The 144,179-nt window shown below is 36.1% G+C and overlaps 5 protein-coding genes, 1 long non-coding RNA gene and 1 pseudogene across 7 annotated transcripts; 4 read left to right on the forward strand and 3 right to left on the reverse strand.

The window, feature by feature from the left end:
• The first annotated feature begins 37,077 nt into the window (after positions 1–37,077).
• On the forward strand, positions 37,078–38,018 carry LOC110699879. The gene is made up of 2 exons (XR_002506999.1): positions 37,078–37,436; positions 37,666–38,018. It is a non-coding gene; the product is annotated as an uncharacterized LOC110699879 (long non-coding RNA).
• An 8,199-nt stretch (positions 38,019–46,217) lies between these two features.
• LOC110699828 (uncharacterized protein At1g08160-like) lies at positions 46,218–46,790 on the reverse strand. The gene has a single exon (XM_021877340.1). It carries the CDS (start codon positions 46,788–46,790, stop codon positions 46,218–46,220), a length of 573 nt encoding a protein of 190 aa, XP_021733032.1.
• Positions 46,791–49,686: 2,896 nt separating this feature from the next.
• Positions 49,687–50,277, forward strand: LOC110699829 (NDR1/HIN1-like protein 13). The gene has a single exon (XM_021877341.1). The coding sequence runs from the start codon at positions 49,687–49,689 to the stop codon at positions 50,275–50,277; it is 591 nt and encodes a 196-aa protein (XP_021733033.1).
• Positions 50,278–59,311: 9,034 nt separating this feature from the next.
• On the forward strand, positions 59,312–79,447 carry LOC110699682 (annotated as a pseudogene).
• On the reverse strand, positions 72,248–77,866 carry LOC110699683 (GATA transcription factor 24-like). 2 transcript variants are annotated; one of them, XR_002506964.1, is made up of 6 exons: positions 77,615–77,762; positions 76,097–77,096; positions 75,417–75,455; positions 73,802–73,868; positions 73,310–73,395; positions 72,248–72,621 (listed from the first exon to the last, which is right to left on the reverse strand). XR_002506964.1 is itself a non-coding variant. In XM_021877207.1 (6 exons), exons 2-4 carry the CDS (start codon positions 76,848–76,850, stop codon positions 73,803–73,805), a joined length of 381 nt encoding a protein of 126 aa, XP_021732899.1. In that variant the 5' UTR covers positions 76,851–77,096; positions 77,615–77,866; the 3' UTR covers positions 72,248–72,621; positions 73,310–73,395; position 73,802. The 2 variants fall into 2 exon arrangements, 1 of the variants encoding a protein (XP_021732899.1); XM_021877207.1 differs by having other exon boundaries at positions 75,417–75,516; positions 76,636–77,096; positions 77,615–77,866.
• A 22,018-nt stretch (positions 79,448–101,465) lies between the features above and the next one.
• On the reverse strand, positions 101,466–102,685 carry LOC110699830. The gene is made up of 4 exons (XM_021877342.1): positions 102,525–102,685; positions 102,304–102,420; positions 101,879–102,174; positions 101,466–101,764 (listed from the first exon to the last, which is right to left on the reverse strand). Exons 1-4 carry the CDS (start codon positions 102,683–102,685, stop codon positions 101,466–101,468), a joined length of 873 nt encoding a protein of 290 aa, XP_021733034.1.
• Positions 102,686–117,461: 14,776 nt separating this feature from the next.
• LOC110699831 lies at positions 117,462–119,283 on the forward strand. The gene is made up of 5 exons (XM_021877343.1): positions 117,462–117,609; positions 117,694–117,806; positions 117,918–118,203; positions 118,351–118,484; positions 118,588–119,283. The coding sequence occupies exons 1-5, from the start codon at positions 117,462–117,464 to the stop codon at positions 119,281–119,283; spliced, it is 1,377 nt and encodes a 458-aa protein (XP_021733035.1).
• Positions 119,284–144,179: the final 24,896 nt, after the last annotated feature.

A 144,179-nucleotide genomic window follows, 5' to 3' on the forward strand; every position in this document is an offset into this window, starting at 1 on the left:
CACATTGTAAGTAGAAAGGGCATGATGCGAGTCTTGTTATGATGTCCTTGGCTATCCCGAAGGTTGAACAGACAACAAGAAATCTTCCTCACTAGGCCGTGGTCAAGTGGGGGGGGGGGGGGGGGGTGCGTGCCAATGCCACCTCGGCTTGCACTAATCCTAATATAGCAAGCAATTCTTCCCCAATTCAAGCCTTTACAAGCCAACAATGGAAACTTATTTTGAGTTTCGTGGGTGATTAAAATATTCAAGAAAATCGCTTGAATGGTAAGTGTAATGTTAATTTGATGATTATCGATACTGGCGCTACGCATCATGTCACTAGAAATAAGACTTAGTTATTTTACACGCACAATATTGAATGTCTACTTGGTTTGCCGAATGGTGAAAGTGTTCTTGCTATCTTAGCAAGATCAGTTTGTTTGTCTAACAAAATTACTATCAGTGGAGTTTTTTTTGTGCCAATCAAATTTTAATTGCAATTTAATTTCAGTTTCTCAACTTAATGATCAGTTGAAATTTGTAGTCTAATTTGATTATAATATGTGTGCTATACGGGACCCAATGAAGGAGTTGATTGGAACGTTAGTTAGAAGAGACGGACTTCACAATTTTAACAAACTGGAATTACATGTGTCTGTGGTTGAAGCGTCATCAAGTTTGGAGCTTTGACATAGAAGAATGGGGCATCCTTCCGAGAATATGGTTATGTTACTTCCTCATTTTAGCAATAATAAGAGTAGTTTAGCTAAAGGGTGTGAAGTACGTTGTCGTGCTCAACACCATAGAGACAAGTTTCCTGTTAGTAACAATAAAGCTTCTAAAATTTTTGAAAAAATATATAGTGATTTTTGGGGTCCATATTGACATGTTTCGTCATGTGGGGCTCGTGATTTATTTACAATTGTTGATGATTATTCAAGAGCTTGTTGGATTTGTTTGTTGCTTGATAAAACAGAAGTGTTTCAGATATTTATGGATTTTGTTGCTATGGTGGATAGGCAATTTAATCAATCAATTAAAGTGGTGCAAAGTGACAATGGAACTGAATTTAATTGTTTGATTGATTATTTTATTACGTCAACAATTTTGTTTCAAACTTCGTGTGTGGGAACTCCTCAACAAAATAGGAGAGTGGAGGGAAAACATAAACACATTTTGAAGTTTGGGAGAGCTTTGCGCTTTTAAGCCAATTTACCCATTTCTTTTTGGGGAGAGTGTGTTCTTGCTGCCGCTCATTTGATAAATCGTACTCCTATCCCTTTGTTAAAAAATTAAACCTCGTTTGAATTGTTGTTTCATAGACCTCCCTCCTTTGATGCCATTCGTACCTTTGGTGTTTGTATTTTTCTCATAACCAAAACACTAAGGGAGACAAGTTTGCTAGTCGGAGTCGAAAATGTGTGTTTGTAGATTATCCTTTTGGGAAAATGGGGTGGAATTTGTTTGATCCTAACCCTAAAGAACTTTTTGTGTCACGTGATGTTAAGTTTGTGGAGGATGTTTTTCCTTTTTGTAGCTTGGAAGATGTTAATATTTCTCCGAATATTTTTGATATGAAAGATGATGTTGACTTGGATTTTGCTAGTTATGGGTTAGAAATGCGTGATGTTGAGGGTAATTTTGATGACCTGTGGCACGTCAAGTGACCTATGGAGCTATTGGGGACTGACAGTCAGCCTGACCACCCGGCGTTCGCATGCTAAGAGCATCACCAGCCGCTAGAGGCCACTATTCAGCCTATTGGCCAGCCAGCGCCTGCTGGCAGCGAGCCTGAGCAGCAACATTCAACCACTATGAATGACAAGCAGCAGCCCCAAGCCACGATTCAGGTGGATGGTTTGGGGCGTAGGTTCCGTGACAAAATTCCTTTCGTTCGTCTTCGTGATTATGTGACGCATACAGTTTTTGCTAATAGTTTGTCTCTTACTACTCCGACGTCCAATCGAAGCTCAGGTACTCCTTACCTTTAGCACACTATATCAATTATGATAATTATTTCTGCGAATTATCGAAAATTCCTTGCAACTACATATAAGTCATTTAAAGAGGCAATGAAACATGATGATTGGAGGGTCTTGAAAGGAATGGTGTCCTTCTAACAAGTGTATTATTCCGATAGAGGGTTCAAAATTATCGAAAAGCTAATTCTTCAGTAAGGTCAAGTGATCGGAATGCCTAGGTGGAGGCCGCTTCCGATTAGTAATATTAATGTACAATTAATATTACAACTTAATCTTGACTGAACCCTTCGGGTCGAACCCAATCGAACAACCGATCCGAGACGACGAATCAATCCGAAGAATTTGATGAGTCGTGGGAGTTTTACGAACAAAGACGTCGGATATCGAGCTTAGAGCATCGAGATCGAGCATCGCAAGTAGAGTCGAATTTGGACTTCGACGAGACGCGAAATCAATCAAGTTACAAGTACGAGCCTAGCCGTAGCCTCGCATTGGCCTAGCTATGTGAGTGCTAGGCTAGGCAAGACCAGACCCATCGCAAGCCTAGCATGCCAGGCGTGCTATGCCCTTGCGTGTATGCTAGCAGGCCATGCGCCCAAGCATCGCAAGGCTAGGCCTTGCTAGCATGCTAGGTGCTGGCGTTAGGCAAAGTCTAGGACTGCTCGTCGCACCATCGCAGCAGCATGCGTGTGCGTGTGTGTGCATCGCTAGCACAGCACCATTGCAGCAGCATGCGTGTGCATGTGCATTGCTAGCACAACACTAAGCAGTAGCAGCGTGTGCGTGTGCGTGTGCCTCACTAGCACGACACTAAGCAACAGCGTGCATGCGCGTATGCCTAGCATTGCAGCGCCCAGCATGCATGGCTCGCTAGCAGCACGCATGCTGGTTGTGCATGGGGTGCTTGCTAGCTGGCTGGGCTATGTGCATGTGGGGTGCTAGCTGTGCTGGCTGGCTGCCCAGCCTTGGTGCTAGGTGCCAGCTGGCAGCCAAGGCAGGCTGCCAGCCAGCCACATGGAGGATTCCAGTTTTGACTAAGTGGGGACCAAGGGTTGTGGGCATTGCCTTGGGCACCAAGGCTATGGTCCCCCCCCCCCGAAATGGTCCTCACCTAATCTCTCTTCCTCCTTGTGCCACTTGTAACTTATTGATTGCTTTGCAATTTTAATTTTGTTTTAATTAAAATAAAATGGGAAAATTGCAAATCTCCCACATTGATCAAGAGTGGGAATTCAAGGTTCATTTCCCTATAAATACCAAGGTTTTGGGATTTGGGAAGAACACTTGAGTGGAACTAAAAAGGCATCTCCTTAAGAAAAGTGAGAAAACCTTAAGTTCGTAAAACTCTAGTTTTTATTAGTTGGGGCCCGACTAACCTTCGGGACTTGGATCGTCGGGTCGGGTTCGTGGGTACGAGCCGTCGGAGACCTTGCATTTGCGGGGTTCAAGCAAGAGCTCGGGATTCGAGCGAAGCACGCGACAAGGGTAAGAATGTCTTTTCTTTCTCTCTCTTAATTGTTGTTTAATTAGTGATTGCATGCTTAGTCGCTTTAATTAGTGTGCGGGTCTTGGGTGGGTTTCCCTTCCGCGTAGAGTCGGACTCTACGAAACCCAACAACGGTATTGGAGTCGCGCTCACTTTAATTATTGTGACTAATAATTAATTAAGGTGATTTAAAATGGATTTAAATTTCTGGTTGTACTTTCTAATTGGATTAGAAGCTCGTTTTAATTAATTTTAATCTCGTATTTTTAATTTTAGCTGATGAACCCAGATTTCGACTCAAAAATAGTGATTTTTGGGTGGAATCGATGTTCTAAATCGTTTCTAATCCTTTAAGGGTTGTCCAGAAGCCAAAATCCACCCATAAATATGTTTTTTTAAGGGGTTTTTGGTTTTTGACGAAATTTTTTAAATCTTTTAACCTTAATTAATTATTGCATGATGAAGGTAGATTAAATGTATGGTTGCATCCCTAATCTACTGCAATTATGAACCTCATTAAGCATGTTTATGAAGTCATACTTGGTACTTAATTTGGTGTGTTCACTTTTCACATAAACTTGTATTTTTCACATTATTGAAAATAAATTGCTTTGAGTGTGAATGTTTATGGTGAACCTGCAATTTTGAAGCCCCTAAAATTTCAAAGATTCAATCTTTAATTGTTTATTTGGTTGGAACTTTGATTGCTAAATTCCATGTTGAACTAATTTTTGGATTTAATCTTTTTTTTTATGTTGATTAAAGTCCTTAAAGTTCAAAACTTGTGATTGAATTTTGATTAATCTTTATATTGGAAGATGTAAATTTTACACAAGTTATTGTTGGGAAATTTTTCATTGGATGAAAGGGTTTATTTTTCCAACTCCCTTTTTTGTCAAAACTCATCATTAATTTACATTTTGGTTAAATTAATTATGGGTGTAGCCCTTCAATTTTAAAGCATCAAGAAAGTCCTAAATTATTTCAAAGGTAATTTTGGATGATTTAGGCTTGTGCACCATTAAAATTGAATTTAATTAAGTTGGACTTATTTTATTTCATTTTGCCCTAAATTGATTCTAAAATAAATTTAGGATTAATTTTATATCCCACGTAAATCGGGATTAAAATCCCGAGAAATTGCACGCAAATCGAGGCAAGAACACCCAAGCGCCACCAAGGCTAGCCGGGCTGCCCCCGCAGCCCACATGTGGCTGCTTATGGTGCGCACAGAGGTGATGTGCCTTGAGGTGCTGTTGCTGTGTGGTGAGGGGCTGTGGTGCGCTGATGATATGTGCGTGGCCATAGGCTGCTGGACGTGCTTGTGCGTGCTGCTAGGCAGCGAGGTAGAAAGCCCCAGCCAGCCAGCCACTTGCTGTTAGCGCCAGTGAGCAGCTAGCATGCGTAGCGTGCTCTTGGTGCTAGCTAGCATGGCGTGCTACGCTAGGCGAGTATGCTAGCACCCAGCATCAGACGCAACACAAGGGCTGCCTAGCAGCCATGGTGCGCATCCCACGTGTTTTAAGGGTGGGCTATTTTGCTTAATCTTGGGCTATCGTTTTGCAAAATTTTGCCGTTTTTTAATTTATTTAATTATTTTAACGAGGTTAGACCTCGGTTTTTCCGGCTCTTGCAAGATTTTAATTTTGACAAAATTTGGGTTAACTGGCTTAATTAATTAGATTAATTAAGTTGGATGCGGAATTTAGTGGGAGCTTCGTTAATTGCATGATATAATTGCGTCTTATTCACATAAAATGTTAAACAACTTTGATTAGTTTTAATTAGGCGTGTTAATTGGATTAACCACCTAAGTTAGTTACTAGTTCGCGCGCGTTATGCATTGTTACTTGTTTTTCTTCGTAAAATGCATGGGCCATTCACATATAGTGAATGGATGAATGGAAAATATATTATTTCACAGGTTTCATGAAAATGGCAACTAGTGGGGCCTGATTAGGATAGTAAATACGGACTGCAATCTGTTATATATTTTTGTAAATCTAAATTCGGTCTGCGTACCGTTGAGTATTTTTGTACCTTAATATTTAGATTAATCCTAATCATAGTAGCTAGTATTTTTTTATTTTGGCGAAGATGTCTCAAGACGGCGTTTCTATGAAGGCGAGCCAAGATGAAGACCCTTGAAGATTTGAAGATTTCAAGGGGTCATGCTAGTTGCCAAATGCATCTTATTTCATGTTTTCTATATATAATTGTTCTTATATATTTGAATGATATGTTAGGTGCATGTTTAGGATTTCAAATGTTGCGATGATTAATTGAGTTCACTTAAATCAACCAACATAGAAACCCTAGGTCCCTAAAATATTGAGCTAAAATATGCCATTCCAAGAACAACACTTACCGAACTAATGCGCGTATGTGATGGGCTACGCCAAAGAGAGGCATCACTACTTCCCTAGGAACGTAAGGTATACTAGGTATACAAGTTGTCTTGGTTAATCTCAACGATATCGGTAAGGAGTCCTTAGATGTCGTGGCAATGGAGATAAAATGTCAAGAAAGCATTAGATGCGACGTTTTATCGAACCAAGAGTAGCTTGGAGCTATTAGCAATTGGATTGCTTACCCTAAAATATTAAGTGTTAAGACAAGCCAAAGCATGCTTAATCACTTTTTGATTTTTGGGATCTTGGAATCATTATATTCTCACCTAAAAGGGACTAATGTTAATGCGTGGATAAAATGCTCAATAAGATAGAAAATTTGCATGAACGCTTTAAATTTCAAACTTATTGGTTTATGAATGGTTTTTCACTTCAAATTCTTTCAATTGTAGAAACATGTCAGCAAGTAATTCAAACAACAACTCTATGTGCCCGGAACTCCCCGACAAGTTGGATTTTAGCCTTAGCTTGGTCAACTTCAAGGAGTGGGAGGAGGAGCGTAGGAAAACTCTTCGGAAATGTTCCTTGGAGTACACTCTTGACACTCCCATTCCAAGCTTTTTCTCTAAGGGAATCATGAGCGATGAGGCTCATGAAAAATGGTCTTTCGATTGCAAGAAAGTCACACATCTAATGGCTAATTCCATCCCGGAAGATTGGAAGGAAAAGCTCTCCTTCTATTTTCCGGACATTTTCTTCAAATCATTAGAGGATGTTGTCAACATAAGAGTCACCAAGAGTGACAATGGCAACTACGATGGACTCGTGTTTGATTTGACTAGGTCACTCTCAAACATGAAGATAAAGCCACCAGATGTGGGTTGTCTTGCTAAGGAAAGGCGCCGGCTTTGGTCAAGGGTCTACAATACCAAATTGAGACCCGGGATGCCCCTTCGACCTCATGTGCTTGGAATGACTAGGCTCTTCAAACACATGCAGCTTCTCAGAATCTCATTGGAGGATGAGATGGCGGGGCATATCTTGCTTGCTTCACTCCACTCGGGCTATGATGCACTTAGAGTGCACATAGCTGCGGGAAAGTAGAGACACTCTTTAATGGAGGTGGTGCAACTACTTAGCCGAGCCACCGCCTATGGAGTGACTGAGAGGCCCTTGAGAGCAAGGAGGAGGGAGTTCATGAACAAGGCACGGATGCAGTGCTTCTATTGTGGTGGGCAAGGCCACTACAAGAGGGAATGCAAGCTCTTCCGAAAGGAGGAGGAGGAGAGGAATGTGGCATCTGCCTCAGGTATCTTCATTAACACTTGTGTTCAAAGCTATTCATAGGTATTATGGATACCATGTATAACTCACTTTATGTGTCCTTTTCAGAAACCAAGTGAGAGGGCATCACAAGTGAGGGTATTGGAAACCATGTGCATCAACAAGCGGACGACAAAGATGGTCTTTTAATCGTGCTTGTAGGCACATTTATTTTGTCTTGATTTGTAATTAAACAATGGTTGTTTTCTTATGCTTTTGAACATACATTTGATCTATGGTGTTGAACACCAAGTTATTTTGATCAAAAGACTTAATCAATGGTTGGTTTGTTAAAAATTCTTGTTTATATGTTCTATAAAGTTGCATATGTTTAGACAAATTTATGAACCGCCAAAAGGGCTAAGACCATCGAGTCGAATCAAACCTACTTGTGGCATTATCGTCTTGGCCACATTAACGTCAAACGCATCAAGAAACTTCTTCAAGAAGGTGTTCTTGACTCATTTGACTTAGAATCGTTTGAAAATTGCGAAGGATGTATATTAGGCAAGATGATAAAGCAGCCATTCTCCAAGTTGGGAGAAAGGGAAAATGACTTATTGGGTCTAATACATACGGACGTATGTGGACCAATGAGTACCCCCGCAAGGCAAGGTTATCGATATTTCATTACCTTCACGGACGACTATAGTAGATATGGTTATGTCTACCTTATGTCGAATCTGAATCCTTTGAGAAATTCAAAGAATTTCAGAGTGAAGCAGAAAATCAACTTGACAAGAAAATGAAAGCACTTCGATCGGATAGAGGTGGCGAGTACTTGAGCCGTGAATTCGACGATCACTTGAAAGAAAATGGTATTATTTCAGAGTTGACACCTCCCAGAACTCCACAATGGAATGGAGTATCCGAACGGAGAAATTGAACCTTGTCAGACATGGTTCAATCAATTATGAGTCTTAGTGAACTTCCTATCTCTTTCTAGGGACACGCACTTCTAACTGCGACACTAACACTGAACCGTGCTCCGTCAAAAGCTGTCAAAAAGACTCCATATGAATTATGGACCAAGAAACCTCCGAGGTTGTTTATTCTTAAGATTTGGGGTTGCGAAGCATATTCCAAGAGATTAATTTTTGACAAACTTCACCCAAAATCGGACAAGTGTTTCTTTGTGGGCTACCCAAAAGAAACCAAGGGGTATTACTTCTACAATAAATCCGAGAACAAAGTGTTTGTTGCTCGTGATGGTGTCTTTTTGGAGAAGGAACACCTTTCCAAAATGACAAGTGGGAGGAAAATCGAACTCGACGAAGTTCGAGAGGTAGAGGAACAAAGTCAACATGACAAAACTGACAATCGAAGTGCTTTAGAAGCAGTTGTTGACATTGGTCAGAGTCAAACCAACAATGTAAATGCTCAACCTATTACCCTGCGTAGGTCGCAACGGCCAAGATCTTAACCAGACAGATACCTTGGTATTGTCTTAATTAACCGAAGATCAAGACATCCTAGTTATGGATGGAGATGAGCCAGCGACATACAAACAAGCTATGACGAGCCCCGACTCTGCTAAATGGCAAGAGGCCATAATATCCGAGATGGACTCCATGTCTGAAAATCAAGTCTGGGACTTGGTTAATTTTCCCAAAGGTTATACACTTATCGGTTGCAAATGGATTTTCAAATTGAAAACAAACAAAGATGGAAATCTATCTATATACAAAGCTAGATTAGTGGAAAAAGGTTACATGAAAATTCACGGAGTTGATTATGATGAAACTTTTCACCGGTTGCAATGCTTAAGTCCGTCCGGATAATCCTAGCAATTGTTGCATATTACGATTACGAAATATGGAAAATGGATGTCAAAACTGCCTTCCTTAATGGGATTTTAGAAGAAACTGTGTATATGACACAACCGGAAGGTTTTGTCCATCCAAGCAATGCTGGGACAGTATGCAAGCTTAAGAAGTCCATTTATGGACTAAAGCAGGCAAGTAGAAGTTGGAATCTGCGATTCAATGAAGCTATTAGTAAGTTTGGTTTTATTAAGAATCCAGATGAGTCTTATGTCTACAAGAAGGTCAGTGGGAGTGACATCGCATTCCTATTCTTATATGTCGATGACATATTACTCATTGGAAACAGCGCTAAACTATTAGAGCCCGTAAAGGGCTGGCTGGGAAAGTGCTTTTCAATGAAGGACTTAGGAGAGGCATAGTACATATTGGGCGTCAAGATTTATAGGGATAGATCTAATAGGATGATTGGATTGAGCCAAAGTACTTACATAGATAAGGTACTGGCACGATTCAACATGGAAGGGGCCAAAAGAGGGCACCTACCCGTGTCCCATGCCATAACTCTCAGCAAGAAATAGTGTCCACAAACACCTGATTAGCGAGAGAGAATGAGTTAGATTCCATATGCTTCGCTTATTGGATCGATCATGTGTGCCATGAAATGTACTAGGCCGGATGTATCGTATGCCTAGAGTGCTACGGGACGATACCAATCAGACCCAAGAGAGGCGCATTGGACTGCGGCCAAGAATATCCTAAAGTACCTGAAAAGGAACAAGGATAAATTTCTGGTCTAAGGTGGGAGTAATGATTAGGTTGTTGAATGTTACAGCGATGCGAGCTTCCAGACTGACACAGACGACTTTAAGTCGTAGTTAGGGTACATATTCTGTCTAAATGGAGGAGCAGTTAATTGTAAGAGTGCTAAGCAAAGCACAGCTGCAGATTCTACAACTGAAGCCGAATACTTGGCAGCTTCAAAAGCAACTAAAGAGGTAGTTTGGATTCGTAAGTTCATTGGTGAACTTGATGTTATACCCTCAATCAAGGGTCCGATAAACCTCTATTGTGATAACAATGGAGCTATTGCTCAGGCTAGGGAGCCAAGGGAACATCAGAAGGTCAAACATGTCAAGAGGCGATTTCACATGATAAGGGAATGGTAGTCCGAGGGTAAATTCAGAATTTGTAAGATTGGAACGCATGACAATGTAGCCGATCCATTCACTAAACCTTTGCCTCAAGTGAAACACAACAAGAACGTTGAGGGAATGGGAATTAGGCACGTTGGAGATTGTCTTTGATTTCCCTGTTCATGTGCTTTCATTAATTTTTGAGGATTTTAATGGAGTCCATTCAATTTTAAAAAATATTCAAAATAGGGTATCAAGACAATGTATTGGATAAAGAAACACTTGTTAGGTGAACATTGAATATTTTAATCGAAAATTATCCCTAATCAAGGTCATTTAAATGTTGGACGATTAATCACCACTTGAGATTAGTGTGTAGTATGATTTATAGCACCGTTTCTTGTGCTACAAGGACATGATTGTCATAAATCATTTACACAGGTATTTGTTCGGAACTATACCGGATCTACCTATGAGAATACTTTAAGAGATTTAAAATTGTCATAAGTATATTTCTCATTATAGCTATCAGAGCCTTTTTCCTCGACCATGAGTATTGTAAGTTCTCTTGTTTGAGTACTAGTTTGATGTTGTCAAACGTCTGCCGTGAATGGGGATTATAACGGTAACACTCGGGCGACTAGGTCCTCTTAGTAAGGGAAGCTAACAATACAAGACTGGAAATGTCCACCTATTAACAGTAGGGAACATGTCTTTGTTATGTACAAGGCCTCTCGAAGATCGAGACTGTGAAAATGCATGGTCGTGCTCAGGTGGATTTTAGAAATCATCTGCTTATTGACAATCGAACTCAGAAATCGAGAAACACTTCTAGACGTAATAAGGATGACAAAGAATCTTAACTTATATTTCATGAAGAGACATTGAGTGACATAGGAAATAAGATATACACTAACAGCGCACTTATCCGGAAGGACAAGTGGGAGATTGAAAGAAATGGTGTCCTTCGAACAAGTGTATTATTCCGATAGAGGGTTCGGAATAATTAGAAAGCTAATTATTCAGTGAGGTCAAGTGATCGGAATGCCTAGCTGGAGGCCGCTTCTGATCAGTAATATTAATGTATAATTAATATTACAGCTTAATCTTGACTGAACCCTTCGGGTCACACCCAATTGAGTAACCGAACCGAAACGACGAATTATCCGAAGTATCAAATGAGTCATTAGAGTATTACGAACAAAGACATCAAATATTGAGCTTAGAGCGTCGAAACCGAGCGTCGTAAGTCAAGTCAAATTTAGAATTTGACAAGACGATAAATCAAGCAAACGACAAATTTAAGCTAAGCCGTAGCTTTGCATTGGCCTAGCCATGCGAAGGCTAGGCTAGCATAGGGCACCAACCGCAATGCATAGGTGTGCCGCAAGCCAAAAATGCATGCGCGAGCTAGGCTTGCTGGCAGAGCATGCTTGTGGGGCTGGTGCGCCTAGCCGAACGCAAGCTAGCACCAGCACGCATGGCTGGGATAGCAGGGGCGTGGCAGCAGCTCCCTTATAGGGCAGCAAGGGCCAAGCTTGCACGCTAGGGCATGCGAGCAGTAATGCCGCACAGCACAAGGCCTAGCACGCTAGCTGGCCTATGCATGTGCTGGTTGTGCCGCACAGTATAAGGCCCAGCACGCAAGTTAGCCTGTACGTGTGCTGGCTGTGCCGCATAGCAAGGCTGGCAGCCAGCCAGGCTGGCAGCCAGCCAGGCCTTGAGAGAATGCAGCCATAGCACTTGCGTGTGGCAGCTTAGACGTGTGGCAGGTCTTACGTGTGGTTATTGGTTGCGCGTGTGAGAGCATGTGTATGCGGGTTTGCTTGGGGAGCAAGGGAGGGTGGTCCCCCCTTGTGGTCCTCACCTAACCCCTTGCTCACCACTTGACACTTGTCGTTTGTTGATTCACTTGCATTTCAATTTGATTTTTGAATTAAATTAAATTGAATAAAATGCATTTTACCAAATCTCCCACATTAATGGGAGATTGGAATTCAAGGGCTCCCTTCCATATAAATACCAATCATTTGGCATTGGGAAGGGACACTTGAGTTGTGAACTTAAAGGGATCTCCAAGAAGAGAATATCTTAGTTCTAATACTCTAAGTTCTTTTAGTCTAGCCCTGAATAAGCTTCGAGGTAGGGGTCTTTCAGGTCAAATCTCGAGGGTGAGAGCCGTCAGAGGCATGCGCATTTGCAGATCTTTAAGCTTTCAAGTATGAGCTCTTAGAAAGAGCAAAGCACGCGTCAAGGGTAAGATTAACTTTTCTACTGTCTCTCTCCTTGTTAATTAATTATGTGATTGTTAATTAATTAATATGCATGTTTAGTTACTTTAATTTGTGTGCGGCTTTTGGGAGGGTTTCATTCCGTGTAGTGTCGGACACTACGAAACCCAACACTTTTACGAGGTAACAATTTTTCAAGCACCTTACTCCTCAAGAGGTCAATTTCTTCTGCCATTGCTTTTCATTAACCATCTGCTTCATTGCCTCTTTGAAATTTTTAGGCTCATTCCCTCCTGTAATGGCAACAACATATTTTCTATGCTTTGTAGAAAAGAGATTAGAATTAACAAAATGTGTTATGGGGTAAACAATACCCGAGGGAAGCGATGTCGTGGATGAACTTGATGGTGGAGATGTACTTTTATTTTTAATGGTGTGTGTCACATATTTGCGAAGACGAGTCGACGGAAATTTTTTTCGCATGCCTCTACCCATATTGGTTGCATTATCACTTCCAATTATTTGCTGCTGTTGTACATTTGGCTGCTCGTCACCCAACTGCTGCTCGTCACGTAACTGCTGCTCGCCCAACCCTGGTCCAACGTCCGTGTTGGGTTTTACGGTGTGTAAAGCATCGTGCAGAAGCAAAACCTGCCCAAGGACCACATGCACATATTAATACGACTAAAATAAAACATGCATATAATTAATAAAGCAATAAACAGGTGGGTTAATTAAAAAGCTAGCATTTAATTTAATTCTAAATTAAATTAAATATCTAGAACAAAGAGTAGAGCAACACTTGTCCAACAATTAGAAGGTGGGTTAGGTGAGGACCACAACTCACTCCTTGATCCCCAAGCAAAATACTTCACCAATCACAAGCAAGCATGACTAGTCAATGCTTGGGCAACAAAGCTTGCCAAGATGGCAGCCTTAGGCCTCGGTTGGCCCTGCCGGCCGCAGCAAGCCCATGCGGGCATTTTCTCACCGCTAGTTGGTGGGCTAGGCCGATGCGCGCGAGCACGCTATTATGCTGCTAGCTGCTTGCTAGTGCAAGCTCGCTAGCGGGCTTGTTCTAGCAGAGCTGCCAGCCACCATGTCCCGCGTATCTAGCATGCTTAGCATGCTTGGCCAGCTTCCAAGCCATGCGAAGGGCCAGCACCCGATGAGCCTAGCCCTTGCATGGCTAGAGCTTTGCTAGGCCATTGCGAGGCTATGGCTCGGGGTTTTAACTTGTGACGTGTTGTTTGACTTATTTGTTCGACTCGCCGATTCCTAGAATCTACTCGACGTTTGACATTCGGCTTTGACGCTTAAAGCTCAGAATCCGACATCGGAGTACGTAATTTATTGTTTGACATATTAAGACCTTCGGCTTAATTTATCGACTTAGTTCGGTTGCACGCTTGGGTGTGACCTGTTGGGTTTAGTTATACGAAAGCTGTTAGATTAACGTAATTGAATAATTAACTCCGTAATTAGTTCTGAACCGTGTATCGGAATAATACACTTGTTCGAAGGACACCATTCCTTTCTATCTCCCACTTGTCCTCCCGGACAAGTGTGCAGTATGTGTATTCCCCTTTCCTATGTCTCTTAATGCCTCTTCATGAACTATAAGGTAAGATTTAATCGTCATCCTTATTACGTCCAAAAGTGTTCCTCGAAATTCCGAGTTCAACTGTTAAGTACAGATGATTTCCAAAATCCATCTAAGCATGGCCATGCATTTTCACAATCTCGCTTTTCGAGAGGCCTTTTATACAACAAAGACATGTTTCCTATTGTTAAGAGAAGGACATTCCCAATCTTATATTGCTATGATTCACTTACTAAGAAACCTAATTGCACAAGGGTCGCCTTTATAATCCCTTTTTACAGCAGACGTTTGACAACATCAAAACAAACTGGTACTCTAACAAGAGAACTTACAATACTCATGGTTAAGGAAAAGGTACTGATAACCATAATGAGGTTAATACTTATGACGATTCAAAATCTCTTAAAGTATTCTCATAGGTCAATCCGATATAGTTCTAAACCAATACCCGTGCAAATGATTTATGAAATTCATGTCCTTGTAGCACAAGAAACAGCGTTATATATCATACTACACACAAATCTCACACGGTCATTAATCGTCCATCCTTTAAATGACCTTGATTAGGGATAATTTCGATACGACATTCAAAGTTCACTTAATAGGTGTTTCTTTATCCAAGACATTATCTTGATACCCTACGCTATGTTAGGTTTTTTAGTGTCCGACACTGCGCGGAAACAAAACCAGATTTCCAGATTGCATGCATAATAATTACAACATAAATAAAAGCATGAAAATAAACACAAACATAAGAGAAGAGAGAGAAAGAATGCTCACCCTAGAAGCATTCTTTGCTCAACCGATGAGCTCGGACTTGAAAGCTTCAAGTTTCGCAAGTGCGAGAACCTCTGACGGCTCACACCCTCGCTACCGAACCGTAATAGGTCCCTACCCCGTAGCTTAAATGGGGCTAGACCAAAGATAACTTAGAGTTTACGAACTAAGGTTTTCTTGCTTTTGGAGATCCCTTAGAATTCACCAACTCAATTGAAATTCCCAATACCCAATGATGAGTATTTATAGGGAAATCTCCCCAAGAATTTCCATCATCTATCAATGTGGGATAGTTGGTAAAAAGCAAAAATAAGATTTAATTTAATTCCAAATTAAACTAAAAAGCCAAAACAATCATCAAACGACAAGTGGGGCAAGGAGAGTAAGGTAGTAGGTGAGGACCACAAGGGAAGGACCACCTTTCCTTGCTCCCCAAGGCAAATCGTCCCTCAAAACCATATGGCGCCCAACCATAGGCACCAAGGCATGCCTTGCTGGCTGCCTAGTGCTTGGCTAGGCTTGCCAGCCAGCCCGCACATACACACAGCCCAGCCAGCAGGCCTCGCAAGCAATGCGGGTTGCTGCGTTGTTTGCTGCTGCTATTGTTGCTGCTGCCAGCGAGGCCCAGCACGCCTTGCTAGTTGCTGGCCTTGTTGGTACATCTCCCCGCATACATGCTCGCCATGCTGGCGAGCCTTACCCGCATGGCTGCTCGGCCAGTTCGGCCAGCCAGTGCATGCGATGCATGTTGGGCTTGCGACCAAGCCTTACCTTCCGGCAAGGAGCCCGGCTAGCCATGCTAGCCTACGTAGCCCTCGATTGGCTAGGCCATATCGAGGCTACAATTTTTACGCACGTTGACTTGTTGTTTGACTAATTTTTCCGTCTCGTCGACTTATAAATTCGACTCGATTTTCGACGCTCTAATCTTGGTGTCCGACGTCTTAGTTTGTAAAATCTCTATTGACTCATTTAATTCTTCAGATTAATTTGTCACTTTGGTTCGGTTATACGATTGGGTGTGACCCGAAGGGTTCAGTCAAGATTAAGCTGTAATATTAATTATTCATTAATATTACTGATTGGAAGCGGCCTCCAGCTAGGCATTCCGATCACTTGACCTCACTGAATAATTAGCTTTCTATTGAATTTCGAACCCTCTATTGGAATAATACACATGTTCGAAGGACACCATTCCTTTCAATCTCCATTTGTCCTTCCGAACAAGTGTGTTGTTTGTGTATAGCCTGTTTCCTATGTCACTTAATGTTTCTTCGTGAACTATAAGGTAAGATTCATTGTCATCTTTATTACGTCCATAAGTGTTTCTCGATTTCCAAGTTCGACTGTAAATAAGCAGATGATTTCTAAAATCCATCTAAGCACGGCCATGCATTTTCACAGTCTTGCTCTTCGAGAGGCCTTGTAAAACAAAGACATGTTCCCTATTGTAAGGGGACATTCCCAATCTTGCATTGTTAGCTTCCCTTACTAATAGGCCCTAGCCGCCCGAGTGTTGCCTTAATTATTCCCTTGTATGGCAGACGTTTAACAAAGCAGACTAGTACTCAAACAAGAGAACTAACGATACTCATGGTCGAGGAAAGAGGTTCTGATAGCCATAATGAGTAATATACTTATGACGATTGTCAAATCTCTTAAAGTATTCTCATAGGTCGATCCAGTATAGTTCCAAACCAATACCTGTGCAAATGATTTATGACATCCTTGTCCTTGTAGGCGTTGTAGCACAAGAAAAAGTGCTATAAATCATACTACACACTAATCTCACGCAGTTATTAGTCGTCCAACTTTTAAATGACCTCGATTAGGGATAAATTTCGATATGACATTCAATGTTCACTTAATAGGTGTTTCTTTATCCAAGACTTGTCTTGATACCCTGTTTTGAATGTCATCAAATTGAATAGACTCATTAAGTAATTCTAAACCACATTTAAATAGTTTTTGGAATAATTAGTAAAATTTTATTCCACTATGAAACTTTAAAACGTTTCATCTTATGATAAATGGTTTTCTCAAATGTTTTTAGAGTAATACTCTTAACAAAATATTTATAGAAATCACACTCATATCTAATATGCTTGATTTCTTTCATGCAATTGTGAATATTGTGGTTCACTTATTGCATAGGTTTAGTTACGATTACTTTGCAAATCTTAGCATCTTCATTATCGAACACTTTCATAATAAGATGATAAATTCGAGTGTGTTATGGATTATATGTGATTTAGGATTTATTGTCTAATGATGGCTCCCACTCATTTTTCATGATTTGAGATCTTCAACTTGACAACCTACAATCATCAAAGTTCAACAACGAACTATCTATTTAACAACTTCCTTATTATTGCCTCTAAGGCAGCAATGTTCTTAACATATACTTTAGTAGATTTCCTCATGATGCTTTGTTTGGATTTTACTCCAACTGGCTCACAATGATTTGGATGCCCTAATCATTTTTTATTATGGAAATTTACCTTAAATTTCCGCACAATATACATGGACATAAGTTCATGTTGCCATTCTTAAGCCACGACGCGTCTTAACCTCGTGCTTATAAATGGCTTCCTCATCAACGATCTAATCCTTGCTGAGGTTGTGCTTGCAACATCAATACTCAAATTATATTTGTTTCCATGCATCAAGAATTCATTCTTTTACTTAACCAAGTACTTTAATTTGGACGTTCTTGATCATAATCTAAAGATCCATTGCTTAGATCCAATTCGATTGGTATTTTATACTTGTCATGCTTTAAGCATTCAGTTCATGTGACTATTCCATATCATAGCATCCATGATGGATCTAATTGCAAAATTATTCCAATTTGATCCCATTCATGTGACTTTTAGCGCATCCTGTTTCACTGAGTCTTGCTAAACTGTTTGCTTTATGATACAGTTGAAACTCTCTACTAGAGTCTTTCTTGTTTGACTTAGTATTTGCCTAACTTATACTTAGTTCAAACATTTACTTAGTTTTATACATATGGGTCAAAAACTTTTCAAGTCCTTCATGTTTAACACGGTGAATTCCTTTACTCGTTCAGACATTTTATTAAGTCTATCCAATAGATCATAATTCCCACTATGTACTAAGTATCGTCTTACCTTGGTCCAATATTGAAAAATACATTCAAATCTAAGAATTTAGAATTTGATAGCCATTTTCCAATAGATTTCGTAAACTCATTATTGGACCTTATAAAATTAACATTTTCTCCCACTAAACTTCTTATCTAAAAGAATTTCTATGCTTCTCCATAAGCCAGCCTTTTATTAACTTTATGAGAAAACATGTTCCAATTCCTTCATTCAATGCTTCTCTCAATCCACCAACGGATTTCTTGAGCTTCAAAACTAGATTTATTTAGATTTAACAAAACCCTTAGACTATATCCATAATCTCTTCCAAAATCCCATTTTAGGAAGGTGGTTTTGATATCTATTTTTCCAAATTCCGTATGCGCAATAATTGCTAGAATAATCACGAAAAATACTTAAGCTTTATGATTAGTGAATAAGTTTCATTAAAATCAACGCCGTGAATTTAATTGTATCCTTTTCAACCAATCTAGCTATGTATGCATATACATTTCCATATTTGTTAGTTTTATCCTTGAAAACTTATTTGCAATCGATGGGTCTTTACCCTTCATGCAAATTAATCAAGTACGTACAAAACCTGATTGACAAACATGGAGTCTATTTTGGATTTTATGGCCTTTAAACATTCTTCGAAATTTCTATTTGTCGTAGCTATCTTACAAGACACTATTCCCCTTACTATCCATTAGTAAATAATATTATTGCAAGTTTTAGGTTCGTTTCTAACTCAATAGAAACTTTATAGGATTCAATCCAAGCTTTTGGTGAATTCTATACCTATACCGGGTAATTGCACCAAACACTAAGTTTCAAGTTACTTCTAAAGCCCTTTGATTATTTTGATCGTACTCCAATACTTGTGATGTTTTTTGAGTAATAAATTCTCTTTAAGGCACTTGTAAAGTCCTTTAAGTATTCTTGATCAATCATTCTCATAAAGCCCTTCTAAAGTCTTCCGAGATTCTCAGTAATAGTTTGTTGCTCGTCCCGATGGTCATCGAGTTCATTTTCCTCCCACTTGTTGTTTTGAAAATGTGTTACTTTCCAGAAAGACACCACTTAGAGCAAAAATTACTATGTTCTCAATTTGGTTGAGGAAGTAATGCCCTTAGTCTCACTTGAATGCTTACAAGGAGACATGTATATCGTCTTTGGTAAAAGTTCGTTACGAAACAATGTGTTAGCTCCCACTTGAGCTACCTTAGCTCTTATTGAGTCACTTAGATCCCACTGAGCCAATGAGCTTCCACTAAGGATAAGAGCCCTAGACATATACTTGAAAAGACGCTAGAAACTATTTACATCCATAACAGAATATGGTGTCTTTTCTTAGCTTCAACAATTGTGTTCAGTGCAACTAGTCATTGGTTCATATCTTTAAGAACGTTATAGGAAGGGATGTGATTCATCATCGTTCGAGTCATTTCAAATGGCTTCGAGGTCTCTGACAAGACATATTATATTCTTTGTGGAGCTGATTATGAAATTCCAATATCATAACGTTTGGATGATTACTCCTGGCTCAAGCAAACATCACTCGATCTAATCTACATGTTTTGATATCTTGCCAAGTCAATCCTATCCTTCACTGAAATTTTGAGCTACTCAAGATCTAGTTTGTTCACATTTGGTGAATATAGCCATATTCTTGTCAGAACGTTGAAGTAATGGAATCCTCTTTAGCTTTCGGACTCAATTGTCTATATCAAGCACAATAGCTCCTTCCTTTTTCGGTTTCTACAAGTAAAACTTGCTTGCCTTAGAATGATTCCGTATCGGTCAACTTTCAAGAATATATCTAATAGAGCCTTGAGTATGTTCTTGTTGATGTGACTTTGCTAAAGATAGTCAGAACTCAAATCATGTCCATGACTTGAACCTTGTGAGTATATGTTTGGGAAATGTTTGTTTATAATCTAGCATCCTTGACTCATGGCTTAAACAACCCTGCCATTCAAATAAAACCAACAACTATTGTTCTTTTACTTTGAATTTGAGTCTTTCTCTGTGTAAACAGAACGTTTGCTGATTATGGAACACAATAACCATTATTTAATCTAGCCTTAGCTGTAAATGACCTAACAGCTGATGTAGCACCACTTGCTTCATTCCAAGTTCATAAGTCAATAACTTAGCTTAACTTCAATGCTTTTAGGTCACTTCAAAGTGAAACACTCAAGCAGTATCTAATACTTGTGAAAATAAGTTGCTAAGTTTACTGTAATAACATGAACTCTTAGGTAGAATTGGAATCTAGAATTCCTTTTCTTTGTTTCTTGTTTCCTATATTTCTTATCATACATCATCATAACTTTAAGAACCATTTCTTCTGGTGTTTTGACTTTTATACTTTGTTAGGCATAATTAAGCATCTAATGCGCCTTGAAACAAAGTTTCGTCTTTTCCTTTAATTCGTACTTGAATTACTACATCAATGAGTCCCATTCATTAGTGTATAAAGCAAAAAGATATGTTGGTTGTCAACTATTAACAAATTGAGTTCTCAACTCAATACTTCATGTTTATCAAAACTACCTAGTATTTTGAACACATGATGTCCAATCGTCCTTTCGGACTTAGCCATAAAATTCATTTATGAGAAATTGTAATTTAGAAATGCCTTTTCTTTCTTTGAGAACCATTCTCAAAAGATTTTCTTTACCAATCGTTGGAAACATTATAATTCGATTAAGAATTCTACAAATATATGTGCAAAGTATACCATTAATCAAGATAACATAATAAGTTTTGAAATTCATGCAAACTAGCGATTTCAATAAACTTATTAACATTTTATTCACACATTCATAAGTTTGTCCCATTTTGGCGAGAAAAAAACGATTCTAAGATCCTAAAAATCAATAAGTGATTAAGGATGCTTTAGCTTGTCTTAACACTTATCGATTGAAGGTAAGAAATCCAATTGCTAATAGTTCTAAAATATTGTTGGTTGACAAGTCGTCGCATCTAATGCCTTCTTGACGCTTATCCCATTTGCCACAACAGCTAAGGACTCCTTACTGATGATGTTGAGCATAACCAAAACTAACGTGTATATGATTCCTTGCTTTTGCAAACCCATCAACATACCTTACATCCCTAAGAAAGTGATGATGCCTGCTTTGGCATAGCCCATCACCTACTTTCGAGGTTTTAGTAAGTGTCATTTTGGAATTGAAATTTTAACTCAATTTTCTTTGTGACATGGGGTTTCTATGTTGGTTTGATTTAATTAAACTTAACTAATCATTCAACATTGAAATCCTAATCATGCATCTAAATATCAAGATACATAAGCAACATAAATCGACATATATAAAATGCATAGTGAACTAAGCACTAGTAACTTTAGGCTCCATCTTCAAAGATACGTCGTCTTTAGATTTCACCATTAGGCATGCAAGTACTAGTAACTAGGAGTAATATAAATAAACTAAGTGCAAAAAAAGTAATGGCACACAGTCCAAATTTAGATTTACAAAAATACGTAACGGAACATAGACCGTATTTACTATCCTAGTCGGGCCATATAGTCGCTTTAAAAAAAACCTGCATAAAAACATTTATAATATTCCATTCACCCATTCACTTCTAAAGTGAATGGCCGATGCAATTTTACAAACCATACCAGCAATAATACAAAACTTGTATTAAACAAGCGCGCACTAGTTACTAACTTTGGTTGTTAATCCGATTAACATGCCTAATTAAAACTAGTCAATGTTTATCCAATTATGTGAACTAACGCAATAACGAAAAGCATAATAAAAGCTTAACGAGCTTAAAACCGATTAATAAAGCTCCCACTAAAACTCACATCCAACTTAATTAAATTAATTCGATTAAATTTAATTAAGCACATCGAGTCATATTTTGTCAAAAAAAACATAAATATGTCAAAACCCGAGGCCTAGCCTCGTTTTAAAATAAAAACGTTAATCGCAAGCCTAGGTTAATGGCCTAGCTCCCAAACCGAGGGTTGGGTGCTGCTAGGCTGCCTAGCCGAGTAGCCATGTTGGCGCTTGGGCTGGGTGCTGCCTAGAAGCCTACCAGCTTGCTTGCATATGCTGGTCGCACAAGCACAGCAGTGCAGCAAGCACTCGCAGGCCTAGCCAGCCGCACAGCGTGCATAGCATGCTTACGTGCTGCTGGCTGGATGGTGTTTGTGGCTAGTGCTAGCTGGCAGGCGTTTCTAGGCAGCCCTGCCTTATGGGCTAGAAGCTGCCTAGAAGCCCCTCCCGTTGCGGCACGCATATGGCAGCCCTCGCTGCATTTTGCTCTAGCATACACCGCACACACTGGCACAAGGGTGAGGTACTCTCGACAGCAGCATTAATGTGGGATGGGCAAGCAGCCCCTGCTAACCGAGGGCATCTCTTTGAGGCTTCCCAACCTCGATATTTATGCAAATTTCGGAATTTTCATTCCTGAAAAATTGTGTGACTTTTATTAATTCCAAATTAAATTTAACGCATTTGAGCGATTTTGAATTAATTTTAAGTCCTACTTTAAAAATCCAAGTTTAGTGCAAAAAACCAAAATTATTTCCAAGAACCATTCTTTAATAATGTTAAGTCACTTTGATGTAATAAAAAATAAAGGGCATGTTACATAATTAATTTATCCAAAGATTAAAATTAATTATAAATTTAACAAAACTAATTGAATAAATTAATTAACAATCCAATGAAACTAATATATTTAACCAATACTCATGCATATTGGAATATTTCAACCTTCTAATGAAGAATAATATTCAAGCATAAATGAGAACATTCATGATTTTAATCAATTTCCAAAGTAATTAAAACTCAAAGTATGTTCACTTTGGATTTTAGCAACTCAAGATCTAATCAATAAACCATTAAAAATTCAATCTTTGACTACTTAAGGGTTCATAAATCACATTCAACATAAACTCGTATATTTCAAGCAATCTAATTGGAAAAATGAACCATTTCCAAATTTATGTGAATATTAGAGCAATCAAAATTAAGCAACCAAATCATATCAAAAACATGTTTGATACGGAATATAATTGCAGTAGATTAATGATGTAATCAATCACATAATCCAATAATTATATGCAATAATTAATCAACGTATAAAGATTTAAAAGTTTTCGTTCTAAACAAAAAACCCTTCAAGAAACACATTTCTAGGAAAATTTTTGGCTTCTGGAAGCCTTTTTTTTAACATTTTGTGGATAAGGGTTGATTTAGAACCTTGATTCCACCTAAAAACACTATTTTTGAGTCAAAATCTGAATTCGTAGTCATAAATTAGCAATAAACCGATTTTATCTAATAAAACCAAGATCCTAATCTACTTAGGTAGCTAATCCACATTTTTAAATATTTTTTAAATCGCCTTATTTAATTTTTAGTCGTAAAAATTAAATGTACGAGGCTCGTGATACTGCTATTAGGTTTTACGTTGTGCGAACATCGTGCGGAACTAAAACCGGCCCAAGGAACAAATGAACAAATTAATAAGACTAAACTAAAACATGCATATAATTATTAAAGCAATAAACACGTAAGAGAAAGAGAAAGAGAAGGGAAAGACGATCATACCCTTGATGCGTAATTCCACATCGCATGAGCAAGAACCTCATACGGAGCAATAACCTCAAGTGCGGCTCCTCCAACGAAGTCCACCCACGCGCCTGAAACTTGGTTGGTATTAACTGTTAGGTTAATATTCAACACTACTAACAAGAGGGACTGCGAGGGTTTTCTCACGTTTTATCTGGATATGGCCTTTTCGAGTTCAACTCTTGCAATTAATTCTTAAGGCAAGCTTGGGTATTTATAGGAGAGGCATCTCCCATCCTAAAGAAATCATTCAACGTGGGACTTGCAAAGTTGTGAAAAGCTAGCATTTAATTTAATTCTAAATTAAATTAAATAGTTAGAAAAAATACTCAAGCAACACTTGTCCTACAATTTGAAGGGTTAGGTGAGGACCACAAGTCACTCCTTAATCCCCAAGAAAAATACTTCACCAATCACAAGCACACATGATTGGTCAATGCTTGGGCAATAAGGCTTGCCAAGATGGCAGCCTTGTGCCTTGGCTGGGCCTGCCAGCTGCAGCAAGCCCATGCGGGCATTTGCTCACTACTGGCTGGTGGGCTTGGCAGGTGTGTGCGAGCACGCTAGTATGCTGCTAGCTGCTTGTAGCTCCTGCTAGTGTGAGCTCGCTAGCGGGCTTGTGATAGCAGCGTTGCCAGCCCCGCAAGCATGCTCGCATAGCATGCCCCGTATGGCTAGCATGCCTAGCATGCTTGGTCGGCTGCCAGGCCATGCGAAAGGCCAGCACCCCATGAGCCTAGCCCTTGCATGGCTAGCGCTTTGCTAGGCCATTGCGAGGCTATGGATCGAGGTTTTGACTTATGACGTGTTGTTTAACTTATTTGTTCGATTCGTCGATTCCTAGGATCGACTTGACGTTTGACGTTCAGCTTCGATGCTCTAAGCTTGAAATCCGACGTCGGAGTACGTAATCTCTTGTTTGACATATTAAGACCTTCGGCTTAAGTCGTTGACTTAGTTCGGTTACACGCTTGGGTGTGACCCGTTGAGTTCAGTTAACGGAATGTTGTAAGATTAATATAATTAATCTCACTGATCGGAGATGGCCACTAGCCCGACTTTCCGATCACTTGACTTCACTGAATAATTAACTCCATAATTAGTTCTGAACCCTGTATCGGAATAATACACTTATTCGAAGGACACGATTCCTTTTAGTCCGTTAGTATACCATCGGGCTTAGTAGTGAGTTGCTGCTATACTTCCCCTTCTGCACCAGCGATCGCAGCTATATCATTGGGCTGGGCAATGGGTATGCGACACTCGGTGTTCTCCTCATCACACCATTCAATTCATCACTCAATTGAGTCACAGAAATCAAATTGCAAATTAATTATAGGACATAAAGAAATTTATCAATTTTCAAGCCCCCTTGTAAAATCATAGAGCCAATTTTAGAAGCATTGGCAGACTTCCCATCAGGCAGTCTCACCGGACAATGTTGTACCTTCAAGACATTTGTCAAAGAGGACAAGTCATAAGTTACATGATTCGACGCCCTTGTATCAATTATCCATCCCCATTCAGCCTTACCTTGATGCTTAGGTTTCATGGTGTTCAAATAATCAATAAGCTGTTGAATTTGAGCCGGAGAAATCCTGTGAGAGCTACCCCATCAGTCGCAGTTGCTGCACCACCTTACGTGGCTTGAGACGTAGACTGACCACCAGTTTTGTTGGCGCGCACAGGTGTGGAAGCAACCGTACCGCCTCGACCTCGCCCCCCTAAACATCCTCCTCCACGGCCTTCACCAAAAACGCCACACCCGGAGCCTCACCACAGCATTTTCACGAGCCATGGAAGTAGTCATGGTTGTTTCTCCACCTCAACTGTTCAGATTGAATGATTTTTTTATAAGTTCTATTAACACTCGGAAGAGGGTCTTCAGCCAGCAATTGACCCCTAATTGGTCTGTATGCATCATCGATACCAATTAGAAAATGATGAACAAAATCCTCTTCTCGCAACCTCTCGACCTGTGCCATAATATTGCAGGTACACTTCCCACACGAACCGGAAAGGGACACTTACATATTTAGTCAATTTATCCCATATTTTGGCAATTTTTCCAAAATATGTAGCCTTTGATTCGTTCTTCTCTTGTTTGCATTCTCCTAATGACAATTTCAATTAGCAAATTCTTGTGCCACTAACCACACAAAATTTGTTTTTAAGATAATTCCACATCAATTTCGCGTCATCATAATCACCAATAGTAGACCGAACGAACGGGTCTAAGGTATTAGTGAGCCAAGAGACCAACATCGAATGTATGGCACTCAATCTTCTAGCTTATCAGGATCAGTTGGCTTCACAACACTACCATCAATGAAACCAAACTTTCATTTCGGCTTCAACGAGGTGCGAATAGCCCTCTCCCATTCATCATAATTTTCACCACGAAGCAGAATCGGGGTGATAACATTGCCGGATCCATCACTTGAACCTAGATGATATGTCATGTCCACCTTCGATTTCCCTCCGCCATTGTTCCCTCCGTCACCGCCGGTCATATTTATGAAAAAATGATCGACACTTTACAAATTATGAGAAAAAAAAATTGTGTTTTTCTTAGAATCTCAACCTTGATCTTGATACCATGTTAAATTTAGGTCTCAATATTTCACTCTATATTTTCTCAATTACACCATATGGCCATAGTACAATAAATATAGTGTTAGGAAACCAAACCCTAACAATATTCCTAAAAATATATCCCAACTAGCTAAGTATATCTTTTCACAATATTACAATATTCACCAAAATATATCATATTAATGATAATATCTCTAATAGAATCCTTTTGGTGTATATTCTGAAGTATGTTAGGAGTTTAAAATATGAGGAAAACCAATCAGTTTTAGAAACAAAGTAATTTGGTTTCAGCCATTGCAAAATACTCTTTTGCACTCAAAAATTTATCTTATGTTTAACTTTGTAATGATGAAGATAAATCAGTTTTCTCGAGCGTCTGTATGTCACTTAATCTAAACATGGGGCTGGGTTAGTTATGTCAAAGAGAGATACTTTGACAAAGTGGGTCAATTGTGTTCGGCAGTGTTGTGTTATGATATCGTTAACGTGAAAGCTTACTTCAGAATAGCAGTGGCAACTTTAGAGATAAAAAAACCCGACTTATGTAGGGTTTCGTAGTGACCCGACACTACGCAGAAGGAAACCCACCATGACTCGCCCCTTAATTAAGACAATTAACAAGCATATTAAACTTAATCAAACAAGATTAAGAACAAGAATTATACCTTTTACGCGTGCTTCGCTCCCAAAGAGCTCTTACTTCACAATCCCGAAAAGACGAGATCTCCGACGGATCGTACCCTCGACCCGACCCGAGCGTCCTAAGTCTTGAAGGTTAGTCAAGACCCGGACAAAATAACTATGAGTTTTACGAATCAAAGATTTTCTCTTTCTTAGAGTTGTCATTTTAATTCCACTCAAGGTTGTATACTCAAAATCCCAACCAAGTGGGTATTTATAGAGAATGTGGACTTGAAACCCCTTTTCATGATCAATGTGGGATCATGTGCAATTACAATAATTTATTTAATTCCAAAATAAATAATTAGGCAAAAGCAATCACAAGGCAACAAGTGGCAAGAGGAGAGAATGGGTTAGGTGAGGACCATATCCCATGGGGGGGGGGGACCATTGCCTTGCTCCCCAAGGGAAGCCAAGAGGCTTTGGTTCCCACCTCTCCTAAACCGCCACTCACAAGGCAGCTGGGCTGGCTACCACCTGGTACTGCAAGCACACCCAGCCAGCTAGCACCATGCTGCCTAGCAGCTCCCTCGCATGCATGGTGCTGGTGCGTGCTGGCGCTGGTGCTGGCCCTCGCATCCCACGTACCACACGCATCATCGTTGTACCCTTCGCACATGCTCGCACACCTAGTCAACTAGCACCACTCGTCCATGCTCGCATAGCTACGCGCATCCAGGCCAGCACGCACTAGCGCTGTGCTTGGTGCGTGGCCTGCGATGGTGCCTAGAACACACGCAAGGCCATTGCTGCCTGGCAGCTAGCTGTGCTTGGTGCGTGGCCTGCGATGGTGCCTAGCACACACGCAAGGCCAGTGCTGCCTGGCAGCTAGCTGTGCTTGGTGCGTGGCCTGCGATGGTGCCTAGCACACACGCAAGGCCAGTGCTGTCTGGCAGCTAGTTGTGCTTGGTGCGTGGCCTGCGATGGTGCCTAGCACACACGCAAGGCCAGTGCTGCCTACCAGCTTGCTGCGCTATGGTGCACACGCACACGCACACACGCATGTGTCTAGCACTGCGATGGTGCTGTGCGTGGTGCTAGGGGGCTGCGATAGTGCCCACGCTTATGCATACACACATGGGTGTTTTGCTTGGTGCGATAGGGCTGCGATGGTGCATAGCATCATTCTAGGGCTACGATAGCGCCTAGGCATGATGCTAGGGCTGCGACAGTGCCTAGCACACCATGGTGCTCCCCTAGCACACACATGGTGCGCCTAGGCTTGCGATGAGCTAACCTAGCCTAGCTACGGCTACGCTCATACTTGTTGCTTGTGATTTTGCGACGCTCGGTCTCGACGCCCTAGGCTCGATATCCGACGTCTGTATTCGTAAAACTCTGCTGACTCATTAAATCTTTTCAGATTAATTCGTCTTCTCGGATCGGTGGTTCAATTGGTTTCGACCCGAAGGGTTCAGTTAAGATTAAGCTGTAACATCAATTGCACATTGATATTACTGATCGGAAGCGGGCTCCACCTAGGCATTCCGATCAGTTGACCTTACTGAAGAATTAGCTCTGTAATAATTCTTAACCCTCTATCGGAAGAATACACTTGTTGGAAGGACACCATTCCTTTCAATCTCCCACTTGTCCTTCTGGACAAGTGTGCATACAGTGTATAGCCCATTTCCTATGTCACTTAATGTTTCTTCGTGAACTATAAGGTAAGATTCTTTGGCATCCTTATTACGTTCAGAAGTGTTTCTCAATCTCCAAGTTCGACTGTCAATAAGCAGATGATTTCTAAAATTCATCTGAGCACGGCCATGCATTTTCACAGTCTCGCTCTTCGAGCGGCCTTGCAAACAACAAAATATTTTTCCCTATTGTTAGTAGGGGGACAATCCCAGTCTTGTATTGTAAGTTCTTCTTACTAAGAGGACATAGTCTCTTGAGTGTTCCCGTTATGATCCCTAGTTACGGCAGACGTTTGGAAACATCAAAGAGTCTAGTACTCAAACAAGAAAACTTCACAGTACTCATGGTCGGAGGAAACAAGTTCCGATAGTCATAATGAGAAATGTACTTATGACAAAATTTAAATTTTCTTAAAGTACTCTCATAGGTCTTATCCAGTACAGTTCCAAACTATGCATGTGCAAATGATTTATGACTGTCACGTCCTCGCAGCATAAGAAACGGTGCTGTAAATCATACTACACACTAATCTATGGCGGTCATCAATCGTCCATCTGTTAGATGACCTCGATTAGGGATAATTTTCGATTTAATTTTCAATGTTCACTTAACAGGTGTTTCTTTATCCAAGACATGGTCTTGATACCCTGTTTTGAATATTTCCGTAAATCGAATGGACTCATTATTTAATTCTAAACCACAATTAAATAGTAATGGAGTGAATGATAATTTTACACAAAAATTAATTACTCCATTAATGAATGGTTTTAATACAGTGTCTTACATTAAATATTCTATTTAATTAAAACACATGTACAGGGAATTTCAAAGCCAGTCTCTAACATGCTTTATTCCCATTGCCTTAATGTGCTTGTTGTATTTCACTTGAGGCAGCGGTTTAGTCAAAGGATCGGCTACATTATCATCCGTGCCAATCTTACAAATTCTGATTTCACCTTCGGATTTCCATTCCCTTATCATGTGAAATCGTCTTTGCACGTGTTTGACCTTCTGGTGCTCTCTCGGCTCCCTGGCCTGAGCGGTAGCTCCATTGTTATCACAATAAAGGTCTATCGGCCCCTTGATTGAGGGTACAACACCAAGTTCGCTAATGAACTTGCGAATCCAAACAACTTCCTTGGCAGCTTCTGAAGCGGCCAAGTACTTGGCTTCAGTTGTAAAGTCTGCAGTGGTGCTCTGCTTGGCACTCTTCCAGCTAAACGCTCCTCCATTCAGACAGAATATGTACTCCGACTGTGACTTGAAGTCGACTCTGTCAGTCTGGAAGCTAGCGTCGGTGTAACCTTCAACAACCAGTTCTTTGTGGCCTCCATACACCAGGAATTTATCCTTGTTCCTTTTCAGGTACTTAAGGATGTTCTTGGCCGCAATCCAATGCGCCTCTCCTGGGTTCGATTGGTATCGACTCGTTGCACTCAGGGCATACGATACATCTGGCCTTGTACATATCATGGAATACATGATCGACCCGATTAGCAAAACATATGGGATCTGATTATTCATTCTTTCTCGCTCAACAGGTGTCTGTGGACACTGTTTCTTGCTGAGAGTTACGCCATGGGACATGGGTAAATGCCCTCTTTTGGCATTCTCCATATGGAATCGAGTCAGTACCTTATCAATGTAAGTACTTTGGCTTAATCCAATCATCCTCTTAGATCTATCCCTGTAGATCTTGATGCCAAATATGTACTGTGCCTCTCCTAAGTCCTTCATTGAAAAGCACTTGCCCAACCAGCCCTTTACGGACTCCAACAATTTTGTGATGTTTCCAATGAGAAGTATGTTATCGACATACAGGACTAGGAATGCAATATCACTCCCACTGACCTTCTTGTATACACAAGATTCATCTAGATTCTTGATAAAACCAAACTTGCTAATGGCTTCATCAAATCGCAGATTCCAACTTCTGCTGGCTTGCTTCAGTCCATAAATGGACTTCTTTAGCTTGCAAACCTTTCCAGCGTTTCCTGGATTGAAAAAACCTTCTGGCTGTGTCATGTACACAGTTTCTTCCAAAATTCCATTAAGGAAGGCGGTTTTGACATCCATTTTCCATATTTCATAATTGTAATATGCAGCAATCGCTAGGATGATCCGGACGGATTTTAGCATTGCAACTGGTGAAAAAGTTTCATCATAGTCAATCCCATGGACTTGTCTATAACGTTTTGCCACCAGTCTAGCTTTGTATATCGATACATTTCCATCCTTGTCTGTCTTCACTTTAAAGATCCATTTGCAACCAATGGGTGTATAACCCTTGGGCAAATTCACCAAGTCCCAGACTTGATTTTCAGACATGGAGTCCATCTCGGAATTCATGGCCTCTTGCCATTTTGCAGAGTCGGGGCTCGTCATAGCTTGCTTGTATGTCGCCGGCTCATCACCATCCATGACTAGGATGTCCTGATCATCGGTTAAGACGATACCGAGGTATCTATCTGGTTGAGATCGTTGCCGTTGCGACCTACGTAGGGTAATCGGTTGAGCATTTACATTGTCTTTGATTCTGACCAATCTTCTTAGATGCTTCCAAAGTATCTAGATTGTCAGTTTTGTCAGGTTGACATTGTTGCTCGTCCTCTCGAACTTCGTCGAGTTTGATTTTCCTCCCACTTGTCATTTTGGAAAGGTGATCCTTCTCCAAAAAGACACCATCACGAGCAACAAAAACTTTGTTCTCGGATTTATTGTAAAAGTAGTACCCTTTGGTTTCTTTTGGATATCCCACAAAGAAACACTTATCCGATTTGGGGTGAAGTTTGTCCGAAATTAATCGCTTGACATATGCTTCGGATCCCCAAATCTTGAGAAAAGACAACCTAGGAGGTTTCTTAATCCATAGTTCATATGAAGTCTTTTCAACAACTTTTGACGGAGCTCTATTCAGTGTTAGTGCTGCAGTTTGTAGCGCATGTCCCCAGAAAGAGATAGGGAGTTCACTAAGACCCATCATTGATCGAACCATGTCTAACAAGGTCCGATTCCTCCGTTAAGACACTCCGTTCCATTGAGGAGTTCCGGGAGGTGTCAACTCTGAAAGAATGCTATTTTCTTTCAAGTGATCGTCGAATTCATGGCTCAAATATTCGCCACCTCGATCCGATCGAAGTGCTTTAATTTTCTTGCCAAGTTGATTTTCAACTTCTTTCTGAAATTAAGTAGACATAGCCATATCTACTATAATCATCGGTGTGTATTAGACCTAATAAGTCACTTGCCTTATTAGACCATATCCCATGGGGGGGGACCATTGCCTTGCTCCCCAAGGGAAGCCAAGAGGCTTTGGTCCCCACCTCTCCTAAACCGCCACTCACAAGGCAGCTGGGCTGGCTGCCACCTGGTACTTCCAGCACACCCAGCCAGCTAGCACCATGCTGCCTAGCAGCTCCCTCGCATGCATGGTGTTGGTGCGTGCTGGCGCTGGTGCTGGCCCCCGCATCCCACGCACCACACGCATCATCGATGTACCCTTCGCACATGCTCGCACACCCAGTCAGCTAGCACCACTCGTCCATGCTCGCATAGCTACGCGCATCCAGGCCAGCACGCACTAGCGCTGTGCTTGGTGCGTGGCCAGCGATGGTACCTAGCACACACGCAAGGCCAGTGCTGCCTGGCAGCTAGCTGTTCTTGGTGCGTGGCCTGCGATGGTGCCTAGCACACACGCAAGGCCAGTGCTGCCTACCAGCTTGCTGCGCTATGTTGCACACGCACACGCACACACGCATGTGCCTAGCACTACGACGGTGCTGTGCGTGGTGCTAGGGGGTTGCGATAGTGCCCACGCTTATGCATACACACATGGGTGTTGTGCTTGGTGCGATAGGGTTGCGATGGTGCCTAGAATCAAGCTAGGGCTGCGATAGCGCCTAGGCATGATGCTAGGGATGCGATAGTGCCTAGCACACCATGGTGCGCCTAGGCTTGCGATGAGCTAGCCTAGCCTAGCTACGGCTACGCTCGTACTTGTTGCTTGTGATTTTGCGACGCTCGGTCTCGGCGCCCTAGGCTCAATATCCGACGTCTGTATTCGTAAAACTCTACTGACTCATTAAAACTTTTCGGATTAATTCGTCTTCTCGGATCGGTGGTTCGATTGGGTTCGACCCGAAGGATTCAGTTAAGATTAAGTTGTAACATCAATTGCACATTGATATTACTGATCAGAAGCGGCCTCCACCTAGGCATTCCGATCACTTGACCTTACTGAAGAATTAGCTTTGTAATAATTCTGAACCCTCTATCGGAAGAATACACTTGTTGGAAGGACACCATTCTTTTCAACTTAAGCTTCATGGATCTCTCATAAGCAATTAAGATTGATCCTAATAACAAATATTTTCAACAAAAACTCACATAGGTGACCTCTAAATTGGGTTGGTCTCAGAAATTGGTTAATGATGCACTTGCGGTTACAAAGTGGAAAAAAAAAAGTTAGAAAATAAAGGGAAAAAAAAGAAGGAGACGATCGTGGAAATTGTTGTGTTCGTAGATTTGTTGGTGTAAAAGATGACACTAAAGTGGAAAAGAATGCTAGTGGCAAATCTTTGGATTGGAGGGTAAGGTCAACCCTACTGATCAAGATGAAAGGTCTAACGTTATTGATACCAATTCTGTTCTGAGTTCAAAGAAAAAAACCTAAATCTTACAGGGCAAGTTATCGGTTTTCGAATCGAAAATGAATTGATTCTTATCTGCATCTCACCCTGACAATGTATGGGCCAGTTTCTAAAGGACGAACACTATACTATTGTTCTTCATTCCAGGAAGAATTTTATTAATTCGAGCACTTGATCCTCCAAAGAAGATGGATGGTATTGAAACTCAAGAAGTTTCTATACCAATGGATATTAGTCACCCTCTTATTAAAGGGCATGATAGGAGTGAAATAACTCCAATTTTGACGCAAGAAGAACGAATAGGTATAGTCACTCAAGCATCATCTTATGAAACTACGACGATGTCCCTTCTAGATGCACCAGTCCTTATCCCCATTGAAGTCTACTACGAACCCCAAAACCTGCTTCTCTCAGACGTCATTGATAGTTGCCTCCTCTCGCCATTCTGGGGCTTGAAGGAAAATTGTTTTACGAAAAAGTAAAACTCCCTCCGTTATTACTAACTCCTTGTTTTGCAGGATGAGTGGCTCTAAAAAAAGAGCATCCTGTTCCTCTGAAAATATTTGGTTTCCCAATAGAAAAAAATTGTATGGACCTACCCCTAATGTTCTAGTGTGTAATTTGTTTTATGATTAATATTATGTTTTATCTCATGTCTAAAAATAAAAATTAAATATATTTAATTGTATGAGTATTAACTGAAATTTTGTTACTTGGTTTAACAAGAAATTTCGTAAAGAGCAATTTTAAGTAGGAATGTGGTCAACCAGATTGTCTATTCAAGCCTCAAGGTACTTATAATTGTACGACACTATAGAAACCTTAATTTTGGAAGCATGTCTATTGAATTGGAAGAACTTTGTAACATGTTTAGGGAACTTGTGGTTGGACTTGGTTTTTATGGTAATAAGATACCATTGTTAAGTTGTCATGAATCTTGTACGTAATAGTTGCAAGTAGTTTGGAGCTATTATGTGATTATCATGTTGTAGGCGTCATTCGTAACGCACCTAATTAAGCATGTTGTGAATATGCTTGGTAATCATAGGAAGTGGGAATTAACATATATACGATTAGGGACATGGAAAGTAGGGAGCCGCCAACAAGTTTTTTAAGGAACTTGTAAACCGTTCACGGATCATTTAAGACAACCACGATCAAGGGACAATGAAAGGCAACAACAATTGACTCGTGAAAGTTACACCCCATTAATAATCCATGAGATTACTAACTCCATATGGTTCGGAACCATGAAAGGAAGATCGGGGATGACGGTATGAAGTGAGTCATGGAGTCACATTCGCCCGTATTGGCCTCTACTCGATTCTTATTGTGAAAAATAATTCCTACGATCTCAAAGGCATACAAACAAAGATTCAATTTGCTTCAAACTAATATCAGGCTAAATTGGTTGAATGTTAATGCAACATATAATTCTAGAATATTATGATCACTTCAATTAAATAACAAGATTAAAAAATTATCCTAAACCGGTCGTCCAAATTATCTTATTAGGCGTTATATTCAATTACATATTCCCTTTAACATGCAATATGGTGATCAATAAACATAATAGAATCAACATCAATATTGGAAGCAATTTAACCATAAAAATAACAATTAATATAAACATAACAAAAATCGTTAGAAATATAATAGGAACAAAAGGAAAATGATTCCTTACTTTGATTGCTTTTTCTTGCAACTATAAAACAATAAACACGTAAGTTACTTCATGGAAAATAATAAACAATAATGAGAATTAAATCAAATGAAGGTAAAGTTGATTTGGGGCCAAACCCTCAAACAGTTCTACCTTTCACGCCTTAGTTTAAGTATAGAACATCTGGTAAAGTGTGGACTCTAGGGAATGCTTAGGAAATGTATTGTGAAAGAATAGGGAAGGCAAGTATTATAGGCTAGAGGATAAGAGAGAGAGAGAGAGAGAATTATTTTTGGTGCCCCAAAACTGAGAAATCAGCCTCGTATTTATAGTGGAAATAAGAGGGGTGAGGTCCAAAACCCTAGAAATGAAGCGTCACGGAGAAATTAAACCTAAAAATTACCGCCTCAAGGTGCAAATTGCCGTGACACGGCACATATTGCAGTGGCGCGGCATTTCTACCGCGACACGGCAGATTCCTTTTTTGGAATTTTGTTTAAATTCATTTTTATCTTTTTGTTTCACATTAAGTACGGGATAATTTAGGCGCCGTTTTAGTGTTTCGGGCTTAATTAGGTTTAGGGTTTTTAATATTTATTAATCGAGCTTAATTAATAAATAGAATGAAATGGATTAAAAGGGGTTTGGGCTGAAATGAGGATAGGACTATGCTTTAACTAAATACTTGGACTGAAAATGTGGACTGATTTGTATGCTGTGTTGGATTAAATATGGATTTTAATCACTCCCGAGATTAAATAATTGACCCGACCAATAATGTCAGTGAAAGGTTATTCATCATCGGGTTTGGTTTTGGGGAGACAATTTTTAAATGTCTACACATGTACTAATGTGCAAGGGAATTGGAAGCAAAAATGTACGTGAAATCAGTGGCAGATCTTGGATTTGGGGAGTGAGTTTGATGAATAATAATATTTTTTTTTTTTGCGAAATAGGGGTACATCTATACCTCTGAGTACCCCCTGGATCGGCCACCGCATGAAAAATATATTGATTAAATTATTTCATAACTGTATTCATTCATAGATTGATCGGATTGAGTAAAAGAAATCATGAAAGTCTTAAATGACGAGGTTAATTGAATAGGTGCAACTTTTGATACTTTTATAAATGTGATAATGAGTCAAATTGGTGTTTGGAGATCATCACTATTGTTTACTTGAAGATAAAAAAAAGTGAAACATATCGTTGTGAAAATTTATGTGGTGATTTTGATTGATGAATGATTAAAAAAAATTAAATTCGCTAATCTCTTAAGTAAAAGAGAGATAAGCTATAAAACTTAAGATATATACGCACGTATGGAGTATTGACAATCAAGGATAAGGAGTAGATGGTGGCAACCTGCTACTTATTCTTGGGTGTCGTGTGTTCAACGTATCTCGAATTATTCATACCTATGGTATAATTTATTTTGGGCTGTTAGTTCGGATATCGTACTAGCAATGGAAATAAAGTTGCGCCAGATTACCACCTTATATATTCTTTTTATTTATTTGATTTTCCTAATCTATAGCATGGAAGAGATACAACCTTATCAATTGATTAATTCACTTATGAACTAAGCTAACACTACAACAAAAGCACTCTTGTGCCACGGAGCTAGCCACGGGAAATTAAATATTTTTGGCACAAGTGTTTGCAAAAAACTGATAAATCTAATGCCAGGAGAGAAACTACAGGTGACATTTAATAAGGATTGTCGCCCGATTGGTGAGAACTCTTCTATATTTACATACTTTTTGGGTCAAACCGTTTGAAATTGCACTTGTTGTCCTTTGGGAGTTCCAAAGTGGAAGATCATTGAAGGCCATTATATTAATTTTGCATGGAAAGTTGTGCTGGTATTAATTATTTTGAGCCTTATTATTCTAAAGTTATATATGTAATTATTAATGATGTTTCCAACTTCTTTTTTCGTCACCCACTACCCAGGAGAAGTTCACAATGGATCAACCAGAAATGCGGAAAGAGTTCATTCTCAGGCATATGAATGCACTATATCGTGACTACAGGAGGAAATTAAAAGCTATATACTATGACGTTCATGAATTGATTAACCAAGCACAAAGGGAAAAAACATAAGCCAAAAAATGTTGCAAAATGAGATTGGTCATGCTTGTGTAAACTTTGGCACTCACCAGATTTCAAGGTAACTCGTTAGTTTCATTAGTATACATTTCAGTTCATATCTTGTATGATTATATAACAATTAAGTATATTTCTTGTTATAGAAGCTAAGTAAAAGGAATAGAGAGAATAGATCTGGATTGAAGAACCTACTCGCGCTGAAATTTTAATTGCATCGCGACAAAGAACATCAAGTAAACCTGTTGATCTTGTGAAGTTTGCTGAAAACCAGGAAATTTTGGTATGGATTACAAATTATGTATTTTTTTTAATGGATTTTAAGAAAAAGAATAATTATTTAATCCACTTAGTTGTCCACTTAAATGCTGTCAAAGTTGAAAAACTTCATACAGGAGAGAGAAGATGGTCATAATAATATGACTGATGAACAAATCTTTTTGGAAATACTTGGTGAAGAAAAACATGGATATCTGCGTGCTTATGGAAGAAATAAAAGCATTACTGATCATTTTAAATAGAAACCAAGTCGTATCAATCTTGCTAATCAGGTTATTGAAATTGAGAAGAAAGCTGAAGAAAGACTTGAAGAAGCTAAAAAGGCTATGGAAGAAAAAATGGAGGAAAAATTAGCTGAACGTGATCAAATGTGGGAGGAAAGGTTCAAGAAGTTGTGTGAGAAGCTTGGAGCACCATCAGCAAACCATGATCATAAGACAACTTAATTTGATCACTAGTAAGTGTTTTTTTTTTAACAGTATTTAATTACATATCTTTTACTTTTAAGGTTTATATAGAGCACCAATACTTGTGGTGAAATAACAAGGGGTCATACCTTCCTTAGGATAAGGGTAGTTGCTATATGTTATTTGGAGCTTTAATTATATAATATCTTTAATTAATGGTTTTAATTTGCTTCATTTAAATTGTTTCCATTTTTAACTATTTTTTTTTCTTTTTTGTAGGGATGACTATGTCAAGAACTCAGAAACTTACTACTTCACCAGATTAGAGGATGCAGGAGATATAAAATGTCACTGAATATTCAATGTTTTTGAGATATTATGGACAAATGATATTTTTTGTTGTGAAGCATGACTTTATAAACTAGTGATGGTATGATGTAATTTTTGGGATTTTAAATACTTGGTAACAAATTACAAGTATAAATTAATGTTATTTATACCCGTTGCTAATTACTTGTGCCATGGGAACTTTGAAGGCTAGCCACAGGTATACCCATGGCACAAGAAGGTAAATGTTGTAGTGAAACTAACGAAGTGTAATGGTATAAATAAAAATAAGATTCTTGGTGTCATTTAATACCTTGCATAGTTGCATGTTCAAAGATTGATTAATAACCGATTATTTATTATATATGTTGAATGTTTGTACGTAGAATGCTAAGATTATCAATATAATTACAAATATATTTATTTTGAGCTTGTGTGTGTGTCTATGTCATTAAGAGAGAATCCACTTCATAAGTCCAAATAGGTTCCAACCCAAAATCTTATCACAATTACATGAGTAACTCTTAGTATTATAAAGTGATTAACTCTTTCATTTCTTTTATTAATGTGGGGCATTTACATGTGTTTTTTAAGAACTGTAATTTGGAAGGAGCACACAAGAGGGAGGGTGAATTGTGTAGGAACTAGTGTTCCCAAATTTTGCGGAAATTAAAAACGTTTAATGCTATGTAACAAATAAAACTACAAGAGAGATTTTTGCGTGGAGACTTCTTGCGCCCAACAAGAAGAAAAACAACAACCATTTGGGACTATATAGGCAATACTACTACAACCTATTGGAACTCGATAAGAATTTAAGTTCCTTTGGAACCTAAATCAACCCAAATGCTCTCTGTAGCTTCAACCCCGAAGCTTGAAAACTCAAGACTTAATTCTAAGTCTCTACAAAAGATAACTCAACCTTTTTCTGAAATTACAACTCAATAATAGATTTAACTCTAATACATAGAATCTGAATAACAATTAGGAACTTGGAACTCTTGAAAACATTGAATTTGTGGTACTAACTTAATTACGCGAAAACAAAATACTTCCTCCGTTTTATTAATATAGCAACAAGGATGAAATTACGCATCCCAAAGCACATTTTATATGCTAAATATCTATAATTGTGTAAGAGTAAAAATTATAAAAAGTTGATATCGTGAAAGTATTTTATGAGACGAATCCAACAAGATCCCACATGACCATATTTTGCTTAACGTTTAAATCATATTATATGGTCAAACAAGAGTGATGAATAGTGCAAAAATTCCATTGTTGCAATATTAATAGAACGGATGAAGTACATTATAAGAAAATCTTTTCCACTTAAGTTAGACCCATTTGGAATGACTCACTAAAGCCAGACAATTTGAAAGTGAAGATAAAGTCTCTTATTTATAACGTACCCAAGTGTACCCACTTCCTCCACATTCTCTACAACAGTTAGTGTTCCTAAACTTTAGGCTCAACCATTATCAGTATAGTGGAGAACATGGGGGTGGAAGTGATTATTGTGACGTATGGGTAAGCATTAGCAAACTGTTTTCTTGGAGAGAAATTATAGGGAGTGCTTAAATCAATCCTCGGAGAAAAAGAAAACGTGTTGTAAAATAAGGTATCCAAGATATTTGTTTTTCAAAACATTTCTTTAATCAATTTAATCACAAGAATAATTTCCAGTAAATTAATCTTCAACTTAAATGTAATAAGAAGACTTGATCTAATTACAAACTTTTACAAGTTTCTTTAGATAGCTAGTACTAAAATATCTCAATTGATTTTCAAGAACAACATGATTAATAAAAGATATTTTTAGAAATAGATAAGTTTTTGTAAAATAAAATCCTAGAATTATTTTCCAAAAACTAAATAAAATCTTTTCTTCTAGAATAGATTTACTTTTATCATATTAACAAAACTTTATTTTATAAAATATTTTTTCTAGGAAAAATATCTAAATAAGAATTCAACTTCATTGAACGCTTATTTAGAGAAGATCAATTTCGTACTTCCTTCAAGTACCTTTTAATACCATGAGTTCCAATACCTTTCAAGTTTCTACGTACATACATGAATCCTAGAAAATAAACTCATATCTTCTGTCTTCACACTCCATGCTACTCTGCATGTTGATTGTTCCTCTTAGGGAACTTGATAGTGTTTCTCATAGGATCTTGTATATAGACTACTATACGAACACATGACTTGAACTTCTCTATTTTCTTCCTTCGATTATTCTGTAGTACGTGTATTTCATGTAGATATCAAAGACTTCCCTCGTTTCAACTCTGGAACTTGTTCCTATCCTAAGAACGTGCCTAAAAACCTGCACACTTACACTTTCATAAAACCGAAGTGAAGTATATAAATAAAGTTCTTCAACTAACATAATTAAATAATAAATATAATAATTATATAACTTTAAATACTTGTTCCCTATATATTAGGAACTTCTCTTTTGAAGTACCCTAATGGGAACTTCACTGATTGTTGCTTAAACCTTCTTCATGATATACAAGGAACAACCCTCTGTAACTTGTTTAATGCGCACATCAACACACAAGTTAGTTAATAAGCATCATCTCTTTATAATCATCAAAACCATATCATCTCAACAATTTCCCTGTTTTTGATGATGACAAACAAATGATGCTTATTGCAAATTAAGTAATAAAGCAATGTACATATATTCTCCCTTAATCTTGCAATGTAAGAACCATTGAACAAAGTCATGCACATATAGAAAGGAATTGCTTATACAGATAACATATCAATAATATCAGAAGCACCAAAATTCATTAGGACTTAGACTTGACTATATTCGACCATAAGCATCGTATAACATTCTTCCCCCTTTTGTCATTATCGAAAAGGATATAATTTCACATATTAAGCTTAGACAAATCACATGCACACAATGTTATATGTCCCACTTACCATCATATAGGTTAAACACTTGGTGTTCCTAAAAGCCTCAAGAGTCAAGACACTCAATTTTAAATCAGGATGTAAGTGCTACACAAATTTCCAACTCACAATCCAAAGACCCAACTTTAGAACCAAAGAAGGAACTTGACAAATATATATATATATATATATATATATATATATATATATATATATATATATATATATATATATATATATATATATAAAAGGAATATACGGAATAGAACAAGTGAGTAGAGGAAACTTTAAATAGATATTATGATCAAGCTTAGAAGTTTATGATGAGGTTCTCAACAATCATTAGAGTTTTAGAATTTTGACCTTGCATTCTTGAAACTCCAACCAACCATAATACATAATCACATTGATATATAATTATACCAAGTCTCCTTACTTCAACCACCAATCTTACTTAAGGAAACACATTATAATAGGAATTTGAAATAAACTTAGTTTCATATATAACAAGTTATTCAACTTTTTTTTTCTTCCGCTCCTTGCTCAAGCTAAGTAGTCCATGAGAAAAATATACATAAGAATCTAGGAACTGATAAGAATTTGATCACCCTTTTATTTTTTTTATTTTATTTTTTATTTTTTCACAAGGGTGTCTTACCATTTTTGTGTTATCCTAGAATATAACAATTACGTACGTACAATACCAAGACAATATTCACTCATAGACTTTTGTGTTCCATCACCAAAACCATATTGATCGTTAAGTTCCTACTTTATTCCCCCTGCGTTCCTTATAATTACTTTCATTTTGTTACTTATTAGAGGTGTTAGTTCCATATATTCATATCAACACCCGAAGCATCAGATAGTAATCATATATATATAAGTAATACTTGCTTCTTACTTCCTCCACAAATTCCCCCTTTACAAGTGATCATCATTTAAAACTCTTCATTCTTCTTTGAACCATAAGAAATGATGCAGATTGATTTAGAGTGCATGGAAATTGAGAAAATAAAACAGATTGATATGAATGAGGCAAAGGAAAGGTGAACAAGAATCTTCAAAGTTATGAATATATGAAATGTGAAAGTTAAAAACGTGAACCATAACGCAACACGGACACACAACAAAAAAGTTGTAGAATAATGTTGTCTTTGAAGACATATGGTGTGGTTATTTGGAAGTTGGATAAAAGATAGGCTTGTTCCCTCTAAAATACATAGATAAGCAGAATGAAAAAGTTTTGGAAACTTGCCAATCTTGTTCCATCAAAGTTTCTTTCATTGTTCCTTTGGCAACTTAGGATTTGTGTTTTCACTGCACATTCATAGTTCTCAATGAGATCTCTAATACACTTAAGAAAGTGAGTATGTCTTGTAATGACACAATAATTAAGTGTGACACAATAACACTTAGATACACATAATTGTGTAGTGACCTTCAATTGATAAGACTTTGGGAAAATAATACATTTATGCTCAAGTCATGTTTTATCAATCTATTTCCTTTAGACAATTCACATAAAAAATTGATGAAATCACAAGAAATATTAATTCACATGTTCTAACAACATATTGCAAGTTCCTTAAAAAAAATGCAATTAATTTTAAACACCAACTATGCAATATTGTGAATATAAACAACATACCTCATGCAATGCTCACCATGTATCAAATTTAATTCGAAATGGACTCGATTATGATGGCCAAGTTACGAGCTTTAAAATGATTAGTCTCCTCTTCTTTCAAACTCGAACCTTATTGAGTGACATTGATGTCCTTCGCCATCTTCTTTGGATGTAAAATTGACTTACCCATTTACCTATACAAATAAGTAACCTTCTACATCCCTCTTATACAGACTTTTAATGAATGGAGCTCGTATATATTTTGAAAAATATATACTAACAATTAATGTGCATTATCCATTAGGTTGTCTCTTCTCATACAGCCTGCTAACTCAAACATTTCTTGGTCTTAGGAACCCAAATTAATTTGAGTTCCTTCTTGTCAGTAAGAGTAGTCAAAATTTCATTTTTCAATCAAACAATTTATATAATTACTACTAACAAGAAACAACATGCATCTATATAAAAAAAAAAAAAAATAAAAAAATAATATCTAGAATGCATGTAATTAAAATCAATTCATTGGCAACATAAAAATAAGCAATAATACCTTTGCCAAAAGAATTCATTTTCAAGTTCCAAAGTTATGTATATGCATTGTTCCCTAAGATATGTTCCTTAAAAAATTCAATTTATCTGTTTATAAAATCCATTTCGAAAATTTGAAATTTCTAAAAAAAAAACAAGATGGATTAAAGAACATCCAAAATCGATAAAAAAATTTAAATGAATTGAAACAGTTGATAAAAAAAATACTACAAGGAACATGTATTAAATAAGTCATGCATGCGCATATATATGTAATGATCCAAATGATTAGGAACTTACCTCAAAGGCTCAAATGTAATCTTTGATCTTTGTACGACTTTTTAATATTATGAAACAGTCAGCCCTCATCTGTCCCTAAAGATGGCATTTCATTGAGTTCCAATCATCAAGTTTCTTCGTTCATAGGTACTCCTCCTTCACAAAGAACATGATTCAATAGGGTTTCTTGCTACATACTGAGAACTGCTCTGATACCACGTGTTATTTGGAAGGAGCACACAAGAGGGGGGGTGAATTGTGTAGAAACTAGTGTTCCCAAATTTTGCGGAAATTAAAAACGTTTAATTCTATGGAACAAATAAATCGGCAAGAAAGACTTTTGCGTGGAAACTTCTTGCACCGAATAAGAAGAAAAGCCACGACCAATTTGGATTCTCTAACTCGACTTCACTATGTAGGAAATACTATTACAACTCGATAAGAATTTAAGTTTCTTTAGAACCTAAATCTACCTCAAATGCTCTCTGTAGATTCAACCCCGAAGCTTGAAAGCTCAAGACTCAATTCTAAGTCTCTACAAAAGATAACTACCTCAACCTTTTTTTGAAATTACAAGTCAATAGATTTAACTCTAATACATAGAAACTCAATAACAATTAGGAAAACTTCGAACTCTTGGAAACATGAAACTTGTGGTACTAACTTAATTACATGAAAATAAAACATATAATATGAAAATCTTTTCCACTTAAATTAGACCCATTTGGAATGACTCACTAAAGCCAGACAATTTGAAAGCGAAATAAAAGCCTCTTATTTATACGTACCCATGTGTACCCACTTCCTCCACATTCTCTACAACTAACAGTTAGTGTTCCTAAACTTTAGGCTCAACCAATATCAGTATAGTGGAGAACATGGGGATTGAAGTGATGATCGTGACATATAGGTAAGCATTAGAAAATTGTTTTCTTGGAGAAAAATTATATAGAGTGCTTAAATCAATCCTTGGAGAAAAAGAAAACGTGTTATAAAATAAGGTATCCAAGATATTTATTTTTCAAAATATTTCTTTAATCAATTTAATCACAAGAATAATTTCCTATAAATTAATTTTTAACTTAAACGTTTTAAGAAGACTTGACCCAATTAGGAACTTTCACAAGTTCCTTTGGATAACCAGTACTAAAATATCTCAAATGATTTTCCTTGAAAATAGCCAGTCAAAGCAACATGATTAATAAAAGATATTTTTAGAAAAAGATAAGTTTTTGTAAAATAATATCCTAGAATTATTTTCCAAAAACCAAATTAAATCTTTTCTTCTAATATAGATTTATTTTTATCACATTAACAAAACTTTATTTTATAAAGTATTTTTTCTAGGAAAAATATCTAAATAAGAATTCAATATCATTGAAGGCTTATTTAGAGAAGATCAATTCCGTACTTCCTTCAAGTTCCTTTTATTACCATGAGTTTCAATACCTTTAAAGTTTCTACATACGTACGTGAATGCTAGAAAATAAACTCATATCTTCTGTCTTCATGCTCCATGCTACTCTGCATGTTGATTGTTCCTCCTAGGGAACTTGATAGTGCTTCTCATAGGATCTTGTATATAGACTCCTATAGGAACACTTGACTTGAACTTCTCTATTTTCTTCCTTCGATTAGTTTGTATACGTGTATTTCATGTAAAGATCAAGGACTTCCCTCGTTTCAACTCTAGAACTTGTTTCTTTCTCAAGTACGTGCCTAAAAACCTATACACTTAACACACTTTCATCAAATCGAAGTGAAGTATATAAATAAAGTTTTTCAACTAACATAATTAAATAATAAATATAATAATTATATAACTTTAAATACTTGTTCCATATTTATTAGGAACTTCTTTTTTGATGTACCTTAATGGGAACTTCACTAATTGTTGCTTTAACCATCTTCATAATATACAAGGAACAACCCTCCATGACTTTTTTAATATGCTCATCAACACACAAGTTAGTTAATAAGCATCATTTGTTTATAATCATCAATACCATATTATCTCAACAAGAACTATGTCCCATATTACTGGTATTAGTATCAATAAGTCTTGTACAAGGCGAGTTTATCTTAATTTTATTGTAAGATGGTAAATTTGAGGATAACTTTAAGAATTTTTATTCTAACTATTTAACTCTTTTAAGGTTAACTTTTCATTTATAATGAGCTTGACTGTTTTTAATGTGTAATTTCTATTGCATACATGATATGAAAACTAATATAATTAATCTAATATATCATAAGTGTTTTTTAAGGATAAAATTTATATTAGAAAAATGGTAACTTTGTAGTATATAATGGTTTAATAACTTTAAATACTTTTAGGGTAATTTTATTAACCCGTCTTACAATCAGTTTATGAAAGTTTGCCTTAACCAAGAATTTGTGTATTAATATTTACACATTCGATTTTTATTTGTCATAAATCAGTTTACATACACTTCATTTTTAGGAAATATCTTCATGTTATTCTAATGCATCTCTCTTATGCCATTATCTCTCACATTTATTAAAAATATTCTTCGAATTTCACCATCTTATTTCACATTTGCTTTTTCCTAATGTTAACCTCTTAATCTCTTTTTACATCTATTATTTTGACAATAAAATAACAATTGATAGCTAAATAAATTCTCTACACATACATGTCACCAATCATACATCTAAAACTTATTTGTATGAGTTGCCACCTAATAACTCATCCAATTGAATTGACTTGTTGTTGGCCTCATATCAAGTGCACCTAACATTTTGATAAGCAAGACGCTTTATACATACGAAGTAAACTAATCAAGCAAATTGATGTTTGAACTCCGTGGTCAACTCTTGCACTAATGTTATATAATATCTCATGTTAAGTCATAAAATCTTCATAAAGTGGCTTTTTGGAGTACGAAAATGAACTCCCAATATAAATTTTATTATAATGAAGAAGGGTACCTTCAATGACATACATATCATATCCCTCCTTAATAAATAATTATAACCCAAATCTCATTAATTAATGTATGTTGCCGTCCTAAATAAAAAGTCAACACTATACCTCATATCAAATGAATTTACAAATTAAAATAATTGTCAACTTTTGCAACAATAATAATAATACTAATAATAATAATGATAATCAAAATTTAAACTAAATCTAAGTTTGAAAACTATCAACATTACAATATGTTTTGTTAAAAGTCTTCCAAGTGGTAAAATTGACTACAACCGGAGAACAAATAGCCTTCAAAAGATACTCTTTTTTCTTCCACCCTTTAACTTCATACTTCACATCAACCCTCACCCTAACCTCCAAATCCAAATGCCCAGCCATCGTCTCGTTCCTTATCTCCTCCGCGATACCCTTATCAGAGACCACCACGTCGTGTGCCACCGGATGAGCGGTGAAGAATGTGCTATTCCGGTGGTGCACCGTGTAAGGGTTCTCCGCCTCATACGTCAAGCTATAACCATTTAAATGGTACACCGAGACCACGACTTTATTGTACGTGATATCATATTTTGGATCATTGTTTTGTGAATGAACAATGAAGATGAACTTAGCATTGAGGTGATTCGTGGCGTTGAATTTGTACTCGTTGATGGCGCCTTGCTCGACGGAGAAGGATGGAAACACCATGTGATCGGAATACCAAGCGATGAAAACGGCTGCCCCTCCTAGAAGAATTAAATTGACAATGACGATTATTACACAAACTTTTTTAGCCATTTTTTGTGATCATTTGTGAGATGTAAATATTTTTTGGGTTGAAAATAATATTGATCAATGCAATTGTAAAGTACATATTAAGATTAAGCAAGAGCATGTGATTAGATGAAGCATAAAAAGAAAGAGTAAATAAAGTAAATGTCAACGCAACTCAAACGAAGGAACAGGGCTGTCGACTGACATAACTACGTGCTAACAAAAACTATAACATTTTAATTTTTTAACAAAAATTAAACGTAAGTTTTACTGATTCCGTACGTGAAGTACATAATTTAATGGTAACCAATTCAATAGTGCTATCCTTTGATCCCTTTTCGCATGTACTATGTCACTATTGTGTTTGGCATGATTGTAAATACTTTTACTTCGTCTCCTAAATAATGTTATATTATTGGTGACTTGACACGTGGAGCGGAGAACATTTGGGGTTTGACAACCTCTTATTAATTCACAATGTTAATTAACAGATATAAAATGAATAAATAGGTGTATTTATGTACTTTCTCCGTTTTTTTTTTTTAATTTAGAGTTGTGATTTTTCACTATTCATATGTCATCATTGACTTAATTTTTTTACTAATACTGCAATATATAATATATAAATATGATCATATAATATGTTGTTGGATTTTTCATAATGATTACTTTTATAAATTAAATTTTTTTCAAAATTTTTACTAATCTCTAATTCAAAATATTAATGGTTAAAGTTGTGTCTCGACAAATGTGCAAATTTGACTCTAACTTATAAAAAAAACAAAGAGAGTAACATCCTAACCTGTAATTCATGAATCAAAAAACTACCATCAAATATTTGCTTATCTGATTGGGACGTTACTACCGCACCTCCCTTTTGAAGGATAAAACTTTTTAATTATCATAACCTTGAATGTAGTTTATGAATGTGCTTGAGGTGACACTTTTTAAGATTACTTTCTCCAGGCCCCTAATCTCTGTTTATCCCACTCGATTTCTCTGACTTTCAAGATATGCCTTATAATTTATAGGAAAATTGTTTTTGATAAACCCAACTTTGACTAATTTTTTTTTTTTTATTAACTAATCACAATTTTTGATTTTTCAGGAATAACTCAATTTTAGGGTGTGTTTTCTCTTACAATATCCAACTGGCCAATAACTGGTGAACAAATCGTTATACTAAGATACTTGGACATGTGTCATACCGTGATTGGTCCAACAAATTAAAAATAATTTTAAAAAGAATAAAATATATATGGGAGCCACCTGACCGCTACTGGTGGCCAACCCCCTTCCCTTCCCCACCACAAAACCCCAGACCTACCCCGAACCACCCCCTCCCTTCCCCCCACACCGGAAACCGGCTGACCACCCTAACCTAACCCTAGAAACCGAACCCTTCCCATTCCCCACTCCGTAAAATGACCCCCTCCCCAACCCTCAAAACCACCCCTTTCGTCCTTCCCTTCCCTAACCTTCAAAACCATCTGGGGGATGGAGGGGGGGAGGGGGGCATTAATGTCAGGCAACCATTAGATCTGTTTGAGTTAATATATTCAGAGTCTAAATTCTCTCATTACTCATATTGGATTACAGACGTTTTTACATCGAGTTCTCAAATTGAGTCAATTTTGATAGTTATATATGGCTAGGCCAATAGCAAATGAGCCATCATCAATCTTCAAGAATTTGATGAAAGGGAAAACTATTTTGTTAACTAGAAGTCTAGAATAATGCATAATGTATAGTCTAAAGGGATAATATTGGCGTTTGAATTGGTTCACCAAGTGGTATGAGTTTGGAATCAGGAATGGAGTTAAAGTTTTGATACTTAAGGGAATGGAATAGGCCAAACCCACCTCCGCTCCCCACTCCCCACCCTCAAGGTTTCTAAACCCCATACCTCATGGGTTTGAGGTATGAGTTTAAAATTCATACTTTTGACAACCAAATATATGGTATGAGTTTTAGTCAATCTAAACCCATACCTCATACTTATATTCCGCGAACCAAACGCCCTATAAAGGGAATGAGCCATAGATTGCCTTCGTCTGAATTATTTTAGGAATCTAGCATAGATGGTAAGATAATATATGTTGGTTACTTGTACATATTTTTGTTGGGATTTTCTTTGAAATTGAAAAATTGTAACCAAATACCAAAGTAATTTACATTGTATAGTTCTTTCTAAATTCTAACTATAATAATGTTTCTATACAAACTAGCTAGAATATCATATGTTTATAGTTACAAATGTATTCTTCCATTAAATCATTGTATTCAATCGAATACAAGTATTTATTAGCATAGTTCAACAGCCAGTCTTCTATGAATATACTTGTATATTATACGAACAGCCGAACAGGTAACTAACAAAGTTTAATTTGGTTATTATAATGAAAGTGACTTATTATATTATAATTTAGATAAAAGTAGTTGCAACCTTTTGTCTGGTAAGAAAACCGTCATTAGCATGTCCAATTCAATTATAGTACAGAGCTAGAATTATATAATGCCATAAGTCACATATTCCACATATAATGTAGCAATTATTTTTTTACAATTATTGTAGATTTATTTCTTTATGCTTATCCATCGAACTTTCTTTAAATCCTTCCATAAATTTTCAAACAATCCGTCCATAAAATAATCAAACTTTATGCACATACCAACTAACTTGATCTCTGATCGATTTTCGTTTACATCATTGTTCACTAACTTTTCTTTACATCATTATCCTTTAATTTGTGACATATTACACTCTGCGCTAAACAGAGATGCTTGTTTTGAGTATGTAATTTACGTCACAATTTCCTCAAAACTTTGAATAAACACCAATCCTATAAATCAATAATGAAGGAAATCGCATTATTTTTAGTACCATAAACAAAAATTCTTGTCTAAACCAACTTTATAAATGTCTTGCAAACATGTAATATCATGCACCATCGTGACCTTGATCCTCTTGTTTATTGTGATTGGCATGCCAATTATCATCTATGAAGCAGTGGTGAAACCCAAGGACCCGAAATTCACCCTCGAGCACGCCTCAATCACCGGCTTCAAACTTTCATCGGACGGTCATTTCACGTCCTTCTTCAACGTTATTATTAAGGCAAACAACCCGAATCACAAGCTCAAGCTTAAGTACACTAGCGTCCGTGTATCGATATTTAAAAACAAGCAGAAACTCGCCGAAGATGCCTTAGACAATTTCTCCCAAAGGAAGAAGAACGTGACCATGTTAAGGTCCGAGGCCGTGGCCCTTAATGTAAAACTCAAAGAATCATCTACGTTTGATTTTCGATTCGAGAGCGGAATTGGATACCTTGATTTCGATGTTTTTATGACGGCCTCGTTAAATGGTAATAGTTTGGAGGTTAATTGTAAGCATGCCATTGTTAATAGTAATTCTCCTAGAATTACTAATAATAGTAATAGTAATAATAATAGAGACAATTTTCGTAGTGTAGGATGCAGTGTTCTTATATATAACGATGATGCTTAAAATTAATATTATTAAATATTTTTGTATTATTTTGAATATGATGATGTATTTGTAATTTGTACAGAAGTGATTCTTTGGAATTTGGATTGTGATGTTATTTTTCTTTTGGTATGCAAAATAATTCCAATTTATAAACAGAGGAAAGCATAGATGATATTAAAAGAGCAATTTTCCACAATATTGTTAAAACAAAACTAAATTCATTTTGTGCGTCGGTGTAAAAACAAATTAGGATCGGTGTTGGGTGTTAATATTTTTTGTTTGGTTCAGCATAAAACTGCTAATGGAATAGCGGTTGTAGCTTTAAAGCTGCTAATATTAGCAGTTTCAGGAAAGAGACCGCCTTTTACTATAAACAGTTCTCTTTTCCTCCTTACTTTGAACAAGGTAAGTACAGAGGAAAAGAGAACTGATAATAGTAAAAGGCGATCACTTTTCCTCCTGACTTAATTCACAAAATTCTTGTCCAAAAGCAACTAAGAGAGCGCCAAGCTGCCTGCTGCCAACATTAATATTGCTAAGTTCAAAGAGACCAGCATTCAGTAATAACCGGTCTCTTTACCTCTTTGTTTTAAGAAAAAAAAAGACAAAACCGCTAATATTGTTAGCGGTTTTAACATAAAACCGTTGACAACATTAGCAGTTTTAAGCCAAACCAAATACCAATCCTACATGGACAGTACTTTGAGAATTTGTTTTTAAATTGGTGCATAATGGGAATTTATTTCTGTTTCAACAATATTGATGAAAATCGCTACTATTAAAAATATATATTTTTTTTTTAGATTAGTCCAAAGGGTGAAACGGGTGGAAAACTTAAAAAAAATTATTAATTTACTAAAAATAAATAATTTGAAACTTTATATTGGATAAAAAAAAATAAAAAAAAAATTGACATTTAATATGGAGCAATAAAATCTATACTTGTATAAGAAAAAAAATAAAAATAACAAGAATTAGGGAAATCGGTTTCCTTGCTTTATATTTACTATTTGGTATCACATAGGTATAAACACAAGCTATGCTAATCACAACAAAGGCCTAAGCCCATACTAAACACACGACTCTATATACATCATCCATAACTATAACTATAACTGGGGATTCCAACGCTCGCGATGCGCGCGGTATGACTAGCCTTTGAGAAAAATTATTGCCGATTGCATATATATCCTATGACAGTTTGCGTAATATATTATTAAAACTATTTGCATATAGACGATAATTCTCTTAGATGTTGTGTAGTTGTGCAATGTTCAAAACTTTAGTTGAGCTACTTTGATTTAGTGATTGAACAATAGAAAGATATTGAGTTCAATGTAGAAATATAAATGGAGAGAGCAAAAAATGACTTTAAATATGAAAATAAACATAACTTTTTAAATAAATTTAGGGAATTTAAGGGACAAAGTTAAAGCTTTTGAAATCAAATGGGGACAAATATGTAAAAGAACATTTTTAGGGATATAAATGTCCATATACTATTAATAAGAGTTTTGTTTAACTTTTTATAAGGTAGGGATAACAATCACTAACATCATCCTTTCCCCTAAGTGTACACATGTTAAGTTGTGGTAGAAAAAATTTCTGCCTAAAATATATGTGATGTTAGCATTTTATTTTTTTTATTTTTGTTTTTTGATAAAATTTTAGTTGCTATTTCACTAATACATCAATTTTCCAAAAAAATTATGCATATATGTAATTTTCATTTTTTTTTTCTTCATAGTTTGAAAATTTATTATATTAATTTAATATGGTGCTTTTTCTGTGTGGCTGGCCACACCGCATGGTCGGGGTATTTATTCACGGGTTATTTTTTTAGGGGTTACTCAGTTGGTTAGCTCGTTTTCTCTGTGACCCCTGATCGACTATTTAACCCATGACTGACCGAGAGTAACCCCTAAATTGAATAAGTAACCCCTGACCGACAAAGAGTAACCCCTAAATAACCCTGGCCATACTGTTTAGCCAGCCACATACAAAAATTTGTGAATTTAATGTTCAAACTTAGTCCAATAATTTTGCAATTATGACAATATAACAAATTATTTGTCAAAATCATGGATCGCACGAGAGTAATCTAGTACAATAATAATCCTAACACCCCCTTTAATTATAGGAGCATGAAGATCTCTCCGCCCAACTTGTGAATTAAATTCAAAATTTTTGCAATTGACATCTATATGTTTTATGTGCTCATAATATACCGGATTATGTGTAATATATAAAGTACACTTGTTCATAAAATACTCATTTGATGAGTGCTTCTTAGGGCCTCATAGTTAGACACAAACAAATACTTTGTACATAAATGTTAGTTGAGATGAACTACTACAAGAGGGGGGTGAATTGTAGTGGGTTTCTAAGTGACTACTTTTTGCGGAATTATAAAATAGATTAGATTAGGAACTTGCAAAGCACACAACAATTTAACAAGGAAACCTTCCAGGGCCCAAGTGGAAGTAAAACCTCAACCCTCCAAGGGATTTCTAACCAAAACAATCCACTATAATAGGCCTAGGTTGTTCCACATAGACGTCTTCGTCAAGATATCCATTTAAGAAAGCACGCTTGACATCCATCTGGTATAACCTAAATCCCATAAAAGCAGTTACAGATATAAGTAAACGAATGACTTCTAACCTTGCAACTGGACCAAAGGTTTCTTCATAATCTATTCCTTTATGTTGGTTGAAACCTTGAACCACTAGTCTTGCTTTGTTTTTGACTATTATGCCATGTTCATCAAGTTTATTCATGTACACCCATTTGAGACCAATTGTCTTTTGATGGTTTGGTCTAGGTTCAAGATGCCTAACTTTATTTCTTTCAAATTCATTTAATTCAGCTTGCATGATATTAATCCAATCAGCATAAGTCAATGCTTCCACATGATTCTTAGGTTCCATAGGGGACACGAATGCGTAGAATGCATAGAAGTTCCTAAGTTGTGATCTTGTCTGAGTTCCTTTGGCTATATCACTGATAATAACATTCATTGGGTGTGACCTTTGATGTTTCCAAGGCTTAGGTTGGAAGTCTCTAATAGGAAATAGACTTTCTTGAGTTGCATTGTTCGTGGGCACTTCTGCTAGAACTTCTTGTAGAACCTCTACTAGAACTTCTTCTCGAACCTTTTGTGAAGTTCCTTGTGCTTCATTTGTCACTTGCTCATGTTAATGAACATTTTTCTCTAATGCTTCTTGATTCTTTTCACCTTCTATTTCATGGTGCTGCTTTTGCATACATGTTGATTCTTCATCTGGATCATACTTACGTACTAATCCAATTTCGAAATCATAATCACCTTCCTATACATCAATTAACTGGTCAGTTTCATCAAAAATCACATGTACAGATTCTTCCACACACATTGTTCTTTTATTATAAACTCTGTAAGCTTTGCTATTTGAGGCATATCCTAAGAATACTTCCTCATCACTACATTCATCAAACTTTCCCAAGTTTCTTTTTCTATTGTTATGAACAAAACATTTGCAACCAAAAGATCTAAAGTAAGAAATATTAGGCTTTCTTCCTCTGATGAGTTCATATGGTGTTTTGTTGGTGATGGCTCTAATAGTGACTCTATTCAATATATAACATATTGTGTTGACTGCTTCTTCCTAGAAGTTCCTAGGCAGACCACTGGCAATTAGCATTGTTCTAGCCATATCTTCAAGGTTTTGTTCTTGCATTCAACTACTCCATTTTGTTGTGGAGTCATAGGTGCAGAGAAGTTGTGGTCCATCCCTTATTCTTTACAAAACTCATTAAACTTAGAGTTTTCATATTCTGTTCCATTGTCTAATCTTAGATGAATAAGTTGGTGACCTGTTCTTCTCTGCTCTTTCTTCACAAATGCAACAAACTCATCAAAAGTTTTATCTTTACTAACAAGAAAGAACACCCATGTAAACCTTGAGAAATTATCAACAATAGCCATAACATACCTTTTTCCACTTCTACTTTGAATTCTCATTGGACCACAGATATCCATATGTATGAGTTCCAAAGGTCTTTTGGTGCTTACCATATTTTTAGATTTAAAAGAAGTACGATTTTGTTTTCCTCTAACACATGCATGATAAACTTTATCCTTTAGGAACTCGATGAGTGGAAGTCCTTCCACAAGCTCCTTAGTTCTAAGTTTATCTAATAGAGAAAAACTTGCATGTCCAAATCTTTTGTCCCACAACAGTGGATCATCCTCAATGACACAAAGACATGTCAAGCTACTATTTGGAACTTCGTTGAGATCCACTATATAAGTTTTCCTTTTACGAGTTCCTTACAATATAATGTTCCCAGTGTCGTTGCTAATGATTTGGCACGAATTAGAAGTAAAGCTAAAAGAGTTACCTTTGTCATAAAATTCTGAAATACTTAACAAATTCTGCTTCAGAACCTCGACCAAAAATACATTATTTATATCGTGAGAACTTGACCTTCCTGCTTTGCCAACGGCAATGATTTCACTTTTCTTGTTATCACAGAAAGTCACGTACAGTCCCGCCATAATACGCGTCCAGTGAGAGAAATCTAAAATTATCTCAAGTCATGTGCTTAGAACAACCGCTGTCGAGATACCACGTGTTGTTCTCTCTCACTGAAACTTGCATGAAAATTAGACGTTAGTGTCAGGAACCCAGGTCTCCTTGGGTTCCTATGTTACAGATGTAGACTCATATTTCTTAATCCATATCTGCTTGATATGATTCTCATTCTTAAGAGTACTTATATCTTTCTTAGGACACTTGTTCAGTTTGTGTTCAGTCTTGCCACAAAAATAACATATTATGCTACTGGGTAGGTCAACATACTTCTTTTCTTTCTAGAACTTCTTCTTATATCCTAGACCTTCAGTTCTTTTGGTTTTAGCATTAACAATCCAGTCAAGGATGGTATAGTCAACGATCTGCTTGCCTTTCTTAACTCTTTCAAGTTCCCCCTCAAGTCTAGCCTTATCCAATTTTAAATCTTCCAAATCAGATTTTAATTTTTTGAAATTTGGATATTGGTCTAGAAGAGGAACTTCAAAGTTAGGAGTGGCACCGTCATGTTTCAATAAGGCTAGTTCCACATTCAACAGTATGTTGTCATGTTTTAATCTTTCAGCATTATCCTTTAATTGTAAATTATCATCAAATAAATTAAAAACTATGTTAAATATCAAATCTCATGTTATCTACCCATTCACTATTTTCTTTATGAATTTTAAGAGCTTTATCACTTTGACCCTTAGCAACATGTAAATCAATTAACTCACCCTGTACCTCCATCACGGTGTGAATTAAATTTTCTTTAGAGAAATGTTTTAATTGATTATATAATCAAACTACAGCTCAACCTCTAGTTCGTTAAGTTTGGCCTTCTCGTCAGTCTTGACCATCAAACATAGATGAGTAGTTTCTTCCAAAGGTTGTTCTTCTTCTTCAGATTTCGAGTCTCCCTAGACAGTTATCATGGCTTTCTTTACATCCGTCTTAGAGAAAGATGGCTTGTAAGCTTTGTTTTCCTTTTCTTGATCTTTGCCTTTGAATTTAGATCTATCATTTCCCTTAAGAAGATAGTCTCTAATAAAGTGTTCTCTTGAGCCACACTTGAAGCATGTTGTCTCTTTGGAACTTGAGAACTTTCTGTTCCTATCAAACTTCCTGTTTCCAAGCATCTTTTTGAATCTTTGTTCTCACCAACATGGCCATCTCATCCTCATCAACTTCCAAGTTATCTGAATCTTGAGCCTTTAAAGCTAAACTTTTGTTTTTGGAACTTTCAGCATTAGTTCCTAAATGAAGTTAATAAATCATCAGAGATCCAGCCAGCTGTTCCATGTTGAACTTGGTGAAGTCTTGGGTTTCTTACAATGCAGGCACCTTGGATCTCCAGCTTTCATCTTAAGGAAGACTCCTTAACACCTTTCTTGCCTACTCATCTATAAGAGTATGTCTGCCAAGGGAACCTAACTCATTGATTATATCATTATATCCAGTAAATATATCCTAAATGGTTTCCTTAGGTAGCATTTCAAATCTTTCATATCTAAACATCAATAAATCAATTTTAGAACGTTTTATTTCATTTGTACCTTCATGAGTAACTTTAAGTAAATCCCATATTTGCTTCGCAGACTTGCATCCCATGTTTCTATTATGTTCGCAGGGTCCAAGTCCAGAGTGCAACAATTTTATAGTTAATGCATTCAATTCATATTTTTAAAAATCTTCCTTGTCAAAATTAGATAAAGGTTTAGGGACTACCTTGTTTTTCTCATTAGTTTTGGTTACCTCAAAATCACCAGATTCAATAACACGCCAAACTTGGTAATTTTTAGCCTTAATGAAGATCTCCATCCTATTCTTCCAATAGGTATAAAACTTCCCATTGAACATAGGTGGACCTTGGGTTGAATACCCTTCTTCAAGCTTCTCTCGATAATTCATCTCTCCTCAGGAACTTACTCAACAACGTTACTTGTTATGCGTGAGAACCTGCTCTAATACCAATTGTTAGTTGAGATGAACTACTACAATAGGGGAGGTAAATTGTAGTGGGTTCTAAAATGATTACTTTTCGCGGTATTACAAAACAAATTAGAATAGGAACTTGCAAAGCACACAGTAATTTTAAGAGGAAACCTTCCAGGGCTCAACTGGAAGTAAAACCTCGACCCTCCAAGGGATTTAATTTCAAACCAAACCAATCCACCATAATAGGCCTAGGGCAACACACCTAATTACAACCTATTAAGCACTGACCTTTACTCACAAGTTCTAGACTGAACTTGCTACCAAGTAGAACCCTATTCTACCTAACTTAAGTCCTTAACTTAAGTTCACTCAGCACACCCAGAGTACTCAAAAACTCAGCTTCACACTAGAAGCCTACAAACTGTATGCAATGATAAATCCCTCACCCAAACAAAACAATACAAATGTTTGATTCTAATATGAGATTGGAAAGCTACACATGAAACCCAAAACTAATATGACAAAGCTTAAAACATGGCAAACTTATTCTTAAGCACAATTCTAATTTTGACTCATAAACTCTCAAGTTGTATCAATAATGATTACTCCTTTATATACAAGAAACACTTGTATGTAAAGTAGGGTTTTCAAAAATAAATATCAAAAACTGCCATTTTATAAAAACCCAACGTGAAATGAATCTTTTAATAAAAATCTTTGGAAAACCGAACAAAGATATGATTTAAAAAAAGATTATTGTTTTGCAAACCAGATCTTATAAGATAAAATCTCTTAAAGATCTTTTCCACAAATTAAAACTTATCTTTCATAAACTTTCCGATTTTACTTTGCTTGCCAAGCTTTGTCATGTTTCTATAGATTTCATGCATAATTAACCAACACATATTTACAACAATCCTAATAAAAATAAACTTAACAAAACTTTATTAAAAGTCTTCCAAGTTAATTGCTGAATTGCCTCCTCAAGCTTCGCACTATGTATTGACACTTGGGCTCTTCGCAGACCAGGACTGAGTTCCTACTGTCTTCAACTCTCCAACACCTTGCTGGAACTCGCAGACCAAGTTCTTATGGAACTTGTTGTCTTCAACGCAGTCCAAACTAGTCTTCTTAGCTTGTTGTCTAGCTTCTGTTAGGAAACTTCTCTCTGTGTTCCTGTTAAGGATCACTTCTAGTTCCATTGAGGAACTTTTCTTCTATTCTCTTTATTTTTCTTTTATTTCTCCTTGGATCTTCATAGTTAGGATACTCTTCCACTTCTTGAGTCAACTTCACCTGTTCTAATTCAATACTTAGAGAAATCGCATTAGTTGAAGTTTGTCGTTCTATTATCATCAAAACTACTTAAGGTTCAACGATAACAATGGTAATTTTGTAAATAATGACATTTTGAGACTACTACTGAGAAGTAATATAGTACTACTGAACATCCAGTAGCACATTATATGATTCCAATAGTATAAAGGACACTCTTAGTAGTACTGAAAAAAAAAAATCACAGTTGTACTATTTGACTTTCAGTAGTATAAAAAGGCTATTATGAAATTTTGCTTGTATCTAACGGTGATGTATTATGACTTCCTCCTCATTTGATGGAGATGATTAACACATACTCCCAAGAAGAATTTTCAACCAATTTTATTACTATAATGTGAGCTTTGATCGAACATGTCCACTGTTCACACGCATCAAATCATTGACATCCTTGCTCAATGTCAGTTATGTATGACGATTTTTCCCCTTTGGGATAGATATTATCAACACAAAAACTATAGTAAATAACACGACTTATAATCTTAAGTTTCTTATTTCACAACATCTAAATATGTTTGAGCGAAATTTTAAAATGAAAATACGAATAAGGAGATTCGAGTAAGTTTTCCTTGACATCATTCATTGTAAGGAGAGGGGGGGGGGATACAATTTCTTACAATTAATTACTTTATAATTGAGTCATGTCTTAAAGTTGGAAATTTACTAAAAACACTAACAGAATTTCATATTTTGGTTTGTCATAATTTAAAATGTATTTAGCTTATTATGACGTTATAGCTGTTATGTAATTAAAAACATCCAGGTAGATACATAAAAAATATTTACTATTTAATATCTTTGTGTTTATGTGGAGTTTTTGTTCATGTTTAATATAGACTGTTTTTTTTTTTTTTTGGTTAACAAATCTTTTTCCACATCTTATTAGTAATTATATGTTGTAAATGTTAGGAACCAAATTTTGAAGTATCAATAACACCACACACCAATGTGCTTTCTTTAAAAGGTACAAAAATAATAACTTAAATAAAAAAAAAATTACTAAGTTAACCAAAACTAAGTGTCATATTATATAAGAATATTGCCTTTAAGTTTTGGACAATCTGGAGTGGTAATCTCAAACCCACTATTTAATCCTTAATTTCTCCTAGAATCAAATTCATAATAAGTCCAAAGTTCAATTTCTTCCTTTAAATTTCCATCTTCCAATTGCTTACTTTAAATTTCTATCTTCTTTTTCTCTTCATAACAAAAAATCTAACAAATAAATGGAAGAAAAATTGGTCTTAGTAGTAGGGCCAGGGCCAGAAGGACTTGAAATTGCTGCATGCTTAGCCGAAAAATCGATCCCCTGCATTGTTCTTTTAAAAGAAGATTGTTGTGCTTCTCTTTGGAAGAAACGTGCATACGATCAATGCCACCTTCATCTAACAAAAGAATTTTTCTCGTTACCCTTAAAGCCTCATGCTCCACAAGCCAATGAATACATGAGTAAGAACGATTTCATAGAATACATTGATGATTATGTTTCATATTTCGATATTAAACCGCACTATTATCACTCAGTCGAATACGCATACTTTGATGAAGCTACGGGAAAGTGGATTGTTGAAGCCAAGGACATTTTAGTGAAGGCGACTAAAGTTTTTGTTGCTAGTTTTTTGGTTGTTGCAACAGGTGAAAATGACAAGAGTTACATACCCGATATCCCTGGATTGAATGATTTTAAGGGAGATGTCATGCATTCTAGTGAATATAAGTGTAGTCGTGAGTTTCAAGACAAGGATGTTTTGGTCCTTGGATGTGGTAATTCTAGGATGGAAATTAGTTATGACTTATGTAATTCAGGAGCCAACACCTTAATTATTATTAGAAATCCGATTAGACTTCTGAATTCTTAACATCTTGTGTATATTGAACTCATGTATACATACATACATATATATATATATATACATACATACATACATACATACATATGTATATGTATACATATATAAACATACATACATACATACATACATACATACATACATACATATACACACACACACACACACACACACACACACACACACATATATATATATATATATATATATATATATATATATATATATACATATACACATATAGGGGTGGGATCATGTGAGAACCAAGGCTTATATGAGAACCCTCTTAAAATAAGAACCAATCTTACACCATCAATTTTGAGATTATGGATGGCTGAGATTAATTATCACTTTCCCATGCATTTTCTTGGGAACACGCATTTCAGTCATTGGTACATGCTTTTTAATTTTCTTGGGAACACGCATTTCAGTCATTAGTACATTTCACACATATGGTATGGAACAATGTATAATATTTATGGGACAATAGTTCATATTTCTGGAACAATATAAATAATATTCGAATGAAATGTTATATGAAACATCAATGATTTTTATGTATAAAACAATGTCATTAGTATATGAAACAATACATATATTTTATGGAACATAAGTAGTATAAAATGAAACATAAGGTATGTTTTTTGAAACATCAATAATGTATAAGAAATCACAGTAAACCTAGTTCATATAGAGCCCAACTATATGAAACAAGCAATAATATATATGAAACATTAATATTATAAATTGAAACACTTAATATATTTTATGAAATATTATTAACGTACACCAACTACACTTAATGGATGATTGAGATTAATTATCACTTTCCATGCATTTTCTTGGGAACACGCATTTCAGTCATTGGTACATGCTTTTTAATTTTCTTGGGAACACGCATTTCAGTCATTGGTACATTTCACACATATGGTATGGAACAATGTATAATATATATGGGACAATAGTTCATATTTCTGGAACAATATAAATAATATTCGAATGAAATATTATATGAAACATCAATGATTTTTATGTATAAAACAATATCATTAGTATATGAAACATTACATATATTTTATGGAACATAAGTAGTATAAAATGAAACATAAGGTATGTTTTTTGAAACATCAATAAGGTATAAGAAATCACAGTAAACCTAGTTCATATAGAGCCCAACTATATGAAACAAGTAATAATATATATGAAACATTAATATTATAAATTGAAACACTTGATATATTTTACGAAACATCATTAACGTACACCAACTACACTTAATGGATGGCTGAGATTAATTATCAATTTCCCATGCATTTTCTTGGGAACACGCATTTCAGTCATTGGTACATGCTTTTTAATTTTCTTGGGAACATGCATTTCAGTCATTGGTACATTTCACACATATGGTATGGAACAATGTATAATATTTATGAGACAATAATTCAAATTTCTGGAACAATATAAATAATATTCGAATGAAATATTATATGAAACATCAATGATTTTTATGTATAAAACAATATCATTAGTATATGAAACATTACATATATTTTATGGAACATAAGCACTATAAAATGAAACATAAGGTATATTTTTTGAAACATCAGATAAGGTATAAGAAATCACAGTACACCTAGTTCATATAGAGCTCAACTGTATGAAACAAGCAATAATATATATGAAACATTAATATTATAAATTGAAACACTTGATATATTTTACGAAACATCATTAACGACGTACACTTCAACTACATTTTAACGTAACGTGTTTCAATGCAATAAATAATAAAAAGCATGTAATAATGACAGCTTTTGGCATATTTTGTGTCCCAATGCACAAAAATTAAAAAAAAAAATACAAACAATCATTACAATTAATGAAGGTGGCTCTCGTGAATTCCCATTAATGAAACAATAAATCTGAACCATTCATCTAATAAAAATGAATGGTGTTAGATGAGTTCTCATTTTAAAATGGTTCTCACATGATCCCATTTCTACACATATATATATACATATATGACCAAGTTACAATGAGAACCTCTCTTTTAACGAGAACTAGGCACTAATTTCAACCATCAGATTAAAACAAATTGGACGGATCAGATGATTTTAATATTTAGAATTTTGGATCACGTATTTTGCTCTTCTCACCCCAGATTCTCTCTCCTCCTATCAATCTCTCTTCTCCAATGAAGCTACTACTCTAATTTCTCCATTAAAGCGGCTTTTAAGCTTTCTCTTCTCTATTGAATCGGCTTTCGAGCTTTCTTTACTCCACTGAAGCAGCTTCTGAGGTAAAATCACCAAGTTTCAATATCGCTATCAATAGTTTACCGTCAATTTATTGTCAGTATGGTAAATTTAGGGTTCTTAATTGTAAAATTCGAATTATAATTTATAAATTCTGATGTTGTGAGTGATTATTAATTTACTATTAAACGATTCATGAAAATCTTAATATTAATATTTTTATTGTAATTTTAGTTCCATTAACTATATTTCTAGGTTTATAAATCTAGTTCGTGAATTCTAGATTTATAAAATTAGGAGCGGTATTTTTCTGTCGATTTTTTTTTGCAAATTACGCTTTCAAATTTTGATAGTTTGTGTATGAATTGGTGCGAATTATGAAACATGTTGCAAAAAAATTTTGATTTGAGATGCTCAACTACGAATCTTTGACCTCCCTGTTTGATTTTGTTGGGATTTAGGCAGCTACCTATATTGATGTTTGATGTGGCCAACTGAACTAATTATAATATTAAACAATTTGGAGGTTTTTTAATGTCTGAGAATTATCCATGTATCTTGCTTACAAATTGATTTAAGTTGAAAGGTTATTGTTTCTGTTATTTCAAAAAGTAGATAGAAAATTAGTCAAAGTAAACCAATTAGTCTCAAAAGTATTATGTTGTGATTTTATTCTTCTTTCCAACTTTAAAGGATTCATGTTGTGATTTTTGTATTTGTGCAAACTTTTTTAACTAGTGCTTACTCATCCATTTTTATTATTTGCAAATTGTAATACAAATTCATGATGTTGTAAATTGTAAAAAGTAGATAAAAAGTAAGTAAATGTAAATCAATTTGTATATTAAGTATTTTGCAGTAACATATAATTAAGACTCCAACTAAAATTAGAAATATAAGATTTTTTCAGAAAATTATAAACTACTGTCAAATTCTTCAAAAACAAGTTGAGAAACACTGCTGAATTTTCAGAGCATGAACAATTTGGCATTGAACATCATAAACTACTAGTGCAATTTTCCTCTAAAAGCTCTCAAAGGCAAGCCTTATCTACCTTGCTAACATTTGAGCAGCAAGTGAGAGCGTGAGAATCAGGTTGTATAACTGAAACTTGATCAAGAGTTGACTTGTAAACATTCACCTCAAAACCGTCAAGATCTTCCTCATCGGATTGACTTGTACGTGAACGTGCTCATTAGATTGGCACAAAATTGATGCAAAATCAACAATATGCCTGCAATCTATATTGCATGTTAATGCTTTAAGGTAAATACCTTGGGATTGTCTTCTAGTGTGTGAGCAGGCATGCTTTAAATGTTATTACCTTTGGGGCTTTGGACTGTATTCTAGTGTGTGAGCAAGCATATTCTATGGCACATAATTTGGATCAAACAGTGAAGGCAAAGGTGCCCTGGCTTGCAGTTTGATATTGTTGTCATGCAAATTTGTTATTCTGTTGGGAATATCTTAAATGAGAGAGTTCCTAGATATCTTATATATTTTTTAATTTTGGAAAAGGTTAGGATCGGAGAGATATATGATTGATAATGGATATATTTTTTTAATCCCACCAATTCTATTGGGGTTTAAAATTTAGAGAACGAATAAGATTAAAAAGGTAGATTCCTAGCTACATCAGTTGTCTCTAAAGTAAAATGAAAAAGAAATTAAAGTAAATAAAAAAGACTTTAAAGAAAACCTATTAGCTCAAGTGGTAGAGCACTATGCGGATGCATAGAGATGTAGGTTCAAATCCTACATAGGTTATTCAAAATAGCTCACAAGTAAATCAAAATATGCAAGCATTACATGAATTAGCAATTTATATAATGACTCCGCCATTTTTTTACCATAATTCAGAAAATGGTACTTTAAAGTCGTCAATTTATACAAAAGAGTAAATTAATACATCTCAAGAGTAAAAAGAAAAACTCAAAAGTAAATTAAAATAAATTAAAAGTAAATTAAATTATCCTGAAAGTAAATTAAAATATTTCTTATGAGATTGTACTTTGAAAGAGAATAAGAAATTTGTTATACATGCCTCCAATATATCTTAAAAGTTGATACTATAAAGTAAATCAAAATATTCTGAAAGTAAATAAAAATATTTCAAAATTAGAATATCTCTTAAATAAATCAGAATAGTTCGACAAGAAATCAAAAGTAGATCAAATATCCCAGAAGTAAATAATAAACACTTAAAAGTAATTATTAAAATAATAAAAGTTAGTGTATGTATAATCAAATGACACAAGAATGCATAGTAGATCTTCATGGGTACCCTACATCATTGACCTTCAACTATCTATAAAATAAGCCAAAACTCTACAAACATGCAGATTGATCAAATATAAAAGAAGAATGAGGTCATAGTAAAGGTTTTCATATTTAAAGTAAATAAAACAATAACAAAAGTAACTAAAAATTTAGAAATCAGATTTTCAAACATCGAATATTTTTTTTTTTTTTTTTTTTTTTTTACGCTAAAGGGAAATAGATTATATATTACATCATGGTGACAACAACCAACCTAAACAAAAGATTGTTCCATGAGATTAAAAGTACCAGCATCCTACTACTTAGGAAAGACATAAAATAAACTAAGCAACAAAAAATTAAAGCCAACATAATGCCAGCAAAAGACCTGCAGAGAAAGACAAGATGAGCAAAAGGTGTTGAGCAGACATCATCATCAGGATTAAGCCATAGGGATCGCTGGTATTTCAGCAGCATAAGTGCCAAAGATCTCAGTAGGGGGATAGTGGAATAGCACACTTTCACCAAGTTGAACTTTAGTCCTTCCAGTAGGTGCTAGTCTATGAGCCACGAAGTTAATTGTTCTGCTAGCATGCAAAACAGTCACTGACCAGTTTCTCTGCAATAACTCAGCCACATCCCTTATAATGTTTCCCAGATCATGGTCTCTAAAGGAGTTGGGATTGTTCAACATTTTCCCTAAAGCCTCTACATCTGTTTCTAGTTCCAAGAACTTGATTTCTCTGTCCCTGGAAGTAAGGAGACCCTCCCTTATAGTCAGAAGCTCAGCTGAAGTTGCAGACATAGAATTAAAATTCATAGCATAACCTATTTGCCAAATACCCTTATCACACCTTAAAATGCCACCACCTCTAACTTTGTATAGATTGAGTTTAGTAGCCACATTACACAAATGAACCTACGTGGGATTCGAACCCACATTTTTGTGCATTTGCACAATGCTCTACCCGTTGAGCAAGTAGGCTAGTGTATCAAAGTAAAGAAAAATCACTCTAAGGTAAATCAAAGTAAAAAAAAAAAAATAAATAAATAAATAAAAATAAAAAAAATGGTAAGAATAGTATAACACAGGTAATTGGTCCTGCAGTAGCAAATATTCACATAAATTTATATTAATGTGGGTACTTGTCAAACAATAATACGAGTAGCCTCAAATAGAAGACAGAAATAAAATGAAGGCACCACAAAACTAAAGCCACCTTCTTAGCTTTTATGGACAGTAGGCTTTCCTTGAGTTGCTTAATAGCTCATAATATAGCTCAAAATATATTCTGAAAATAACAAATAATATCACAGCAAGCTAGTCCTATAATAAGCACATAGGAGCTATAAACCAACATATCATAGCTATGTAACCACTCTTTACCAAAAATTATACGCTAAACCTTCAGACCTTCAGTCCACTCCCACATTACAAAATGCCAATATACACATACATAATAAAACAACAACAAATCAAACCCTCAAATAAAAGAAAGGCATAAGATTAAGTAAAGGTTCTAATATGAAACAAGAAGAGCAAGAATACTTTTTATATGAAACAGAAAACTCGAACTACCCTCATCTATGCCAGTACATCAAGCAAGATCAAACATGTGACTATATCTCCTTGCTAGCATTTATACATGATAATGGCCTACTCTAAAACAGAGGACATGATAGTACAAACCACAAAATAAGTTAGAGAAAATGACTAGCAAGTTCAGAATATTTACCGAAACCACGAAGATTTCCATATCTTTGAGCATCTTGTGTAATGGTCATCACCTTTTCTTTGCTCACCCCTAACTGCATTTATAAAAGAAGAATTATACAAGAAAATAAATGCAAAGTAAAGATTAGGTAAACCAAAATATTCTGAATTTGAACAGATTAGTGTTATCAATCTATTTAAGTATTACCAATTGTATAGAGAAAATAAGTCATGCAAAGTAAGGCAACATGAAAAATTGAGCTTGTAGGCTAGTCTATATAAAACTTCACACTAAATAAAAAATTACTCATAAGTAAACCAAACAATCTCAAAAGTAAATAAAATAATCTATAAAGTATATATAAACATAGTATGAAAACCTTAAGCTTAGGATATATACTTACATATCATAAATCCCATATAACAAATAAACTTACATACACATGATGAAATGATTCAAACCAGGTAGTATAAAAACCGTAAGCATAGGATATATACTCAGAATGCAACTCCTAAGATTTGGAACATGACAAATAAATAGAAAGCATAAAAATAACAAGCAATAAAACATGAAAATCAAACAAAAACACTAGTTACATTCATAAAACAAACTATATTACTAAACAAATTCGATTGAAAACCCTAATTAAAACAATTGAAATAAAAAATTTCACTCAAATAATTCAAAAAACCGTAAGTTCAGCAAATGAATCTCTAATACATCAATCGAAATCACAAATACTGAGAAAAAAAAAAAAAAAAAGTGAAAACCCTAATTTAAGCAATTGAATTCGCAAAATCTTGATTAAAATCGCATTAAATCATTGACAAAACGATAATCAAAATCTCGGAGTCAAATTACCTGTTAATAGATAACCAGCAGCAAAGATCCAAGAATAAATTCAGCGAATAATGAGAACAAGGTTTGAAATCGCAGGAGATAAGTAAAATCGCAGAAGAGATGAAGGAGAAACATAGAGAAGAGAGAGAAACGCAAGACTAGAGAGAGAAAGAGAAAAGAAAAACGCAAAACAGATCACAAGACATTCAAAAGGCGATATTACCAAATTGCCATTAATGAAGCGGACGAAATTTCATCCGTTAGATCAATTGAGATTGGTTCTTAGTTCTCATTATTCAATATATATATATATACGGGGAGGTTCCGCTGAAAACAGAGCTTATGGTGAAAACTAAAAACAAGCAATCTTAGCCATTGAATGTTCACTAGATAATCTGATGGTGTGAAACAACCAAAAGGTGACTATATACAAAAATAAGGTAATTATATCAATTTATAATAATTTTGATGACATTTACACCGAGATCACTATATATAGAAATAAGGTAATTATATCAATTTTTACAATATTTAGTTAGAGGTCACTATATACAAAAATAGGGTAATTATATCAATTTTGACCACATTTACATAAAGGTCACTATATACAAAAATAAGGTAACTATATCAATTTTGACCACATTTATCAAAGGTCACTATATATAAAAATAACGAAAGCCACTATATATAAAAATAAGGTAATTATATCAATTTTGACAACATTGACCACATTTATATGTATGCCTATCACTCAAGTAGCTCCACCTCCAGCCGCACAACCAGCTACTGTCGGACCACCCTATAACCAGCAGCTCGCTACCGCACCAAATCTCGTCCGCAGCACCTCTCACCAAACACCAATTCGAGCAGATGCAACTCCCGAACCACACCACGAGCAGCCGCCTAAGCAAACACCATCAATCGTAGCAACAAATAGCAAAAGAATATCAATTGCAAAACCAAGAAATCAAATCTGATGCATAAATAGCAAAATTATAACTATTTTAATGCAAATTAAGTGTTAGCACTACATACCAACAATGATATACAAATTTTAATGCAAGGAAAGCTATAATTTTTCAATAACTTATTTTGATGTCCTACGTAAAACAATAACTATTTTACACAACTCTACCAATTTATTTTGCCGTCTAGCAATGATCCAGCTGATCAATTTTGTAGTTTGAGCATCAATTGTATACCAAGCATCATTGAATAAAACTTTGAAAGAGTATTATGACAACATTGGACTTCAACACATTAGTTGTTCTTAGTTTCCTCATATAATCAGTAATACAATATCTAGCAACTAATCTCATCAGTAAAATTAGTCAACCCACACAAAAATAATTATAGGCTCAGTTTGTCTATTCATTACTGCCTAAAGTAACAGGGCGTCATAATAGCTATGTTTTAACAGTACATAATCTACCAAACCTAGGTCTGTTAATCTCTCTCCTCCTATACTCTATGCAATATAAAGATTTCGAGGAATTTTTGGTGCTCTAATATCACTAATTAATAATACTATCCAATTTTACTCAAATCAAGCTAAAATCAAACAAAAAATCAAGCTAAAATCACACATAAAAACCCAATTTACACAAATTAAGAAAAAAAATATACAAATGAATCTCAAATAATACCATACAAAAAAATTAAGTTGAATTTGAACATAATTTCCCAAACCTAGGCCTGCTAATCTCTCTCCTCCTCCTATACTCAACAGAACACAAAACCATATGCAAAATACTAGTGTTCACAAACACTTTGATACAACAGATAAATCCAATTATAAACATGATATCAATTCAAAACAAGCTAGAAACATAATCATATGAGAGAGAAAATCAGATTAACACTCGCACTTGAATTCGGAATCAGAATAAAATCGAGTAACATAAGCGGTTAACAACTAAAACCTGATAAATATTATCTTAAATCGATTAGAATTTTAAAAACCAGCAATTATCCAAGTTCTTAAATCAAAGATGCAAAATCAAGCTAAAAATCAAAACCCTAAGTGAGCGAAAATCAAAGTAACAATAATTAACTGCAGTTTACGAAAGCAAGAGAGAAAATGCTCTAAAAACATATTTTACAAGCTCGTATCAGCGTTCTTCAACAAAATCATCAGATTCGTACAAATTCTAAGATACAAAAATATACACAAATGTAGATCAAAGAATGCCATATAAAGAAATTAAGTCAAATTTTGACATAATTACACTCTTATGAAACGCGAATAAGCATGAAAAAGCTCAAATAAAGCGTAATTACTGCTACATACAACTCACAATTGAATTCGTGACAAAAGAAAATCGACCAAAAATTACACAAAAAAACCTAATCTACTAAAATCAAGCAAAATCACACAAATGCAGCTCACAACTACACCACAAAACTGATTCAAATCAAAACTCAAGAAAATCTAATCAAAAAATCAGTTTGATTTCCAAAAACAACCATAGAATATACCAAATTAAACAAAATCATAAACTAAAAACTCACTTTTTTGAAGCTAACGACGAAATTGATGAAGATTGAAACAAATTCTAATGGCGATTTTGATGAAATTGAAGCAAATTCTTCTGTGTTTAGTATTTCACTTTTTTGGGAGAAGGAGAAAGAAAGAGTGAGATGGAGAACGTGAGAAGGAGGAGAGAGAAAAAAATAGAGTAAATAATAGAGGAGAGAGAAAGGATTATCAGATATCAAGAAACAAAACCCAGCTTAAGATTATCAGATATCACGCAGATATAATCTCATCCGTCGATTAAAATTCAATGGTCTAGATTATCTGTTTTTAGTTTTCACCTTTAGACTTGTTTTTATATGATCCATTCCCTATACATATATATATATATATATATATATATATATATATATATAGGGTCGGGATCCGGTGAGAACCACCCTCTATGTGAGAACACTCCTAATATATGAGAACAAATCTAAGCCGTAGGATTAGATTAAAGTAGACGGTTAAGATCAATGGAGAACAAGTAATGGCATTAGTGTAAATAATGAAACTGCCCAACTTCATATTTTACCCAAAATGTCTGATTTTCTCTCTTATCAAACACTTTCACACTTTCCTTCATCTTCTCTCTTAAAACCACCAAAATTTCTCTAAAATGCATTGTAACTGCTCCAAATCAAAGCAAATCACATCGATTCCTTTTGATTTTTGCTTAAATTCAACGAATTTTATTCACAAACTTATATAAAATAAGTTGAATTGGCAATTTAATTAGAATTTTTGCAAATACGAACCCTACTTTGGCGGAAGAACAAATTGAAGAAAATTTGGAATGGAGGTTGGCGAAGAACAATTAATTCGTACAGAAATTTGTTCTGAAATGCAACGGTAACTTATACTCCAATATTTTCAAAGATTTTGATGATTTTTTGGGCGATTTTCGACTAATATTTTGTATACTATCTCATTGTGTTGTACCTATTCGAATTAATATTTGTTGTTTGCTTGACATGCTTTGAATTAATATTTATGCTTATGTTCTAAATTTATATCTATTGTTGTATGATTTGTTGGTTCGTGTGAGATGGAGGTGGCTGATTCAGGTTGTTTGGAGGGTTGAATTGAGAAAACTGGGCTGAGTTTGTGTCGAACAGATTATCAGTGCCTAAGCACACAAACTCGGTGAATTTTTATGATACTTATGAATATCCTGATAGTGCATACAAGGTGTTTGATAAAATGCTTGTTAGAAATCATGTGACTTGGTACTCTATTATCAGTGAATTTCTAGTAGTGGACTGTATTTTAGTCGTGGTAATTGGTTTCCTTGGGTTTCCTTTCCTTTTCTCATAATCTTTTATGAACCACCTGTAAGGACTAGGTGCGCAGTTAGATACTTGTATGAAATTTTGTGTTAAACTTAGCATTTGGGTTTTGTGTTTCTTGGAAGTACTAGATTGATTGGTATGTGATCCAGTATATTTGGATCTTGGTTTGATGTTAATCATATACTGTCGTGCTCTGACTGTAGCAGAGAAAAAGATTCAGAATCGTGTTCACTTCATTAATAAGACCCTGACTGTAGCTCTGTATCTTGCCGGAATTGATGTTCTTGTCAAAAACTCACAGGTACTTGCTGCTAGCATATGTACCTTGTATTGGAGGAGGCTTTTGCTTAATTTTGTTCTGAAATCAATGTGAAAGTTTTTTTTTTGATAATATGTTCTTGTCCAAAAATCATAGGTACTTCGCTGCTTGTTTTGATAATATGTGATGAGCAACGATTCTTTGTTCATGTATCAAATGAGCAACAATTCTTTGCTCATTTATCAAATGAGCAAACAATTTCTTGCTCTTTTATCAAATGAGCAAACAATTCTTTGCTCATTTATCAAATGAGCAACAATTCTTTGCTCATTTATCAAATGAGCAAACAGAACAATTCTTTGCTCATTTATCAAATGAGCAAACAATTCTTTGCTCATTTATCAAATGAGCAACAATTCTTTGCTCATTTATCAATTGGGCAACATAAGGTGAAAAAATTTAGAATAGAAAAATAATTTAAGACATATATTTAGAGCTTAGGTAGAAAATTCTAGAGCATTAGCGAAAAATTTCAGAATGGTTGCAGTAAATTATGGAACATATTCAGTAAATTTTAGAACATATGCAAAAACTATCTATAACATATGATAAAACCTATTAGCTCAATTGGTAGAGCACTATGAAAATGCATAGGATGTAGGTTCAATTCCTATATAGGTTATAACTATAAATAACTAAAAAAATTAATTAAAAATAAAGAAAATCAAATCAGCAAAAAATTATATGAGCAATAAAATGGTTTGAAATGATTTATAACTATATAAGCTTTGTTACAATTAAACTCTCATACAAACTTATGTCTCCTCATTACACAAATGAACCTACGTAGGATTCGAACCCACATCTTTTGTGCATTTGCACAATGCTCTACCCTTGAGCTAGTAGGCTAACCTATTTAAAACATTTAAATACACTCACAAATGAGTATTAATTTGACAAAATGAGCAAGAATCATTTGCTCATTTGACAAATGAGCAATAAATAGTTTGCTCATTTGACAAAGGAACATTTAATTTTTTTGCTCATTTGACAAATGAGCAAACAATAATTGCTCATTTGACAAATGAGCAAAAAATTAATTGCTCATTTTGACAAATTATTTGCTCATTTTTGACAAATTAGTAAAGAATAAATATTAATTTTTGACACTGCATTCGAGAGGAGTCTGACTGACTTTCACCATTCTCTTCGTCATCAAATTCATCATACTCAGAATCAAGGGAACCATCCTGAGCTTCATTCTCATCACTATATGTATTGACTGAGTCCATATAACAAGTCATGTGATATGCATGACAGCAAAAGAAAATGACAACCGAAACATTTTGGATGGAAAAAGGATCAAAGCATATGCAACATCTGCCTCCGACCCTAGTCTTGGACTTCAAATCCATGTTTTTGAAACCTGGTGGTTTTGCAAAGGACTCTTCCATCTCTCTTAGTTCTAGCCTCATCCTCTGTGTTATTCATATAAACCGCTTGCCTTGCTTCTTTGTAGTACTTAACCAAAAGATTGACGATATCAGCCTATTGTTCCCACCAAAACAACAAATAATTTCAGTGTAAAGTGAAGATGATTTAAACAGCAAGGCTACTAAATTGAAGAATTACCTTTAAAATATCATTACAACCATGTCTGAGTGAGGTTTCGGTTCTATAGTCAGTTATGATTTTGACCAATCGATCCCCGAGCTTGTAAACCAAAGTACTTTTAAGAATAATATAATATTGACTGCTATAATGTGTCTTAAAGATTTTAGCGATATTATAATAAGATCTGAAATTCAGTATCACGAAGGAATGATGAATGTGGTTACAGGTGCCTAAAGTACAAAGTCTATGATGATACTACAAGATCAGTTAAGTGCAGATTTTCAAAGATGGCCTGGGAAGTTATGGAGTATGGAAGAGTGGAAAAAATGTTGAATGTTTTGCCTATCCAACACTCGGGTTATTTAGAAATCACAGAAAGGTGGCCTGAGGATGAGAAGCGAGAGAAAATTCAAGAAGGCAAATTTTAAGATATTTGATGATGGGAAATGGGAAGTTGCATATGATGTTGAAGTGGAAGAGACTAAAAATGAATGGATGATATTCCAACATACTGAGAGGAAAAGACATATAGAGCTTACTAAAGACATACAATGATTGACACGAAACGCAGTCTGAAAACCATCTACATTTACAAGTACTACAAGGAAATAACAATACTAACCTAGGTATTTCCAGTCCATCAGGCACAACATTCACAATATGAAGAGGATCAAGGTTGTCAACAGTATGTTCCAGCAATAATCCAACCTGCAAACAGGAAAAGGCAAGCATGTGAAAAACAGAGACGATGATAGTTTCCCACATAAATGGTTTAGGGGAAGGAATACAACAATTTTTATACCATTTCAGGCCTATGGGTAGATTTCTTTGCTCATTTGTGAAATGAGCAAACATTTCTTTGCTCATTTGTGAAATGAGCAAACATTAGTTTACTCATTTGTCAAATGAGCAAATAATTAGTTACTCATTTGTAAAATAAGCAAACATTTCTTTGATCATTTGGGAAATGAGCAATCACTTTTTTGCTCATTTAGCAAATAAGCAAATAGTTAGTTGCTCATTTGTCAAATGAGCAAACATTTCTTTAATAATTCATTAAATCAACAAGCATTTAATAAGAAAACATAAAATGAGGAAATAAGAAAACACGTACATTATCCTTTCCACAGGTACATCCGTATAATCTTTAGCAACCGAAGAATCCATAACACTGAACAAATCTACAATTATAAAACAAATCCGAAAAAAAAATGTAAGCTAACTAAAACAAAGGAAAAATCAAATTAAGAAGCAAATTTGTAAGAGAAATAAAGAGAGGGAAGGGGGGATTCGCCCAAAAAGCTATATTTGTCTTTAACATATTATAGAATGGCAGCAACAAGTTCCATGCATAGAGGTTCCAGCACAAAACAGCCAATAATTGAGCATAAAGTTGAGTTTTGGCCTTTTGTGATTTAACAAAAATTGTCAGCATCACATTATAAAGTGTTCTGCATTAATCCAGCAAGCAACAAGCAAGTACAAGCGTTGATTGGATTTAGAATCTTGTTTGTCCTTTACTTTTGTTAGCTAGCTATTAGATATGCTTCCTGCCTTCCATAATAAACTGAGTTGTATCAGAAATCGATAGTAGGTTTACCTTAGTTAATATTATATCCTAAATTTTAAATTCTTTGTTTTAGGAAAAGCCTATATAAGAGGCTTTAGGATGTAACTATTGAATGGCTCATTTGTTTAATCATATTGGTATTTGTTCCTAAATTCTTTTTGGAGAAGTGTGACTTCAAACATGAGAGAGCATTGTAGTGAATCAAAATTTAGATCAAACTAGATAGGTAAGTGAAGCCTCTTTAAATTAGTCTAAAACCCCTCTAAATTTGAAATCTAAGTGAGTGAACTTATAAGTCAAATTTAAGACAGAGATCGGCTAATAGCCTACAACTAGGAGGTTCAAGTGTAAATCAAGGCTAAACTCCAAATTTGGAAATTATGAAGTTCTAAATTGATATGTGCTTTTACCCCCACAGAAACCAAATAAACTGGTTTAGATGGTGCCTTTGATGAAGAGAGCGACAAAAATCAAAGCCAAAATCACAAATTTGATATAATGAAACTATGTCCATATGCGCTTGGAGTTCTATACATCTTTTCTCCAGAGAAATTCTCTCATCCCCGCTCCTTCCAAAATTAAAAGCAAAAAGAAACCATCCAAAAGACACATAGAGAACCTTTAATATACTAACATTTCAATTAATCAATGTCAATATCCATTCTACGCATTCTAAAAGTAACAATCTATTTGGTCCAAGGAGATAATTATCTTCATTGGTTTTATTCAACATTAATAGACTCCTTAGAGGCAAAACATTACCATTACAGGAAAATATTTCTTTTCATTACTTATGGAGGATGCAAGGGAGCTTCAAATTGAAAATGTTCAACTTATTCAGCTAAATTTTCCCATTAAAAACTTTATACCATAATATTTTAACCACTACCATTGGATAAGTCAATTCTCAATCAAGTTATGTGGAAATGTCTAACAACCAATAAAGCTCGGATTCTACGAATTCTTATTAATGTGTCACTAAATTACACATATAATTCATCACCAAGTCATGGTGCTAAAGAGTGCATTTCTTATACGTGTAGACATGTGGCATAATAAAAAATTCACAAATAAGCAATGATGACTATTAACCAGATGCACTTAATGCAAGATATAGAATAGCAAGCAACATATCAGATAATAGTGAAAAAGGAATTACCTTTTCAGGTGAGACTGAATCAAACACATAAACCTGACCCTGAAATGAAAGAGTTAGCTGATTGTTATTGCCATTAGCCAGTGGCGTATCCAGGAATTCCGAACTGTGGGTTCGAAATCTTAAAAAAAAAAAAAACGATGATCATATTTTGATTAAAAATTCAATACATAAATCAAATTTTTATCACGGATGAATTACACAATAAAAAAAATAAAAAAAAACAAAAAAAAAACCTACAAAAGCATTCTTCGAGTTTTCCTACTTTGAAAGCGTGCTAATACATCATCATCACTAACTCTTGCAAATAAGTCTCTCTCAATATAAGTAACTAAACTATCATTCAATAGTTGATCACCCGTACTATTCCGCAACTTATTTTTTACATAATACACAATTAATTATCAATTAAAATCACAAGTCCCCAATAAACACAAATTTGACAATATAAACTTCTTCTAATTATCAAATTTCAATTAACAGAACAAGTAAAAATTTTATTTCAAAAAAAAAAACAAGTAAATTTTTTTTAATTCTAACTTCTAAGTTTCTACAATTCAATTTCTCAACAATTCAAGAATTCAACAATATATCAAAACCATAAACCAATTTAAAAAATAAAACAAGCAAACCAAGACTAAGAATTAATAGGAGTAGAGGAATAAGAGATTAAGAGGACTCACAATTGTAGAAGAACTCTGAAGTCTGAATTCAGAACAGTCGTCCCTCGTCCGTGTCTCCGTCACTCCGTGAGGTCGTCAGTGCTCCCGGTCGCCGGTTGGTGTCTCGGTGTGCGGTGCCGCGGCGGCTAGTGGCTACTGGCTAGGGTCATAGGGTGTCAAGGTTAGGGTTTTGGTGTTTGGGAATTTGGGGAAAATAAGAAATGTCGATGTTTGATTTCTGAAATCTGAAATTTGAATGTAAGGAGTAAAAGAACAAAAAAAAAAAAGTACAAAAAAAGTACAAAAAAAGAGGGCAATAGGAGGCGAACCTAAGACCTAAGACATTAAAAGGGCGCGCTGCTCTATTATTCAAAGCCTTACCAATGCACCAAACTTACCCATGTGATTATTATTCTCACAGAAATTTGTATTAACCCTTTTTCTTTTTTTTTTAAAAAAAAAATTAAAACTTATAATTTTTTTCCAAAAAATCTATGGGTTCAATGAACCCCCTTGAACCCCCCCTAGATCCGCCCCTGCCATTAGCCACCATCATTCCACCATGGGTATCAGAAACATTTCCAGGGTCATTATGGAGCTCCCCATCAATGCCTTCACCTACACCCGTAACACCATCACCATGATCATCCTCCATCACATTCCCATTATTCATATGATGCATCCCATGACTTTGGTCATGCATATAATGTACATGCATTTGTTGCTCAGCCTCAGTCATATGCATTTGGGCATCGTTGCCTTGCAAATCATCCATATTGACAACAACCCTTTCTTAACAATACCAGCCAATAAATTGTAATTAATATACAGTCCCCTGCCTTCTTATTTCACTCCTCCCACTTAATATATGTTTACAGCAATACAAGCACTGTACTTGTTATACATACACAAACATCTCTTCCTCATTACAGCACATTGATTGGGATCCAAATGTCACTTCCTCATTCTCTCTCGCGCTCTATCTCTCCTTCTCCCTAAGCCTCCACCACCTTGCCCAACTCTGTGGAAATATATGCACATTTCAGTTTTAACAGCTCTACCAAAAAATCAATGCAGTTACAATATCAATGCTATCAATTTGCATAAACCCTAACACAAAAAACAAAGCCAATTCATTTTTCTACATTAATTTGCTTACTGAATAATCGTACAAAAAAATTGAACAGAAATAAGATGAAATTAAAATCGAAAGCAACAAAATAATAAAAAGTGGAACAAAAATAGACCAAAAAAATCGCCCAGAAATCGCATAAATTCGATCAAGAAATCGCTCAAAAAAATCGCTCCGAAATGCGCTCATGAAATTGCTCAGAAATCACATACATTCGATTAAAAAAATCGCTGAGAAATCGCATAAAATCAATTAAAATCGAACATAAATAAAAAAATCAAGCATAAATCAAACATAAAAAGAGCATATAAATCACAAAAATCAGGGAAAAAATTGAGAAAAAACGCATAAAAAATGCAACAAAAAATCATGAGAATATAATGAATAGAAAGAATTGAATAACAAACCTTTATTTCTTGAAGTAAACCCTAATTTCTTGAAGGAATTTGCACCCAAAATTATGAGAGGAGAGAGCTGTTTGATGTAAGTCTAGAGAGAGAAAAAAGAAAGGGGAAAGAAACCTACGATCGTGAATGAAGAGAAAGAAAGGGGAAAGTGTGCATCAAAAATTACAAAAGTGCCATTACTAACCGATTCATTTTGAGTGGTAAGATCTAATCTAATCCAACGGTCCAGATTAGTTCTTACATATAATGGATTCTCACAGAGAGGAGGAGTTCTCATATGATCCCATATATATATATATATATGTACATATATATATATATATACACATATATATATATATATATGTAATGCAAATAAAGTATGGTTAATTATGTGGGAAGTACTAAGCTCAATTAAAATTGGTTAATTTGTGTAGGTTCATGTAATCCCAAGAGAAATGATCTTTGTGGGCATGCACTTGCTAAATACGTCGCTTTATCAACGACAGACGCTATAGTTACTTTTGCTAGCAAATTGAAGTATAGAAATTTGGCCAAGTAGGGAATTTATTGACCAGATGGTCCCTTTTTCTTGAAGGCAACCAAAGGAAGAAGCCCAGTTCTTGATGTAGGAATTATTTCCTAAATAAAATTCAATCTAGGGACATTAAGGTAAATTTTCTAGTTTAACTTATTTTTGTTGTTCATAATATTTGTAAGGAAATTTATTACTTTGTACTAAATTTTCGATTATTATTATTATTATTATTATTATTATTGTTATTATTATTATTATTATTATTATTGTTATTATTGTTATTGTTATTATTGTTGTTATTGTTATTATTGTTATTGTTATTATTATTATTATTGTTATTATTGTAATTATTGTTATTGTTATTTTTGTTATTCTTATGGAAAGGATTGGTAGTTATTATTCCAATTTCCATCATTTGGTAACATAAAAGATTTTATATACACCCAAGTGTAAGGTGCACCCAAGGGTATTTCTAGTTACTTAATATTTTTTGCTCATTTTAAGATCTTAAATTGAGCAAAAATATATCAAATGAGTAAAAATACCATCCTTGGGCACACCTACCTCTATATGCACCAGGGTGTACAATAAAGGTGTTCTTTGTAACATTACTTGGAAACGATTCCCAAAAATGCACATAATATTAGATGTGTAATCTTCCAATTTTCGCCACCAAAATTCTTTTTATAGATTAATTTAACAAATATATATCTCTTTATGGCATATTTTATCATGCTAAGTAGTCTAGAATTGAATATTTCTATATAAAACAAATTGAATTTAATTCAATTTATAATTCAATATTTTTATGCGAATGAAATTCTTATTTTAACTCTTTTTTTAATTAAATTTATAGATTTTACCAGGAGTTATAAGAATAAATGAGACAAATGTCATATTTGAATGTAAAGTTAAGTTAAATTTTGACGCAATAATATTTGCAACTTTATTTAAAAGCACCGCTTGTGAATGACTTAAGGTATGTATGAGATAAATCTTAGTAAATCTTAATCTCTTAACGTAACACTTTTATTAATGAAAATTTCTTCTAAGTTTATATATTATATCCAATAGAATATTATTATCGGATAAAAGCTAAATCATAATTTTTTTTGTAGAATTATGATTATGTATTGAAAGGTGATGGATTTCCAAAGAATCGTTTCCCAAACTGCTGGAAAGGAAAGATCTAGAATAGATTATATTGTGGTGGAATATCAACAATGGGACTACAAGGTTCCTCAAAGGATGTCATAGCCATTACCAATGATATCGAGATGGTTTTAAAAGTTATGGTTGTCCCTAAAAGATATTAAGTTACCACATAGTATATCTTTAGTCCATATTGTTGAGTTTTTCTAGTTAGAAGTAATTTGTGTTTTTCACTTTTGACCTTAAGGCGATTATGATATTGTATTGTTTATGCATAGGTTTGGCTTTGTGCAAACTTGTTCATGCTCTAATATACATATGGGGCAAATATTTGGCTATATTTTCATATCCAAATAAATTGAATTTTTATATGATTGTCATAATAGTACTCACCGTCTTAATTATGATTTCAATATATACAGACATTTCCAGGAACTCTAATTAATTAAATGCAAAATATGTAATTGATAGAAGGTGAATGTTATGTAACATAACAATTTCTTTGCTAGAACAAATATATTCTTCAATAAGGTGAATACTAATAATGGTTTGCATCTTTTTGCAATCGAAATTAAAATTTCTCAATTTTCATTCCAAACTTCTCAAATTAGTCATTTTCCTATATTGGTTTGAAAAGCAGAGCATTGCTCAATTTTTGTAGAATTCCTCCAACAATTCCCTATTTCCCTACTATTTAGGCCTTGTTTAGTTCACCTTATTTTTACTTATTTCAGATTAAATAAGTTAAGATCAGATCAGATCAGAAAAAATAAGTTTAGATTAGATCAGATCAGAAAAAATAAGTTTAGATTAGAGCAGATCAGAAAAATAAGTTCAGATCAGATCAGATCAGAAAAAATAAGTTCAGCTCAGATCAGAAAAGTTCAGATCAAATACAAATTATTATTATTATTATTATTATTATAAAAATAATAATAATTATTATTATTATTATTATTATTATGATGATGATGATGATGATGATGGTTATTATTATTATTATTATTATTATTATTATTATTATTATTATTATTATTATTATTATTATTATTTTAATTAATAAATACACAAACCATAAACGATAATAATTAAAATTTCATTATAAGCTCCAAATCATAAACGTTTACAAATATAATTTTCATTACAAGAAGTTCTAAATTTCCCTCGCTATATTAAGTTGTACTTCGTTCATTACAGCTATACGATTCTCGTTAAAAAAATCATAATCTGCTCTTGGTTCGATTTCTATACCACTATCAATGGGTATATCCCTACAATTTCGAAATTCGGGCATATGGGTTCTAATATCTTTATCTTTTATTGGACTTAAATATCCAACGGTATTCGGATATCCAGAATCTATTAGATAATATTTTCCTGTTACAAAATAAAGTTATACGGCATATTAGTATAATGTCATGTATGGATTAAAAACATACACTATTCTAAATTATACCTGGAGGTGGATGGGAAAACCGAAATTCTGGTACGGTTAAACAATGGTTCCATACAGTAATATCATGAGCACTACCTTCAAATCCAATGTTGATAAGCGTGAAAAGTCTATCAAAGGAACAAGCAGCCAAAACATTCCATGTTTTTTTTTCCAGAACGCCCTCGATATGCCACACCATCATCATCGCTTACAACTGCATTTATATGAGTCCCATCCAATGCTCCAACACAATCCTAATAGTTCATTAACATTTAAAGATACATTTTATAAGTGATTATATAGTGCACATGCATAAAATAATACAATGACAATGCAAGATAATAAATATAATGTTTCTTAATACCTTAAAATAAAATTATCAAATATTCCAATTCTATTACCTTATACTATCTAGTAATTTTAATACTTATAGGTTTCTTTAAATTTTTTGTAATAATAATAATAATAAATAATAATAATAATAATAATAATAACAATAATAATAATAATAATAATAATAGTAATAATATTAATATAATAATAATAATAATAATAATAATAATAATAATAATCATAACAATAATAATTAAACATTAATATTGATTAACATTAAAAGTAGAATATTGAAATAATTAAAATAAGTTCAAATCAGAAAAAATAAGTTCAGATCAGATCAAATCAAAAAATATAAGTTTAGATCAGATCAGATCAGAAAAAATAAGTTTAGATCAGATCAGATAAGAAAATATAAGTTTAGATTAGATCAAATCAGAAAATATCAGTTCAAATCAGATCAGATCAGCTTAAATCAGGTGAACTAAACAAGGCCTTCGAAAGGTTTTTTATTTAATTTTTCCTTCTGCTTCTGAAAATTTCATCATACACCCGGGTGGCCGGGTGTACCATGTGCATGATACACTAGGTCAAAATACAAGGGTTATAAACAACGCGGAAAGAACATTGTGTACAAACATAAAGTACACGAGCAAAAAAATTCCAAAACGATTTCATCCTTGGTTTAAGGGATTGATTTGTTATTTATACTCTTTGATTTATGAAATTGATTTATTATTTGCATTCCATATTACTTTAAATTTATTTATTTTTGTTAAGAGAGAGAAATTGAGTTGCTATATAGCAAGAAACTATGGTAAATTTTGAATTTCGAAGTGATCCTATTTTATTACGGAGTTGATTCATTTTACAGTTCTAATAAATCATATAATCAAAAGATGTAATTGACTAATTCGTTGTTGGGAGAAAAGGTATTTTGCAATTTTTCAATTATTTTTTCTTTCTTCCTGTTATTTTATGAGGTTGAAGATGATGTTATTCATATTATGATGAATGTTCTTTTATCATTTCTTGGATCCATATTTTTTGAATTGAAATGGAATATGTTCTTTAAATCTGATTAATATATTTATTCTTTGAGTCTGAACAATATTTTCTTTATATTACAAACAATAGTTTTTAAAGGTATTTATAATAGACTAAACATGTTGTTAACATATCAATAATACATACAAATTGTGTTTTTTATATTACAAATAATGTTCCTTTATCATTAAGATGAATATTATAACTAAATATAAAAATTAAAAAAATGGTGATAAAATGTGATCAATGTTTTAGAGAATATTTTAAAAGAAAATGATTGAAATAATTTGGAAACTGATAATTTGAAAGTGAAATTTTAAATTTTGAAGTTTGAATTTTTGAAATTTGAAAAGGAAACCTTGAATTATTTTTAGTTGAAAATAATTTTAGATAAAGAAATTCTGAAAACTGAATATTTTGGAATGATTTGACGCTAAATGCATGGTAAAAACCAATTATTAACTATCTTTTACCTTATTTATAAACTATTTCTCAGAAATAAATTGTGTTTTTTTAAATTTTAATTTTGCGTTCTTTTATAAATTCATAATATTTTTTTTTTTGGTGTTTAGAGAGCCCAGAGGTGTTTAGAGAGGCATAAGGGCAGAGATGAGAATCGTTCCCAGGATCTCCTAGAATCAGGAGGGAAGCTCTAACCACTTGAGATATACCCTACTCTCTATAAATTCATAATGTTCTTTATAATTATAAGTCATATTCCTTTTGCTTAATCCGGGTGTACCATCTGCATAGTACACCCGGATGCGCGAACCACCAATTGTTCTCCTTCCCCTATATTATTCTAAGAAATTTTTGAGTTGTTACACCTTAAACTTTATTAAGGCAGTGGATACATATGGTTTTTTTTATTTGCTACTTTTGCATTTAAAATTAAATTCTCTTAATGTTCATTCCAAATTAATATTAAAAATTATTCCTTCACAAATTTAATAAATAAAATAAAATTAAAAAAATCAAATTTTCCTGTTTTGGTTTAGAAAGCTGAGTATTGCTCGAAGATTAACTATTTACTTACTAGTTTTAGGACTCGAGCTATGCTTGTGATACTTGTATGAAAACTTGTAAATCAATCTAATTAGGCTCACTCAAGCTAATTAGTAATACTTAGATCAGGTCTCTAAACAACTTTTTCATTTAAAATATATAGAAAATGTTGGCTTTGAAATTGGAAATTTATAATAATATTAATAGATTAAATTGGAAATAATAACTAATATTTTATTAGGGATTAACAGTCATATTCGTTTTAATTAAAAAATGTATCTAATCCATATTACTTTAAATTTATTTATTTTTGTTAAGAGAGAGAAATTGAGTTGCTATAGAGCGAGAAACTATGGTAAATTTTGAATTTCGAAGTGATCCTATTTTATTACGGAGTTGATTCATTTTACAGTTCTAATAAATCATATAATCAAAAGATGTAATTGACTAATTCGTTGTTGGGAGAAAAGGTATTTTGCAATTTTTCAATTATTTTTTCTTTCTTCCTGTTATTTTATGAGGTTGAAGATGATGTTATTCATATTATGATGAATGTTCTTTTATCATTTCTTGGATCCATATTTTTTGAATTGAAATGGAATATGTTCTTTAAATCTGATTAATATATTTATTCTTTGAGTCTGAACAATATTTTCTTTATATTACAAACAATAATTTTTAAAGGTATTTATAATAGACTAAACATGTTGTTAACATATCAATAATACATACAAATTGTGTTTTTTATATTACAAATAATGTTCCTTTATCATTAAGATGAATATTATAACTAAATATAAAAATTAAAAAAATGGTGATAAAATGTGATCAATGTTTTAGAGAATATTTTAAAAGAAAATGATTGAAATAATTTGGAAACTGATAATTTGAAAGTGAAATTTTAAATTTTGAAGTTTGAATTTTTGAAATTTGAAAAGGAAACCTTGAATTATTTTTAGTTGAAAATAATTTTAGATAAAGAAATTCTGAAAACTGAATATTTTGGAATGATTTGACGCTAAATGCATGGTAAAAACCAATTATTAACTATCTTTTACCTTATTTATAAACTATTTCTCAGAAATAAATTGTGTTTTTTTAAATTTTAATTTTGCGTTCTTTTATAAATTCATAATATTTTTTTTTTTTGGTGTTTAGAGAGCCCAGAGGTGTTTAGAGAGGCATAAGGGCAGAGATGAGAATCGTTCCCAGGATCTCCTAGAATCAGGAGGGAAGCTCTAACCACTTGAGATATACCCTACTCTCTATAAATTCATAATGTTCTTTATAATTATAAGTCATATTCCTTTTGCTTAATCCGGGTGTACCATCTGCATAGTACACCCGGATGCGCGAACCACCAATTGTTCTCCTTCCCCTATATTATTCTAAGAAATTTTTGAGTTGTTACACCTTAAACTTTATTAAGGCAGTGGATACATATGGTTTTTTTTATTTGCTACTTTTGCATTTAAAATTAAATTCTCTTAATGTTCATTCCAAATTAATATTAAAAATTATTCCTTCACAAATTTAATAAATAAAATAAAATTAAAAAAATCAAATTTTCCTGTTTTGGTTTAGAAAGCTGAGTATTGCTCGAAGATTAACTATTTACTTACTAGTTTTAGGACTCGAGCTATGCTTGCGATACTTGTATGAAAACTTGTAAATCAATCTAATTAGGCTCACTCAAGCTAATTAGTAATACTTAGATCAGGTCTCTAAACAACTTTTTCATTTAAAATATATAGAAAATGTTGGCTTTGAAATTGGAAATTTATAATAATATTAATAGATTAAATTGGAAATAATAACTAATATTTTATTAGGGATTAACAGTCATATTCGTTTTAATTAAAAAATGTATCTAATCCATATTACTTTAAATTTATTTATTTTTGTTAAGAGAGAGAAATTGAGTTGCTATAGAGCGAGAAACTATGGTAAATTTTGAATTTCGAAGTGATCCTATTTTATTACGGAGTTGATTCATTTTACAGTTCTAATAAATCATATAATCAAAAGATGTAATTGACTAATTCGTTGTTGGGAGAAAAGGTATTTTGCAATTTTTCAATTATTTTTTCTTTCTTCCTGTTATTTTATGAGGTTGAAGATGATGTTATTCATATTATGATGAATGTTCTTTTATCATTTCTTGGATCCATATTTTTTGAATTGAAATGGAATATGTTCTTTAAATCTGATTAATATATTTATTCTTTGAGTCTGAACAATATTTTCTTTATATTACAAACAATAGTTTTTAAAGGTATTTATAATAGACTAAACATGTTGTTAACATATCAATAATACATACAAATTGTGTTTTTTATATTACAAATAATGTTCCTTTATCATTAAGATGAATATTATAACTAAATATAAAAATTAAAAAAATGGTGATAAAATGTGATCAATGTTTTAGAGAATATTTTAAAAGAAAATGATTGAAATAATTTGGAAACTGATAATTTGAAAGTGAAATTTTAAATTTTGAAGTTTGAATTTTTGAAATTTGAAAAGGAAACCTTGAATTATTTTTAGTTGAAAATAATTTTAGATAAAGAAATTCTGAAAACTGAATATTTTGGAATGATTTGACGCTAAATGCATGGTAAAAACCAATTATTAACTATCTTTTACCTTATTTATAAACTATTTCTCAGAAATAAATTGTGTTTTTTTAAATTTTAATTTTGCGTTCTTTTATAAATTCATAATATTTTTTTTTTTGGTGTTTAGAGAGCCCAGAGGTGTTTAGAGAGGCATAAGGGCAGAGATGAGAATCGTTCCCAGGATCTCCTAGAATCAGGAGGGAAGCTCTAACCACTTGAGATATACCCTACTCTCTATAAATTCATAATGTTCTTTATAATTATAAGTCATATTCCTTTTGCTTAATCCGGGTGTACCATCTGCATAGTACACCCGGATGCGCGAACCACCAATTGTTCTCCTTCCCCTATATTATTCTAAGAAATTTTTGAGTTGTTACACCTTAAACTTTATTAAGGCAGTGGATACATATGGTTTTTTTTATTTGCTACTTTTGCATTTAAAATTAAATTCTCTTAATGTTCATTCCAAATTAATATTAAAAATTATTCCTTCACAAATTTAATAAATAAAATAAAATTTAAAAAATCAAATTTTCCTGTTTTGGTTTAGAAAGCTGAGTATTGCTCGAAGATTAACTATTTACTTACTAGTTTTAGGACTCGAGCTATGCTTGCGATACTTGTATGAAAACTTGTAAATCAATCTAATTAGGCTCACTCAAGCTAATTAGTAATACTTAGATCAGGTCTCTAAACAACTTTTTCATTTAAAATATATAGAAAATGTTGGCTTTGAAATTGGAAATTTATAATAATATTAATAGATTAAATTGGAAATAATAACTAATATTTTATTAGGGATTAACAGTCATATTCGTTTTAATTAAAAAATGTATCTAATCCATATTACTTTAAATTTATTTATTTTTGTTAAGAGAGAGAAATTGAGTTGCTATAGAGCGAGAAACTATGGTAAATTTTGAATTTCGAAGTGATCCTATTTTATTACGGAGTTGATTCATTTTACAGTTCTAATAAATCATATAATCAAAAGATGTAATTGACTAATTCGTTGTTGGGAGAAAAGGTATTTTGCAATTTTTCAATTATTTTTTCTTTCTTCCTGTTATTTTATGAGGTTGAAGATGATGTTATTCATATTATGATGAATGTTCTTTTATCATTTCTTGGATCCATATTTTTTGAATTGAAATGGAATATGTTCTTTAAATCTGATTAATATATTTATTCTTTGAGTCTGAACAATATTTTCTTTATATTACAAACAATAGTTTTTAAAGGTATTTATAATAGACTAAACATGTTGTTAACATATCAATAATACATACAAATTGTGTTTTTTATATTACAAATAATGTTCCTTTATCATTAAGATGAATATTATAACTAAATATAAAAATTAAAAAAATGGTGATAAAATGTGATCAATGTTTTAGAGAATATTTTAAAAGAAAATGATTGAAATAATTTGGAAACTGATAATTTGAAAGTGAAATTTTAAATTTTGAAGTTTGAATTTTTGAAATTTGAAAAGGAAACCTTGAATTATTTTTAGTTGAAAATAATTTTAGATAAAGAAATTCTGAAAACTGAATATTTTGGAATGATTTGACGCTAAATGCATGGTAAAAACCAATTATTAACTATCTTTTACCTTATTTATAAACTATTTCTCAGAAATAAATTGTGTTTTTTTAAATTTTAATTTTGCGTTCTTTTATAAATTCATAATATTTTTTTTTTTGGTGTTTAGAGAGCCCAGAGGTGTTTAGAGAGGCATAAGGGCAGAGATGAGAATCGTTCCCAGGATCTCCTAGAATCAGGAGGGAAGCTCTAACCACTTGAGATATACCCTACTCTCTATAAATTCATAATGTTCTTTATAATTATAAGTCATATTCCTTTTGCTTAATCCGGGTGTACCATCTGCATAGTACACCCGGATGCGCGAACCACCAATTGTTCTCCTTCCCCTATATTATTCTAAGAAATTTTTGAGTTGTTACACCTTAAACTTTATTAAGGCAGTGGATACATATGGTTTTTTTTATTTGCTACTTTTGCATTTAAAATTAAATTCTCTTAATGTTCATTCCAAATTAATATTAAAAATTATTCCTTCACAAATTTAATAAATAAAATAAAATTTAAAAAATCAAATTTTCCTGTTTTGGTTTAGAAAGCTGAGTATTGCTCGAAGATTAACTATTTACTTACTAGTTTTAGGACTCGAGCTATGCTTGCGATACTTGTATGAAAACTTGTAAATCAATCTAATTAGGCTCACTCAAGCTAATTAGTAATACTTAGATCAGGTCTCTAAACAACTTTTTCATTTAAAATATATAGAAAATGTTGGCTTTGAAATTGGAAATTTATAATAATATTAATAGATTAAATTGGAAATAATAACTAATATTTTATTAGGGATTAACAGTCATATTCGTTTTAATTAAAAAATGTATCTAATCCATATTACTTTAAATTTATTTATTTTTGTTAAGAGAGAGAAATTGAGTTGCTATAGAGCGAGAAACTATGGTAAATTTTGAATTTCGAAGTGATCCTATTTTATTACGGAGTTGATTCATTTTACAGTTCTAATAAATCATATAATCAAAAGATGTAATTGACTAATTCGTTGTTGGGAGAAAAGGTATTTTGCAATTTTTCAATTATTTTTTCTTTCTTCCTGTTATTTTATGAGGTTGAAGATGATGTTATTCATATTATGATGAATGTTCTTTTATCATTTCTTGGATCCATATTTTTTGAATTGAAATGGAATATGTTCTTTAAATCTGATTAATATATTTATTCTTTGAGTCTGAACAATATTTTCTTTATATTACAAACAATAGTTTTTAAAGGTATTTATAATAGACTAAACATGTTGTTAACATATCAATAATACATACAAATTGTGTTTTTTATATTACAAATAATGTTCCTTTATCATTAAGATGAATATTATAACTAAATATAAAAATTAAAAAAATGGTGATAAAATGTGATCAATGTTTTAGAGAATATTTTAAAAGAAAATGATTGAAATAATTTGGAAACTGATAATTTGAAAGTGAAATTTTAAATTTTGAAGTTTGAATTTTTGAAATTTGAAAAGGAAACCTTGAATTATTTTTAGTTGAAAATAATTTTAGATAAAGAAATTCTGAAAACTGAATATTTTGGAATGATTTGACGCTAAATGCATGGTAAAAACCAATTATTAACTATCTTTTACCTTATTTATAAACTATTTCTCAGAAATAAATTGTGTTTTTTTAAATTTTAATTTTGCGTTCTTTTATAAATTCATAATATTTTTTTTTTTGGTGTTTAGAGAGCCCAGAGGTGTTTAGAGAGGCATAAGGGCAGAGATGAGAATCGTTCCCAGGATCTCCTAGAATCAGGAGGGAAGCTCTAACCACTTGAGATATACCCTACTCTCTATAAATTCATAATGTTCTTTATAATTATAAGTCATATTCCTTTTGCTTAATCCGGGTGTACCATCTGCATAGTACACCCGGATGCGCGAACCACCAATTGTTCTCCTTCCCCTATATTATTCTAAGAAATTTTTGAGTTGTTACACCTTAAACTTTATTAAGGCAGTGGATACATATGGTTTTTTTTATTTGCTACTTTTGCATTTAAAATTAAATTCTCTTAATGTTCATTCCAAATTAATATTAAAAATTATTCCTTCACAAATTTAATAAATAAAATAAAATTAAAAAAATCAAATTTTCCTGTTTTGGTTTAGAAAGCTGAGTATTGCTCGAAGATTAACTATTTACTTACTAGTTTTAGGACTCGAGCTATGCTTGCGATACTTGTATGAAAACTTGTAAATCAATCTAATTAGGCTCACTCAAGCTAATTAGTAATACTTAGATCAGGTCTCTAAACAACTTTATCATTTAAAATATATAGAAAATGTTGGCTTTGAAATTGGAAATTTATAATAATATTAATAGATTAAATTGGAAATAATAACTAATATTTTATTAGGGATTAACAGTCATATTCGTTTTAATTAAAAAATGTATCTAATCCATATTACTTTAAATTTATTTATTTTTGTTAAGAGAGAGAAATTGAGTTGCTATAGAGCGAGAAACTATGGTAAATTTTGAATTTCGAAGTGATCCTATTTTATTACGGAGTTGATTCATTTTACAGTTCTAATAAATCATATAATCAAAAGATGTAATTGACTAATTCGTTGTTGGGAGAAAAGGTATTTTGCAATTTTTCAATTATTTTTTCTTTCTTCCTGTTATTTTATGAGGTTGAAGATGATGTTATTCATATTATGATGAATGTTCTTTTATCATTTCTTGGATCCATATTTTTTGAATTGAAATGGAATATGTTCTTTAAATCTGATTAATATATTTATTCTTTGAGTCTGAACAATATTTTCTTTATATTACAAACAATAGTTTTTAAAGGTATTTATAATAGACTAAACATGTTGTTAACATATCAATAATACATACAAATTGTGTTTTTTATATTACAAATAATGTTCCTTTATCATTAAGATGAATATTATAACTAAATATAAAAATTAAAAAAATGGTGATAAAATGTGATCAATGTTTTAGAGAATATTTTAAAAGAAAATGATTGAAATAATTTGGAAACTGATAATTTGAAAGTGAAATTTTAAATTTTGAAGTTTGAATTTTTGAAATTTGAAAAGGAAACCTTGAATTATTTTTAGTTGAAAATAATTTTAGATAAAGAAATTCTGAAAACTGAATATTTTGGAATGATTTGACGCTAAATGCATGGTAAAAACCAATTATTAACTATCTTTTACCTTATTTATAAACTATTTCTCAGAAATAAATTGTGTTTTTTTAAATTTTAATTTTGCGTTCTTTTATAAATTCATAATATTTTTTTTTTTGGTGTTTAGAGAGCCCAGAGGTGTTTAGAGAGGCATAAGGGCAGAGATGAGAATCGTTCCCAGGATCTCCTAGAATCAGGAGGGAAGCTCTAACCACTTGAGATATACCCTACTCTCTATAAATTCATAATGTTCTTTATAATTATAAGTCATATTCCTTTTGCTTAATCCGGGTGTACCATCTGCATAGTACACCCGGATGCGCGAACCACCAATTGTTCTCCTTCCCCTATATTATTCTAAGAAATTTTTGAGTTGTTACACCTTAAACTTTATTAAGGCAGTGGATACATATGGTTTTTTTTATTTGCTACTTTTGCATTTAAAATTAAATTCTCTTAATGTTCATTCCAAATTAATATTAAAAATTATTCCTTCACAAATTTAATAAATAAAATAAAATTTAAAAAATCAAATTTTCCTGTTTTGGTTTAGAAAGCTGAGTATTGCTCGAAGATTAACTATTTACTTACTAGTTTTAGGACTCGAGCTATGCTTGCGATACTTGTATGAAAACTTGTAAATCAATCTAATTAGGCTCACTCAAGCTAATTAGTAATACTTAGATCAGGTCTCTAAACAACTTTTTCATTTAAAATATATAGAAAATGTTGGCTTTGAAATTGGAAATTTATAATAATATTAATAGATTAAATTGGAAATAATAACTAATATTTTATTAGGGATTAACAGTCATATTCGTTTTAATTAAAAAATGTATCTAATAAAATGTAGGGTATGCCCCTTAGTCAAGTTAGAGTACATTACATGTTTTTTTTACGGTAAAATATAGGGTGGGCCCCCACCCTATCACAGGAATAGGGAGATTGGGTGAGGAATCAAACCCCCAACCACTTGGTGGGAAGAAGGAGGGACTAACCATCCCTCCATGATCTCCTTATTCCTCATTAAAGTAGATCACAACTATAAATTAGATCACATATTCAATAGTTGGCTTAGTTAATTTTAATTTGACCTTACATATATATACAAAAGAATATAAATTTGCTTTAGTTGAACCCAATTATTGTAACTTATACAGAATACTACTTCCTCCGTTTTTATTTACCTGATTTATAGCCCTTTGACAAGCAATTTAAGGAAGAGATTAAAGAAGATAAACTTAAGCTAAATAAAAAAAAAATAATACTATATAACCCCAATATATCCCTTTTATTCTTTAATTAACTCCTTCAATTGTGTGCCATGGGACAATATAGGTCAAGTAAATTGAAACGAAGGAATTACTTTTTTTTAAGTTAATACGGAGTGCTATATCAGGTATCACAAATCTCTGTATTATAAAAGAAGGGGGAAGACTTGGTGTCCACCAAAAATGTCTATAATACCCCTCCTCCCTTGAATATAGAATTGAGATAATGAGGTGAAAAAAGCCAATTGATTAGCCTAAAAAAAGATTAATCAATTAGTAAACAATCACACCTATATAAAAAAAAAGGGATGTTTTGTGAAAAACTACCACCTATTAAAGTCCAGATTTTTTCGAAAAACTTTCTAATAAAAAAATGTTGTAATTAACTACCTATTAAAACATAAAATGTTGTAATTGACTACCTCCACCGGATTCTCACGTTTCATTATTTTTCTTCGGCGTTAACTTGGTCACGTGACACTTAATGACTCTTTTCCTCCCTTTTTTCCCCCAAAATTTTCCGCCTAACCCCTATTTCAGCCTTATAAAAAAAAAACCCTAATTGTAGTTCTTATATTCAATCTTTGAGGCAAATTCTCCTTCTGCAGGTTCAATTTAGGTTGATTCTTGGTAATTTATGTTTATGTAATGGTTTTCGATTGAATCCATTTATCAATTGATGAATTTTTTCCCCAAAACGTCGTGTTCATGAAATTAGGGTTTGTTTTTTACGCAAATTGTTTACCTTGATTGTAGGTGCGAATGGCTTCACCCTCCAATGCGAAATGCAAGTGTGGAATACCTATTGTGAGGATGACATCGTGGACTCATGACAATCCTGGGAGGGAGTTTGAAGCTTGTTAGTTTTATATTCCTAAAACTAATCAAAGGGGTTGCAAATACTTTCATTGGGTGGACGAAGGAGTCATTGACTGGCAAAGGGATATTACTAATCAATTGCTTGCTGAAAAGCATCTTCTTACAGGTGAAGTAGTTGTATTGTAGAATAGAGTATGCTGCCTGGAAGCTGAGAAGAAGAGGATCATGGATGAAGCAAAAAACATGAAATTCAAGTTGAAGAAAAAGACCAATGCTCAATTTAGTGCTGTAGGAACTATAGGTGTAGTTGTTGTTGTATCTATTGTAGTGAGTTTCACGATGGTTAAACTCTTAAGTTAGGTTCTTTATGCCTCTATTTTAGTGGTGTTTTAATATTGAGCATCCTAAGATGTTAGCTCAATGATAACTTGTTATTTTGTATGATTTTAAAGTGATTTTGAGCCTTAGAATTGTGGGAAATCAATGCTTAGTTCACTAATTACTCTATTTTTATGCATTTTTTGTGTATCATATGCTTCACGGGTTTGCTAGTGTTTTGGTGCATATTTAGGTATAAATATGGCACTTTGAAGCTTTTGGAAAAAGAAGAAAAGAAGTTGGAGACAAGAAGAGGAAATAAGGGAGCTATGGAAGAATGAAAGAAGCAAGGAAAAGTGTACAAGAGTGAAATAAGAGCATTTGGAAGGGTTTTGGAAGGATTTTTTCACTAAGGTCAACTTCAAATGACTATAACTTTTTTTTTCTACTCAAGTTTTTGAAGTGATTCAAATTGGAGATTAAATTTCATCTCAAGAGCTATCCAACGAATGCTTACATGCCTTATTCCAATGAGTAATGAAGAAGTTATGACCTTCCGAAATAAAGCTGTTTCGCCAGAAAAAGCTGCACGTCCGTGCCAATTGATGCACGTCCGTGCCAATTCATGCACGTCCGTGTCAATTGATGCACGTCCGTGCAAGGTCAGGCAGTAGCTATTGTTCTCATTTTAACAGGTCTGCACGTCCGTGCAACCTTTGGCACGTCCGTGCCGACCTGTAGACGGGCCGATTCTTGGTTTCTCCGTCCTTTTACTTGGGGGTTATATAATATCCCTTTAGCTTCATTTGTAAGGGGGGGGATATTCTTAGTTTATTTTTAGCTTAGGTTAGGGTTTTTTGAGAGAGAAACTCTCATTTTCTAGAGAGAGAAAGTGAGAAAATCTTGTTGAAAGCTTGGAATATGAAGAATTGAAGGAAGGAGACTTGAAGATTTGGATACTCCTTGCAATATCAATGAGAATTTCTTACTCTCTCTCCTATTTTGTTATTCTATTTACTTATTTTTGTATCTTTTCATCCTTAATTACTTGTTTATGTTAGATTAGTGTTTGTTTATGTTCTTAGTTGTTAATTCCTTTAGTTTTGCAATTTATTATGATTTGTGAGTAGTTCTTTTACTTGGGATTGTTGAAATCATTGATGAATTCACAAATACTTGTTTGTATGTGTTGATTTAGCTAATGTGGGATGTTAATTAGTTGAGCTTAAGTGGTTTCATTGTTAGTTCTTGTAAGTGGCCATTGCTAGTACTATTGATCTAAGCTTTCTCAACGAAGGATCGAGAGATGAACTTGAGTTAGCTCCCTTATGCTTGATTGACCCGAAATTCCATGAGAATAGGAATTTCCGATCAAGGGAATGTTTATGTCATCGTGATTATGCTTTAACACTTGTTTTATGCTTTGTAACCACGAGAGTAGGTTGTATTCATGATTCAAGTAATCCCTCTAGCTTGAGAGAGTAGTTGGGTGCCTTAGATGACTTCCCCTAATTTTATCCCCAAATTGCTATGTCTTGTATGTTAAATTGTAGTTTGTGAATGACTTAATTGGTGGATACCTTCCCGAGATCCTCTTTATTATTGTTTGTAGTTTTTCTTCATAACTCATAACCCAAAAAGACTTGACTTAGCTTATCACAAATCGATATTTGTTAGTGCTCCCCTTAGTCCTTGTGGGATCGACCCTTACTTACCCTTTCTACCCATTAGAGAGACCAAGTTAGGTTTTTATCTTTGGTAGGCTCGACGACGGCTTATCAAATTTTGGCGCCGTTGCCGGGGACTTCGGTTGACATTGTCTAATTATTGATTAGATGAGTCTAAGTCTTTGTACATATATTTTTTTCCCTTTTCTTTTTCTTTTTTATATTTTATTTTGGGGTTTCTTCCATTGAAATAAATGGCAATTTTTTCCCTTCCCCAATACGAGAATGAAACATTTTGGAGATATTACCATAGGGTTAATGATTATGTTGGTTATAATTATGGTCATAGACTTTTAAAGGTGGATATTTGTGAAGTAATTTTTGAAGGTTTAAATGATGAAATGCGAGTTGTTGTTGAATCTATGTCCGATCAATTTATGTCTAAAACCATTAATGAGAATTGGAGTATGTTTGAATGGCTAGCTAAAGATACTTATGATTGGGAGATGGCTAATCATGAGATGTATGACCATTTTAATGGTGCGAACTCATTTGAAGAATGTGATGATAATGTTTTGGATTCTAATGTTTCGAGTTTTGGTGATGCAAATTGTCAAAATTCCCCAACTTTTTTCTTGGATTCCAATTTTATGTCATGTACTCCTTATGATGTGGCTAATGTGCATAATGTTGACACCTCTTCTCATTGTGATTTTCGAAATTTCTCCCATCCTCAAGAACCCAAGTCTTCTTTAGAGATCGCTCTAGAATGTTTTTTGGAGGGTTGTGAAGAGATTTCTAAGAATCTAATGGACATAAAGAGCAATTGTACATCCATGAATCATCTTAGTGAAGCTCCCAGGGTTCAAATGAATGAAAATGAAAATTTTGAGAAATCTCTTCTTGAAAAACCTTTGGTTGATGACCCTATTTTTCCAAATATCATCAATTTGTATAATGAGCCTAATGTACCTTTAATTATGAATAATGACAAAGTTGATGATTGTTTGTTGAATTCCACTAATGATATAAGTCTACTAAAGTCCAAATATAATGTTGATGGTATTCTTCAATTTGATTATATTGATGATTATTCAAGAGGTGTTGAGGATAATTATCAATTTGGAAATAGTAGCCTAGATATTCATGATAAATTTTGGGAAAGTAAGGATAAAAGGTATGAAGTGGAGGAAAGTCCCTCTTTTGAGGACCATAGAGTTGAGAGTGAGGTGATTGTTGAGTCTTTACCAATTGACCATTCTTTTTTTGAGCCTCATGTCCCTTTCTCAAAAACTCTTGATATTATTGTCTCATTTCCAAGCCTTTTCCCCACTTCTCTTCCCAAGTTCACTTCACATGAGCCTCTTTGTACTTCATTCTATGATTTACATGATCAATTTCTAACCAACGATACTCAATTGGGTGAATTTGATGTAAATATGGTTTTTGATTTACCAAATGAATCTCCAATAAAGTGTTTTGTTGATAGTTATACTTTTATTTTTCCTTCTTCTTTTCAATCTAGGACCTTTTTTAGATCTTCTCATTTTTATTTTAGGAAACTTTGTAGATTAATGTATATCCTTTTCTTCTTCTCTTTAAATTTTCTTCTTATTTTTATGGTTGCAATTTGTGAAATGTGCTCAAGTGCATATGATAAGCTCCTTAGGAGTTTGTCAAATTACTTACTAGCTAAGGTCTAGCCAAAGACCGAAAAGAAAGGCAATTTTTTATTTATTTATTTATTTATTTTTGAATAACGATGTGCATGGATTTTAATTGTTTGATGATTTGAACTAACGAGATTTATGAAATGATTCTCAATTAGGTACTCTTTATCACTCCATTCCAAATTACATCATATAGTCTCAAATTCACAAGAATTTTGGAGTTTTTGCTACATTGGAAAGACGCAACATACTCTACAAAGTTTTGAAGAATTTATGAAGAATTTTGCATCAAATTGAGTAATATCTCTTCCTCTCTTCATCCCTTCTCAAGCTATTGATTTTATAATTATTTTTGCCATTCATTGGTTGCTTGTTAAAGAGTTTGGTTTGGGGCTAGATTTTATTGTTGTGGTTTTTTGTTGTAGTTATGGATGTTGGATTAGAGGTACTTGTTGAGATTGATTGTGTTCCCTTCCCTCCCTCCCTCCCCCTTGATTATCTCTTCAAAGCATTGAGGACAACGCTTCGTCTAAGCTTGGGGGGGGGGGTAGCTTCACACTTTCATGAAGGGGGTTGATTGTTAGTTTGATGCTTGAATTCGTTCATAGTTGTACATTTGGATATTCATGGTCTTCTTTATTTTTCTTTAATATAACTTTAAAAAAATTAAAAAATAAAAAAAATAAAAAAAATTGCCAAGGATGAGACTCAAATGACGATTATATGTTTTGCTTGCTTGACTCTTGAGTGATGAGTAAAAGTTTTTTTAGAAGAGTGTGTGCACGAGTTGGGGTCATTTAGAGGTCTATTAATCTTGATTGCATTGGAGTATATGAAATGAAAGCCAATGAATGCTCAATTGCACGCCTAGTATAAGATATTGTCTAATTTGCTCAAGTAGGATATGTTTGAATAAATTTGTGGTCCCTTGTGCCCTTGATGTGTCTCCTTTCCTCCCCGAAATGAAACTCTATTAGGGAATTGGTTCTACTTGTATCATGTGTAATAAGTGGCGTAATAAGCCACACGTTCTCAATAAAGAAAGAGCCGCTCACAGTTAAAAGAGGCGAGGGCATTGAAAATTGAAAAAAAAAAGAAGAGCATAAAAAAAGGGGAGAACAAAAACTACCCCAAAACTTCTAAAAAAAAAAAAAAAAAATTCTCTTCTTTAGAGGTCAACTCGTGGATGCCTCCCACACCTTGTTTGCATTGTTGTTTCTTATGAAATTCCCGAGTTAGAGTGTAGTTAAGGGGCCTTGGGTGTGCATTTTGGGAGGTGGACTAGCATTTTGTGATTTTATAACCGAAAGAGGGCTTGTTACAACTTTGGAATATCTAGGTGTGCTCTAATGAACTAGTAAAAGGCCAAAGGAAGTATCCTAGTGCAACCTTGTTTAGTTCTCCTCTCTACCCCCAACTCATGTGTACATTTGTATGATTGGTAATTCTTGAAAGTTGTTCACTTGTCTTGCTTGTGTCTCATATCCCGATGAGTTGACTTGGGCGAAAAATTGAAATTGTGTGATTTTTGACGATGTGTTGTGGATTGCGTGAGTTGTGGGGCAAGCTCATTGGAAACCCTCACGAGATAAAAACTCGTCCTCTAGGGCGACTTAGAGGTTTAAATTGCTTCTCACTTGCGCTTAAAGTGATAGTGGTGGCTACCATACGGATTAGTGTGTATATGCATTCTCCTTGTTGCCCCTCCTTGTTTAGATTCTAACACGTTATTTCCCTTCTTTGGTTTGACATTATTGTTTTTCTCGAGGACGAGCAAAAGCTTAGCTTGGGGGGATGTGATAACTTGTTATTTTGTATGATTTTAAAGTGATTTTGAGCCTTAGAATTGTGGGAAATCAATGCTTAGTTCACTAATTACTCTATTTTTATGCATTTTTTGTGTATCATATGCTTCACGGGTTTGCTAGTGTTTTGGTGCATATTTAGGTATAAATATGGCACTTTGAAGCTTTTGGACAAAGAAGAAAAGAAGTTGGAGACAAGAAGAGGAAATAAGGGAGCTATGGAAGAATGAAAGAAGCAAGGAAAAGTGTACAAGAGTGAAATAAGAGCATTTGGAAGGGTTTTGGAAGGATTTTTTCACTAAGGTCAACTTCAAATGACTATAACTTTTTTTTTCTACTCAAGTTTTTGAAGTGATTCAAATTGGAGATTAAATTTCATCTCAAGAGCTATCCAACGAATGCTTACATGCCTTATTCCAATGAGTAATGAAGAAGTTATGACCTTCCGAAATAAAGCTGTTTCGCCAGAAAAAGCTGCACGTCCGTGCCAATTGATGCACGTCCGTGCCAATTCATGCACGTCCGTGTCAATTGATGCACGTCCGTGCAAGGTCAGGCAGTAGCTATTGTTCTCATTTTAACAGGTCTGCACGTCCGTGCAACCTTTGGCACGTCCGTGCCGACCTGTAGACGGGCCGATTCTTGGTTTCTCCGTCCTTTTACTTGGGGGTTATATAATATCCCTTTAGCTTCATTTGTAAGGGGGGGATATTCTTAGTTTATTTTTAGCTTAGGTTAGGGTTTTTAGAGAGAGAAACTCTCATTTTCTAGAGAGAGAAAGTGAGAAAATCTTGTTGAAAGCTTGGAATATGAAGAATTGAAGGAAGGAGACTTGAAGATTTGGATACTCCTTGCAATATCAATGAGAATTTCTTACTCTCTCTCCTATTTTGTTATTCTATTTACTTATTTTTGTATCTTTTCATCCTTAATTACTTGTTTATGTTAGATTAGTGTTTGTTTATGTTCTTAGTTGTTAATTCCTTTAGTTTTGCAATTTATTATGATTTGTGAGTAGTTCTTTTACTTGGGATTGTTGAAATCATTGATGAATTCACAAATACTTGTTTGTATGTGTTGATTTAGCTAATGTGGGATGTTAATTAGTTGAGCTTAAGTGGTTTCATTGTTAGTTCTTGTAAGTGGCCATTGCTAGTACTATTGATCTAAGCTTTCTCAACGAAGGATCGAGAGATGAACTTGAGTTAGCTCCCTTATGCTTGATTGGCCCGAAATTCCATGAGAATAGGAATTTCCGATCAAGGGAATGTTTATGTCATCGTGATTATGCTTTAACACTTGTTTTATGCTTTGTAACCACGAGAGTAGGTTGTATTCATGATTCAAGTAATCCCTCTAGCTTGAGAGAGTAGTTGGGTGCCTTAGATGACTTCCCCTAATTTTATCCCCAAATTGCTATGTCTTGTATGTTAAATTGTAGTTTGTGAATGACTTAATTGGTGGATACCTTCCCGAGATCCTCTTTATTATTGTTTGTAGTTTTTCTTCATAACTCATAACCCAAAAAGACTTGACTTAGCTTATCACAAATCGATATTTGTTAGTGCTCCCCTTAGTCCTTGTGGGATCGACCCTTACTTACCCTTTCTACCCATTAGAGAGACCAAGTTAGGTTTTTATCTTTGGTAGGCTCGACGACGGCTTATCACTCAATTAGTTTTTGTTTGCAATGGATGTAGGAAGTATGTTGTACTTATTTTGGAATGGTTTATAATCCATTATATATATATAAATCTTTGTGTTGTGTGCTGAAAATTTGATCATATAAGAAATGCTTGCAACTAATTCCAAATAATTTCATTTCTTAAAAAGTCATTGCAGAGTTAATTCATAAGTAGCACAAGTTGAACAAAAGACATTACATTCTTCCAAAAGCAAATGTTTTAAAATACATAGTTCTAAAAACAGGATCTAAAACCATCAGAATGCTTCAAGGTTTAGCAGCTGTGCTTGTTTGGGATGAAACCACCTCAAACATGCTCTTATGTTTCTTTGTCCTGGGAATTACCTTTGGTGCAGCTGGACATCTTGGCTTCTTTGCTCTAATTGGTTCAGCATTTAATGTTGGTGGAGCTGATCTAGTTGTCATGCTTGTTCTTGGTGCAACTTTTGTGGTTGGTGTAGCAGAAGATGTGGATGCAGCAGTGGACTTTCTGTTGATTGGTGCAACAGGTTGTACTTGAGCAGGTACATTTGATGCTGAAATAGAAGTTTGTTCAACACCCGTAGATGCAGAGGTTTGAACACCAGTAGTTGTAGAGGTTTGAACACCAGTAGACGCTGAAGTAGATGCAGGCTGAGAATAAACCGTTGAGGGAGCTGGATTCTTTCTTAGCCTACCACCCTTTGGCAAAATAGTAGGTAGCTTAGGGTGATTCTTACACTTGTTTGCATAGTGGCCTTCCTCACCATAGTTGTCAAACCTGTTCCTTCTCTTATCTCTCTTAACAAGCACTTTCTCCTGTGCCTCTCCTTGCTCTTTTACCCTGTTCTTTAGCTTAGGTCTACCAGGTATTTTCCTAAATGGTGGAGGCATTGGTTGAGGTAGATCCACTCTAGGCCATTGATGTTTACCAGGCATTGGGTGGAACGCAGGTGCATAAGTCCTTGCATAGGTGGACACATGATATGCTTCATGCACATAATCCTCCACATTCAATCTTTTCCTATAAATGCATGCATATGCATGATAGCAAGGTATACCTAATAATTCCCATCTATAAAACCCACACATTCTCTCAACCAAATTGACAACATAAGTCTCACTAGTTGTTAGGTGATCTACCTCAAATTCCAACACATTAACCTGTGTAACATTACAGTTGCTAACTTCCTCACTTGCTCTATCAAGCATTTTCATAACAGTTGGCATGATATGACCTTGAAAATTTTTCAACCCATCCCTTTTCAAAGCACACCTTTTCATGACATACCTTCTTATCCATTCTAACATGGTTAAGATAGGCTTTGATCTTGCCTCTCAAATCACACTATTAAAACTCTCACAACAATTGTTCAAAAGCATCCCAGACTTTGACTTAGTATTGAATGCATGCTTAGACCATGTATGTGAAGGTATTTCATTCAAATACTTAAATGCATCACCAGACAATAGTTTAACTGATTCCATCTGACAATAAAAATGCCACTAAAAAGAAACCTGAACACAAAAAAATACATGAACCTTAGACACATACTTTACAATGAAACAGAATATGATCTCTGCATTTGGCACCACCTTGTTGAAAGCATAAAGTAGTCCTTACAACACCATGTGTGTATGAGTAAGTGTTTAGTTTACAAGCAGTGTCTAAAATTGGAAAAAAAAAGAAATTGACCAAACTACCTTCCGTCTATCTAACATGTATGTCACAAGATCTGCATCATCCCTTTGGCCAACCTAAGTCGATGCATCTTTCACACTGTCCAGATCTCTCACCAACATATCTAGGAACCATCCCCAAGTATCAGCATTCTCTACTTCCTCCATTGACCAGGTAATAGGGAAGATATTGTTGTTTCCATCTTTCCTAATTGTAGTCAAGCAAATACCAGAGTATGGACTCCTTAGATGACACCCATCAACACCCAAGATAGGCCTACATCTAGCCAAAAATCCCTCTTTGCAAGGTTGTAAAAATATATAAATCCTTTGAAACAATGGTGGAGGATTTTCAATACCCACAACCTTTACCACAGCTGCAGTACCAGGATTATATATCCTAATAGCCTATGCATAGTCCCAAACTCTCTTGTACTGATCAGCAGGGTCTCCATGTAACATTTGCATTGCTATCATCTTTGCATAATAACACTTATAATACCCAAGCTCAACTCCAGTCACTCTTTTTTCCCTTTTCATGAATTCAGATAGTTTCCAACTTGGTGAATTCCTCCACTCATCCAAGAACCTTTCAGCCAAATATTCTGAAGTCACTTTGTTATTCTGATGTTGCCTACCACAAGCATGCTCTAAATTAAGACTCTTCAACTGAAATGTTTCCTCTCCCTTCACCTTTGCTCCATATATTCTGAACTTACACTTTCTTGTCACTTCACAAGTACATGGAACAAATCTGTATTTTTTCAACTCACATGCACATCTGTTCCTGCAGTATACAATCACCCTTTTTGAACCATTATGCAATAAGTAGTAGTTCTACTAATTGTCAACACCATAGTACCTAATTTCCTTTCTAAAGATATGAATTGATGGGAATTTTTGCCCTAAAACAAACTTAATCTTTCCTTTAAAGTCAACAAATGGATTAAACACAGGGTAGTGGATGCCTTGCTCATCATCAGATTCTTCCAAGCTCCTAATCTTTTCATCTGAGTCATTCAAATCATCATCACTGCCACCAAAATGTTTTCCCCAGCCTCAATTGCTAGGTCTGCCTCACTCAATTGTGGTACTACTACCTCATCTGAACTCCTCACTAATTAAGCCCCCAAACACCTATTCACTATATCAGCTAACCCCTCATCAACATTCTCAGTAAATAGATCATCATCACTACTATCATCATAATCTGCATCACTTAAAATCACATCAGAATCATCCTCATCACTTTCCTCAAGTACTGCATCTCCTTCTGTTGTGATTTTTATAACAGACATATCCCTTCATTTTTTAGATCTTCAAGGTGTTTTAAATCTGATTCTTTTTTTAGGTAAGCTTGGTATGTTTTTTTTTATTAGGATAGTGTTAGGATTGCAGAAGAAGAAAGAGATAGTTCAAAAGGGTTTTTTTTTGCTTTTCTACTTCAGATCTAGGGTTTTCAAGACTATTTGGTGGATCCCTCATATTTGCTGAGTCATTGTTATCCATGAGATTTTCTTGTTCACCACTTTCCACCTCACCCTGCACTCCCATGTCATCAACAATCTCATCTACATTACTAACAATCCCCTCACCCTCAACAATATCAGGTTTGTTAGTATGGGTAATATATAAATTGTCCACCCATCAGGCTTAGGGGATTCCATAAACTCAGGGATATCACCATCACCTTTAATCTCCTTCCTCCCATTGTACAGTGTACACCCTCTCTTCCTGAACCACAATTGACCTATATTTTGCATACTTAAGCTTGTTTTCAATCCAATAAGCAAACTTCATCAACATTAGGATACAAAGCAACACCATAGTAATTGCATGTCCTCCCCTTTTTCATAAGTAGTCTTTTTACTCCTTTTCTTAGTCCCAAACACGCCCATATATTACAACCTAGTGTTAATTGGCCTTTCCATTAATTTATACCAAGGAAAGAATATGTATCCCTACCGTTAAACCTGTTGCAATTAAACAAAGATCCCTAATTTTAAATTGATTTCAACATAAACACTGAACCATTGCCACTTCATATATCAATTAACCCATTCAAATTAAATAATAAATAATACATCCAAATATGATATATATTATACTAACGCAACACAAACCCTAACAAGAAAAACTAGTATAAAATTCGCACCAACCCTTGTCCCAATTCAATTAAAGATAAAATATTATAAGGAAGTCAAATTCGTACCTCGGTTTTTGAATTATATACCATATGATCCCCTCACCACCTCCACGTTTGCGTGTACCAGACCCTTTAACCATTGAAATCGAAGAAAGAAGCAAAGTTTGCCAGTAATTGAAAGAGATGAATAGTGCCAAGCAAATTCGTACTCGAAAATTATAGAACAATGGGAAAACATACCAAATTAGGTTATTTGAGGCTACAGATTCAATGCCAAGTTCAATTCACCATTAATTTTCATCAGAGCTATGCAATTTTGGTCAAATCAAAGTGGTTGAGGGAGTCGTGTTGAAAGGGGCTGAGTTAATAAGGGAGCAGTGATTTTTCGAAAGCAAGTTGGGTAAAATTTGGGGGAAAAAAGGGAGGAAAATAATCATTAAGTGTCACGTGACCAAGTCAACGCCGGAGAAAAATAGTCAAACGTGAGGATCCGGTGGGAGGTAGTCAATTACAACATTTTATATTTTAATAGGTATTTAATTACAACATTTTTTTTATTAAGTAATTTTTCGCAAAATCTGGACTTTAATAGGTAGTTTTTCACAAAAACTCCAACCAAAAAAGCAATTTGTTATGAAATATTTGTGGATATCCATTATCCTCCTTGTATCATTCCGGAATATTATAAATCTAGGGTTTATTGTTATCTAAACAAACCCTAGTTATATTGTATGTATATATATCCCCACTCTATGGAATAATAAACTGATCTATTCTCTCTCCATATCTCATATTTTCTCCTTATTTTATAACATGTTATCAACACCATTACTCTAGATTGATTTCAATATCAATTGAAGTATCATAAATTGATTTAACGAACATCAACCAGAAATTTTTTTTTTCCCAAACCCCTCTGCCGATACCACTGATCTCTGCTGCCACCGTCGGTCAGCCATACGTCGGAGAGGACTCAAGCCCGTAAGCTGCCTGCTGCCGCCATTCACGGCTCCGACCTCCCGTGCTCGGTGCTCCACTGCTCCGTCATCTACCCATAAAATATTCCGTGGCTTTATAGGTGCATTACTGAATTTTTACCTCTTAATTTCTTATATTTTACATACTATTTGTTTTGTTAATTTGTTTATAGATTTATATCTTGAATTCTTGATAATAAATTATGATGTATTGAATTCATATTGATTTGATTAAGTCGAATTAGATACTTTAGTAGCCAGAAATCAAGATCTTAGTTTCTGCGTTTGCTGTAATTCAGGAATAATAATGCAGAAATTAGAAATAAAATTTGATAATAAATGAAACTAATGAAATTCGAGTTTTACTTACCAAATCTGACTTTGCAGAAACTTTCGAATAAATAGAATAAATACAATTGAGAATATTTGGTAAGAGTGAGTAAAATTGATAAGAGAGCTTCAATGAAGGAGCCCCAAACACTACCACATAAATCTTCTTAATCTCTTCTTTCATGAAAAACCCCCTTTTACAAAGTCTTTCTCTCTCTAAAACCTCTTTTAGAGTAATTCTCTCTCTAGTGGGTGGCGTTTGGTCTGTTGTTTTTTTTTTTTTTCTGGACTTCACTCTTCCCAAGCAGAAATAGGTGTGTGATTAGTAATTTGTTTGATAAGAGAATAGTATTATATTAAGATGAATTATTTGTTAGCTTAAATGAATATAAATCTAATGAATATGTTTTTGGGGAAACTCCAAGTTGATAACCTTGATATGCACATGTGGGTGTGTATCAAGAAGCAGTTTTCGTAGTGGAATCAAAATAATACTTCATAAAATGATTGAATTTGCATTCTACTACTGTAATTTGCATTTCTCCTTTCTAAAAACACAAAAAAAAAACTATCTGTCTTAGTTCCTAATTTATAATATTGTTTTACATATCAGTGAATCATGTTAAACCTTGCAAAACTCGAATTTGTTGCTCTTGATATTACTAGAAACAACTATCTGTCTTGGGTGTTAGATGCTGAAATACATTTAGATGCAAAGGGACTTGGTGATACTATTAAAGAAAACAACACTGCAACAAGCCAAGATAAGGCTAAAGCTATGATATTCCTTCGCCATCACCTTCATGAAGGCCTTAAGACTGAGTACTTGACTGTTAAAGACCCACAAGTCCTTTGGAGTAATCTAAAGGAAAGGTATGACCACCAGAAATCTGTGATATTACCAAAAGCTCGTTATAACTGGTTACATTAAGATTACAAGACTTTAAGTCTATGAGTGAATACAAATCAGCCATGTTTAGAATTACATCGCAATTGAAATTATGTGGAGAGAAAATCACGGATGCAGAAATGTTAGAAAAAACATACTCTACTTTTCATGCAAACAATGTTGTTCTGCAGACACAATACTGTGAAAAGAGTTTTACAAAATATTCTGAATTGATATCTTGTCTTCTTGTGGCTAAACAAAATAATGAACTATTAATGAAAAATCATGAATCACGCCCAACTGGCTCTACTCCATTCCCTGAAGCGAATGCGACATCCCATAGTGGGAAAGAGTAAAAGGCTAGAGATCACGCCAGCAGTCGTGGTCGAGGCTGTGGTCGAGGTCATGGTCGCGACCGCGGACGTGGAAATGATCGTGGTCGAGGTGGTCATTTTAGGAACTCATACTCTCACCAGAAGTGGGACAATAAAGATGAGAATAAGAATGAGAAGGATAAAAATGAAAATATATGCTACCGTTGTGGAGGAAAAGGCCATTGGTCTTGTGTGTGTCGCACACCAAAACATCTAGTAGACCTCTATCAACAATCAATCAAACAGAAAGGAAAGAAAGTGGAAACAAATTTGGTGTACGAGGATGGCGAAGGTGATTTTGATTACGGTGGTACAACTCACCTTGAAGCAGTTGATTTCTTTCCTAATCCTGAAGAAAATAATTGAATAAATTATGACCCATTGGCGAATAAACTCTATTAATTAGCTTGCATTTATTATAGATTTTTTTCGTAGTACTATGATTTTATGCTTTATGGGACATTTTTTTTGGACAATTTTATGTTTTTGGATATTTTTATGTTTTCAGATTTTTCATTATTATCATTATCAGTCATTTATTAATTTAAGTTACTTGGTTTAGTGAATCTTATTTTAGAATATTAAATTGAGAATTTTTAGTATAAAGATTCATATAATTGGGCAAGAGGAACGAATATGAGTTTTATAAGAATCATTTTACTTTGCTTGATACATGCATTGATAAAAGAATTTATGGCTTAAAAGGTGCAAGAGATTTAAAGGTAGTTGGATTAATTTAATGCCCCTACATGCAAAGATTAGGGGGAGAGATTATTTATTTCATTATTTTATGTAATCCTTGCACATATATAATAAAAATATATTGATGGTCAGTTTGGTACATACATTAACTTAAATATTAACGTTTTATTTAATAAAAGTTGCCACGTGTTAATTAATATATTTCAAAATGATATGGATATGTACCATGATTATATAAAAGACTCTAGATGAGTATGAAATGTCCAACAAGATTAACATGTATCAAGATTATAGTTAAAACTCTAGCAGAATATGAGTAATTATTAGATAAAATATTAGTCGATTGTCTTACCAATTGTATAAAGAAACACATGTTGGTGTTCTAATATCACATCATACTCATGGCCATGCATAAAGTAAGTTTAATAAAGTGATCACTAGTGTTGGAAAACTGACTAGAGTTCAATTTCAGAAATGTGATTGGATGTGATAATTAAATTAGGCCATTCGGGTTCAATAAATACCCGTTATGGAAACTTGAAGTTTCATTTGATAATGTGCTGACACTCTCTCAATGTTAGATATATGAAATGAATTTAATGGCAAGACATAACATTGAGATTGAGCTATAATATGTGTTGATGAAAATCTCAAGAGTTAATAGGTTTTGATTTTCATATATACGAAAGAGCAATAGGTGATCGGAAGTTCACCAGAATAACTTATATATTATTTTCCAGTATTAGGTGACCAGAAGCTCACCAAATACACTATTTAAGTCTTCAAAGATCTAGAAGATCACCACCTAGTAGAATTACAAGCAAGTGATTTACGCTTGTATGCCAATTCTTTTGATTGGGGCTATTATATGTCAGCACATAAGAAATTGGAAAAGAAGAAAAAACGTACAACTGCACAACACATGTCTCCCCATTGACATTTATTTCCAGAAGAGAACATAATATGGAAAGTGTAACAATAAATACACATGCAATGTAAAGTTAATGAAGAAATGATTCTTCATTGAAATTGTTCTCTAGAAGAGATAAAACTTGTTTAATACAAATCTTCTGAGATAATTATTTCGATTGTGATCCTCCCGATGAAAAGAATTCTAATGCAAATTTGTATACTAAGTTGGTATAGAATTAGATGCCCCTATAAATGAGATATTTTACCAACTTAGGGGTGAAGAATTAGCAAAAGTTGGGAAAATCGGAAAATATAATTGATGATCCCTATAAAGGTAGTTTGAAAAGTTATATGCCAACTTTTGTCTATATATTATCAAGATATGTTGCACATTTATGATTTTATTTGTATTTAGTTATGACTCATGTTGCATAGCATTGAAGATACTTTTTGGTCATATTATGTGTATACATTGAGATAAAATCTTGTCAATTATACTTGAATCACTACACCTGAAGTGTAGGTTGTATGATCGGTTCCAAAAATAAAGATATCTCTAATGGATATGATATATGGCAAGATAGTGCAGTTAATACTAATAGCGTAATAGTATATAAATACCATAGTGTATGAAATACCCTAAAGGTGGTATAGATATCTGAATTATTACAATAGATGGCCTATGATGTAAGGAAGTTACGATGGTACCAATAAGAAATGTATTAAGATATCATAGTAAAATAGCATGCGAAATGTACGTGAAAGGAATATTATGATACCGGTACACAAGGGAACCGATAATTAATATGCATATGCATGATAGCATATGCATGATAGAATGGACTAGTGAATAAGGGATCTGAAATATATATGTCCATTTTGATGTCGACATAATGATAATGATCAAAAGTTTATCATGGACCAGAAGTCAATGAAATATGGATTTTTAAATCCACACTGTACAGTGTTTTGCATTATTTTGAGTCTTATGTATGTTTATATGCATGTATGAGTCATAGGTTAATGGATTGTTCATTGCATATGTCAGTAGTTGTTAGATGCATTACTTATTGTATATTTTGCTTAATATGTTTTATATATCTCATATTACATGCATTAGTTTCTATACAAATTTTATATCTTGAATATTGCAATTATTATCAAACTCTTGAAAAGTCTATGTGAGTACATCATTGATATCTCAACTTGAAGTTTGAGCATATGAAAGTTAGTGAGATTTACTTTTTGTATTTGCAAGAGAGCTATCGTGTCAATTATGAAACGTCTAAAGAATATCAATGGAATACTTATGCGTGAGAATGTTTTCTTATGGTTCAGAAGAACCATGATTAGCGTATCTAATTACGTGTGTTATATTATAATTCAGATGAGATTGAAGAACGATATTAGTAATAACAAGTTTTGTCATCAGATTATTTTTAATGAATGTTTGATCAAATAATGATCATCGATTTCTATTATTCACGACCTCCAGAAGAAGGTCTAAACGCATAAGTTTAACTTTTAAAGTAACTTTATTCAAACAGAGGTTTGGAATGATGTAGAGATAAATACATGTATGGTGAAATGAAAACACTTCACATGTTCACTTGAAGACTTGAAGATGCAATTTCAGTTTAGGAGGATCGAAGATCAACAAATGATATTTTACTACATATTAGAAGTATCCAATTATATTGGATTCATTGTTACGGCACTAGAAGATCTTAAGTTATGCATTCATCAGGGGGAGAAAATACGTGCTGCACTCTTTTTCCCTTGACCATGGTTTTGTCCCACATTGGGTTTTCCTGGTAAGGTTTTTAATGAGGCGGCATCTCAAGCGTATTACGAAGAATGTTGTACTCTTTTTCCTTCATTAGGGTTTTATCCCACAGGGTTTTTCCTATTAAGGTTTCAACGAGGCACACTCTTCGATAATGGACATCCAAGGGGGAGTGTTATGAAATATTTGTGGATATCCATTATCCTCCTTGTATCATTCCGGAATATTATAGATTTAGGGTTTATTGTTATCTAAGAAAACCTAGTTATATTGTATGTATATATATCTCCACTCTATGGAATAATAAACTGATCTATTCTCTCTCCATCTCTCATATTTTCTCCTTATTTTATAACACAATTAGTATTATTACATCCAAAAATATAAGGAAAATTTGCCAACAATAATACAACCTTTCACCGGTCTTCCAATAATGAAACCATCTTTTGATTATCTCAAAATAATACGACCTTTGACATGTATCTTCTCAAAATGGAACAATAAACTGATAACCTGTTATAAAGGTTAAGATCGGGCACGTGTTGCATTATAATTGATTAGGATGTTTTAAATAATTTTTAATATTTTTCTTTTTAAAAAATTGTAATTATTTTTTTTAAAATAAGTCTTTAAATAATTTTTAAAAAACGAAAATAATTTCTCTCTCCTCCCTTCTCTTTTCCCGACCACTTGAACCCCACCACCACCTCTCACGTCCCCTTCACATTACCGTCAAGTCGCCGGCCACACCCTCCCCCTTTACCGTTGAGTCACCTTCTTTCCTCTCCCCGCCACCCCTGTCATTCACCGATTAGTCCTCTAACCGGCAGTCGCGAAAACCCTCCAAAACTAACCCATCTGAAACCTTCTTCTCCACCCTAAACCAACGGAGGGGCTGCGTTAGTTTCGGGGAGGAGGGCGTGTTTCAGGGTAGGCGAAATGGATAAGAGGCACTTTGGGAGTTATTTGTGGGTGTAAGGAGGTGGTTGTGGGGTAGGTTTTAGGTGGCTACGAGGTTGGTTTCGGGGGCCGGAGGATTCGTTATGAACAATGATTTTTAAACATGTAAATTGTATCCTATACTAAAAAGAATAATATTTGCACTAACACTTGCATGCGCGGCAAGATAACATTAGCACCATATAAAGACTAATGTCACATGTCATACTTCGTTTAAGAATTTTATTTTAAATACCATAATTCAACTAATGACATTTTCCATAAATATTCTTTTAAACTGCTTTCTCCAAATTGATTAATAAACCCTAAATATTGTTAACTTTTTCAGAATTTTAGTTACCATATCCTAGCTCTTCTTTAACTCCTATCCTTATCATTATTTCAAACCCAAAAAAAAAAAAAAAAAAAAAAATTAAAAAAAAAAACCTCTATTCAAATTCTTTGTATACATCAACGTAATTTAATGTCTTCCAGACAAAGCATAGCATCGATCATCTGTTTGATAATCTTCTGCGGCATACCCTTACTCGTGTACTATGTCGTTGTAAATCCGAAGAACCCAACCTTCACCCTCGAGCATGCCTCGGTCACAAACTTCAACCTAACATTAGACAATCATATAACCTCCTTCTTCAACGTAATAATTAAGGCAAATAACCCGAATCACAAGCTCAAGCTTAAGTACACTCGGGTTCGTGTTTTGATATTCAAAAACAAGCAAAGAATCGCGGAGGACGCCTTGCATAAATTCACCCAAAGGAAAAGGAACGTGACCTAGTTACAATCAGAGGCTGTCGCGCATAACGTGAGACTTAAGAAATCCCCTGCGTTTGATTTTAGGTTTGAGAGCGGAGTTGGATACGTTGATTTCGATGTTCATATGACGGCAATATTAAATATGAATTATTATTTAAGGGTTAATTGTAATCATGCCAATGTAAATATTACTTCCCATATTGTTGTGGGTTCTTCTTTAGGTAGTAATAGCAGTAATGTTGAAGAAGATACTTTTCGTAAGGTAGGATGCCGTGTTCGTACGCATCGTATCTACCACTAACGTATTTATTTAATATTAAATCTTTAGTTTAATTATTTGTACCAGATGAAACTTTTTAGTTTAATTAAATTTTTAGTTTAATAATCTTTATAACTATCTGTTTTTTTTAGTTGCATCACTTTTTTAAAAAAAGAAAAAACGTTTTAAATTAATTTCATCCTTTTTTAGGGACGGTACAAATGGTGCGGCCGTACAGGCCTCAAAAACAAGAGGCCCCATAATTCAATATATGTAAATTAACTTACAAAGTACACTATAAATTGTTTGTGGCTTACTGGTAGAAAAAAATTAAGTGGGATGACCTGAGTTTGATCCCTATACAGAACAATACCAAAGCGTTGGACTCCCCAATCTTCATAAGTAGTTATTGTATAAGTTGTCAACAAAAAAATTTGTGCTATGTTTGTGTTCACTTTTTTTTTTTCTTTTCTTCATATAATTGAGTTATTATATATATGTAATTCTTACTATTTTTTTTTTCAATCAAATTAAAGCTGTCTAAATCTTCAAATTTTCATCCAAAATTTAAACTATAGTTTAGTCCTTTGACTTTATTATAACTAGGGAGTCTCCCGCGCCCAACAGTGCTAGTTGGAGTTTTAGTTTGAAAATGTTTACTCGGTTTTTTCCAATGGTTTTTTTTTTTCTTTTCTTTTTTTTAAAGGTAATGATTTGAAAAATAGTGCATATTTTTAGTTTTTTTGAAAATTGTTTGAGAATCCGTAGCTTTATGTTGATAAAATGATAAGAAGTGAAATTGTGTTATTGATAAGCCGTGTTTTGTGCATAATTGTTAGCCTCTTTTTAGTTGTACTTATTAGTCTAGCTTAATATTTTAGTTCATTTTGGTTTGATTTGGTTTAGTTTCGATGATTCGATGCTTTTATGGGTAGTTTCGTTGTTTTTGATGTATTTCAGAATTAACGAAGCTAATTTAGAGATTTCATGAAGTCATGAGACTAAACCGAGGCCCACGGACCTTCACGAAACTCGTTGGTCGAAGAACGAGTCACTTAGGCCTTTTTGGAGTCAAGCACGACCATGTTTAAGAGAGGCACGCCCATGCCCAGCTTAGGCACGTCCGTGCCTGAGCCTCAGAAACTAAGGGAAATTCTCTGGAAGTGAGGCACGCCCGTGTCACATAGAGGCACGTTCGTGTCTATGCTACTGCCTTTGATTCTGCATATGAGGCACGTCCGTGCCTGGAGTCCAGAAGATGAGAAGAACCTTACTCGAACTGAGGCACGTCCGTGCCTCTTAGGAGGATGCGCTGAATTTTCTTACGTTTTCTTAACTTTTTGTTGGGAGTCCCCAGACTTTATTTTATTTCACTATCAAGCATTCCTTATTAGACCTAGTTTTCTCTAAAACTTTTACGTTGCTTTTGTAATTCAAGATTCAAGTTCTACTTTTGCAATCTCCATTTTATTTCAAGATTTGGTATTTTCCTTTCATCCCTTATTTCTTAATTATGTTTTCTTTGATTATTTTTGCTATTGCTTATTTCAATATGTGTGAGTAGTTTTTATATTCCAAGATCTAGGGGTAGCCCAATTGTGATTGATGCATGAATTGATTCTTTAAATTCTCTAATGACAATTGCGATTATTTATGCTAAATTGATTGTGATTATGCCAATACTAGATTACAGATAATTAGTATTGTTATTATTCCATAGTTTTAATCACAAAGAGATTTGGGTTTTAATGGATTTGAGTAGATCAATTTAAGGTTTGAGATTCATCACGAGAGTAGTTAAATTGATAATTGGGAAGCGAAGTAAAGTGTTTGATGTCTCTAATTTGCATGATTAATTCCATGAGAATAGGTTTGATTGTGGTTAGAGAAGCCATTGATACTCGAGAGAGGTCCTTGGTATTGATTAGGGTTTGCTTTTCCCCATGTTAATTGGATTTGTATGCTAGGGGTAGATAGATAATTGCATCGATCGTAATTGTGGTGATACTTGATCTTGGATGTTTTAGTTCATTGATTTATCACATTCTTTAGATTTATTGAATTCTTTATATATTAGTTCTTAGAATATTTCACCATTGATTGTTACTTGCTTAGTGATTATTTGAGTCTATTTAATTAGGTGAACCTTAGTCTCTTGGGATTCGATCCTTACTTGCCCGTCTACATAGTAGTGGTCTTGTTAGGTTATTTTTGGTAGGTACGCGACACGCCTATCAGTTATGTACTTGTTTGTTTGTTTAGTAAGAGGACAATAAAATGATAAGAAGTGAAATTGTGTTATATACTTGTTTGTTTGTTTAGTAAGAGGACAATAAAAGTGCTTGTCTTATTTTGAAATCTAATAATAAGGGAGCCTAAAAGAAGATGGGCCAGCATTATAATGGGTAGAATTTGGATTGTTATGGGCCAGCTTGAATGATTGAATCATTAGGCTTAGTAGAGTAGAATTTGGATTGTAATTATAGGGCAATGAGTTCAACACTAAGAATATATACAACATTGAGGTAGATGTAACCAAACGTGACTTAAGTAAAAGGGAATTGATAATAAATGTTGTAACAAATTTCTTTACGTTTTTGTTAACAAATCTAACTTTTTTCTTTAAATTGTGACTTCGTGTTGGAAGAGTGTAAAAAAAAAATTTATATGTGATAAAGTGTGAGGAAAAGTCATAATTAAATGGTGAGAGTGTAGACATCTACTTTTGGTCTCCTGACCCGACCGAAAGTTTTGTGATGATAAATAATTCCATCTTTGTGCTGGATTGGAGTAAGAAATGCTTTTGGACTACTGATTAAAGCCTAAACACATAAAACTAGCTAGCTTGACCCAAACGAAATGAACTAAAAGCTCATTATCACTAAACCCGATCAGAAATTAGGCCTAATCCAAAAATTAAACCTATTAATTTCGGACGGATTTAGAGCGCCTAGGTTAAAAACTAGGGTTACCGTAGGAAAATCCGCACGCAACTCATGAAGTCGCGCTCGCCTGGCGCGCGCAAAAAAGAATAACGACATTCGTTGCAATGTAGACTTTTCATGATTAATGCTTGAAAATAAAATCAATTAACTTAGTTTTTAGGAATCACGTTGCACATATTATTTGGTAATGAAATTGTGAAAAGGAAGAGCTAGTAGAGGCCGCACTAGGATTGCTGTTTGGGGGTTTTTTATGTGTCCTACGGGAGAGTTACAATTTCCTAGTATGCTCCTTCCTTAGCCTGTACCTGCACAAATAACGGGATACTCCGGCTGGGTCTGGGGTGTTCCGCCTCCGAAGATTAAGTTAGTCTCTTTCTTAATGAGGAAATAAGACAATAAATTCTTCTCGATTTGAGAGCGTTTGCAAGGGGATTTGTGTTTTGTTGGTTTGTGGAAAAATGATTCGATCCCCATTAATGAGGTCTGCCCTTACTATTTATAGTAGGGGAGAGCTGTACCTCAATTAGGGTACAATGACACGTGTCGCAAAGCGATTGGGCCTTTACTGACCGTTGCAATCTTGACACGTGGAAAGCCTTCATAGGGCCACGTGTCTTAGGGTATTTTTACCCTAAACATCTGCCCCTCACAGGTGTGACGTGGCATGTCCACGTGTCACCTGTGACAAGTGTCAGATGCATGGGAGGAAACGGTTTGTCTTCTTCCCTCCTTTTTTCAAATTTCAAGTTTTTTAGGGCAGAAGGCATCGTTTTGCCTTCTGCTCCTTCTCTATAAATGAGACACACTCTCTCTCCTCCACACTTTGCATAATTTTTCAAAAATTTTCTGAGAGAGCTCTGATACCGGCTGCATAACTTCCTAAGTTTCCTTGCATCCGGCATTTTCAAATCAAGCACATCCGGTGACCGGTTGGGTGTTCTTTCTCCAATCTCTAAGGTACCGACTGCTCTTTCCTTTCTACTTTTTAGCTTTCGTTTGAGGACTTTGAACGTTTCACCCCATCCAGGTTGCCTGCCGCCTGGGGGGGCCTTTAACCCATAACCCAGTTGAATCTTCTCCCTCAGCCGACATAGCCCTGTCTAAGGGGTCTTCAACTTTTAAGAATTATGCATTCTAAACACCCCCATCCGGTTTAACACCGTCTGGGGGGTCTTCGATTCTTTCCCAAATAAACTTATATATATATATATATATATTTGTTTTTTTTAACACCGCCTGGGGTATTTCTGAGCTTTTATCAAGAAATGATTTCAAAAACCCCAACCGGTTTTAAAGCCAGTTGGGTCATCATCCTTGCCTCTTTCTGGAGTTAATGCATCCCCATCCGGTGACTCACCGTCTAGGTATTTGCTCTGCCAAGTGATGATTTTAAATACCCCAACCGGTTTCAAAGCCGGATGGGTTATCATTCTTTGTCTTTCCGAGACCTTTTCAATTTGTAAGATGCGTTCAATGCACCCCCATCCGGTGACTCACCGTCTGGGTATTGTTTGAACATGCCTTTTTGAAACAACTCTCTATATCCTCCTCCGGTATTTTACCGTTTGAGGTATTTGTTGACCCTAGATGCTGATGCGGCACCTACATCTGGCATCTTTACCGGATGGGGTTTCTCTGAATCAACTTTCCTGATGCCGTCTAGGGTATCATGGAGTGAGCCTCAATTCTTTTTACTACGCCAATTCCTATCACAATTTTCCCATCCGGTGTTATACCGTTTGGGGGTACTTCTAACCTAGCTCACTGAATACCGTCTGGGGTATTTTTCAGTGAACTGTACAATTAATCTAGTTAAGTTTTACAATAATGCAAGTCATAAACCCCCATCCGGTCTTAAACCGTCTGGGGTACTTTTGACCTAGCTCACTGAATACCGTCTGGGGTATCATAGAGCTTTACAATTTTCTAGCTAGTCATTACAAACGTTTGTAAAGAAACCCCATTCGACCTTATGCCGTCTGGGATACTTCTGACCCACCTCATTAAACACCGTCTGGGGGGTTTTTGGGCGAGTTAATGAATAACCGGCTAAGTATCTACTTTGTCTTTTTCAGCTTTAAACATTTTCGCGGAGTTCCCTGTTTGAGGTGACTTCAAGCCAACTCACTTTCTCATTTCAAAGGTACCGCCTGCATCCCATACTTGTCACTTTCTTTTATTTCCGGTTGCATAGTATTAGGATATGAACTCCACCAATGCACACACGGCACAGCCTACGACTGTGATTAGCCGGTCACCAGGAACGGCTGAGTCTAGGACTGGGATTGCCGTCTGGGGGTGCTTGTAACAACCTTCACCTATATCGAATCCGACCGTCTCTGTTCATGTGCAGGACAAAATGGCTCGAATCAGAGTGACGGCAATCGACCCTGAATACCAGTCCGATGATGCAGCCGCTGATCCGGCTGACCCTATAAATCAAGAACAAGCCGAGGAACCAGCTGAGGTGGGTCCTAATGAGGAAGTTCCGAAAAATTCTCCGAATACACCTAGCACACCGGGTGACAGTATCTTGGATAACTCTGGTTCCAACGCTGAGGAATCCGGAGAGGTAACCGGAGAGGGATCCGGTGAAAAATCCGGGGAGGGGTCAGCTGATAATGGGGAGTCCGGCCCTGGCCCTGATGAAGAGTCTTCTGAAGAGGCGGCTCCCATTGAAGAAGAGGCTTACAAATGGCCGGCTAAGGGCGACCCGACTGATATGACCATGTCCGCCAGGGATGTGGTTACTTTGAACGCCACACTCCCTGCTTTTTTACAGAAGAAGCCGGTTGGAGAGGGATGGGAAGTGGTCGTCCCGCCTGTAGAGGCAAGCGTCGTTTGGACCGATGACGTGGACCATGCCGACAACTTCTTCGGCTGCTACGAGGGGTGCCCCATCACTGCATTAAAGCCATACTAAAGGGGTATGACTTAGGTGTATGGCAGTTGACCGCCGGCTGCGTAGATACAACGCGGCCTTGCTAGGAAGGAAATGCGCTCTCCCTAGAGTACCGGGAGAGGCATGGGACAAAATAATGCAGAAGGGTCTTTTTCTGAAGACAACCGCCCCACTAGATGACGGGGGTGAGATCATAGTTCCCCAATTTTGGGTGCCCCATCCGGACTGGTTTAAGGATGAGGGTTTTTTGTCCCTTTATAACTTAAGCATTATGTTTAACAAGGGTAGGTTTACTGATTGATCAAATTTTTCCCGGATGGGTATGCTTTGTATGATCTCTAACCATATTTTCTTTTCTTGTTTTGTAGAAGAAGCAAAAAGAATGGTGCCACCAGAGAAGACACCGGCTACTTCTGCCATTCTCTTGAGGAAGAAGCAGCTGGAAGAGAAGAAGGCGGCGATGGCCGCCAAAAATGCCGGGGTAGTCTTTCCTTAACCATCTTGTTTACAGTTTTTTTTCTTTTGCCGGATGTACCTTTTACCTTGTTACAAAGATTTTTTACCGGATGCATCCTATTGTGACTGTTTTCAGGCCGGGAGCCAAGTCATACCTCGCTCTGTAGCGAGTATGCAAAAACGACCGGCTGGGAATATTCCCAAGCCTGCCGCCAAAGTGCCTAGGGTGGCGGCTCCTGCCCCGGCTGCTGGTCAGAAAGAGAAGACGCCTGACAAGGACAGGCCAACAACTGCAGGGAAGAGCCTGCAATTCACTCCCCACTTTGAAATGGTGGTGGAGTCAGCAAGACCGGATGCTCGTACTCAGACGAGCTCCGGTTCTTTAGCGGCTGGGGGGGCTTTGACCCCACAGTCCGAGAAAGGTAAAAATTCTGCCTTTGATCCCCCCTAGCCGCTTGGGCATATGAGAGTAAAAACCCAAGCAAGCCAATCCGGGGATTCTTCTGGACACCACCTGGATATAGGCGAGGCATATACCCAATACCTTACAGATGATTCTATGCTTGCAGATACAACCTCCAGCCGTCCAAACTACCAGCAATATGCTAAGAGGATGGTGAAGACCATCACTCGGTCTGAGAGAGAAGCTGTGCCGGCTGTACACACGGTTAATCTTGACCGAATCACTTTTCTCCTTGTTGAGGTACATAAACCGGATGGCATATGTTTAAGCAATAATCTTTTTTACCGGATGCAAGTACTTTGTTTTTGATCTTTCCTAACACTTTTCCCGGCTGATATTGCAGACGCTGCTGAGAGTTGATGGGCTTAGCGTCCCTCTTCGCAAGAAGCAGGAGGAGGTAAGAAACGCTCAGAAGCTCGCATCTGAGCTTATTGACGTTTGCCAATTCAATGCCATTTCATATGACTTGGAAACTGAACAAAGGAAGTTGCAACAGGAGGAACTGCAGAAGAAGGCGACTGCGGCTGGGGAGGCGTCATTGCAGAGAGTTGATGAGCTTGAGCTCCAGGTCAAAAATCTTCAAACTGACCTTAAAGCCCTAGAGAATGCTGACAAGGAAAATGTCAATCTCCGGAAGGACAACAGCCGGCTGGTAGCTGAACTTGCAAACAATCAGGCGGCTCTTAAGAAAGAGCTGGAACAGGAACAACTCCGCCTGATTGCAGAAAATGAGGCCGACTGCGAAGAACGTATGAAGCTCACTTGGAGCCTGATCCATCCGGATATCGAGTACGAATACTGGAATCTTCGATACCAGTATGCCTCTGAGGTTTATGAGGCTAAGGTACTCGGGACTGACCCTCCTCCTGCTTTTGACGAGTGGGTTGAGCGCAACAATGCGATTACGCCGGATGGGGCCAATCAAGAAGCGCAAGTGGAGGATCAGCAAGTGGTGGAGCAGTCGGTCGAAGTTCCAGTCGATGAAACTCAGCAGCCAGAGCCTCAACAACAACAACAACCTCAACAGCAACAACCATAAACATTTTCTATCTTCTTTTCCGGCCTGCGAGCCGAGTATCTTTGAATGTAACTTTCCCGGACGGGGGTCAGGTTAACATTTCTACAAATTTTTAATCTAGTAACCGACGCAGTCGGTTTTGCCATTCTATTATTTGCATTTTGTTTTTATTCATGCATTTTTACAAGTTTTTACAATTTTTTACTTCTCATCCGGTTAACATGATCAGCTGTTCTATTTTCGCCGGATGAGGCCACGGTACCATGGTATGCCCCTGAAATGGCCAACTGTTTACTCCAACGGTAAACAGGCAGCCGTTTCATTGGCAGCCGGATGGGTGATCAATGGTTGATCTACTCCTGCCCCGGTTGGTACAATAAAATGCCCCTGAAATGGCCAACTGTTTACTCCCAACGGTAAACAGGCAGCCGTTTCATTGGCAGCCGGATGGGTGATCAATGTTTGATCTACTCCTGCCCCGGCTGGTACAATAAAATGCCCTTGAAATGGCCAACTGTTTACTCCAACGGTAAACAGGCAGCCGTTTCATTGGCAGCCGGATGGGTTGTAAAACTGTTTGGGTGGCTTTTAGATGATACTCGGTTGTAGCAACCCACTAGGAATTTCATTTTTCCAGATGGACCACGTTTGGGTCCTTGCCTGATGAATCCTAGATGCGAAGGATCATTTCTAACGGCTGCAAGTTTCTTTTAAGAAAATGCCGTTTGAGTTTTTTTGATCGCTAGAACAATGTACCACCCGGAAGGGAGCTGTTCTCTTCAACGATTTCACCCGGATGGGTGTCGCCGAATGACTGCTCTGTTTGGAGCAATGGTTTTTAACAAGTGTTCTTCTGCCTGTTTTCTTGCACTAGACAGGTGCTAATACAGTTGTATGAATGGAAATTATATGTTTTCACATTTCAATACTATTTACAAAAATTTACAAAATCCTTAGAAGTAGTACTTTTTCAAGCTATCTACATTCTAGGTACGAGGCAGCCGCATTCCATCTGGGGTTTCCAGGCGGTATGTGCCGTTTCTAACTTCTTCAAAAATCCGGTAGGGTCTTTCCCAGTTTGGGGTCCATTTCCCTTGTTCGTTCCCCCTACCGGTTGCCTCAAGCTTTCGTAACACAAATCTCCAACTATGAGGGGACGTTTATGCACCCTTTTGTTGTAGGCCCTCGTCATTCGTAGACGGTAGATTTCATGACGCAAGGCGGCGTTGCCCCTTTTTTCAGGAAGAGTATCCAAAGCCAGGCGCATGGCTTCACAATTTGCCTCTTCATCATATAACATGATTCGAAGTGTTGGCTCATACAATTCAATGGAAAGCACCGCCTCTGTGCCATATGCCATAAGAAATGGAGTTTCACCGGTTGACCCCTTCTCAGTAGTTCTGATAGACCAAAGAACATGAGTCAATTCCTCTGCCCAAAGACCGCCTGCCTTTTCAATCTTTTTCTTTATGCCGCCTGAGATGAGCTTGTTAAAAGCTTCAACTTGACCGTTTGCTTGAGGACGGCCGACGGATGCAAAGTAATGGGAAATCCCTTGATCTTGCAACCAAGTCTTTAGGACAGGCGTTTCGAACTGGGGGCCATTGTCAAAGACCATTGACATTGGTACACCGAACCGGGTGATGACATTTCTCCAGATGAAGGAGATGACATCCTTAGTTTTGATGCCTTTTACCGCCTCGGCCTCAACCCACTTGGTGAAGTAATCAACAGCCTCCAAAATGTATCTTTTGCCGCCTGGGGCAGGTGTGTATGGCCCCAAAATCTCCATGCCCCATTTGGCAAAGGGAATAGGGCTGTCTGATCAGCCGGCCAAACTTCTGGCACTTGTCACATCTTTTTACCAGATCTAATGCATCTGCCTCAAGGGTGGGCCAAAAGTATCCTTGCCGCCTGGCTCTTTTGGCAAGTGTCTTTCCGTCAATGTGCGATCCATAGAAGCCGGCATGCAGATCTTCCAGTATTTCCTTTCCCCTTTCTGGGGTTACACATTTGAATAGCGGCTGCAGGTAACCCTTCCGGAAGAGTTCACCTTTGTGCATTACGAAGCTTAATGCTTGCCTTTTAAGAGCAGCCGCCTCTGATGAGACACCCGGTAGGGTGCCGTCTACCAGGTAATCCCGGATGGGGTCCATCCAAGTGGAGCTTCGATCTAGAACTCCAATGGGGTCGTGTTCAATGCTTTTCTTTTCCATGACTTCCCAGAAGACTGACATAGGCGTATCACATGTGGCGGATGATGCGAGTTTTGATAGTGCATCCGCCTGATTATTCTCGGACCAGGGTACTTGACTTAGATTGAATTCATCAAATGCCCTAGCCTCCTCTTTGACCGCCTGAAGATACTTAATCATCACCGGATGGGTGGCCTCATAGTCACCGTTGTACTGGCTAACGATGAGTTGAGAATCAAAACAAACGTCAACTTTCCTTGCCCCGGCTGCCTTACACATGCGGATACCGGCTAGCAGGGCCTCGTATTCAGCTTCATTATTTGAAGCTTGAAATTTGAATCGTAGAGCATATTCGTATTTGTCCCCCTCTGGAGAATGACAAATTACGCCTGCCCCACAACCATTCACAGTAGAGCTCCCGTCTACATAAACTTTCCAAACTTAATCAGTTTTATCCGGCTGTATCGGCCTTGTCATTTCAACAATGAAGTCGGCAAACGCCTACCCCTTCACTGCCCGCCTAGGTTCGAAAGTGATTTTTAGACTTTGAATTTCCACAGCCCATTTAATCATTCTTCCGGATGACTCTAAAGTCGTCATAGGCCTTTTAAGCGGTTGGTCAGTGTAGACGGTCACTGGATGAGCCAGGAAATAAGGTTTCAACCGCTTGACTGCCTTGAACAATGCCAGACCGAATTTTTCAATCATGGGGTAGCGAAACTCATCATTCCGGAGGACGTGGCTTATAAAGTAGACCGTGAGCTGGTTGCCGTCTCTCTCAGCAAGGAGAACGACACTTAAGGAATGATCTGAGACGGCCAAGTACATGTAGACAGCCTCCTTGGGTAGGGGACTCACTAATCTTGGCAAAGAATGCAAGTGTTGCTTCAGCCTTTGAAACGCCGCCTCAACCTCTTCACCCCATTCAAACCTCGACCTCTTTTTGATTGCTTGAAAGAAATACAGGCACTTGTCACCTGACCGGCTGAGGAATCTCCCCAATGCCGCCAGGCAACCGGTAAGCTTTTGAGCCTCCCTGACGGTACGAGGCGATTGCATGTCAATCACCGCCTGCACTTTGTCCGGATTAGCCTCTATGCCTCTCTGATCAATCAAAAATCCGAGAAACTTCCCAGACTCAACTCCAAATACGCATTTTTTCGGGTTTAACATGACTTTATGCCGCCTGAGGGTGGTGAAGGTTTCTCGGAGATCGGCTATATGATCCGCCTGTAGCTTTGACTTGACTATCATGTCATCGATGTACGCCTCCACATTCCTTCCAATCTGATCATAAAAGACCGAGTTCATCATTCGTTGGAAAGTGGCGTGCGCATTCTTCAACCCAAACGGCATCACCGTGTAGCAGTATAGCCGTTGATCTGTGAAGAAAGCCGTCTTCTCTTGGTCTTTCTTCCACAAGGGTATTTGATGGAAGCCGGAGTAGGCATCCATGAAACTCATCAGGGCATGGCCGGCTGTAGAGTCTACCAAATGATCTATCTTTGGAAGTGGGTATCTTTTGGATAAGCTCTGTTCAAGTCCGTGTAATCTATACACATCCGCCAGGTTCCATTCGGCTTTTTCACAAGGACAACATTGGCTACCCAATCCGGGTAGTAACATTGCCTGATGAACCCAGCATCTAGGAGTTTCTTGACCTCGGTTTGGGACCTTTCCTCGCCATGGTTCCTTTTCTTTTGCCTGTCCGTCTTCTTCTTAGGATCCACAGCGAGTTTATGAACAGCAAGATCCGGACTTATACTCGACATCTCTTCTACTTCAAAGGCAAACACATCTTTGAACTCCTTCAGCAAAAGGAGCAAATCAGGTCCCAAACTTTCAAAAGCAACCGTTCCAATCTTGACGGTTCTGTCTGGCCGGCTGTCTTCAAGGACAATGTCAATTATTTCTCCAGCCGGCTGGGGGCGAAGGACGTCTGGCCTCTCCCCTGACAGTGATTGCTATTGTTTCTCCTTTACAGGCGCCAGTTGGTCCGCCTTCCTCTTTTTACCGGCTAACTTAGTAGCCGGTAAGCTTTGATCACAGTCGTCAAGTTCAACTATTTCTTTCTCTTGACCGTCTGTGTCAAGCGTTGGTTTGATGTCCGAGAGGTAACACTCTCTCGCCATTTTTTGGTCCCCACTCAAGGAACCGACTGTGCCATCATCCCTCTCAAACTTGATCAACATTAGGGATGGGATGATGATTGCTTTTGAGATGTTAAGGGTTGGGCGGCCAATAATCAAGTTGTAGGCAGTCAGCTATCCTACAACAAGAAACTTGACAACCATGTGCCGACCCTTTCCCTTTTCTCCGAACCGGATGGGTAGATCAATCATGCCCACCGGATGTACTACTCATCCCCCAAAACCAACAAGAGGGTATGAGGCCGGATGCATGCTACTGGGCTTGTACTTGAGTTTTTTCAAGCAACGGTAGTTTATGAGGTCAGATGAGCTCCCGGTATCAATCAAGATCCGGCCAACTCTTTAATTGGCGATTTTACACTCGATGACTATGGGGTCATCATGAGGCCGCCTGACCTCTCCTCTATCTTTCTCGGAGATGTTAACTTCCGGAAATGAATATTCAGACGACTTGCCCTCATCCACTGAGTTGACCAGTTTCCGAATGTTATCCTTTGTGCCCCGGATGGTAGGCCCACCTCCCGCAAATCCTCCGGCTATGGTCAGGATGGTCTCCTCATCCGTATCCGATTGAGTAGCCAGGGTCTTGGGGGAAGGTCCTTTTACTTGTTTGGGAACACCCTTTGCCTTGGATAGATAGGATTTGAGAGCCCCCTCGTCAGCAAGCCTATCAAAGAGTCGCGTGAGGCTAAAGCAACCCTCAGTGTCGTGGCCAATTTCTTCATGAAAAAGGCAATATTTGCTTTTATCCCGGGCGCTTACAAGACTCTTCATGGGAGCCGGTTTTTCAAGATTCAATCGGTCCTTTACTTCGTTGAGAATGGAAGCACAATCCTTGTTGAATTCGTACTTTGGCACATACGGATCCGACCTCTTTCTTTTCTAGAAAGGTTGTCTGGATGAGTCTGCTGCCCATACCCCCTTTCTCTTATCTTCCAATCTGGCTGACTGGGTAGGTCGATTCTCTTTTTTGTCGGATCTTTTGTAATCCGTTGGAAGTTTCACAGCACATAATTCCATTGCCTGAATGTAAGCCTCCGCCTTCATAAGCGCCTCGTGAAGAGTAGAGACCCTCTTCCTAACCAAGTCAAACTTAAAAGTTGATCCATCTTTTAAGCCTTTAAAGAAATCAGTGTAGGCAACGTCATCAGACAATCCATGGATTTGGATCCTCATCAGGTTAAACCACCTGACATATGATCGGAGCCCTTCCTTATCTCCCTGCTGGATTGCCCCTAGATCAAGGCTTGTTTTCTTGGCAGGGATGCTCATAGAAAAGTTGGACGTAAACCAGTAGGCCAACGTCCTGAAATTATTGTTGCATCCGGCTGGGAGGTTGCCAAACCAATGTTGAGCAATCCCCTTCAACGTTGCCGGGAAGCACCTGCACCATGAGGCGTCATCCAAACCTTGCAAATACATCAGGTTGGTGTATGCCATGAGGTGATCTTCCGGGTTGGTGGTACCGTCATAGGCGCCTACCAACACGTTTTTAATTTTTGCCGGCTGGGTCATCTCGGTGATTTCCCTGGAAAACGCCGTTGGCTGTTCCCCAAGGTTGAGTAGCCGGAGCTGCCAGTCCATAGGCTGGACAGGCGGCTGCTGCTGTCCCCCGAAAAGACCCGGCTGTGCATAGGGAGATCCAAAAGGCGTGTATGGTGTTCCATGCAATGCTGGTTGGATCATATGAGGGCCGGATCGAGCGGAAACCTCGCTCGTCCGGCTGTCATTGTTTGTTCTCGAGTGCCTCCCTGATGTGGCATTGAAGCTGTCTTAAAAGGTCGATGTTGATGCCGACTCGGAACGCTGAGTCTTTTTATCCTGAATGAGCGTCCGGGCATCAGAATAGACTTTCTTGGTTCCATCCGACTGTATGTGCCGGACGGGTTTTCTGACTCCATCTATGGGAGTGTGTATCTTTGAGAAATCAAAGGGCCTAGCCGGCATATTTGACTTCGGATGTGGGGTAGATGCCCTACCCTTTACTGTTCTGGCCGTCTTTTTTCCCAGGCGCCTATCTTCCGCCTGACCCTTACGGGGGCCGGCAGTATTGTCCAGAAGGCCTTTGATCTCCCCTTTGAAACTCATCATCATGTTCATGAGTTCATCCCTGGAGACTGGGGTGGCCCCCTCTGAAGCAGGAGTTAACCCAAGCGGTCCCCTGGTAGGATGGTTTGGGCCTGCCTGCTGCTCTGCCCGTTCCCTTTTGTCTTTGGAACGAGTATGCTTGGTTATGAAAGAACCATCGGCAGCTGTGTAAGTCTCAATCTCATGATTGTCGGTTGTATCTTGGTCCGAGTGGACCTCAGCCTCACCAGCAGGTTGACTACCTTTACCCGGCAGTACCGGTTCTGAAGTCATCTAGAAAGTACTCTCCCCACCGACGGCGCCAGATGTTTGGGGTTTTTTTATGTGTCCTACGGGAGAGTTACAATTTCCTAGTATGCTCCTTCCTTAGCCTGTACCTACACAAATAACGGAATACTCCGGCTGGGGCTGGGGTGTTCCGCCTCCGAAGATTAAGTTAGTCTCTTTCTTAATGAGGAAATAAGACAATAAATGCTTCTCGATTTGAGAGCGTTTGCAAGGGGATTTGTGTTTTGTTGGTTTGTGGAAAAATGATTCGATCCCAATTAATGAGGTCTGCCCTTACTATTTATATTAGGGGAGAGCTGTACCTCAATTAGGGTACAATGACACGTGTCGCAAAGGGATTGGGCCTTTGCTGACCGTTGCAAGCTTGACACGTGGCAAGCCTTCATAGGGCAACGTGTCTTAGGGTATTTTTACCCTAAACAAATGCGATTCTCAAAGAGCACGTTTTTCTAGTACTCTCGCTCCAAATTATCCCTTGAACACTACTTGGGAGAAAGGTATGAACAAGGTTTATGAGTTTTTCTAAAACTCATTGGAAACTCTCTATTGGTTTCTTGTAAAAATAAGTAATGACAGACTTAGTTCTAATTCAAGGTCTCCCAAACAGTCAAAAATTCAAATCCTAGCACACCTTGAAAAAGTGTAAATTCCTAGGCTTTCAAAAGGGCCATGGGCATAGAGGAAGTGGGATCCCCAACGACGCCACAGAGCGAATCTAGATTAGATATTGAAAAGTTTGGACTTGGTAAGCGCAAAAGTTGTTTTAAAATTAAATGTATTTTACAATTTTGGAATGTAAAAGCTGTTTTGTAGTTTTTAAAATTTTTTAAAACATATTTCATTATTTTTTTGTATGATACAAGTGTTATTACATGATAATATAGTCTTTATGCCTGACAATATAAGGGAAAGTATTTAAAATTTCATGTGTTTGACATTTGAATTTATAAGTAGTTAAAAAACAAAGTTAAATAGGTGAATAGAAGTTTCTATTTTAAGACATTAGATTAGTTGTAAAAATATACACTTATTTGGCGGGAAGTGCATTGTACCGGATAACTATTAGCGCATAGGACCTATTGGCAAGGAATGCCTATAGGATGGCATTCTTTGTAAATAGGTTGAAGTTGTGTGGGGACAAGGTGCCAGTTGGTAGAAAAAATAACGGGGCAAAGATAGTGAAAACGAGGAAACCAAAATCTAAGCGGGAAACCAAAATGAAGTCTGACAAAGCAACTTTCCTCTTTTATTCCTCTTTCTTCCCAAAGCAAAGTGTTACTGTTCAATGGCAAATGGAGCGAAATTAAATTGAAGGCATTGAAATCCTTTCCCAAGTGCACTAAAGCCACTCAAATGTCGTAAATTTGACATTGGAAATTGAGAATGAGAACGAGGTTGGGTGACATTCTTGGCATGGATTTAGCTAAAGCACTTGCAGACGGTGGAGAAGACGGACATGGCTGCGCTAGGGAGCTGCGATTTGATTGTGAAAATGTAAGTTTCGTACATTTATTATTGTAATTATTCAGTTTGAAGGTAGATTTGAATTTAATTTTTAGGGTTTAGTCTTTAAATTGGTATTAACTTAGGAAATGGAAAAGTGTGATGTAGTTGTTTATAGATGGTTAGTAGTTAATTTGTGAATCCAAACTACATTTTGACAATGCGAAATCGGTTAGCTACTGATTTATTGGGATTTAATTTAGCGGAATTCCATTGCGTGAAGGTGGTGAAGAAGGCCATGGTTGTGTAAGGGAGTTGCGGTTTGATATTGAGAATGTAAGTGTTTGAAACCCCTATGTAGGTCGTTATGTTGTGTATGAGGTATTTGTTTGAGTTAATAGTTAGTAATGCACTACAAGAAATAGGTTGGATTCCGACGGAAACGTTCCGACGGACTTAAATTCCGTCAGAAATTTCGAAATTTCCGACGGAATTTGGGTCTGTCAGAAAATTACGTCGGAAAAGGTAAATTACGACGGAAAATCCCTCGGAAATATTCCGACGGATTTTTTTCCCTCGGAATTTACAGCTTCCGAAGAAATATTTCGTCAGAAAAAATTTTCCGACGGAATATTCCGTCGGAAGCTGTAAATTCCGAGGGAAAAAATCCGTCGGAACAAATAAAACAAAAAAAAAATTGAAAAAACACCTAACCCTAAAAAAACCGGAACACCCCCTCCCCTTCATTTCTTTTTTCTCTCTCCTCTCCTCTTCTCTCTTTCCGCCTCTCTTCTCTTTCTCTCTCCTTTCTTTTCCTCTTTCCTCTTATCTTTCTCTCTAAACTCCTCCCTCCTCTCTCCTCCGCCATTCTTACTTCTCCTCTCTTTTTTATGTTAATTTTTGGGTTGTAATTGTGGTTTTCGTAGTAGTGGTGGTTGTGGTTGTGATTGTATTTTTTTATTTTTTATTTTTGTTAATTTTCAGCAGTAGTGGTGGTTGTGGTTTGGGGGTGTTTGGGTGGTAGATCTGGATTTAGTTTGGTTAGGGTTAAGTGGGGGGGGGGGTTAAGGTGGTGGGTCTGGTTCGGTTAGGCTGGGTGGTTGGGTGATTCGGTTAGGGTGGGGGTACTGGGTTGTGGTGGTGGGTTAAGGTAGGGGTAATGGGTGGGTACGGTTTTAGGTGGGGTGGTGGTGGGTGGGTACGGTTGGTGGGTGGAGATGGGGTTAGTTGTGGTGGTCTAGTGGGTTAGGGTTTGGGTGGGGTGGTCAGGGTGGGTTGGAGTTGGCTAGGGCTGGTGGTGGGTTCAGGTAAGGTGGGTGGGTGGGTTCAGGCTAGGGATAGTGGTGGGGGTGGTGGGTGGGGCTGTTTTTTTTTTTATTAACATTTTATTAACATTTCCGACGGAAATTTCCGTCGGAATGAAGTAGATTCCGACGGAATATTCCGTCGAAAGAGGTATATTCTGACAGAATCTTTTCCGTCGAAAAATTGCGACGGACTCTCGATTAAATTAAAAAACAACACCGACAGAAATAAATCCGTCGGAAATTCCGTCAAAAACTAGGCTTCCGACGGAATTTCCGTCGGAAAAGGTCGAATTTCGTACAAAGGGTTTTGCGGCAGATTGATTCCGACGGAATTGTCGATGTTTCCGATGTATTTTTTCCGCCGGAATCAAGCTGTTTTCTTGTAGTGATGCATGAATTAGGGGAGTAAACAAAATCGAATTAGCTGAAAAGTTAGGGTTTTTTGGTGTCTCTCAATTATTGGTATCGTTTCAATTTATAGTTGTTGTTGAAAGTGATTGTGTTAGTGCTTAAATAAGTTGGCATACTGTTTAAATGTAAGTCATTTTTTGAGCAATTGTTGTTGGTATTGTTAGATTGTTGATTGTAACCTGATTAATTGAGGTGAGTATGGTTAATCTATGTTGTGTATGTCGAAATTTGGAGTAGGTCGAAATTAATATTGAGGGTTATCTTTAAATTTTGAAATTGATACTTGGAAAATGGTTGTTCATTAGTATGATGGTTTCCGTAGCCATGAAAACGATGTTATGTATAATGTAGATATTGTACTTTGTTACTTGTGGTGGTGTTGTGTATATGATTGTTTTATGGTTGTGTCATTGTTATAGGGGGTGTTGGTGGTGAGGATGATTTGTATGTGGTAATGAGGAGGGATTTGAGAGTGAGCATGGGTATGGAGAAGGAGTTGAGGAGGAGAATGAACATGGATTAGAAGATGATAGAGAGGAATGGGGGTCAGATAATGAGGAAGTAGAAGTGTAGGAAGGAGTTGAAGATGAAGGAGTCGAAAATTGAGGGTTATAAATGAATATTTGAATTGGGTAATTATGAAATGTAGACTCTTTTAATTAGATGATGAAGATGTTAGGGTTAGGACCCTTTGTTATGGTTAGGATCCTTTGTTGTAAATTTGATATGAACTTCAATCCATGTAATTGAGCAAGTAAATGGGTAATTGGTAAAGTTAAATTGCCATAATCTTTCATATGAAAGTAGATTGTTCATTGTTATTTGATAAAATGGGTGTTGTAGTTGAGTTGATGAAATTTGTTTAATGTATTATAATTGTTTGGGAATGTGTTGGTTTTAGAATGGGAATGGAGTGAAGGATGAGTTGCTGCTAATTGTATGAGTTATTGGCGAACCTGTTTGTGTTAAAAATTGTATAAAAAAAAAGCTTTGAACTTGTTGTTTATTGAACCAGTTGCTGTTAAAGAAGGTAAAAAAAAGTTTTGTTCTGAATTATGTGATCACATAGTTTGCTGGGTTTGGTGTTGTCGTGTATGTTTTTGGTTATTGGTTGTTTGTTGTAATGTTGTATTTTCAATGAGTCATGGTTGTGTATGTGAATTAGGTGGATGTTGCTGATGGATATGAAGATGGTGGGGAGGATGATGTATCTGTTTAAGAGGAGGGACTAGAGAGTGTGGGATTAGTGAGTGATGATGGATTAAGAGAAGGTGAGGTGCAAGAGGATGAAGAGGGGGAAAGGTTTAAGGATGAGGATAAGGGGGCAGATTACGAGGAAGATCAAGTTGAGCCTGGTGTTGAAGGGGAATTTGATGGGGCTGGTGCAGTAGGTTCCTCATTCATAACCCCAAAGAAGAACACGATAATGGTGCACATTGTGTTTGGTATGGAAGAGGAAGTACCACCCCCAAGTTTAGGCATGGTATTTGGGAGTTGGGATGAGTTGTATACCTATTTCTGGAGTTATGCTAGGCAAAAGGGTTTTGGTATAGTGAGGGCTGCTTCTGGGTGGGTGGATGTGAAGAAGGAATTGGAAAAGGGGAAGTGTTGTAAGCAGAGAAGTAATGCTAAGTGGACTTGTGACTGTTATGGTTACGCTTCAAGGAAGCGTAAACAGGATGCACTTAAGGAAGGGTTGTTGCAAGATGAAGAGACAGTTCAGAAACGAAAGACTAAAAAGTGCGGGCGTCTTGTGGAGTTGTATGCCAGTGTTAATGAGGAAGGGAATTGGGTTGTTTGAAGGCTGAATTTGGAGCACAAAGGTCACATTGTTGCTCCGGGAAAGTAAAAGGATGTAGCAATGTACCGGTAGCACGAAAAACAATCACTTGGTCAAGCAGGTGTATACGACAAAGAAGTCTAAGGTGATGGTATCCCAAATGTACAATTGTTATGCTCGGGAGCGTAATGGAGTGGAGGAGATGACATTTACGCAAAGAGACTTGGAGAATGCAGTGGCTCAAAAAACCAGACTTGAGCTTACTAAGGGTGATGCAAATGACATGATAGAGTACTTTAACATAATGAGTGTCGACAATCAGAATTTTTTCCATCTATGTTGGTTTGGGAAGGACGGGGCATTACAAGATGTTGTGTGGGTAGACGCGAGGAGTATATCTGCGTATGAGGAGTTTGGAGATGTTGTGTGTTTTGACAGTACGTATTTGACAAACAAATTTCACCTTCCCTTTGCTGTGTTTATTGGTGTGAACCATCATGGGCAGAGTATTTTGTTTGGGTGTGCATTGATCTCTCGGGAGACGGCGGAGACCTATGAGTGGGTGTTGAGGACTTGGCTACATTGCATAGGGGGTAAAGCTCCTATCTCAATCCTAACGGATCAAGATCCGGCGATTAGGAAAGCTGTAAACTTGACTATGCCTGAGAGTTGCCATAGGTGGTGCTTATGGCACATACTTCAGAAGTTTGGGAGGTATGTAGGTAAGCATGAGGACTATGAAGCTATAATGGATAAGTTTGAAAATATCATTTATGGTAGTTTAGATGTTGATGAATTTGTAGATCATTGGGTGGACGCAGTTGATTATTACAAACTAGGAGATAACAGTTGGCTTGAAGGTACTGCACTTCTTTTTCTTCCTTTTTTTTTTGTGATTGTTACTGATTTCTGTTAGAGTATGCAGAGGTGTAGCTGTCTGTGTGCAGGGGACTGGAAGCTGTTTCAGTTTTGATTTAGAGTAGGAGTAGGTTTAGAGGTAGACTTTTGTACCATTGAATGTTTTTTGTTGCAAGTTTCTTATCTGTGGCACAATTCTGAGATAGTGAATGTACCATTCACAGGAGTCCAGGTGTATGAGGTTTGTATGTTTTTGGATAAGCCATTAATTGCAATAATTTGAAATGAAGGGCTGCATGAGGAAAGGCACATGTGGATCCCAGCGTATTTGAAGCATTTATTCTAGGCCAGGATGAGAACGACCCAATGTTCGGAAAGTTTCAATCACTTCTTCAAAGGTTATGTTGACAAGCATAAAACGTTGTCTGAATTTGTGCTTCAATACAGCGATGCAATGCAGATAAGGGCCGAGTCAGAAAGAATTGCGGACTCCAACACACTACGGTACATCAGGCATGTAGCTACCGATTTCCCAGCGGAGGAAGTGTTCCAGAAGTGTTACATGGACGCCAAATTCAAAGAAGTTTAGCGGGAGTGCAAGAGGATGTCATACGTGCGTCGCCTAGATGACTATGAAGTTGGTGAGAATCAAATTGAATTTGTTATTGAGGACCGAGTGTGAATCAAGCCAAAATATGCAAAGAAGGAATCTGTGACTAAGACTCGGAGATGCTACAGGGTGTGCTATGACAGTAATACATATGAAGCTAGTTGTGACTGTAAACACTTTGAGTGCCATGGAATCATTTGTCGACATATGATCTTTGTGTATGACCATTGTGGTGTTTCTTTTGTTCCTGAGAAGTATATTCTACGTCGTTGGAGGAAGGATATTCAAAGGAAACACACATGAGTGAAAGTAGCTTACCATGATCCACTTAAAACCGATGAAGCCAGGCAATATCACAAATTGATGGGGATGTATGAACCAATTTGCTCAAAAGCTTCAGCTTGTAAGGAGGGTGTTGAGGCTGTGGCAGAGTTGTTGCAATTGATGAACCTCAGAGTCGATGAAGTGATGGCAATTGTTGCCAAAAATAGGAACAGGCGGCTAAGGATAATGAAAACGAAGGTCAGGATGATGGCGTACATTGTGTTGTTCGGACGCCTTCTTCTATGGCTTTGAACAAGGGGCCTGGTTATACAAATACACCAGCCACACATGCATCTGGGTTGCAAATACAATCCCTACACCAGTTAGTGCCTTTATGGGGAGTTTTGATGGATCTGTACCGGCAGTGATTAGGGATCCACCATTGCCCAAGAAGAAGGCCCATCTTACAACCAATGTGAGGTATCCATCTTGCACAGAGAAAAAGGGAAAAGAAAAGGCTGCTAGGGCGCAAAATGCAGCAAGAAGCAAGTTGCGGCGGCACAGAACAGTATGTCATTGTCAACGAATGACTATATGCGATCGGTTAGAGGGATTCAAATGTGGGATGTGGATGGTTCCTTAGGGTACTTCACTTATGTTAGGGAAACAAATTCTGGTGGTGTTTTTGCAAGTGTACTAGGTACTCCTGGTACATCAGGTTCCAATCACTTGTAATGTAATCGATTCAACTGGTTTATTAGTGTAGTGGTATTTATTTGTTGTATTTCTTGTTAAAACATCTTGCAGTAGTACACTTATCGTTCATGAACTGTACCATTGGTCAGTTATCTTCATGTGTTGAAAATACAAGTGTTTACATGAATAAGTTCCTATAATAGTATACCATATGATTCGCAAAGTGCCACTGTAATGAGGGTGGTACATTTTCAGGGACTCCATTTTCAGCATATCTAGGGTTTCAAGGTCAGAGTAGACGTTGTTAGAGTTCAATTCCATATTGTTCTACACTTTTAATCTTGTTGTTCTAAACTTTTATTGTTGTTGTTTTGTTTATGTGTGCTAAATATTTGCATTTGATAGTACGTAAACTAATATAGGTAAGTTTAATTATCAAGTAGTTTAGAACAATACACATAACATTCTATTCTTCTGTGTTTGTGTGTGTTGTTCTGAATTGTAAAACATATTTTTGTATACAAGTTAAACACAAATTTAACAAATCATATACTGCAAGTTAAAAAAAGAAATGTCATTAAACAAATCATATACATCCTACATCATGACTAGACCATGTAATATTGTATAAAATACGCTTATTTCCCTAACACATTTACAAGTTAAACAAGCTATTTTATTTTCAGCATCTTCGTCAAAAAGACCATCCCATGCAGATGAGTGCTTCTCGTGTTGTAGTTTTAGTTTGCATAATATTTGCGGCCGCGGCATATTTTCTACAACAAACTTATTTCTCATCCAATTTGACATCGCCATTTCACGTAACTTCCTTCTGCACTGGACGATTCCTGTTGATGGTGTTCTCCAAAAACTTAACACCTTTTTCTTCTTCTCCGGTATATATATAGATGAGGCCGGCTTAATATATACGCTGCCTCTGTATTTTGCAACTCAATTGCTCTTTCCAACCTCTTTAACCCTTCGTCTACCACCATAGTAGAGAAGTATTGTCGCTACAGTAACGACAATTAGAAAAATTAAAAGAATTAAGTTTAATTCTTTTTTCCTATATAATAATTAAAAAAAGTCATAAATAATAAGAAAGAAACCTTACAAATCCAAACTGAAGAAGAGCTTCAGGATGTTCATTCTCCACGCACTTCATGAAGAATGTGTTTGCCTCTTCTCGGTGTAACCACATTCGTGTTTCAATCCAAGGGAGGGGAATTTGTTGAAGGACCCTTTTCTTTTCAGATATCCTTCGGAGGGTCTTGCAACTTTTATCATTTCAAACGCCAGAAATTACATTATTAAACTCTCTGTGTTTAGGTAAATGGAAAACAGAGTACAAAATATAAATAAAATGAAATCCAACCTTAATTTGCACCAAAATAAATCAGCGGGAGATGACTTGGCAACGCAAGATAGAATGGTCGATAACACTTCCGATGGCAGAATGTCAACCATGAAAGTTGAAATTTTTTGCCTTTTGGCTACTGCATCCATGTTTATATTTGCGTTTTTGTGGAGTCTGGAACTCTGTTTTTTGAAATAGAAGGAAGTGAGTTACTTTTAACTCTTTGTTAATTTGTGAAAATGTTTGAGATAAATAATTTACACAGTGAATTGCCTTATATATGGAGGAGTGTAAAATGACGGTTCAAATTCTGGATGAGTGGATGTAGTGGGGGAGATGTAATGATGACGGTCAATCAAAATCCCAAGACAGTTGATCTATCTTCTGCAAAAATGATGATTTACTGGGGGAGATTAAAGAAATTAGGCACGCTAAATCTGGGGAAATGCAATTTCCGTGACCCGTCATTTCAATATGTCATTTAAACGCATGCAGATAATAATTAATGGTACAAGTCACGAACAATAAGTGTACCACTGGAATATGTTTGGGCTTATTTTAAGCTAACTTTGTGTGATTTTATGTTTGTAGTTGTAAGTCAAGTGTACTTTATAATAGTTACAATTTTTGGTATGGGATAATAATAATTGAATAATGTGCTAATTCAAACAACTTAACTTTAGTACAATACATCAAGTAAGCTTCAAGTTCCAAATGTAATACATCTACTCGTTACCGATTGTTAAATGATTTAGGATATGTAGGGTTTCAAGGTCGGAGTAGACGTTGTCATCTGATCGAGGGTACCACTAAGACAACTAGGGTACCACTGTAGTCAGGGTGGTACAAATGACCTTATAAAAAGAACCACTGAAAAGGAAAAGGCATGTTTCTTGTTCAGGGTGGTACAAAACCTTCATAGGAGGACATTTTTTAATCACAAATTTGGTATCACTAATATCTTTCTTATTAGGTTTCACTAATATCTTTGGTCACAAATAACTAATTACTAGAGTTGACCTCATTAACCAATTCATAATCTGTCAATGAATTTGTTAATCCCAACCTTTGGGACACTTACATTGATAGTAGGAAACTGTAGAACATTATTTAATGACATGTTGCTTCACTAATATTTTGTTAATAAGACGTACATGTATGAATACTGGAGTTTACCTCATTAACTAATTCATAATCTTTTAGTGAAGTCATAATCATAACCTCTATATGTACTTTATGGTCGTAATCACAACCTTGGGATATTTACCTCATCAACTAATTCAGTTACTTTGTAATACAATATATACGCCCATCTGCTTTAATTAGTTTTTTGAGTCATTATTTTGTTTCTTGGTTCGTTCATGTCCTTACTCGTTATCAATTGTTAAATGATTTATGATATGTAGAGTTTTAATGTCAGAGTACACGTTGTCAGCTGATCAAGGGTACCACTAGGACAATTAGGGTACCACTGTAGTAAGGGTGGTACAAATGACCTTATAAAAAGAACCAGTGAAAAAGGAAAAGACATGTTTATTGTTCAGGGTGGTACAAAACCTTCATACGAGGACATTGTTTAATCACAATTTTGTGATATCACTAATATCCTTCTTCGTAGGTTTCACTAATATCTTTGATACAAATAACTAATTACTAGAGTTAACCTCATTAACTAATTCGTAATCTTTTAATGATTTGTTAATCACAACCTTTGGGAGATTTACGTTGATAATAGTACATTGTAGGACATTATTTAATGACAATCTTCGGTTTCACTAATATTTTGTTAATAAGACCTACATGTATGAATACTACAGGTTACCTCAGTAACTAGTTCGTAATCTTTTAATGATTTCGTAAGCACAACCCTTACATGTACCTGAAATTTGTAATCACAACCTCTAGGATATTTACGTCATTAATGAATTCAGTTACTTGTTTGAGTCATTCAGTTGTTGCTTGGTTCGTTCATGGCCTTACTTGTTGTCAATTGCTAAATGATTTAACCAATTACACCCTGTAATGAACAGTGTTTTTTTATGTAGTCTTCCTTAAGAAATTGCACTTACCACTTACTTTGTTAACCTAATGACAATGAAATTTGTAAAGGCCTTAGTACAGTGGTACCTTTTCACGTGTTGATTGTATCATTGTACACAGTGTGGTACATTTTATGGACTAGAGGGTACCATATATATGGTCACAAGCAAGGTTATCATTGCACTGTACGCCATGAACTGGTCGTCTTTACAAATTCACACTTTATATAAAATGGGGCCCATGGTGGAAAACTGGCGCCTAAACAAAGGATGTTTCCCGCTCTTTGTGGTTTCACCATCAAACACTTCACTCCACTATATATATGCTTGGGTTTGGAGTGAAAACACTCATTTGTCCAAAAATGTGTCCCTCCTTCTCAAACACTTTCTTCACAAATTACTTACAATGTCAACCATGTCCTCTACATCGTCAGGAAGTCGAACAATTCGCCGGCCGTTTGCATCTGCGGACATTTCATGGATATCAGCCAAAACTAGCAACTGTTTGGGAGATGACGCAACCCTCGTGGAATTTCAGATCTCAATGTTGGAGAAGAATCCGAAGCGGTCGTACTACAAATGTTGCCACTGCGGGTACTGGGAGTGGGCTGTTCAGTCGGACCTCATTAAGGATGGTCCACTAAACAACATTGGCGGTGTTGTTCGACGGGTAGAGGTGTTAGAGCACCAACACATAAAGATCGAAAGATTTGTGCTAACTATTTTTGTAATTGCTGTTTTCGTTTATCTTAAATTGTAATTATCGTTTTCGTTCAACTGTGGTTAGTAGTAGCGTAGTTCATTAATAGTTATCAAAACATTTTTTGCGCTTCTGTATGCTAAAATTCCATATGCAGATCTATGTAGTTCAACTAGTTCAATTTCATGTGAAAACAACACATTTGCACTGGTACTAAACACAAAAGTTTGTGTACCACTGTGAACAAAATTATAGCCAACTAATAACAGGATTTAGTGCTGTGAATGTACCACCTTATACAATAGTGGTGCATTAGACGATGAGACCTGAAAAGAACACCCAAGTACTTTTTGATGACAAGAAACATAACCGAGTACCATTAAACTGACCAGTGGTACATAAAACACAGTAAGACGTGTTTTGGGGTTTTTTTGATGTCCTGCGGGAGAGTTACAATTCCGAGACTGGAACCGTGCGCCTGTACCTGCAAAACAAACGGAGACTCCGGGTGGTTGGAGCTCCGCCTCCGACGGTCAAGTTAGTACTTGTTTAAGGAGTAATTAATGCGGAAAGAAGGTAAAGTGTTTTCTCTAGGTGAGAGTAATTAATGAACGTAATCCCCTTAAATGAGGATTAATGATCATATTTATATGCCTTGGGATGCGTGCCAAATGCTAGGTTTAGGTTAAACCTAGGGCTGACTAGGCTTTTTCCAAGGATTGGGCCTAGGTGGCCATTTTGCCTAGTTGGCATAGGGAAGGACACATGTTGTGTCATAACTTGTCCATGGTGGACAAATCAATGCCTGACACGTGACAGGCTCCTATTGGCCCATGTGGCGGACACATCGCGGAACCTGATTGGTCCACTTGTCAGATGGTGAATGGTGGGAAAAATCCCCTAATCATTTGCCCCTCATAGGTGGCATATGACTGTTCATATGTCACCTGTGACAGGTGTCGGCCTGTAACAGGCGACGGCCTGCTACAGGTGTCGCTTGGTGGATGGCCGAAGGCTTTTCCCGCTCAATTTTGAATTTTTGGAGATGACCCTTCGACTTCTCTTTTGTCCTATATAAAGGGATGTTGACTAAGTCATTTGTTCACATTTGCGAACTTTTTCAAGAGAACTCTCGGACCCCTGAACTTGAGCTCTGACACTTTGCAACTTCTGACCTGCCAGGACGACTGTTTTACTAGGCGCCTACTCTATCAAGCCTTTCAGAACTTAAGTTTCAGGTAACCGTCTGTTCCTTTATTCTTCTTGCTTTTGTGCTTTTTCTTTCTTTTTTGAAAATGAGACCTCAAAAGCATCCGGCACAGCCTAGGTTAGCAATCAGCCAGTCACCGGGGACGGCTGAGTCTAAGACTAGGGGTGCCGACTACCCTGCGGTACTTCCAACTTTGCGCAAGTCCCAGAATCCAACTGTCTTTGTATCTATGCAGGACAGTATGGCAAGAACAAAGAAAACCAAGAGAATAGAAAACTCTGATGGCTCCTCTTTCCGAGATCCGATTAGTGAAACATCGGACCAGCCGCCTGATACCGCAGGGACCCAAGGCGACCCTTCTGTCGAGAGCTCTGAGGAGGGAGCTAAGATAGTTCCTTCCCATTTTACTGTTGATCTGGCCAGTCAACAGATGGCCCCCGAAGAAGAAGAGGGGTCAGCCCCTTCAGGAAATGGGGAAGAGTCGGACTCTTTTGATAGTGAGTCCGGCTCTAGTTCGTCGAGCCGCCTCTCTATAGGTTCAGAAGAGAGGCACAATCCCTTGCATGAGGCGAGAGATTCTCATGCGGCTGAAAAGGGGGAAGGCTGGTCATAACCATCCGCCTCTCACAAGGAGTTGAACACTCCGTATTACTGCCATGTACCCAAGGGCCGAACCAAGGCCATGAATGAGCGAATGGCGACTTTTCTTTTGGACCATACGATGGGTCCGAATTATCAACTATTCGTGCCAGACGGCGAGGACACAGTCGTCTTGCCAGAGGACACCAGCTATGGAGACGCCTGTTTTGGCTGTTACGAGGCAGCCATCAAAGCTTGATTGCGATTTCCTCTACATCCGGCTGTTCAACAAATCCTCGATGGATTTGAGGTGGGGCTTTGGTAACTGGCCCCGAACTCCTTGTTCAACATCCTAGGCTATGTAGCCGGATGTGAGATGCACGGGGTGGAGCCAAATTTCAAGGCGTTCGCCCACATGAACTACCTCAGCCAGACCCCCAAAGCAAGCGGTACCGGCTGGTACCAATTAACGAGCCACAAGGGCTACCTTATGACCAGGGGCAAAGAGAACAAATGGAAGGATTGGAGAAACACCTTCCTCATTATTTCCAGCCCTGACCGCCTGTTGAACAAACGCTACAATAGGTGGAACAAGGATCCACCTCTTCTAGCAGGCGGTCGCAGCATGCCGCTTGTTCCTCTCAAGGCCAGGGAAGAGATCCTGGACCGAGGGCTGTTCAAGGTAAAGATTAGGGCAAACTTTACCACTGGGGTACGAGAGCAGGTGCCCTAAAAATGCGTCCCAGAGTTTCAATGGCTCTATGACGAGTTTTTCCTGGCCGCTTGCGGCCTTAGCAGTCGGTCTTCTAGAGGTAGCCGGCTACTTGAAAATATGTACCCTTCGTTTTGATTTGGTTGAAAATTTTTCTAACTTTTGTGGTTCTTATTTGTAGCTGAAGCCGTGGACCAGATCTCTGCTTCAAAGAAGGCGGCCGCTATGCTGCGAGCCTCCATAATGCAACAGAAGCGGACCGCTTCTGACTCTCCTGCAAAGGAGACGCCCACCCTGAGTTTCAATCCTTTGAACTCGTCTTTATTAGACTGTTTTAACAAATATTAACCACTCGTCTCTTTTGCAGGCGGGCACTTCCAAACCCTCATCCTCCCACTAACCGGACTCAAAGGTTCTGAAGCTGACTGGAGGGAGTACTCCCGGGTCGGCCAAGAAACAATCGACTGACAAGCAGCCGGCCACCCCACAAAGTGTGGGGAACCCACCACTCGTTCTGACTCGGCCGCCAAGAAGTATAGCTCGCTCTGCTAGACTTGCTTATTTCTTTATCACTTTCTTCATATTTTTTATGTTTCTCTTTTATTTTTGATGCAGGCGGCCCCTCAGAACCTGACTTGGTCCACATGGACAAGTCCATGATTAAAGGCGTCCCTCAAGAGGAGAGGGACGCGGTCAGGGGAGTCGACACCCTTGACCTAGACGGCATCATGGGTCTCCTGTCTGAGGTAGACTTAGAAATATTTTAACTTTATTACTTTGCATGCCGGCTGCTTTTTCTTAAATCTGACGCCTATTTGTCCTTTTCCCAGACCATGTTGAGAGTGCACGGCCTTCGTAGGCCGATCAACGCCAAAAACAAAGAGGTAAAGGCTGCTAAGGCTATGGCCGCCTCTGACGTTGATAAGGCAATGTTTCAAATTGCCCAAAATGAATTTTTTACAACTGATATTCTTTATTATCAGGCGCAGGCCACTGCCAACATTCGTACTGAGTTGGAGGCGGCCAAAAAGAAGAACAACGAGCTGGAGGCAACGGTCAAGAGCCTCAAAGATGAGCTGAGGCCGCTTAAGCAGAAAATGACTCAGTTTGAGACCTTGGAGAAATCCTTGGCTTCTGTCAAAGAGCGCCTGGTCCAGCAGGAGATGAGCCTTACTGATGAGCTCTCGGCCAAGGCCGAAAAAGAGAAAGTGGAGCTGGCCCAGGCCATGATGGAGTATTCAGCTCAAATTATGAGGATGACCTGGATGGCTCTATTTCCAAAAGCTCATTATGCCTCCTGGGAGAAGAAGTTCGCTGCTTGTACTGAAAAGTACAACCAGCAAATCATGAAGCAGGCGACTGAACATGACCAGGCGTCCGAGTCCAGCTCAGAAAAAGTGGAAGAGGTGGTGGTGGCCCTGCAGCCAATTGGGGTAGGTGCGTCTACAGAAGCGGCCCCTGATGCCAAAACAAGCAAGAAGGAGGCCTCTCAGAACCAGGCACCTCTTGTTGATCAGGCGGCTGGCAATACCAAAACCCTACCACAACTCTAAAGCTTTTTGTACTCAACTTTTCTTCGGCCTGCGTTCCATTTGTTTTTGTATCTTTTTACCCGGCCAAGGGGCCGGGGTACTGAATATTTTTCCGGTCTTCATGGCCGGCTGTTTATATCAATTTGGCGACCATCTTTTTGGTCGTCTTTGCCTATCCAGGGTTTCGAATTTTTTGCTTTTATCTTCGAATTTTTGCTAAGTGTCGAGGATATCCGCTTGCATGCAATGCCGACTGTTTTGTATGGACGATAGTAAACAGGTACAATGTACGGGCTACCTATGCCCCTAGGCGACAGGTCGTCTTATTTCCAAGTTACGCGATTAGTCGGCCATTTGTGCAGTCGGACCCCAACATATTTTGGTGAATACGTTAGGTTTGTTTAACTTAAGGAAAGTAGAAAAAGTTCTTGAGTTCTCGCTTGTCAAAAAGCAGTCGAACTGTGAACTAATTTCGCAAACATGTCTGGTTTGAAGAGAGAACCTCTTAGCAGGGTTGGGGTACGAGAGCTCTGGTTTACCTTTAGGCAGGCGTTCTCGTTATACCCTTTTGAATCCTGGCTAAGTATGTGAGTGATTATGGGTAATCTTGGAGGTTACTCACCCGTCATGTTTATGCTTGAGTAATAGAGGCATCAAGCGGCATAGGCCGGCTAGTCCCCCTGATTCACCAAATTTTGTTGGTTATTTACTCAAGATGCGATAACTTAGTAAGAACAGGGGTTTGAATTCTCATGTTCAAGAAACAGGCGGTCTATTCAAAAACCTTTTAGATTTCGAACCAAGTTTTAGGGAGTGACTATAAGTTTACATTGATGTTACTTAGTCGCCGTCACTTTTGTTTGAGTAGTAGAGGTACCAGAAGGCGGAGGCCGGCTGGACCCCTTTATTCGCCAATGTTTGTTGGCTATTAACTCAAAAGGTACCGGCTGTACTTATCCCATGTAATACAGTCGGTTATCCGACGCGGATGTTAACTGCTAACACTCGTTGGATCAGTGATAGAGTTATCCTTGTCTCAAAAAACGGCTACGTGGTTGTCTTAGTGGACAGTCGTATAGGTGCCGTGTAATTAGTTTATAGAACAATGTTCCACCCAAAAGGGAGCTGCTCTCTGCGACGAATTTCATCCGGATGGATGCCGCCGGACGCCTGCTATGATTTTGGGACAGGTCAGATTAGTTTTTATAAGTTGGATCAGTTGGCTGGGCGCCTGGTCTGATCCTTTCGGTCATAGACCGTAGGTAGTTCTTGGTGAACTAAGTATGGGAGAGTAGCCGGTTGTATAAATAGGCGGCATGCCCCTCTTTATTGAATGCGTATTTAAAAAGTATGGAGAGTAGCCGACTGTTTTACCAGTAGGCATGCCCCTCTTAGTACAAAATAAATGAAGTGAAATAGCAAACTTTTATTAGTAGCTCTCTGCTATTTACATCATTCAAAAATAATACTTTTTGAGATTATCTACATTCCAAGTTCGATGCAAGAGTTGGCCGTCTGGTGTTTCCAGGCGGTAGGTACCGTCTCGAACCTCTTCATAAATTCTGTAGGGTCCTTACCAGTTGGGAGTTAGCTTGCCTGACTCATTAGCCCTACCGACTGCTTCCATTTTTCTTAGCACAAAGTCACCCACTTTGAGTGGACGCCTATATAGTCTTTTGTTATATGATCTTGTCATTCTCAGTCGGTAAATTTCATGACGTAGGGCTGCATTCCCCATCCTTTCTAGAAGTGAGTCCAAAGCCAGGCGCATGGACTCCCAGTTCGCCTCTTCGTCATACAGCATTATTCGAAGAGTCGACTCATAGTGTTCAATTGGAAGAACAGCTTCTGCACCATAGGTTAGGAGGAATGGAGTCTCTCCAGTCGACCCTTTTTTCAGTCGTCCTAATGGCCCAAAGAACATGCGGTAGTTCATCTGCCCATAGGCCGCCTGCTCGTTCAATCTTCTTCTTAAGACCATCTGAGATGATTTTATTGAAAGCTTCTACTTGGCCGTTTGCTTAAGGACGACCGACTGATACAAAGCAGTACAAGATGCCTTGTCTCCCAGCCAGTTTTTGAGAACAAGCGTCTCAAATTGGGGACCATTATCAAAAACCATAGACATGGGCACCCCAAACCGAGTGATGATATTTTTCCAGATGAATGAAATCACATCCTTCGTCTTGATTCCCTTGACAGCCTCTGCCTCTACCCATTTAGTAAAGTAGTCGACTGCAACAAGTATGTACTTCCTGCCGCCTGTAGCAGGCGTATAAGGACCCAGGATATCCATGCCACTTAGCAAATGGTAGTGGACTATGGATAGCAGTGAGATCAGTAGCCGGACGGTGAATTAATTTGCCAAACCTTTGACACTTGTCACATTTTTTCACCATCTCCATTGCATCTGCTTCTAAAGTAGGCCAAAAGTAACCCTGCCGCCTACATGGGAAGCACAGTAACCAGAGTGAAGATCTTCTAGAACCTCTCGTCCTTTTTATGGAGTAACACACTTCAAGAAGGGTTGGATGTACCCTCTCTAGTGAAGTTCTCCCTTTATTATTTCGAAACTGGACGCTCGTTTTTTTCAGTGTGGCCGCCTGGTGATGATCATCCGGCAAGGTGCCGTCTGTTAAGTATGCCCTGATTGGGTCCATCTAGGTTGAACTTCGATCTAAAATTTCAATAGGGTCTT

Source organism: Chenopodium quinoa, unplaced genomic scaffold (genome assembly GCF_001683475.1).
Source record: "Chenopodium quinoa cultivar QQ74 unplaced genomic scaffold, ASM168347v1, whole genome shotgun sequence".
Classification (NCBI taxonomy): Eukaryota; Viridiplantae; Streptophyta; class Magnoliopsida; order Caryophyllales; family Amaranthaceae; genus Chenopodium; species Chenopodium quinoa.

What these genes read in the sequence shown, in the direction of transcription:
- LOC110699828 (XM_021877340.1), bottom strand. Translation starts at nt 46,790, where the DNA reads ATGGCTAAAAAAGTTTGTGTAATAATCGTCATTGTCAATTTAATTCTT.
- LOC110699829 (XM_021877341.1), top strand. Translation starts at nt 49,687, where the DNA reads ATGTCTTGCAAACATGTAATATCATGCACCATCGTGACCTTGATCCTC.
- LOC110699683 (XM_021877207.1), bottom strand. Translation starts at nt 76,850, where the DNA reads ATGGATGATTTGCAAGGCAACGATGCCCAAATGCATATGACTGAGGCT. An exon ending in AATGTTTCTGATACCCATGG is followed by an intron (nt 75,517 to 76,635) that starts TGGAATGATGGT and finishes AACCCACAGTTC; the next exon opens with GGAATTCCTGGATACGCCAC. An exon ending in ATTCAGTCTCACCTGAAAAG is followed by an intron (nt 73,869 to 75,416) that starts GTAATTCCTTTT and finishes TTATAATTGTAG; the next exon opens with ATTTGTTCAGTGTTATGGAT.
- LOC110699830 (XM_021877342.1), bottom strand. Translation starts at nt 102,685, where the DNA reads ATGTCTGTTATAAAAATCACAACAGAAGGAGATGCAGTACTTGAGGAA. An exon ending in TTAGCTGATATAGTGAATAG is followed by an intron (nt 102,421 to 102,524) that starts GTGTTTGGGGGC and finishes TTTTGGTGGCAG; the next exon opens with TGATGATGATTTGAATGACT. An exon ending in GACTTTAAAGGAAAGATTAA is followed by an intron (nt 102,175 to 102,303) that starts GTTTGTTTTAGG and finishes TGTATACTGCAG; the next exon opens with GAACAGATGTGCATGTGAGT.
- LOC110699831 (XM_021877343.1), top strand. Translation starts at nt 117,462, where the DNA reads ATGCAGAAGGGTCTTTTTCTGAAGACAACCGCCCCACTAGATGACGGG. An exon ending in AAGCATTATGTTTAACAAGG is followed by an intron (nt 117,610 to 117,693) that starts GTAGGTTTACTG and finishes CTTGTTTTGTAG; the next exon opens with AAGAAGCAAAAAGAATGGTG. An exon ending in TGGCCGCCAAAAATGCCGGG is followed by an intron (nt 117,807 to 117,917) that starts GTAGTCTTTCCT and finishes GACTGTTTTCAG; the next exon opens with GCCGGGAGCCAAGTCATACC.